Raw genomic sequence first — 144,179 nt, forward strand, 5'->3', positions numbered from 1 at the left:
GGAATCCCCTGCAGGCGTTTCCAGACCAGTGTGGAGATGTAATCCTTCCATCTGGTCTTAGGTCTGTGCCAGGGGGTCTGCAGCTAAACCCAGTGGGACGTGCATAGAGGACCTCCCTATATAGTCTGGTCTTGGGTCTGTGCCAGGGGGTCTCTGGTCTTGGGTCTGTGCCAGGGGGTCTCTGGTCTTGGGTCTGTGCCAGGGGGTCTCTGGTCTTCGGTCTGTGCCAGGGGGTCTGCAGCTAAACCCAGTGGGACGTGCATATAGAGGACCTCCCTATATAGGGAGACGCTCGGGAGGCATCCGGACTATAGATACATGAACCAAGCTGGCTCCTTTCCAAGCGTAGCAGCAGCAGTTCTACTCCAAGTGTCTCTCGGGTTACTGGATTTATCACCCTATCTCTAAGGGAGATGCTAGCCAACCGTCTGAGAAACCTAATTTTGGCCGCTTGTATACCCACAGGGGTTCCCAAACATTTACAACAATAGCCACAGACTCTGACATCACTTAGAAAATGTCAAGAATGTCAACTGAGCCAAGGTTGCAAGTCACTGTCACTGGCAAGAGGTGCATCTTATCCACTGGCATCTTGTCTGTGTAAAACCAGGAAATGCTAACATTGTGACAAGAACAAAAACCCTACTATAAACTGCCTTGGGTAGCAACAGGTTTTTGTTAAATTAGGACTGTGTTACATGTTCTCTATTGTTCTATTCTGTGTGCTGTATGTGTGCCGCCCACTCAGGGGCTATATATGGGCGATGTATTGTGTATTGTTCCTTTATGCCAAATAATCTAACAAAACAAATAACAATGTAGGTAATAGATTCACCATCATAAAAAACAAATACAACTTTGTGCACACATGATAAACTACACACTGGATTGAAGTCGTTCCTCTACAAGGAAATTAAATGACAGTCTGTTAGGCTACATACTTGCATGAATCTCTTAGTTATATCAAAATTGTTCTTATGTTTTGTTCATAGAACAACACGCCATCATAATATACGTTACAGAAATCTAAGGCTTTCTTCCCAATGCGGATGAAGAGAGTTGCGTATAAGTTACCTATGATACAATGGTCTAGTGTCGGGAGTTGATGGAACGAAATAAAACTAGCTCCTTTTCCCACATGATGCCAATATGGACAATTACCAGTGGATTTACCGCTTTTAGTGCAAAGGGCTTTAAACACAGACACACGCACATGCACACGCACTAGCACACACACACGCACGCGCACACACACACACACACACGCATATACAGTCTACTAGCTACACACAGCGTGATGAACAGTGCTATTATCTACTGTTTTATGTAAAACACCACACAATTCAGACCCATATTTGTCTAAGATAACAGCTGAGGAAAGTATAAAATATATCATATCATGTATTGTATCCAACCTCTCATACATGTTTGTGTGTGTGTGTGTGTGTGTGTGTGTGTGTGTGTGTGTGTGTGTGTGTGTGTGTGTGTGTGTGTGTGTGTGTGTGTGTGTGTGTGTGTGTGCGTGCGTGCGTGCGTGCGTGCGTGCGTGCGTGCGTGCGTGCGTGCGTGCGTGCGTGCGTGCGTGCGTGCGTGCGTGCGTGCGTGCACGTGTGCATGCGTGCGTGCGTGCACGCGTGCATGCGTGTGCGTGTGTTGCTATAGGCCTGTGAAGAATGTAATTTGACTCTGGTAACCAGATCAGATACACTGTGCTCTGTTCATTAAAGTTGAATACTCAGCATGGATATGAGAATGACCCAACAAAACCTCTTCTTTACTTAGTTCTGGAGAACAGCGAAGGATGGAGACAGTCAAACACAACTCCAACACACAAACAACATGCAATACATAACATACCCACAAATAACATAAATTTACACCATCTTCTCCTGACAGCTTCTCCACATCAAACCCTTCCTTCCTTTCCCCAACAGAAGAACAAAAAGACAACAGACTAGTAGAGTATACAGACCTTCACATTTAGTAGAATGTGCCTGTTGGAGAGTTTAGGTATAAAATCCTCTGCAGGAAAAGCATGTCTTGGGTTCCGGAGCATCAACGTCAGGCCTGTGAGCGATGTTTCATGTCTGGTGTATTAGCGCTGAGTCTCTTCTATCCCGATTAGCAGCCTTGCCCGGGCACGCACGCGCCTTAATTCTGACCTCAACGCCAATTTCATCCTGACCACTGACCAGCCAGACACCCGGTGCTAAAAATACTTTTAAAGACACAGTGGCTCGCTCGCTTACTCAATCTTCATCATATCTTGTCCTGACTTGTATGTACACACACACACACACATGCACCGGCGCACAGGCATGCACGCTTGGGCGCACATGCCCACGCACACGTATGCGCGCCACCGCACAGGCATGCACGCTTGGGCGCACCTGCCCACACACACGCGCGCGCGGGCATGCACGCCTGCCCACACGTGCACACACGCGCACACACACACGCGCACGCACGCAGGCACGCACACACACACACACACACACACACACACACACACACACACACACACACACACACACACACACACACACACACACACACACACACACACACACACACACACACACACACACACACACACACACACACACACACACACACACACACCTAATCCTCTTTTCTCTAAGCAGGCCAATCATTCACCTCTCTGCCGGGTAAGCTCCTTTCTTCTACACAAAGTCTTAACACAGGTTTTCAACGTGTGTGTGTGTGTGTGTGTGTGTGTGTGTGTGTGTGTGTGTGTGTGTGTGTGTGTGTGTGTGTGTGTGTGTGTGTGTGCGCGTACGTGTGCGTGTGTGTGTGTGCGTGTGTGCGTTTGGGAGGGAAAACAATAAAACTTAAAACCCTAAAAATAAATATTTAACTAATTTAATTTCAATTCAAAATTCATAATTGTTCCAGTTTAACCACTTTCAATATATTTTGTAAACTCACTTTGCATTGTGTGTGTGTGTGCGTGTGCGTGTGCGTGTGCGTGTGTGTGTGTGTGTGTGTGTGCGTGTGCGTGTGCGTGTGTGTGTGTGTGTGTGTGTGTCTTAGCACTCGTCACACAGTAGTCATTGGGAGCCAAACGTGCTGCGTTGCCGTTGAAGTGTAAACGACTGACTGAATGAAAAAGCCTCTCATAATGAATTATTCACTCCAGCAGGCCGTGTAGGGTTGTGTCATATAGGCTCCAAAACCCTGCCATGCCTCGGTCTATGGCTGCCCCTAGTGGGGCAGGACCACTTTAGTAGAGGTTTGGGTTATTGTGTAGTTACCTTGTCATGATGTAACTCCAAATGTGGACAAGAAATACAAAGTAATTGCTCCAGTGATTAGAAATTGATAATTCAAAATATGCTCCTGCATTGACATTGGACACTGAAACAGCTCTCAAGGTCACTATTTTAGTACAGACAATATAGAACATCACCAAAACTCGTACTGTTTTATTTTATATATAAAAAATAACTTCCAGGTGATTTTACTATTTGAAGATCTGGATCCGGATCCACGGATCCAGTCTGGGTTTAAAATAATAAAAATGGCCTAATCAACAGGAAGTTAAAAAACATAAAACAGTAGGAGTTTTGGTGATGTTCTCTGAATCAACTTTGTGTTTGTTTACGTACTAAAAGAGTGACTTTGAGAGCTGTTTCAGCGTACAAGTCAATATTGTGGAGCATATTTTTGAATTATCAATTTCTAATCACTGGAGCAATTATTTTAGATGTCTTGTCTACATTTGGAGTTGCATCATGGCAAGCTAACTACACAACCCAAACCTCTACTAAAGTGGTCTTGCCCTTTAACATTTATTTTTAATATTTCAGTGAAACTTGACATTTTTTTGTGCCGGTCTGCCAGGTTGAAAGAGGTTAAACACAACCTCAGTAAACTTAGTAAAGTGCAATAGTTTCCTCTGAGATGAAGCGGAGCAGATCAAAGTATTAGTTAGGCAAAGTTAGCGAAATATGTGGAGAATCTGCAAAAGAATGCTTACCACTAGCTTTCTTCACAAATGTGTTCATAAAGGCTCAAACTAGTTTTTATGCAATCCATTGCAACTTTGCAAGTATTAGTTTTGCACAAAAAACACTGACAAATAACAGCCATAGCCCAAATGTGTTGACCGCATATCTCATTTGTGATGACGGCTATGGCCGTTTTTAGCCGAAGGAGTGTTTGTCGTGCAAAACCAATGCTTGCAATGGATTCAGAATTATGAAAAACTACCTTTTGTAGTACAATGAAGTAAAGTGGATGTTATAACCGGAGTCCTGGTGGACGTTTTATTAATTCATATTGCTGTATGGTACAGGATATGAGTAATAGGGCATATCTATCCAACAGCATACTGTACAGAGTACAATTCCGCTCCTAGAATAATTCTCTGTGAGCGACATTCCCGGCTGATTTCTGAGGACATTTTACTTGAGTATTTCCAAATTTATATATATTATTTTTACTTGTTCAGGATTGCAAAACCAACATGTTCAGGATTGCTTTATGTTCAGGAAGTCATTGTTGGTGTTCTGCAGACTCTCCGCCGTTGGTCTGTAAATAGAATTGACTGGTTGTTGTCTGAGGGCCAGCCTCCACAACCACAGCATCATGGCCTTCCTGCCAATGAACTAAAAGGTTATATTGTAGACAAAAAAAAACCTAATTTTTAAAACGTTACACCATGAAATACAAAAATGGAATAATTTGTAATTGTTTTGTCGAGCCCAGAATTATAGTTTTTTATTTTAGTTTATCCCTGTAAGCTGACAGCGATCATTATCCACATCTTCCATTTTCATTGCGGAAGGTATTCTTTTCCCTACAGAGACTTGTGGCAGCCAATACATTACTATGCCAATACAGCCAATACATTACTATGCTGCCTGAGTGCTGCCTTATTAAATGTTGGAATGTTGTGCCACAGAGGTGTCAGTGTGGAGTGGAGTGTGGCATCTAGTGGCTGCATATTGTCTGTTGTATTTAAAGCACATGGCATCCATTTTCTGGCTTGATTGATTGAGGGGTAAAGAAATGAGAAGGGGCCCTTCACACACGAATCTACTTACTAGCTTTATACTTTAGTAGCCTCGACACTAGAAAAGATTCATGATTTTTCGCCTTAGCACAGTCACATTGGATGAAGAATTGCAATTAATATAATAATAATGTCCCCCACACATCCCGTTCATTCTCACTTTCTTGGAATTAAGTGCAGTTGACATCTCCTTCTAATCGAGCCATTCATTAGTAGCGTAAGAAGACAAGGCTGGCTGCTTTATAAAATACAGAGAGAGAGAGAGAGAGACAGAGAGAGAGAGAGAGAGAGAGAGAGAGAGAGAGAGAGAGAGAGAGAGAGAAGGCACACCCACTGTGACTCCTTGGCAACACACACCTGTCGCCAGGGTGGCGTGTCACATGTCACATGTGGTGACGTCAACATCCCATAGGCCCAATGAACACATAGATTAGAGAGGTGGTAGTATAGTGACTAGCCAGGTTTCTCACGAATGAGTCACACGGGTGGAAAGACCCACAGGCAGACAAAACTCTCTCTCATGCGCACACGCGCACACACACACCGTTTGTATGTTGTTCCAGGGACCCCCGTAAGCAAAGATTTGAGTTAAAAACGTTCGCTCTGAAATAATCTATTCAAAGCTTTGCACTACATTTTTACGATTTTTCAAAAAAAGCAGACCTACAAGCTCGTAGCGCGCCACTCGGTGGCGCGCTAAGTGCTTGTAGATCTGCTATTTTTCAATGGCTAAAGTATAACATAATGCTTAGTTTACTACAGTGTGTGACACACACACACACACACACACACACACACACACACACACACACACACACACACACACACACACACACACACACACACACACACACACACACACACACACACACACACACACACACACACACACACACACACACACACACACACATAGGGCTGCAATCTGTAACTTTTATGAGACCACCTCCAACCACTGCAGATGTACTAGTAAAATAACCTTCAACTTCGACTCAAATTAATTCCGGATTGTAGCTTTAAGCCAAGACCCACATCATGGTTAAAGGTATATTCAGTGATTTCACTTAATTCAAATATCACTTATTTTTTCGATAATCCTCCCTACTATAAAGTGTGCTGACCATATAAGGAGTTCCTCCCTATCCCCAGTGAGCCCCTGGGGTAAAAAAAACCCTAGTTTCGGTTTGGGCTTTGGGTGGCAAAGCCTTCATCCAATCAGGATGAGAGGGGCTTTCCTCCAATCATGATCGAGTGGGGCGGGCCTTGGTGCACATGCTGTTGGTCTGTTGTACTTCCCCCACTGTAGAGCGTGTGCATGTGCACATCTTGTTACCGAGTGGACCGGGTATTTTTCCAAATCACCCAAATCACTGAATGCTCCTTTAAGTGTACATGCAAGCAATGACTAAAGCTATGGAGGCACTTATTTTGGTTCCAATTAATTTAATTAATATGACTTTCATTGTCTTGGAATGGCGAGAAGGTGTTCTTATTACTAAAAAGCTTTTGGGTAAACACAGCCAAGATTATTTCCTGTGTCCTTGGGCGACTTACAGTAACCCTTAAGACTTGCCACTCTTCCTGAATCTCAATCCTCTTCAGAGAGAGAGAGAGACAGAAATAGGCCATTGATCACCTCCTCGTCAATCCCAAGCAATCAGTGGGGGTGAGTTTATGAGGTCTCACTGCTTGCTGTGTGTGTGTGTGTGTGTGTGTGTGTGTGTGTGTGTGTGTGTGTGTGTGTTTTTATGACGTGTCAGTCTTTATGATGACGGACCTTGTACCAAAGTATTGGGAACATGGGAGTCACCACACCAATAAATCTGTTTTAACAACAGAGCCCCCCAGACTCAAGTGCAGTGTGTGTGCAGTGTGTGTGTGTGTGTGTGTGTGTGTGTGTGTGTGTGTGTGTGTGTGTGTGTGACTCAAGTTCAGTCTGCACAGTAAAATCCTCAGTGATAATTTAACTCAGAAAGCGTAAAAAATGGAACCAAATAGACCACTTGTACACTGAGTTACAGACCTGTGATCATGGTCCATTTGGTTCAATTTGTACACTGCGAGTTAAACGACCACTGTTTTATGGTGTGTATCTAGTGTGTAGTAGTAGTATCTAGTGTGTAGTGTAGTATCTGGTGTGTATTTAGGCCGCATTCACACGTACCAAACACCAATCAAGCAATGTTTGGTCGTTTTTTTGTTTTTTTGGGCCACCACAATGCTTTTCCAATGGGAGTCACATGGTTTGATCAAACATTTGTGTTTGATCGCTGATTTCTGATTGCTCCCCCCTCATCAAACAAAAATGTTTGGTCAAACCATGTGACTCCCATTGAAAATGAATTGGAGCAGCAATCAAAAAGCAATCAGACATCACACACGGACCAAACATTTGTTGTGTAGGTGTGAACTAGGCCTCATGGTGTGTGTTTTATGGTGTGTAATCACAACAACCTTTGGGTATTTCTGTGTGAAAAGTGTGTGGGGAATGTAATGACTGTCTGACTCGTATCGTCTAACTCCCAGCTTTGCAATGTTAAGAAAATAGATTTTTGATGTATGGAAAGAATTATGGAAAGAGGCTTTCTTTCCATAATTCAACAACTGAATCTATGTGATTGGTTATGGCCGATTTGCTCGTCTACATATGACGTACATTTTGCCTTCATTGTCAATGGCATTTAATGTTTAGTGTCTCAAAAAGAGGCAAGACGGACGAAAGAAAGAAAGAAAGAAAGAAAGATGTCCTGGACTTGACATGCATCTCCATACTTGATTTCCCACAATCCATTGGGCTTGCTTGAAGGTGTGCCTGTTTCTGTTTCCGTTTATCTGTTTCCGTTTCCGTTTTTCCGTTTCCTTTCCTCTGGCTGATGCTCCCTGAGCGGACTTCCCCCCGCCCCCCTTAGGCCCCTCCCCTTGCAGCCACTTCCTGGTCACGCACTTCCTGGTCTGCAGCCAGACACTCTTGCCTGAGGCAGAGCTTCTGAAGGGAGTCCACTGTCAGGAGTCAGGACTCAGGAGTCGTGTTGTGATGAGCGCCCCCTGCCACACACACACACACACACACACACACACACACACACACACACACACACACACACACACACACACACACACACACACACACACACACACACACACACACACACACACACACACACACACACACACACACACACACACAAGCAGTATGATGTACATATTACTGTAGTGTATAGTGTCCCTATACATCCCAGAACAAATCAGAAGGTCAATATTTACTTCTATTGTGAATCAGCAACCTTTAATACTGTCTAAAGCCTTAAATAGGACTTTTCACTCTGTTTTAGTGATGTCAGGAGAAAAGCTAGTGGGAATGCTCCATTTCCACACAGAGGTGAGTCAAGCGGGGCTGTGTCAGTCACAGCCTGTGTTGATTGTAGGCCCCTCATTGTAACTTGGTTGATTTGTTCTTTCCAGCATTCTGCATTTGTCTTTTGGTGCAATATAAAGGCCAGTCCACACCAGTGTAACTCCTTGTAACTACCATTTGGAATAATGGCAGTTAGTAATAATATGAGGGGGGATTAGAGAACCAGGGTGTCCTGCTTCAACTCCTCTTTCCACCTGCGCCTGGCCTCCACCCAGGGTATCAGACACAGTACGGCTCCTCCAATGATCGGCGGGACGCCGGCCACGTAGAAGGCCACGTCGTAGCTCCCCAGCCTGTCCCTCAGGAAGCCTACAAAGGGCACCCCCAGAGTTATGGGCAGTGACATCATTCCCAGCATTGAGCCGATGGCCTGGGACACATCCGCGGCTCCCACCAGCTCCAAGGCGATGGGGGATACCATGCAGAGGAAGCAGGAAAAGAGACCCATCAACAGGCACACGGCAATGAGTTCACTGAAGGTGTGACACAGGGGGATCATCATGGACATTAGGCCAACGACCAGGTAGGAGGACACCTGTAGGTAGACTTTGTTGACTCCCTGGATGTGGTCACCCGCCCAGCCGCAGACGAGGCGGCCCACACCGGACGCGACGCCAATGCACATGAGCAGAACCTCTTTGTTGACGTCCGGTCCAAAGCGCTCCTCTGCGAATTTCATCAGATGGACGAAAGGCACGAAGTAGGTGTAGAGAGCAATGTGGATCCCCAAGGCCCAGATACGGTATCCCATGGACTTCCATATGTTCACATTGAAGACCTCGCCCAGTGGGTGGCGGCGGCGGCTGCCCGTGCAGCTGCTACTACTCTCCCTTCTGGTGGGCAGCAGTGGTGTGTAGGTCAAGCCGGCCAGCATGAGGATGAACATGATGACGCTGAGGAGGCGCAGGGTGTTGTGCAGACCCACGCGCTCCAGCAGACCCGGGAGCACGAAGGCCAGGATGACGGTGAAGACACTGCTGCCCACCGTCACTATGCCGTTGACCAAGCCCAGGCGTTTCTTGAAGTAATGCCCCAGGATGACCAGGCTGGGCTGGAAGGCAAAGGAGCAGCCCGCCGAAAACACAATGCTGTAGGTGAAGTACATGGGCCCCAGGGACCTGACGAAGGAGCTGGCCAATAACCCCATCAGGGCCAAAGCGGCCCCGCCCACTGCGGTCACTCTGCAGCCCAGGGTGTTTGTGAAAACACTGACGATGGGAGAGCAGAAGAAGATCATCCCGAAGGAGAGCGAGCCCACCCAGGATGTCCTGAAACTGAGGTCCTCGTCATCCTCCGAGCCAAATTCCTTAAGGAGAGAGACGAACAGGATTCCAAAGACATTGCGAAACCCAAACACTGCCCCGTTGCACCACATGGCGGACAGCATAACCAGCCACCCCCACCCGCCTTCTGGGTGCACAAAGCTGACCTCCTCAGCGCTGGTCTGAACATCAGCGTTGGTGGTTGAGCCCACAGCCGTTGCGGTCTTGATGTCAACAACGGGTGTAGGATGTATGCAGGATGCATCCTGGTTTGATGTATGGATGTATCCAGGTGTATCTGCATCCATTTCTTGCCGTTTACTTCCTCCAGAGGTGTTGTTTTGAATGTCTTACAGTATTATATACACGTATATGTAGGATGTATTCCATCAGTTGTATTCCATTGTATGTTATGAATAAACCTAACCTCAACACCACGTCCGCATGGGAGAAAGACAGGGAGAAGAGTCCGGACACGGTTCAGGCAATCACTCGGTCAACTTCTGCTACGCATCCGCTGCTTACATGTCAGCTGATGGAAATAATGCCTCAGCTCAAAAGATATGATTTTATATAGCCAGGGTTGCTATGACAGGGACATTGATGTCACATTCTAAAATCTGTACTGATCGTAGACTGTAAAAAAGATGTATAGTGACTGTGACGTCATCCATTGGTTTGTGGATTCCCGTTTTGGAACCTTTGACCGTTGCGTTCCATGAATATACACGTCGCCGTCATGTTTGCAGACAGAATTAAACAAATGAAAGCGCCATTCACATTGAGCACTGTAACGGTGACAACTATATCGTTCTTTTTTTTTTTTTTTACAGTTTTTGAGTGGTGTAAACCACTCCTACAACTGGCTTTTGTGTGCAGAAAAAAATGAGCATGGTTGCTATGTTCAAAATAATTTCTGACGTAATTAAATCACACCCGGGTGAACTGGATGACCGTAGCAACCGTGGTCATTTTCTCTGCACAAAAAAAGCCAGTTGTGAAATCACATCCGGGTGTGATTTCATTACGTCAGATCAGAGCTGATCAGGCTATATAATACCTTATTACGTCAGACCACAGCTGATCATGCTATATAAAACCTTACACCACTCAGTTCACACGGGTGTGATTTTTACAGTACAGCCAAGTCTATAGACTTTTAATTTAATGTTTAAAGCACTTTAAACAAACATTACCAGACGCCTCTTACTTTATATTTTATAGTTTGTGTGAACTCTGCCACCAACTTGATTAACATTTTTTAATGTGAATGGCCCTTGGATGAGATAGATGAGAGAGTGGAGTTAGGGGTATGAATTGCTTACACGCATGAAGGTAATATGATGTAATGATGTAATTATTACATCATTATTGCACAGTTAACTATGAAATCGTGCATTTCCTCAGTCAGTGATTGCAGATGATGACAAGATGTTATAACATTAAATACAGCTTCGATTAATTATATTAATATGGATGTGTTTGATGTAGATGTACCAGTTAACAATGCAGTTTACTATTGCTACAAATGCTGAGGGCCTGCAGGCAAGACCTTAATTGTTTTTGTGCATTATCTCTGCCTGTTTACTCCTTTCTTATTATTTTGTATTCTTGTATTATGGTTAGTGCACCGTGCACCCCATTCGGATGCTGTCAATGCACTGAATGGGAGGGACATCATCACGTTTAATCAGACTATTGATTGGTCAAAGTAGGTGAGATACTGACCTATACCGACGAGCTCAGTAGGTGTTAGACCAGACAGTGGCCTTGTGGTTAGAGTGTCCACCCTGAAACTGGGAGGTCGGGGTTCGATCCCCGGCCGGGTCATACCAAAGACTGTAAAAATGGGACCCAATGCCTCCCTGCTTGGCACTCAGCATCAAAGGGTTGGATTGGGGGGTCAAATCAACTAATCAAATGATGCAGCTCACCGCTCATTGGCCGCGGCTCCAAGAGATGGGTCAAATGCGGAGAACAAATTTCACTGCGGTAACGTGTGTGACAAATCGTACGACTTTGACTTTGGTTTTTGTCGTTATAGTTAGGTTTTGAACGCGACGTGCTAGCGAGTCGCCGTGCCGAACGTTGTGAAGTTCGACTCAGCGTTGTCCAAGTCACAAACTGACAGGCACAGAATAGTCATCAAATTACTGGCTCAGGAATACGACAAAAACTGTACCCATCTGTGGGTCGCGGACACATTTGTATGGGTCCCTTTATATTTGGTTTCCTACATTTTGTTTCAAATTAATACTTCAAAACATTTTTTTTTACACAATAATATGTCGTCTGTTGGTTGTATGGAATTGGCCTGTTATAGCGCCACCATGAGGCTGATTTGAAATTTGTAAGTGCCATTTCTTCCTTTGCCTATAGTAGGAATGTGCGTGCATAATTAGCCCTTTGCTAAATCCCACCCCAAAAAGCGATTGTCCAATGCCAATCCAAATAGTTTAGCAACTGTTGCTATGCAGGTCAAGCTTTCGCCACATCATCGCTGTCAAAGCTAATTTCCATGGCTTTGTTACACGGCTTAACGTCGAGAAAGTTACACGACGCACCCAGGTAATGCAATAATACTAATGACCGTCTTACCGTGCAACATGAAAACTCCTGTGGGTGGTCGTTAGAAGTTGATTTCTATTTCCTCGTATTTCTAGTTTATTTAAATGTCATGCAAATGTGTCCAGTGCATAGCCTACTGCAGGCCTGGTTGACTAGATTTAGAAGACATTTTGATGCTCTTGCTACTGAAATGATCGATTATTTATATGGAGAGATCCTGTCATTTAACATGCATCACTATGGGGGAGAAGGACAGCTTGCCCTGTCTCCTCGCTGGATGGACGGACACACACACACACACACACACACACACACACACACACACACACACACACACACACACACACACACACACACACACACACACACACACACACACACACACACACACACACACACACACACACACACACACACACACACACACACACACACACACACACACACACACACACACACACACACACACACGCTTATGGCAGTCCATCGTTGTCAATGATGACTTCATATCTCCTGGGGTTGGTGGGGGGGGTTAGCGCATGGTGCGCTCTCATGTGGCTGTTTAGACCAATTCACACACACACACACACACACACACACACACACACACACACACACACACACACACACACACACACACACACACACACACACGCTTATGGTAGTCCATCGTTGTCAATGATGACTTCATATCTCCTGGGGGTGGTGGGGGTTAGCGCTTGGTGCGCTCTCATGTGGCTGTTTAGACCAATTCACACACACACACACACACACACACACACACACACACACACACACACACACACACACGGAGTGCTACTCTCACCATGCCTTCGGCTGGTGGAGACAATAATAATGAATTAGAAAACAAATGTTTAAGCTGTGACGCGTTGCAAGCTTGTAGATCTGCTATTTTCACTAGTTTGGGTCCCAGTCGGGCAAACATCTCATTTCTCTTTTGGATCTCGAGTTTAAAAGTTTGGGAACCCCTGTGCTAATGTGTCTACTATAGGCACATATAAAGAAGTCTCTAAGTAGATGTGTGTGTAGCTGCCACTCAAAGGGGTGAGCGAGGGGGGGTTAGGCCACTAGGCCTATACATACGATACAGACCTCACCACAACATACAATCTACAATATTGATACAAAAGCACCATAGCCTATACCTTCAAATATAAGATTTGAAACGAAAAACAGAAAATTCAATAAATAAATACTCAATTCCCTTTTTTAGAAAAAGCTTCTATTGCTGCTGACATATCTTTATGGAGGATTTAAATGTGACAGACTTTAGGAATGCAGGAATAATGACCGCCAGAGGGCGGTATTGCCTCAAATAAGTAAGAGAAAGGAACTTGACGGTACTGGTACTTCCTAGGGCAAGGCTGAGCACTGAGGCAGATATTTCCAAGTTAGACCAAGTTGACAATGTTCTCCTCCAGATGGCTACTCGTTCAACTCTGGTGCTGAGACAGTGCTGACGATATATAAATCCAAAGTATAATCCGTTTCAGTTCCAACTTCCGGTCCTTGAGGGAGTTCCCAGCCCCCACTGGAACCCAGCCCAGCTACATGATAGTTTGGAACCAAATGGACCCTTATGTGACTGTAACTCTGAGTGTACAAATGGAACCAAATGCCATTTGGTTCCATTTGTACACTCAGAGTTAAATTACATTGATTTTACAATATAAATTGGGGAAATGCCATTAAATGGGGGTCTGTAGACTAATAGGCCGGCCTATGCATGTCAAACTGGGGGCCCTTGGAATTAAACGGGTTGAGAATCCCTGGTCCCTGGAATATCTTTTCAAATGGGGGTCCGCGGGCTAATTAGTGTCAATTTGGGGGTCCTTGACATGAACAAGTTAGGGAACCACTGGCCTATATGCAGCAGCAGCATAGCAGCCATACAGACTCAGAGCAAACCGCTCCCTCTTCCCAATCAACAACACCTGACCCTGATTGACACCTTGCTAAATAGGTAGCCCCAATATGTTCCCTCAGTCCCTACGCTCATTCTCATTCTTGAGGGAACACATTGGGGCTAGTTGGTTATGTTTATAAAGTAGGCTATTCAATTTCAAACGTGTACTACGGACACCAGTCACACCACAAGTCACCAGTACTCACCACTCAGCAGTTGCCAGTTAGTAGCACTACATTTTCAGTAGACCTACAGGACGGATGGAACCAACCTGATTCCGCCAGATGGGGGCGGTATTGATTCACAATACGTTGTGAAACGAAATGTGATTGTGAAGCAGACAACTATTCCACTATTATTATATTGTCTGGCGGAGTCACGTTAGGATGGAACACCATTTTTCGTGAAGTTTTCCCTCATTTGGCATTTTGATGATTCCTCAAAACATTCAGAAAATGAAAATGTCTTGAGTTACCAGCAATTATGAAGTATTATGATCAGTATAACATTTAAATACTGAACTGATCATAAATTACTTTATAATGCGCCGATTATTATAAGTACTCTTTAACAATAACTTCGTTACTGTAGCCAGGTCAGGTCAGCAGTTGGTAGAGAGCAAGCAACCTCCTTTCCTTTGGACCATATGCGTTGGATTCAAGGCTGGATTCAATAATTCTATACTCAAATCTCCAGTCCTTTTTCAGACCATATTTGTCATACAAAAAGTTAGATGTTTAACCACATGAACCCTAACATTACTACTCAGTAGGAAAAATAGGCCTAGTCAAACAAGCGTGTGGCTCTGCTTGTTGATCAGCAATGGGGTTTTACTTCCTGGACTACAATTCCCATAATGCTTTGGTACACTGCTCCTCCTCGTGGATAGGGGGAGGGCTGTCTTACTGAGACAACATGTAGTCCAGGAAGTAAGTGAGCCCAGTGTCCAAGAAATCAGAGACACTGGGCTCACTGCTAAAATCTAAAATATCTAAAACCACAAATTACAAACATAAAGACCACCATGGAAGTGTTCTAAATCTTCTAAACTTCATTAACATATATTTTTGTGTGTCCTGTGGCCCGTCATGGTCATATCTAGAATTGCACTTTATGTAGTCATAGCACTTTATAGTACACATGTATAATATATTATATAGTATAGTATGTATAGTTTACATAGATACTCCACTGTTACGTTCTTAGTTTACGCATGATTCATGATAACTACTTTTTATACATGTGATGTATGCCATGCTTTTTGTTATTGCTTAATGTAAGTCGCTCTGGATTAAGAGCGTCTGCTAAATGCCTAAATTGTAAATTGATACCAATACAAATATAATTCATTTTCATTCTTTTGAACAAGATTGTAGGTTGTTCCAAGATAAAGTGATATGGCCTGATATCAGCTGCCTGTACATTAACCACTTAATTATTCACCTTTGATCTCTTCACATTTTGTGAATGAAGCCTAATTTTGTAACTTCTTGATGTTTTTGTTCATTGTGGTTTGGGCCTAATGCCTTATAGATGGAAATATGGCTTTTTACTGTGTGTTTCCTTAGTTTTTAGACTAGTCATGTAGTCTGTTACAAAAATAAATAATTATAAACATTTCAAAATACTGACATTTATAGCTTGCAGCCCTTGGACTTTTGGTATTTAGCCGAGTGGCCCCTGAGCAATCTTAGGTTGAGTAGCCCTGTACTATACCATGCAGCCATTACCCATGTCCAATTCAACAAGGAACGAACTAAAGACACCTCCATTGCATCAACCACCACAATTTCCTTGTGTAGAGAAGATCAGGCAAGCTTACTTTTGTTCGACTGAAGAACAAGATGAGAGCATAGATAAGAGCTTGAACCAGAAGTGTCTATTTGTACGTCTCTAAATGTTTTGATGATTTGAACATGGTGGACCCTATTGGAAACAAGTGTAATGCTTAATTGGGTCGTCCACTCACAGTTAACAGCCTTTGTATTGAGTTTATGCTTGAAATGTACTGTAATTCTGCAAACTGTTAATAAATTCTTCAATCAATCAATCAATCAATGCTGCCCATCAGCTCTACAAATCCTTGAACAATGAAACAACGGCTCAAAAATACCAATTAAAATGAAATGTGTGAGCAAAATATACATTCTTTTCCCCCCCACCATGGAACAGGGGAAAGCAGAAAACCACCTATAAACAAAACTATTACGTTATTTCTTATATTATTGTTCCTTATTACAAGCATAGCCATCTGTTAACATATTTAAATGCAACATGCAGTACACTTTCATGGAACCGGATGCATTAGTTGTGTTTCTGCAGTCGGCACTCAGTTATTTATATTTTTCCTTTAATGTGTCACCTGTCTGTATGAAGCTTTATTTAATTTGACATGATAGGCACCACAATCAAACAATACAATAATAGTTAATTAAGTAGAAAACAATAATACAAACATACTCAATTACACACAGGTGTCAATAGTTTCAATATGAAAAGACATGTTCTCATTGGGCTTTGTAGCAATATGAGATGCAACACAGACAACGTAATAGTACAGTAGTTTAAAAGTAGAAAAACAATAATACAACACCATGTACTCAAAATCAATGCAGGTGTCAAATAGTTTCAATATGAAAATATATGTCTCATTGGACTTTGTAGGAATATGAGACGTGCAAGGACTAATGATATATCCTATACCCTATTCATTATTTCCAGTCTAACTCTACTGGGGAAGCTCTGGAATTAGGGTTTTTCTCCATCCATTTGTAGCCATCCATTCCCTTCGAGCCACCTGTAAAGAGACGGATAAGTCAGCCACTTCCAGTCAAACTCCATACATAACATGTGATTTCCCCCCCCGATACGGCCTGCTGTGTGGCCGTATCTGTTACAGTAGGACTACACTTCGCTGCCCCTGCCTAACCTAAGGTCATGCACAACATGACAACTCATCTCTCTCCCTCTCATAATTTGATCACTGTTGCACCGTTTTGTTCATGTAAGCTGCATTGAGGTCATTATAGGAAATCGCCTACCATATCTTTTATTTTTGAGGGGCGCTAGCCCCTCCTATGCACAGCGTTGTGTGTGCGTGCATGAGCACAGAATGTACTCAGCTGATTGGCTGAGCACGGAATGTCATGTATGATGATAAGAGCGACTCACTTCACAAGAGTTTTTTTTTTGAGTGGTGTTAGTCTGTCTGTCTGTCTGTGCGCAAAAAATGAGCACGGTTGCTATGGTCACCCAGTTCACACGGGTGTGATTTCATTACGTCAGACCACAGCTGATCAGACTATATAAGACCTTACACCACTCAGTTCACACAGGTGTGATTTTTAAATTGACATGTTGATGTTATTGTATTTACCATAGGCAATATTGTTATTGTCATTCAAAAGTTAAAATGACCAGTGACCACCTGTAACTAATATTTCATGAGGTACTTGCCTCTTTCTTATAGATGCCTCCTTCCAATAAAAGCATGGTACAGTTGAAACAAATACAACCCCAGGCCACTATTGGAAGATTTACGGTATTCAACTGCTATGATGAAAAGAAAAACAAATATATATATTATATACACATACTTTGTTCGTTCTGTGCAACTTTTGTTGCCTTCCGCTTGGTCTCACCCCTGGCCTCAGCTATGGTCTTCTTCATCAGAGGGTTGTCAGACTTGTGTCGCTGTCTGGGAGCAGGTTCATGGGAGATGCGTCTCTGTCCGGAAGGAGAATCATGGGAGATGCGTCTCTGTCCGGAAGGAGAATCATGGGAGATGCGTCTCTGTCCGGAAGGAGAATCATGGGAGATGCGTCTCTGTCCGGGAGCACATCTGTTGCGTCGCTTTCCGGGTGCAGGCTCCTGAGAGTTGTGCGTTTGCCTGAGAGTGCCACCGTGTGGGGGACATGGCATAGTGCTCGAATTCTCTTCATCCATTTCCACGCTGGTCAACATGCCTCCACTCTGGCCTGGTAGATACACACGATTCACTTGATTTTTTAATTTTTCCTTTATCCCCATTCCGGAGATGCTAAAGGCAGATGAGCCTTCCTTGGAGAAAACATTTGCTTTTGTAACAGCTGGACTTTGTCTGGAATTTGAAGGCTTTTCTCTTACAGTGGATTCAGAAGATTTGTCAAGTCTTGAGGCTGCCGACTCAGGGCAGCGTCCTCCTGAGACATACTCTTTGTCATCTCCGTTTTTCGCTTGCTTCTTTTCAGTGTCATTCTGAGTTAACAGAGTTTTTAAAAGGGTGGTAAATGGTAAATGGTTTATCTTTTGCCTCGCTAATTCAGGTTCATGTGATATGCTCCTGCGTAGAGGACTTGATGCAGCGTCACCGTTATCATGCACACCACTCTCAGAATTAGATATTGACCTCTTATGACTTATAAGAGGTGAATTTGATCTCTCATTCCAGCATGGACTGGGACACGTTAAGCGGTTTCTTCGTAGTGGGGACATTGAGCAATCGGAGCTGTTTTCAGTTTCAGAAGAATTGGACTGTGGAGTACAAGGTCCCCTCTCAATTTCAGTTAAAATCAATCCTCTCTTTTGGCAGTCAGCTGGCTTGTTGTTGTCACTTTCAGCCTTTGATTTGGGGTAGTCAGAGACCATGTTTTTACTTTTTTTCCGTCTCTTCACTTTCCTTCGATAACCATTTCTCTCAAGAAGATCAGAGTCATTAGAGCTATCAGAGCTGTGCTCCATTGCAGTCACAATGGACAGTGGGCTTAGGGGCATCAAATAAGAGCTCTTCTCAGCACTGTGCTGTGGACTTCTCTGAGGTGCTGCTCCAAATGGAAGCATGCTCCTGGCTGGTGCAATGGGCGCTGCCGTTCCAGCATTAGACTTATTGACCTCAACACCATGGATGTGATCGGGGGCTATCCCCAGCTGTTTAGCTTTTGCTTCCTTAAAGCATTCCATGTTGTCAAACACTTCAAGCCGGGAAGGAGCTGGTGCAGACTTTGAGCCGACTTCCGGGGGTATATATTTAAGGGATAATATCTCCATAGGACCGATGACAATCCAGTCATCATCCTCTTCATCCTCGGTTTCGTTTTCACTTTGGTAACATTCATCTGCATGTGCGCTCACAGATGGAGATTCATCCACGATCAAGTCCCCCTGCTCATCTTGCACGTCATCGATTCCATATATGGTGTCCCTTTCTATTTTCTGCAACTCTTTCCGCCTCACACACGCAGCACATGGCTGGCACACAAAACCATCATCGGTTTCAACTAAAATATCCATTTTGCAGGACGGCTCTAAAAGACTCTCTCCTCGTTTTTGTGGTTTCACGTCCATTTGTGGACGTTCGTCATCTGTAACGTCTTCATATCGTATCTCTTGTAAGCAAGACATCTCCAGGGCTAGCTCATCTGGGAGGACTATCATTTGAACTGGCGAAGGCGATGGTGAAGGCGTTGCCACCCCTGGCTTCCCTCGCTGCGATGCATAGGGAACATCAAATTCAGCCATGCAGTACAGATCCTCCTCCATTTCCTCTGTCACAGGTTTTATACTCGAGGTTCCTTCTTTCCCCAGCTCTGCTAGGGAATACAAAGCAAATAAAAACAAAAGGGTACATGAATAAATGTGTTAGTTTGTACTAATTAAAAAAAGAAAAAACAAATATATATATATATATATATATATTTGTTTTTTCCTTCCTTTTGTGGCCGTTTACATTAGAGTTCTTGTTTCCTACATTCTGTTTTTAACCCATTCTGACCTGAGATCAGAAATCTAAAAATGTCTTCTACATCCTGACAGTTTTCTGAAAAAGCTGTGTTTCTATGTCAGTCGTTCTTCGATTTTACAAAAATAGCAGACCTACAAGCTCGTAGCTTCTAAATTCTGACAGTTTTCTGAAATACCTCATGTTTCTGTATCAGTGGTCAATATTTCATGTCAAAGACCTCGGCACCGAGTGCCGCACTATGAGCTTGTAGATCTGCTATTTTTCAATAGCTAAAGCATAACATGATGCTAACACCGCCCAGAATGGGTTAATTATAATTTAAAAAAACATTCCCAGAAATGAGCTTGTAAATCTGCTATTTTTGCTGGTTTGGGTCCTGGTTTGGGTAACTCTACTTTCTCTTTTGGGTCTCGAGCTTACGCTTGGGCACCACTGCTCTGGTACACAAATATTTTGTGGGGGACATCCATGCGTTTTTAAATTGTTCAAACATATTACAAATAAATCACACCCGTGTGAAGTGAGGGGCGCTCTCATCATCGTACATCATCATGACGTAAAATAGACACTATGGGCTCAGACACGGGAAGGCTCGCCGGAACCAGGCCGGCCCCTTGGGCGTGTTCCTGGGGGTCTGGATGTTCTGAGGACCCCCACACATTCCAAAAGTAATCAAAGTACAGTACACTACAATACAGAGCACAGTACATAACAGTAACTATAACATTATATAGTTGCACCGCTCAGTTCAAACAGGTGTGATTTTTACCATTTGAAAATTGTTCAACTAGCCAATTTACATCGACACGTTGTGAGTTTGTAGATCAGCTATTTTAACACGTTTTAAAATAGTAAAAAATGCCAAATAACTTTAGGGATAAGGGGTGGCGCAAGATATAGCTGTATGTCTATTTGCTCAGACACTGACGTAAAATTCTCCATTCATTGTCAACGGGAATTTAATGTATGTGTAGGCCAAAGTTTGTGAACATGCACTAAAAGCTGGATATAGGAGGGGCTAGCGCCCAAATAGCTGATCTACACAGGGTACTATAAACTTATTTTGACAGGGACGCCCTGGAACCCCCTCAAGGACCCCTGGGGAGTCCCACGGACTGTACTTGAGCCATTTACAGCAGAGACTGACTGACTGGTGTACCTGATGAATGTTTATCTGGTCTGGAGTTGGTGTGATAATCCGTGTCATTGTTCCGAAACAAGGGGGCGTTTTCGCCGTCTTCTCTTGAACCGCCCTCTTCATGCCGTCCACCGTCAACTGTGGAAGTACAGAGGACCACAGGGGAGGCGACTCTCTCTGGGATATCCTCTGCACGCTCTGGGATGTCCTGTGGGATGTCCTCTGCACTGGGATGTCCTCTGCCCTCAATCACGGGGGAGCCGACTCTCACTGCGTCGTTATCCGTACTCTGACTTAGTGTTCTATTCTCCGTAATCGTTCTTACAACCATTTCCAATATTTGCTCATCCGACGGCGGAATGTATGAACCATGTGGGTAATGAGTCAATCGAGGAGCATTTCTTGTAATGAATGTTTCTGGAGCTTGAAAAGTATGGGATGAATACCCCACAAATTGTCTTTCAGAATGCTCATTCATCATGAATTGTCTTCTCGAGTCAAACTTTCTGACGGTGATGATTTATCCCTGATTAAATTCCATGTCAGATGATAAATTATTCTCTCTGCGTGTCCAGGTTCTTTAGGAGGTCGTCAGCATGGCGTGGATAGTCCCCCGTTGCTCCCTCACATGGGTACAGGTTTTGCAGGCACCTCAACTCTTAGAAGTGACCTGGACAGCTGCAGTCTTCGTTGGTCTATAAAACAAAAAATATATTTATTGTAAGTAATAAAAAAAAAACGTTGAAATGTACTTAATATTTGCCATTGACAATGAAAGGATAAATTAGGTCAACGGTCTGCCAAATATAACGTAAATTTAACCAACCAATCATATACATTCAGTTGTTCATGAGATGTATAATGATAGAAGCTTCACACCGGTGATTCTTTCCCACCAAGGTTCATGTTTTAGGTCATTAGAGAAATAAAAAGACGAGTGTTTTTTTTATTTGCTACTTTCTTCATTTTAACGATTTTAGCTTTTTGTGTCAGGGGTCGGGGGCATTTGAACAAGTGGCTAAAATAAATGAGTTTTCCCCCCTCCAAATCTTCACAGCGATTTAGACCCCAGGAAGTTACATCTGGGGCATCTTGATGTGGTAACAAACTGACATATTGAGCCTACTACACACAGTATGGAAATAATGGAATCCCCCTTGTATTAAAAAAGAAATAGGCTAGACATAGGCTACAGTTGTAGTGCCTATCCCATCTGTAAACATACATTGTTATTTAATATTTAACCCATGCTACTACTTAAATCTAGCTTTAATATTATTTTATTGCCTGCTGCAGGTTTGAAAAAAAAAGTGTCACCCAGAGTCTGAGACTAGCTAATAGCAACATATTCCTTCCGAGTCGAGTTCCCACATAGAAATAGTTCTTAATGATTATGGGGGTCACCCTAAGTATTTCTCAGGGCGTGACAATAAGCTGGGTCTTTGCTGTATAAAATGCGTACTACAGAGTAGTGTGATTTCTGACTGAGGATATTTGGTTTTATATAATATTGCAATAGTTTTTACATTACTTATGTGATTTCCAACTTAGTTTGTCATCTATTATTACACCCAAGAATTTATTTATTTACTCTTTCAATTTCCATACCGTTTATTTTAAGTTTTTTAAGTGTGGCGTGATCATCGATTTCTCTTTATAGATATTAGACTTTTGAGGCCATCAGGCAGAGGCTCTGAGCCACTCTGCTACACAAACACAACATCACATGAGAATTATGTCAGGGAAATTCCCTTCCCGGGTTCCCGCCAGGAGACACTGGTGGCGATTCACTGTCAAAGTAGCAAGTGCGCCACAATTTATTTCAAAAACTAGCCTATACAGTATACTGTTGGTTTAAACTCGTGAATTATTTTGGAATCAAATAAGTTTCTGATCTGCTGTATGCATTAACATTTAGGACCACCAGTCAGATCTGGGTCTGCTTTCTGTCCCCCGAAACACAACTAAAACAAGTAAACACGGAGAAGCTGCAACTTTTCTGCACCGCCACATATATTGATTCATTGTTTGAAGTATTTATTAACAGTTTGCAGAATTACAGTACATTTATTTTCGAGCACAACTCAATACAAAAACTGTCAACTGTGAGTGAGTGGACGACCCAATAAAAGCACTACGCTTGTTTACAAGAGGGTCCCATGTCTGAAACAAAACTTCCAGAAAACGGTATGTCCGTCCGCTGTTTAAAAGCAGGTATATTACTATATTTAGAGATGTTTGAATTCAATTGAAAGCGAAATATCCCTTTTGCGCCTTGTTGTTGGAATGTGCCATGCATTTCTGGCCCTGGATGGATAGCTGGACGCCAGACTCAAAAACAAATGCAAAAACTTTAAATTCCTGAGTCACAAATAGCCTACAAAAAAAAAACATGGCCCCTACCCTGGCCTACAACATGCTTACAACACACCCCACACCACCCCGGTCGCAACCATTCCGACGCACTAAATCATGCTTGTGAGGGACGACTAATACAATTAGCCTACATTCTTTACATTCACGACATGTAGGTCACGACATGTAGGTCACACAATCAATGTGTCATTAACTTAAGTTAGTTAATGACAAGAACCTTCTTGTTCCTTCCGTCGAACTATGCGGATGTGTGTTTAAAGTATCGCCGACTCGTCAGTAGTAAAGTACACACGGTGGTGAGTTAGCTTCAGTTGTAGGCTACTAAAAAAAAAAACACACACACACACCAAAACAATAGGTCAAAACACTCCAAACGTTGCCCGTTTGCTTTCATTGTGACGCGATATAATCCCCTTAAGAATGATTGTGTACACGACACTTGATCGTGCTGCTGTCTCCTTGTTCTCGAACATTTACCTCTTATTTTTTCCAGTTGTCCCCCAACTGCAAGTTGTTATTAATTCCAGAGACTATTATGATCCGACTCCAACTGTGCCCTTTAATTCTTCTCCAGTCGATTTCCCGCAGGTCACTTTCGCAGAGATACTGCCTGCCAAGGCAGGAATGTAGCCTATTGTATAGTATAGATCCAAAAATCAAATATTATCCACTCCTCGGCGGCTCGGCCCAGGCGATCTCCAGTCCAGCGCTGCCAAGACGTTAAGGTTCAACGTTGTGTGTGTGCGGTGCGCGGAACGGACTGTCATAGTAGTGGGAGGCGCGTGATACAGGCTCGGAGGCTCCTCCTCCTTCCCATCTTAACATTGGTTATTATTCATAAAAAAAAGAAAAATGAATCTTCTATTAGATGTCTCTGGAGCACCCCAGAGTAATGTAGTAAGAGAGTGGTGACACGCTTTGATCTCACCGCAAAGCGGGTGCCTATGGGCGATAGTTCCAAACATTGCTCCTATGGCTGGAACTATTCCATTGAGATAGAATGAGCACTTCCGCATTCCATTGTTACAATGAGAGTCAACGGGAGTGTCATTACTCTCTTTTATACTACTCTGTATTAGATGTCTCTGAAGCGCCCCAGACAGTTTAAAGGGATATTTCACTTTAAAAAAAAACCTTTGGTCATTGCATCATCTACTCAGGTTTATGTGAACAAAAGTTGCTCGATTAAACGACAACTTTAGTTGTTTTCTTTCAACCAAGTTTCATGTTTTAGTTTGAAATTAGAGAAAGTAAGAGATGAGTGTTCATTTGTATTAATGTTCATTTTAGCAGCCTCTCCCCTTCCTATACAAACCCATTACAACTTCAAACTCCATTTTAACCATAATTATAATGATAATGATAATTAAAAAATGCTGCAGATCACGCTGTGCGACAGACTAAATAATAAAACATAATGAAAACAGTAAATGAAAAATCACGGCCCCCCTCGCGTATTAGGACAATATCAGTCACCATAAAAAAGTGTGGGTGTTTTAGATGAATCCATCATGGTGTAGGAAGGGGGCAGGGCAGCTAAAATGAATATCAAATATCTAAATACTGAATCGAGCAACTTAAAAACTGTCTGGGGTGTTCACATAAATATCCTACACTATACTCATTAGAGCTATAGACCAGAGCGATCCCAAGCTCTGAACTGGCATCCAAACCACCTGGCTGAACCCCCCTTCCCCTCACAGAAAAACAACAAACAGTGGAACAAAACCAAAATACATCAGGGATGTGTCTTTCTGCAAGGAAACACACCAGCACCATAATATAGTGGCTGATAGAGGGAAATGAGGACTGAAATATGCATGCATACATACAAATACAATACAAATCACACCCTGAGGGGTGCTCTTATCACACATCATCTCATTCCAAATCAGAATTTGCATAATCACCTTTGTCTTCAATGTTTGTGTTTACGTAATGTTTGTGTTTACAGTAGCTGCAGGCATTCAATGTTTGTGTTTACACAAACCCTCAAAGCTGGACACAGGCCCTCAAAATAGGCTAAAATGTTACCTATAGTGCACCTTTAGGCAAACCCCAAAACCTAACCTTTTTTAAAACATATGTTTATTGATTTCTTTAAAACAATAGTAATTTCAAAACAATTATTCACATATATTTCCCCCCCCCCCACATCCCCATGGCAGCACAAATACAAACAAAATCTTCGAAGAAACATCAGGAAATGTCCATAATTACAGAACAAATTATATATATAAAAAAAAACATTACATACAGTTAAACAAACAAATGCACAATGTCTGTCACAGTTCCCTACCCCCACCCCACAGCTACAGACTACTCCAATTAACCACTATACATCCAAAGCTTCTTCAATATCACCTTGCTTAAATTTGAAGTCCAAGAACTTCTCCCATATATTATAGAATACAGCAGGTTTCTTCCTAATTACATACGTTAGTTTCTCATGTGCCAAACTGGTCGTTAAATTAATGGATAAATACTGAGTATACATCATTTAGGACAAAGAGGAACTGGACCTGATGTAATCTGAGACACATAATGGACCACAGACCTCCAGAATGTTTCAATCTCCTCACACTCCCATAAGCAGTGAAAACCTAATAATCTAATGTGTGGCTGCATCCTACAACCCTGTCTCTATGCAAGCATTCCATACAGACAGGTATAGCATTGTACAGTAAGTGGTCCATGGCATTCTTCCAAATGTTATCCAAAGAATCTGCAGTTGGGCCTGCCCCTTAAGACAAACAAAAAGGAGACTTCCCCAAAAGACTGTCACGAGTGGGTCAACACAGACAGGCCTCTCAGAGGAAGAATGCCACATAGATTGGTAAATATGCATTATTGTGTATTTATCTGACTTCCATTCAGTCAAATTGAAGCACTCATCATTCTCATGTGCTCACTGCTCAAACTGCAGCTGTCAATCTAACAGCTGACCTGACTCCTCCACACTGTCAGCGATGTGTGTGTCATCCTTATCTTTAGCACAAACCCTTATATGACCATTTATTATAGCATCTCTGTTAAAACAAGACTAGAAAGACTGTCTGAGAATAGGGTTGAGGGAGGCTTGCGCCCGGAAGGGCTGCTGGAATAGGCAAGGAGGCCTGTTCCCCACTCTCTGTATGTTGTTACTCTGCTGAATCTTCTCAATACATTCTCAATACTTCACCCTGAAGAACTTTGTCAATCCTTCATCTTTGGAAGATTATTTAATCTACAACAGGTGTCAACTTGCGCCTTTTCAAACACTGCCACATGTGTTTGAACACACAAAAGTGTGCCCAACACAGACACACACAAGAAAAGCAATGCTGCAATGTGTCCTTCAACCAACTTAAAACTGTAGCAGTTAAAACCATGAACACATTCAGCAGCATTTAAAAAAGCAAGCATGTAGATAAAAAACAATTCACCGACCGTTGCGTTGTCATTTTTGGATTGAACCTGCAAGTAGATCTTGGAACTTCTTCTCTCTGGTGTGTGTTTGACTGAATGCTCATTTAAACCTTTTCAGGTGCTGCTAACGACTCGAACAGGAGCCATTTTGCTGCTGCACTCTGGGAACTGGTTATTTGAGGTGTAATGTTGACCATAGATCAGCTGCTTGGCAATACGTGTAATGATTTGCTGCTATCTGCACAGCAAGATGCGAGATAATCAAAGAAGGTGTGTATTGACCATTTGCAGACCGCGGCCATGTTTCCATCAGAGTTTGGAAGCACTCGTTTTCAGTAAAGCAATGTCCTGCTGCCTCTTGCATTATGTGCTTATTCAAAACAGGTGGTACACACTGGTACACAGGGCAGTTGAGTGATATCTAACGAGCACTTCCAAACTCCAGCACTTAGAAAAAGAATCACCTGCAAGGACACAAAGTAGCTCATAACATGTATACAGTGGATTTTTATGAAACAAACACTTTGAGGATAGAAAGAGAATAATTCAAGCTTTCCGTACAGCTGCAATGTTGGTGAGTTTGACGTTGTTGAATACAATCAGATAGGACTTTTCTTGTTTGTATGAATGGGCTGCCATTGGAAGTTGCACCTAGGTAGCACCTTGCCATTAACTTATATGGTAAGATGGCTGTAGTCTGCATATGGAGAATTGCCAGGATCTGTTGGTTTATTGGTTAAAGAGATCCAATTATTATACCCAGTTGATCATATTATCTAAATCATTAGTTAAATAAAGAGCCATTTATTTAAAGGCATAATGTGATTAAATGCAATTTTATCAGGATATTGATTCATCCATGTTTAACCTTTAATCTATATGACTAAATGATGACAAATACACTGTCTTACAGCACCAGAAGCTCCTCTGATATGAGCTTGTTGATAAGAAACCTAAAAATTGACACCGAGATGTTGAGCAAGGAAAACGGAAGTATCAGGAGAGGTCAAGAGGCCCCTCTGCATCACGAAGTTCCATATTTTCTATATGTTGTAATGGTGTGTACTATGCTCTGTCCTGCAGGCTACTACCTCTCTGACTAAAATGGACCATTGCATAACCCCGAGGAAAAGCAGAAGTATCGAGGGGAACAATAGTCATCTGGAATCCACCGTTTTGGCTTTATGTTAAATGTATAAAATGGGCAGGGAAAGCATTGACCAGTGCGCAGACTTCACAAACTGTCACTTGGTGTTTGTACTTAATCGCAAGGGATAAAATTCTGACGCCCATTCATTTCATATTCATTCTATTATTCAATCTGTAATACTTATATAACATTATGCAATTTGATTAAATACATGTTAAATCCTTAATACCTTTGTCCGTTCTTAAACTTCACCAATTAAAGGACGTGCAGAGATGGCATGCTCCAAGAGGGTTTTTCTAAAGTATCTCACTGCACAATTTGTTTGTTGTTATCGAGAGCCTATCTCCAACAGATCTCAGAACAAACGAGCATCTGAGGTTCAATATGTTCTGAGTTTATTAACAGAAGACAAGAGTATACAACAGTATATCCTACGGCTGACAGTTTCCGTAGCAGTCACGTGAGGTCCTAAAGTGGCAGTCACTTATAGGTTACATGATTACACAGGATACATTAAGAGGTCAAAGTTCATATTGATATGCAGGGCGAGAGTTTGGTTAGAAGAGTAGATGAGGCCACTGCTGCTATACTTCCTGTGTCTCTTCCTGCCCAACGAGAAACTGCACTTCGGTGGAACAAGCAGGTGTACCAACAGGAAATAAGATAACACAATAAGTGCAGACAGTACGCTAAGCACCCCAACTGTGGTATATGCGCATTGAGGTGTGCAATGATTCCATCTTACTAAGTGCACACATCGGCAGAAATATAATGCTATTTCTGACATGCATTGTATAAATTCATAGAAATAATGCTCCACAATAGCACCCCACTTAAGTGCCCCTCGGGGCACAGGTCTCCACCAGGATAATAGCGTTTGTGATGTTTGGACAAAATGTGTAGGAGTAATATGAACATTGGTTGTATTCCAGGGCAATACAAATAAATATAGAACACGCAACAGCGTATTCATAATGTGTAGTAGTGCACATACAAAGTTGTACACAGATCTGTGCAGTTATAGGTGTCAACATTTAAGTAGAATTTCATCCTCTGCCTGGGTCCCCCTAGGTCTTGCCTTGGTCTCGACCCCCCTAGGTCTTGGTCTCGACCCCCCTAGGTCTTGGTCTCGACCTCCCTAGGTCTTGGTCTTGTCTTGGTCTAACTTTAGGTGGTCTCGACTACAACACTACTGTAGAACCTTATGGTGAACAATACTTTCTGGCCATTCTTTAGCTCTCGGTATTAGGAAGGGTCGGAATTGAATAGGTCTGCCCAGGCATCCATCCATCCATCCATATTCAACTGCTTATCCGTAGTCGGGTCGCGGAGGCAACAGCTCCACCAGAGAGCTCCAGACTTCCATCTCCAGAGCAAACCGTACAGCGACTGCAATACCGCCCCTGCCGCTCCGATTCTCTGGCTGATCTCCTTCTCCGTCCTCCCCTCACTCGTGAACAAGACCCTGAGATACTTAAACTCCTTCACCTGGGGTAATGCCTCATTCCCTACCCGGACTGCACAATCCACCGGTTTCCTGCTGAGAACCATGGCCTCATATTTGGAGACGCTGATCCTCATCCCAGCCGCCGTATACACTCGGCTTTGAACCGGTCCAGTGAGAGCTGAAGGTCTTGGACCGATGGTGCCATCAGGACCACATCATCTGCAAAAAGCAGTGATGCAACCCTTATCTCACCGAGCCGTATACCCTCTCCGCCACGACTTCGCCTCGAGATCCTGTCCATGAAAATCACAAACAGGATAGGAGGCCAACTCCCACCGGAAACGAATCCGACTTACTCCCGAGCACACGGACACAGCTCTCGCTTTGGGTGTACAGAGATTGGATGGCCCTCAACAAGGTCCCCCTCACCCCATACTCCCACAGCACCTCCCACGGAACCTCTCGGGGGACCCGGTCATATGCCTTCTCCAAATCCACAAAACACATGTGGACCGGATATGCAGAGCCTTCTCCAGGATCCCTGCAAGTGTAGATCTGGTCAGTTGTTCCACGGCCAGGACAAAATCAACATTGCTCCTCCTGAATCTGGGGTTTGACTATCGACCTGACCCTCCTTTCCAGCACCTTGGCGTAAACTTTCCCAGGGAGGCTGAGTAATGTGATACCTCTGTAATTGGCACACTCTCTCTGATCCCCCTTTTAAAACAGTGGGACCATTCACCACCTCAGTCTGTCACTCACTCTGCCCAAACAGCTCCGGATTCTGTAAATGATATCCTGACATTCCAAGTGATAATCAATATCACATATTTTAGGCGGTTCAAAGGAAAGGGAATTATCTAAAAGTTAGGGCTGTCAAAATAACTGAGTTAATTTGTGAAATTAATTAGATAAAAAACACACTGAATGCATGCTTAAGATGAGCCGCCCCATACATCCCATCCACTCTGCACTAGTCATCGCTCTGGACTGGTGATCGCTCTGGTGATGGCTGATGGATCCAAATGAGATGGAAAGAGAAGCCCTATCTAGCCCTATCTGGATGGGGGAAAAACACAAGTTGCTTATTGCCATAAAAGGCTGCACAATTTACATAGACAGCGGATAAAATCACGTAGCACGACAACAACAGGGTGCAGAGAGACATGAGAAAGAGACAGAGAGACATGGAGAGAGAGATAGAGAGACAGAGAGACATGGAGAGAGCGAGAGCTAGAGTCTCCCCCTGTTTTATTAGTATTATTAATATTTATTAGTCTTTGAGAGCACACTCTTTCATTGTACACTACAGGGAGAAACTGAAGTGAACTGAATGTGCTGTGTCTCTCTGTTTGTCTGTCTCCCTAAGCTACTACAAAAAGAAATGTTAATTAACTACTACAAAGGCAAATAAACCATTACAATGACAAAGAGGATTAACCTACTATAAATACAACTGCAAAAGGCCTCCACGCTTTCTGTATTAGGTACATTGGGGGTAGTAGTGGGGCGGGGGATAGCTCACATGGGGAATGGGAACTAAATAGAATGGAGAGGGGGGAGGGGCGGGAAAAAGAGAGAGAGAGAAACACGCACTCTGTCTGTACTGGCTAGTAATGTGATGTCAGAGATCATAGAATCTTGGTGACCGGGCAGTCTTCCGCTTGGTCCAGGAACAGCGTCTGGAACATGTGGTTGTAGAAGGAAGGGTGGTAGAGGCAGGCCCGAGTGCAGTCTGGACTGAAGTTCACCTCCAGGATTTGAGGCTTCATGACACGTTCACCTGGTGACAGATCATCAAACACACACTAATTAGAGAAAGGGAAGCCAATAATCAAATAAGGTGTGCACACTCCAGGTCAACCTTCTGGCCCATTAGACCAATACAACGATGTGGCAATTTGAAAAAAACATTGCCTAATTGCCTAATTCTAGTATCTTGATAGTTTAGGAAACAGCAAAGGCAAACAATGCAACAATCAACTATTGTTAAAACCAGAGTTGTTTGGGTATCAATGGGTGGCACAGGGGGGTAAATTAAATGACCTTTCCAGCACCATGGAGCCTACTCAGCCTAGGGGTTCAGACCCACCATGGAGCCCACTCAGCCTAGGGGTTCAGACCCACCATGGAGCCTACTCAGCCTAGGGGTTCAGACCCACCACGGAGCCCACTCAGCCTAGGGGTTCAGACCCACCATGGAGCCTACTCAGCCTAGGGGTTCAGACCCACCATGGAGCCTACTCAGCCTAGGGGTTCAGACCCACCATGGAGCCTACTCAGCCTAGGGGTTCAGACCCACCATGGAGCCTACTCAGCCTAGGGGTTCAGACCCACCACGGAGCCTACTCAGCCTAGGGGTTCAGACCCACCATGGAGCCTACTCAGCCTAGGGGTTCAGACCCACCACGGAGCCTACTCAGCCTAGGGGTTCAGACCCACCATGGAGCCTACTCAGCCTAGGGGTTCAGACCCACCATGGAGCCTACTCAGCCTAGGGGTTCAGACCCACCATGGAGCCTACTCAGCCTAGGGGTTCAGACCCACCATGGAGCCTACTCAGCCTAGGGGTTCAGACCCACCATGGAGCCTACTCAGCCTAGGGGTTCAGACCCACCATGGAGCATCCTGCCTCGCCAAGCATTAATACAATTGGCCACGTTCGGGGGAGAGAAGTGGGCCGGGAAGGGCATGAACATGTCAAGGCCAGACTGCGTGATTCACTGTTCAGTTATGTCTGTTGGACTCCGTCAGTCGTGATAAACTCTCTGATATAAAGGGCATTTTATGATGACTTTTGCTTACTGCTTGCTAAGAGCAGTGTGTGAGACGCAAGGGCACTGGATCACACAGACAAAAGTGGTTAATAGATAGATATACAGAGAACAAAAGATATAATTCCAATATCCCTAGCCTCCAGGCACCAGCCAGTTGACCTTGGTGAGGCGCTCGTGTGAACTCTCACCCAGGAGGACTGGGTGTAAGTTCACACCAGCACCAGTGTAGTATAATGGACACGGATATGCATTAGTATTCAGTCCACAGATGGCTGCGCCAACAAGCACATAGATTAGATCACTTTAGTGCACGTGCGTGAGAGATGGATAGAAGATACGGCAGAGCTTGACTAGTATTCAGTACACACACATCGTTAAGGAAATACCTTGCGCGCGCGCACATCGTTAAGGAAATACCTTGCGCGCGCACACACACACACACACACACACACACACACACACACACACACACACACACACACACACACACACACACACACACACACACACACACACACACACACACACACACACACACACACACACACACACACACACACACACACACACACACACACACACACACACACACACACACACACACACACACACACACACACACACGGCAGTCCATCGTTGTCAATGACAGGTGAAGCCAAGCTCCTGCTACCTTCCATAATGTCTGCTGATGTTTCAGAGACGTAAATCACAAAGTTCTGTGTGAGTTCAAGGACAGGGCTCGACGCCTACAGTGAGTCAAGCTGTGTAATTCAGCTGCTGACAACTTGTTTTGGACACTTGGAGACTGGTGGAGATATCTCCTGTGTCCATATGGAATGTAAGGTCATCTATAAAACTGGTCTCAACCAATTAATTAAGCCAGGGCGCCCGATGGAGGGGAAAGAAACTGGTTGGAATAACATGTTCCTTCCACACACTACGTCCAACCGGGGAAACTTTCCCGTCAGGTGAAAAGAAGCAACTTGGACTCCTCATGCATTGAAGGAAGCATGAGGTCAGTCCAATTCTCATGACTATACTTCCTGTATTCACATACAGGATATCCAATTATAAATTAGTTTATATATTCCATATTATAATATATCTTATTATTTCATGTTATCCTACATTGCATCAACATCACATTCAAATCCTTGTAATCTTGTTGCATTTAACGCACGTAATGCAATTCAGCATGTGCTCGAACTTTATGAAGTAGACTAATGTAAATGACAGAGCATTTTCCTCGATCGGCAGACAGGACTGACTGATTATCGGAGCTCTGGGAACATTGCATGGACATGACTGGGACAGGACGGTTAGTTTGACGTTAGGAAAGGAAAATACGTACATGCATACATTAGTGCTGTCCCCGACTAAGGATTTGTATAGTCGAAATTAATATGAATAAATTTGCTGTTAGTCGACTGATAGTCGACTGAACACCCCCCTGCCCCTTTAATTACTACAACTACAATTAGGATATACCAGTCATTGTGAGAACGTTTCTAGCATATGGCTTTTCTAGCATTAGTTGCCTAATTACTGTATGCCCTGTTGCACACCCTTCACATATAATGCTTGGGTTAATCCATCCCTGACCGCTGACAGATGATACAATAGCCTAAATATATATATACACTAATGGTTTGTCATAATGGATATAGATTTTTAAAATTAATTTAATTTGAAATGAACATTGTCAGATATTAAGAAATGGAATAATGTTACAGCTAAGTTTGTATGGTGTATGGAGTATGAGTGTGTATTCAATATCATTTACCATTTCTATAAAACAATGGCAGTGAATCGTGATGCATTGGGAGATTGTAGATCTGCTACTTTCGCATCATTTTTAAAAGTGTGTCTAACACATTTTCTTCATACTTCTTCATACTTTAGTAACTTTAAAAACACAAGAAAAAATGGTATCAGTGAGGGAAAGCTATACAGGACTCATATGAGGTCCGTATTTGGAATAATCAATAAATAAAGAAATGAACACATAAGTAATGATTGACTTTTGAGTCTGATGTCTTAAGTAATCACAAGGAGTAGTTTTAGAAGAGGGTATTTTGGTGTGGATGAAAACAATTACTGGCCTCAGTGTGCTGTGAGTTTCGTGGGAGGGCGTGGACGCAACGGCTGAAACGTGCGCTCCCTAAAACGCATAGTGCACAGGGACCAGGGGGGTCATGTTACAGAATATACTTTTAAGAAGGTTTTTGTTAAACTTAGGGGGGATCTGTAGTATATTGATACCCCATATACACATAATATTCAATTTTAAGGTTTTTTATTAAGCATAGTAGAGGGGTTTGGACAGGGAAAAATGCAGTACATGTGATATGTTATGCTTCTTTTTCTTTTATATACACATAATATTATGTAGTCTATATCCTGTAGAACTCTAGACAGCCTGAGCAAGGCTATGTGTTACCCCTTTTCTCCTTCCCTTTGTTGAGACAAATAGGCCTGCTCTGATGTGATGTATAGGCAACATGTCTTTATACCAAGTCACAAATACTGCAGAAACACCTGGATTGCATCCACATCACAATGTTATGTTATGTCATGTATTTCATATTGCAATGTAATGAGTTGTTAGTTATTTAGATGTAGGTTCACATAGTCACATAGTCTCCTCTTGGAGACGTGGTTTGAGCTTTGGAGGGGCCACTGATGCGAGGCCCGGATTAATAGGTCAAAGAGGTCATACGGTTCCCAGATCCGTTCGAACACCTATCAATAGGCCTCTCACTGCCTTTGTCCAAGTTCTTTTATATTGCCGAGATGGATTATTCACACACACACCATATAGGCGAGAAACTCACACCCACACACACACTCTCAGTCATTCACTCACTCACTCACAGGCACATACATGCACTCACATGCACACACACGCACATGGTTCACATGCATTTAGTGCATGTGAAGAGACACCCCGTATAGTATAATAAGCACCTCGTGTTAGTTGGAGGGCACTTCTCAGCGAACATTTTCCTGTTTAGTCATGATTTCGGAATGCTTATTGATGTCTTGAAATAAACTCTAAGTTAGAAAGAAAGAACACTGCCTGGACCCTCTCTTTTTTATACAACCTGCCTGGTATATATCCACCTATTATCAACACGCAATAGACTACACACCCCCCCTCCCAGGTTATTTTTTTAAATGAATTACAAACGAATGGTTCGGATGTTCGCTCGAAAATTCCTGCCTAAGTTCGAGTCCTAAAAACAGGGCTAGGGTACAGCCTTACTGTGGGAACCAACACACGGGCATCGATCGAGGGGACGTCCCACACCTATACCTACGTGGACGTACTAAAGAAAGATGCTGGCGCAGAAAGCACAAATGAGCTGGCCAGATGTATGGAGAACCGAGATGACTGGAGACGCCGATGGAGGGCTCGTCTGAGGACGACGTAGAGAGAGATGTATGGCCACAAAAGGGATACAGATAGACAGACAATAAAACAGGTGCTATGACAACGGATATTTTATACTAGGGTGGTTATGCATTCCCGATTTTTCATTGTTCCCAAGTAGGCCGGTGCTCGACGGGCACAGGTCTAGTAACAACTAAATTGGGGCGAAATATGGGTAAAAAGCAAAAACAAAAAAAGACACAGGTTTCATATACAGTAAGTAGGGATATAGAATGGGGTCCAGGACTCACCATTTTCTCCGGTGCCCCACTTTAGCATGAGGTCTACAGCATAGATGGCACGGGACGAGGGATAGGCACAGATGCCAAATGGAGCTGGTCGGGATGTGGCGACCTGGAAGAGCTCCCCAAATGCTTTGAACACCTCCGCCTGAGAGAGGGAAGAGGACATTGAACACGGAGATGGAGAGAGAGCGAAAGAGAGAGATGGGTAAGAAATTAGTTGGGCTTTTTTTAACCCATTTAGGCCTGACCTCAAAATTTAAAAAAGATCTTCTAAATCCTCCAGTTTTCTGAAATAAATATTTTCACGATTTTTCAAAAATAGCAGACCTACAAGCTCGGTGGCTCGCTATGAGCTTGTAGATCTGCTATTTTTCAATAGCTAAATTATAACAATGTTTAAAACACCAAAAGGGGTTCCCGCCCAAAATGGGTTAAAGCCAGGGCAAAGGTTAGTTTGCCCGCTTCACACCAATGATTCGCCATGCATCTCCTTGCAACATGCAACTACAACATGCAAGGAGTTGCATTGGTGCGGTTGACCTTAACACAATCAATGCCGGGATTTCTTTCAAAATAGAAGCTCGGGGTGCCAGGAAGATATGGCCGCTTTTACTCTGTAAGCCCCCCCCCCCCCCCCCCCCCCCCCTTTCCGTTCCGGGAGACATATTTTTGCTTGCTTACCTCGCTAAGATTACGATAAAAGTCGCTGATGATTGCTCGCTTCATATTTTGAACGAGAGGCATGTTGAAGTCCGAAATGAAGAGCTTAGTATATCCATCTGGTCAAAACTACGGAGAGCTCCCTAGATTACGCGTGCCGAGCCTTTCCTTGTGAACGGTAAAAGCAGGGAAGTGAGCGACAACGCGCATGCGCGAAAGAGCAAGGAGTATGGTGCAGAAGGAGCAAAAAAAAAAATCAGAATATTTTTCTCTCGGTTGATGAAAAGTCCTAGCAACCCGTCGGTTGGATTAGTTATGACGTTCCCACATGTCGTTTTAACCCATTTACGTCTAAATGGGTTAAAACTGTTTTGTAGCAAGGAGTTGCGACTAGCTGCATTGGTGCGGTTTAGCAGACGACAAATGGGTAGAGAACCGTGGACACATTTCATTTCAAACAGTGTGCCATTTGGGGCTCTGGAACACATGCTTACCTCCACTTCTTTCCATGGATACTGGGGGTACTGCTTCTCAAACATTGGGATGTACTCATCGTAGTGTACCTTTACACACACATGATTACAGAATGAGTGGATGGGGCCGTGTTTTTGATACTTGAACTTTATATTATACACACATTCATGGTGTCTGAAGTAGGCAGTCAGCTTTCCTTTCACCATTTCCTGTCACACTCACTATTGACCATAACGCTGTGTGAAATGTATATTGTCGCGGTCGGACTGAAACCTTGCATCTCCATATGTCTACGTTTTATTCCATAAATTAATTGTACGACAGTGTCACACAAAAGTAGCAATAATACCCCATGTACAAGTGTGTAAATGGTGCATTTATATAGCGCCTTTATCCAAGGCGCTTTACATAGATTGTGCATCAATTCACCCATTCACATACATTCATACACCGAAACCATGCAAGGCACCAACCAGCACATCAGGAGCAATTAGGGGTTCAGTGTCTTGCTCAAGGACACTTCGACACTAACTCTGGGGGGGCCCGGGTTCGAACTGGCAACCTTGCGGTTACCATCCAGCCACTCTATCCCTGAGCCACCGCCACCCCTGTGTGTGTGTGTGTGTGTGTGTGTGTGTGTGTGAGAGAGAGACAACAGTACAGTAGCAAGGAGTACCTGTTTGAGTTGCACACCCTCTGCATAGTTCATGACGGTGAAGTGCTTTTCATAATCATCAAAGTGGTCCAAGGAGAAAGGCCTGGTATGGAAGGTCAACACAGTATGAGTGCAATAACAGCAGAATCACAATAACTCATGTCTCACACACCAGTGTTGATTTCGTCGACTAAAGGTGGCCTTACACTAGCCGATAATCGGGCATTTTTTGACACTCGGGGGGTGCCCGACTCAATCGATCTGCTTGGGGCTGCGCAAAGCGCGATCGGGATCGGCCCGATCAACATGAAGAATGTTTGATATTTGCTCTGCCCCGCTCCGATTATCCTGTAGTGTGTGGTGCTATCAGATTTCATATTGAAAAAAATCGGCTAGTGTAAGGCCACCTTAATGCCATGACAACAAATGTTCATCAACTACTGTACCGTTTTTTCCACTGATGAAAACAAAATAAAAACGTACTAAAACTAAGACTAAATATATCAACAATTTCGTCAAACAAATACACACTAGACTAAAATGTTAGGGGTGGGACTAGTGGAGAAGGGATCCAGTATTTTGATTTTACACGTGGTTGTCTGAGACATGACATGTTAGGCAGGGACTAGTGGAGAAGAGATCCAGTTCTTCACTTGCACAATGTAGGAGGCGGGACTAAGGGGGACTTCCTGTTGGGATATCACCCAAGTGTTTTCTTCCTGTCCATCGGGAGTGCATGTAAGTCAGTCATTTTCTACGGACAATTATAGTATTTTCTCGTCACTTGTAATTTTTTTTATTAAAATTAACTTTTATTCATATGGTTCATTCATTTACCATTCGTTTTTATCGTAATGTTTTATTTAGGGGGTTTTTCTCAAGGGGAAAGTTGTATGCTCCAGTGCAGCAGCACAGACAGGCACTGGAAAATACTATAATTGTCCGTAGAAAATGACTGACTTACATGCACTCCCGATGGACAGGAAGAAAACACTTGGGTGATATCCCAACAGGAAGTCCCCCTTAGTCCCGCCTCCTACATTGTGCAAGTGAAGAGTAGAACACTAGTCCCTGCCTAACATGTCATGTCTCAGACAACCAAGTGTAAAATCAGTCATTATGATGCTGTCAAGGCCTGCCAAATATGTTTTTTTTCCTGACTAAATCAACTGCAGATTTAAAAATCGACTAAAACTTCCTCTTCTTTCTCCTTCCTCTTTTCATTCAAAAAAAAAAAACTAAATCAAAAGTTGCCATCAAAAACATCATATTGGCAAAGTATATTTAAATCACTATCTGACATTGTTGGAAGACCTTTTGACCCGGATCCACTGACAGCAGTTCTAGGAGTTAAAAGCCCCGGGGTCAAATTGTCTACTTTCCAATATAACATGGTAAAATATGTGACTCTACTGGCTCGCAGACTGATACTGTTGAACTGGAAGCAAGCACATGTTCCGACTCACACTACACTTATGAAAGAGGTTATGCACTATTTGCAATTGGAAAAGATAAAGTTTGAATTGAGAGGGAGTGAAGATAGATTTTACCAGACATGGCAACCCTTCATTGACTATTTCAATAGGTGCACGCTGACCCCTCCTACACAATAGATAACAAAATAAAAAATTGGAAAGAGGAAAAAAAGGGAGAAAGGAACTGAGTGTTTTTTCTTATTTTATTTTCTCATTTAAAAAGAAGAATGTCGGGTCGGGAGAGTTTGAGAGCAAGAGTGTCTGTCCTGTTGTCTTTATTTTGTTTGTCTGTTCACATTTGTCAATGTTTAACTGTTTTGTTTTTTCTTTATCACATTTATGTACCTTTTTTATTATGTATTGTATGTCACTTAATTACTCATTATCTGTCAATTATTTTCTTAAGTTATGTCATAATACAAAAAGCCTAATAAAAACTATTTAAAAAAAAAAAAGTTGCCATCAAAATCAGCACTGTGACACAGTTTGAGTACAATAATTAACAAAGTAACAATCACCATGTGACTCATACACCAGGCATTACATGCATACAGCACATGATGTGCTCTAGCCTCTTACTGAGGCGGAACTGATAATAAATGTGACTCACTTGTTGGAAAAGCGCAGCCAGAAGACCTTGTAGGCGTCGAGACGCAGAGGCTGCACCGAGCGCAGCATCAGCATGTAGCGGATGTCAAACTTCACCAGACCCACTTCCTCTCGTTCAAAGAGCACCGGGTCTTCAAGGTACTTGCACACCACCTGAAGAGAAAACACAACGCACATGTGAGGTGATTGACCCATTTTAACTTGAGGCAAGTAAATTGACTCTATAGGAGCCAACCCAGGGCAAAGCCAGGAGGGGAAAGAAGCATACCACCTATGTAGACGTGCTGCGGCAGACAAAAATCCTCTCTCTCCATCCACTAACATTGAAATGAGGTGATTTTCAGTTGCTTCGTATTGATATTCTGTTCATTCAGTTCTTATTTTAAACTTGGTGTCAGTAAAAAGGAACATCACAGGTGCAGCACGGTGACTGAAGGGCATATGTTTGTTTTTCGTTTTTCCCAAAAATTATGTTTTAGCAAATTCAACATAAACAAGGCGGAACAAGGCAGAAAGAGACTGCTGGTTAGTCAGTCAGGGACCAATCAGAAGGCTGATAAAAGGGTGAATTGTGTAGAGACTGTAGACTTCTTGTAAATTAAGTAATGTATATGTTTAACAATAATTCAACACCTGAGAGCGTAAAATGAAACCAAATGGACCCGTACGGGTCCATTTGGTTTCATTTTTGCACTCTCAAGAGTTAAAGATCTATAGGGGTCCATTTGGTTATGGAATATGAACCCTCCGGAAACCACTGGTCTAAGCCAGGGGTTCTCAACCTTTTTGGCCGGGGACCCCCGAAAATGCTTTGGCAACGTCTCGGGACCCACGCCCCGCCCCCTCCCGACCCCCAATATAAATTGACTGCTACAATAACCTTAATAATAGAGACAATACACCATAAATAAATACTGAAACCATAATCATTAGGGAAGGTGTATGCATGTACTATGTGTACTTATGTAAACTCTTCATTTCCACTTAGTTTTTTTTTTTTTGGAAAATAATTTGGGGACCCCCCAAAATAATTTGGCGACCCCTCGAGGGGTCGCGACCCACGGGTTGAGAACCCCTGGTCTAAGCGACTGTTTGGGTGTGGAACGACCTTAACCCGTTTAGGTCTGACGTCAACCTTTAAAATGTCTTCTAAATCCTGACAGTTTTCTGAAATACCTCATGTTTCTGTATCAGTGGTCAATATTTCATGTCAAGGACCCCGGCACAGAGTGCTTGTAGCTTGTATGAGCTTGTAGATCTGCTATTTTTCAATAGCTAAAGTATAACATAATGCTATGAACACCTAACGCTCAATAGGTTCAGGACTGGACATTGTTTATTTCCCTTTTTTGTGCAGTCTGTGTTTTTTATTTCTTTATTGCACAGCTGCCCCCCTTTGCCAAACTTGTAGACTTTTGTATTGTTCTTAATTGTTTTAAATCAATGACCTCTTCCATACAGGAAAGGATTCCAAATAAGCCAGCTGGCTTCTTCCTTTCCTTGCATTGTATTTTTGTTCTTTGATATGTATTGTCTATATTTTGTACTACGTGCTAAATAAATAAACCTAAAACCTAAACCTAAAAAGACAGTGGACATGGCCCCTGCTTGGCCAGCCTTCACAAATGGGGCAGTGGCCCAAGCCCACTGTGTGCGTGTGGTGAGGAGCAAACCATGGAGCACATCATTGAAGTTTGCCCTCTCCAAAGACTGGAAGGAGGACTAGTCACCCTCCATACAGCAGACCAGGAGGCAACCGCTTGGCTTTGCATTCGCTAAATAAATAAATGAACACCAAAAGGGGTTCCCGCCCAAAATGGCTTAAGGATGCATCTGGAGTTCTGGACTATATTAAGAACAAGAATGTCTGGGAATACCGCCAACACATATTATATAACAGTGGAGCCCTAACCCTAACCCTAACCCATGCAGCATATTGTGCAATCTGCCATGACTAAGCAGCGTGATATTGTGTATTAGGCAATCAGCTTAAACCCTAACCTAATGCAGCAGCCAGAACTCATCCAACGCCATGCCCCCACCCGCTCCCTCAGGTCAAGCACTGCCAACCTACTGGAACCCCACAAGTCCAACAAAAGAACCTGGGGTGACAGGGCCTTCGCAGTGGCCGCCCCTCACTGTGGAACTAACTCCCAGCCCACATCAGAGCTAGCCTGGTATCCAGCCTGCTTCGCTACGTTCGGCGGATTTTTTTTTCTCTCTTCGCTTATCAGTCTGGAAAGCCTCCCATTGGGAGGTTTTGCAGAACTACACTAGAACTACATATGTTACGTAGTCAACGTCGTTGCTGATTGGATGTTGTTCCAACGAATGAGAGTAGCGTTAGGCAACCTAAGTCATCAGCCAGCGCCACCCTCCATGCTTTTCACTGCAGTAGCTGCGCTTTGCTATGACGTCTCACTGGTGCTTTGTCCCGCCCCGCACCACAGACCAATCAGAAGCCACGTTAGGTTTCGAAGCTTTTGGCATGTCCCGCCTCCCTTGGAGATAGGAGGCTTTCCAGACTGATAAGCGAAGAGAGAAAATAAAATCCGCCGAACGTAGCGAAGCAGGCTGGATACCAGGCTACATCAGAGCTGCCCCCGGGACCTTTGACATGTTCAAAAGCACACTCAAAACCCACCTTTTCAGACTGGCTTTCCCTACTTAAACCCCCCCCCCACACACACACACACACACACACACACCCTTTTTGTTTGTCCTTTTTGATTTATTTTCTAGTTTTTAACCTTTTAACCTTTTAACTAGTCCTCTAATAAAATTGTTTTTACTTCTGTTCTGTAAAGCGACTTTGGGTACCTTGAAAAGCGCTATATAAATCCTATATATTATAATAGTACTAACAAGGAAAAGGAAATTCGATCACATCACACCCACACTCAGCGGTCGAGATCATGGATTTCACAATGCCACGCCAGACTTTCCGGTCCTTCATTGCCATCCCCAGTTCCTGCTTACTGATGCATGTGTCCCTATAGCGATGACATCAGGGAACGACAGTTTTCTACCTCTGGTCTGCTTTTGAGGCAGGACTCCAGAGAAGAAGGGAAGATATAACCTCATTGTCAGCTCTGTAGCAGTGGCTGGCAAACTGTGTTCTTCTGGATGGGTCTAACCCACACTCATAGAACTACACTGGTTACCCATACAGGCCAGAGACCATTTCAAGGTGCTCCTCCTGACCTTTAGAGCCCTAAATGGACTTGCTCCACCCCTACATGTCCAGCCTAACAAAAGCATACATCCCCCCACGACCTCTATACGCTCCCAAGATGCTGGAAAACTCACATTCACATACCACAATAAAATAACGGTTGGGGGCAGCTAATGGGGGACGATTTAAAACAAAGGCAGCTTGCATGCTGTAGTTTGCTACTAAACAGACATTTGCATGCACAAGGGCTGCCAAAGTAGGCTATCTTTTGATGTTTTTCTTGTTTTTTCGCCCCCTCTCTTCAAAGTTAGACTGGGCCAGATCTAAACTGACTGCCCCCGTGGCCCAATGGACCCTACGCCGGCGTATTGTTGTGAAGTGCAAAGAGAGACCCCTTGGGGTGATGTTGCACTATGAATAAAAAATCACACCCGTGTGAACTGAGTGGTGCAACTCCCCCCCCCCCCCCTCTCTCATTAGCAGGCAACAGTGCAGCACTATCTCTCTCTCGGTTTCTGGCAGCGCCACTTTTTTTAGGGTCAGCGCCACTTTTGCCCCTACTGGTACTCATATTCACATAGTCACACAGTCACATAGGTTAACACACAGTCACATAGGTTAACAAGGACATAGTCTCATAGGTTAACACGGACATAGTCACATAGGTTAACACGGACATTGCTGTTCCTTGGAGTGGTTGCGCCACTCAAAAATAAACTGAACTGAAACTGAACTAACCCTAGCCAAAGATTGGACTGAGAACTCTGTAGCTTGTATGGAGAGATGGTAGCGGGCAGGCGCGAATAGTTCTTATAACGGCAGTGGGTGACCATACTCTGTACTGTTTACATGTCTGCCAATAAAGTATTCAATCAATCATCAATCAATCAATCAAAGGATGCAGACTATTTGCATCACTGTGCAACCAGTCTTTTAACAATCCACAGTTATATACTACTTGGCAAGTCACACAATGGACCATTGATAATACCTTGGGAACAGAGTGGCAAGTGGCTTCCGCGTGTGGTTAGGGTTAGGGACAGTGTTAGTGATGAGCGCGTCTAAATGGCAGTGCGTCGGAATAGAGGGCATTAAGTGAGTGGTAAAGTGAGTTTAACATGCCAGCTTTTGTAAATATTGTTGTTAGGTGTGTGAAGAGGTGTGTGAGATAGCATCGAGTGACCTCAGTGCATATGATCTATTCTTGGATATTCTGACTTTCAAGTGTACATACATTTAGTTTTGATTGTATTGTTCCACTTTTTGCTTTGGCAATGTAAACATATGTTTTCTCATGCAAATAAAGCCCGTTGAATTGAAAACAACATTTCATTGATCGCAGCACCAGCTCGAGGGAGTGAAGGCAGTCAACGAGAAAGACAAAAAGAGGGAGCGAGGAGATTCCTCCCCGCTTCCCGTCTTTACAGTCGCGCAAATTTATCCTAATATGAATAGATGTTGTTGCTTAGCAGAAAAGGAAATAAAAAAATAAAATTTAAAGATATTTAAAAATATATTGTCGTGGAGTGAAATGGTAGCTTCATTACTCAGATTTCGGGAGGTTTATGACTGTAGTATCCTTTGTACAGTTGAATGACTTTATTATGTATTGTCAATATTGTACAGTCTGCTCTAATAAAAGTAAACCCAGCACAGGGTTCCCACACTTTAACAATTAATTATTAATTAATCTCTATTATCAGTTATTTTTATCACATGACATCCTGTATACATTAGGCCATACTCTCGCGCAACTCGTGCAGCGCAGCACTGCATTTTGTATAATGTATGTATAATGTATGTATGTATAACATGTTACATATTTCGACTCGAGTAATGTTATGGGACATGTTCTTTTTATAATATAAATGAAATCAATAGCCAATATTATGTCCAATCATTTTCCCAAAACATTTGATTCATTCCAAAACTTTCCCAGGGCTGGAAATGGTTATTATTTAATGGTTATTATTTCCAGGACCGTGGGAACCCTGGCAGAATGTCACTTAGTATGTGAAGTGAGCATGTGTTCAAATACTACAGTAGATAATTTGCGGTGTTAACCCATTCTGTGTGTTAACACAGTGTCTGTGTGTTAACACAGTGTTAAAATACTAGATGCTAAAATGGGAGTATCCCCGTTTAGAAAACAAAGATTTGCGACAGAATGTCACTCAGCATGTGAAGTGAGCATGTGTTCAAATACTACAGTAGATAATTTGCGGTTTCATCATGGAATGTTATGTGTGTACCCAGGACAGGTGTGACCAATGACGAGAATGGGGCGAATGACACATTCCCACACCCACATACAAACTGTATAAAGGGGGATCGTGCTGCTAGAACTCACTGCCATATTCTCAACAACAGGTGAGAGGCCTTTCCCTCTTGTATGTGTGAATTAACAGTGTACACTGTATGGTATACATTGTAACATTCATAGAGAAAAGTCCTTTTGCACACCTACTGGGACAGGCGTGTAGGGCGCAGGCAACACAGTGCAACATGAGAAAACAAACTGTACAGATACCTGATGGTCATTGTAGACCATCAGGTCATTGTGTCCCCTCACACAAGATATCAGAGTGAAATATGGACATGAGGGTATTGATTTGAGCTCACTCTTTGTGGGCACTAACAGAGAGACTTTGCATATTCTACATGCCTGCCTGTCACTTGTGGAGCAATAGAAAGCTCCTGTTGTAAAGGGATTCTGTATTGTGTATTGTATATTTTAATGTATTGTACCTTTTAAAGTTTTTGATTCATGGGTTTTTTATTATTGTTTGGACCCAATGTTTTATACATTTGTGTCAATAAAGTAACTAACTAACTAGACTGAAACGTTGTAGCCTAATAAACTACTGCTGTAAGTGAAGACAGTGAGAGGGACTTCCATTTCTTTTCTTTCATACATTGTAACATTCAAAATATTGAATCCTGAGAATGACAGAACATGGGCATGTGGACACTGACAACATTATACACATTGGCACAATGCTGTGAGTGTGCTCGCTCGCAAGCATGAATGCGTGCACTGCTGCGCGCACACGCGCGTGCGTGCGCACACGAGCGAGCGTGCGTGCGTGTGTGTGTACCTTAGGTATGCTTTCTCTCTGTCTGATAATGTAGTTGAGGTTGTTTGTGATGTGTGTATCTAGTCCACGTGCTAGGTTCCACGGTTTGCAGATCCAGTGGTTGTCCTCTCCCCTGGAGAAGAATTACAGAAGTGAGAGTTCAATGAGTACAAGAGATCAGAGAACGGGAACAAAATAATGAGAAGTCATGGATTAAAGCAAAATAAAATCTTACGATTGAAAACAGTGTGCCTCCACACTACTAGCGTTGTTTCCTGAACAATTGACACAATATGTCAATTAGGATGTTTTAGTAATATTGTTCCTGCCGTTACATACTGCCAATCAGGTGAAGTTTGCTTTTATATGAAATATCTGAGACCATAGGGTTTTATGGAATGTTTCTGCACATAATGCTAGTTTGACCACTTGAAATGCGTTTGCGACGCATGGAGAGCTTGTAGAATAGGCTACTTTGGCTTAAGGTGGCCTTACACTAGCAGATAATCGGGCATTTTTGACGCTCGGGGGGTGCCCGACCGCTCAAAGCGCGATCGGGGTCGGCCCGATCAACATCAAGAATGTTTGATATTTGCTCTGCCCCGCTCCGATTATCCTGTAGTGTGTGGTGCTATCAGATTTCAGATTGAAAAAAATAGGCTAGTGTAAGGCCACCTTTACTCGCTTATGCATAAATAGAAGAAATGCTGGCATGTGTAGACAAGACATGATCCGATTTCAAAACAGTTTTCTGAAAAGAAAAAAGAAAAAAAACCCTCCTAGAATGATATATATTTGGCCGCCAACCCCCATCTGAAAATATGTTGATCCTGGGACTCCCCAGAAGCAAAGATACGAGTTAAAAAACATTCAGTAATCACTTTCAACCTGCACATGCCTATTTTGGGCATGTCATTATTGGTGAACATCTCAAAATACTTAGAGTGGAACAAATAAGGCAGCATTTCTGCTTTCTGGTTCATAACCAAATTGGGTATGAGAACAACATGTACTATGGTAGTGTGAACATGTACTTTGTGTGAAGGACAAATGACAGCCTGTGTAATGGTTTGTGTTAGTTCTCCTAAATTAGTGAAAAGGGAACCTGGTCAGAGATGGCCCGTGGGAAGTACCTATACTCTATGGAAGTACCCCAAAAATTGTGAAATTCAAGCCACGCTGAACAGGAAACAACTTTATGTAGGTGTGGTGTGGACAGTATCAGTACATCCTGCCTGTGTTTGATTGCTTCACGTCACCGGGTGTTCCTATTTTGGGCACAAAATTATAGGGCAGGCCCTCATTTTCAATGTAGCTGAAATACAAAACACAAAAACAACAACATACACTAAATACAGCAATATCAAATTAATGAATTGTAAAACAGAAAGTGTCCAAAGCTAAAATAACTATAATAGATAGATGAGAATCAATTAAAACAGTTACATTGTTGAGTAAAAGAGCTAGAAATCATTTCCCTGAATTGACCAGACAAAAGGAACCTTGAGGGTCAGGAAGTCACTCGAGCAGGTCTGATACGGACTCTCGGATTCTGATCCAACAGAGCAAATGTAAGAGGTGACCATTCCTGAGATGGCTTTGAAAATGAAAATATACCAGTGCTTGTCCCGCCTCTCGGACAGCGAGGACAAGCCTGCATTCCCATAGACTAGTGTGTCTAATATAGCAGAAATAGACGATTTTCAAGGTACGTGAGCTTGTAGATTGGCTATGTTCGCTAAGTACATAGGGCTTCTGAAGTGGTTAGAAATGCCGTGTACTACTGTGACTGTGGCTCAGGAGCTAGAGCAGGTCGTCCAATGATCCATGGGTCGGCGGTTCGAATCCCGGCTCCTCATGTCTACATGTCGAAGTGTCCTTGGGCAAGACACTGAACCCCAAATTGCTCCCGATGCATGGCTTCCGCCGCAATCGGTGTATGAATGGGTGAATGTTATGCACAATCTATGTAAAGCGCCTTGGATAAAGGCGCTATATAAATGCACCATTTACTGTGTATTGTGGTGGATTCTTGAGGAATAGGCAACAACATGACCAATGGGATTGGTTTCACTATTTATTAGCAAAAAATAGTAAATACTATATGGTCATTCTACATCACGAGGTCCTAATCCAAGTGGCTGGCTGCCTTTTTCCTTGGCCGGTTCCAATTCCCTTCTCTCTGCCTCTCTGTCAAAGCAGGCGGATCATGTCTATTCTTAACCAACCAATCACACACGTCTTTCAATCATACGAGCATCCGACATCAGCATCCATGTTGGCGTTCTAGTATGTCCTGTGAGTGTCTATATTTAAACCCATTAAGTCCTGAGGCAGATTCAACAAATACCTTCTAAACCTGTAGTTCTCACACTAGCATAGATAGAAGATAATAAGATATCAACACCATGTGTCATCATCATCCACGTGTTTCATCACTCTTAATATAGCAGTTCAAGCAGACAGTGCTGACTCGCTGTGTACAGTCTACTATTCACAATGACACATCAATAAATATGAGTTAAAGGGACTAATATTGCACTAATATTTTTGAAATAGGTCAACAATACAAATGACGTTAGTTTCGTGGATTCATTTACTTTTACTGCGTGGCCCCAGTGCCCCCCACAAAATGACCGGAACTACTTCATATTTCACCAAAACCAGAGCAGAACTCCCACCACAGGACTCGGGCAATCAATTAACACAGTTGCAACCACTATATTAATGGCAAGTATTTCATACAACTTAAGTTCAAAAAATCTGAACTATCCCTTTAAGAGATGGGAAGTGGCACGCAGCAAAGGCCGTCTGTTTTGCACAAGATTTGCACACATTTTCAAGATAAAAAAAGAGCAGATCTACAAACTCACAGCGTGTCACTTCGTGCCGCGCTATGACCTTGTAGATCTACTCTTTTTGAATAGCCAACATGTAAAATGTGGTTAAACAGCTGCTTTAACGGTTTTTAACTATTTTGACTCTCCCTTTTTTGCTCTTATCAACCAGATACCACAACTTCCAACTGCCCCCTGTGGCTCAGGATAAACACAGAGTCAACGGCTGGTCAATTTAAGGCAGATTGTTCAGGGGGGAGGATAGTGTGCACACTCTCTACATATCGCACAGCACCGTGAACAGCGTTAGGCAACAAAGGCATTGGCTGAAGTAAAGCCAAGTCCACAGCAATGATGCAACGGGACAGTCGTTTCACTTCACAAGGGAAAGGCTCGCTCAACTTGAGGACAGTGGAGAAGTTCCTGAATATACTGGGTGCCCGATTCAGATAATACACATAAAGAAGAAGATACAATCCACACTCGCTGTAGAAGTCTTATGGTGCGTGGAAACGATGCATCACAGCATAATGTGCGGCAGCTTCACGCGTCATAGCTGCTTTTTGCTGAAATCCACTGTACTTGTACTTGTACTCCTTCAAAACCGCTCTCAAAGGGCACCTACGGATGGCTGCAATTCGAAACTGGCCCCCGTAAAATCTGAATCCCCCCCCACCGCCCCCCCTTTTTTCCCCTCACTGTATATGTTTCGTTTCCCTTTTTACCTCCATTATGATGAATTCCTGTACTGTTCTTTGTCTATATAGAAGTGTCTATTTGTACGTCTCTAAATGTTTTGATGAATTGAACATGGTGGACCCTGTTGTAAACAAGTGTAATGCTTAACACATTTTGTGCCCAAAATGTCTGTGGACGTCCTGGGTATTACCGCACGTGCATAGCCCAAGACGTCTGTGGACGTCTTCAAAAAAAAAATATATATATATATATATATATATTTGTTTTTAATTTTTCTTTTATTAAAAAAAATCAGAAAAATCAAAACACTTTTTTTTTTTTTTTTTTAAACACGTGGTGCCAAAGTTTGTGTTTTCGCCATTGAGAATGCATTTGGCGTTTAAATTAAATAACTCAGAAACTATAAAACATTTCAAAGTAAAAAGTTCCAGCATGTGTCTCCACAGTCAGCTGAATTATAAAAAATGTGAATGGATTTTCTAGGTGAAAGTGATTTTGGGCAGTATTGCGTGGGCTCTCAATGTGTTAATTGGGTCGTCCACTCACAGTTAACAGCCTTTGTATTGAGTTTGTGCTTGAAATGTACTGTAATTCTGCAAACTGTTAATAAAATTTTCAATCAATCAATCAATCAATTACAAAAGGTGGAAATGACAGGACAATGAAAACAATACAGTTGTGTCTCGTTAAATGACAGGAACAATCCACAGGAGCCGAGTTGTGCGATCGATTGCCATTTAACAACATTTAGTTTTGCTAATTGCTATAAATAATTCAGAGATTTGTTGAGTTGATTTATGCTCAATGAGTAGTGACTAGTGACCTTCTGGATCTGCTACCACAGCACCTCAAAAGGACCTTAAAACAAGGCTCCAGACATCCCAAAACAAGGCTACTACTTGGCCTAACTCCAGAACCCAACTCACACCCACTCATTTGGAATGGCTTAGGGTTGACGACAGAGTCTACAAGATTCCCTACACCTCAAACAAGGGGTTAAATTAATTTCACGGCACTAAAATGTCGAACACCCTACCAACAGCCGCGAAGACATGTGAATCCCTAGACTCCTTCCAAACCGCTCTCAATGAGCACTTACAGACGACTGCAATTTTTATATATGATTTATTTTGTTGCATAGAAGTGTATATTTGTATGTCTTTAAATGTTCTGATGAATTGAAAATGAAGGACCCTGATGTAAACAGGTCTTAGTGCTTTTTCTGGTTTTATCCTCATAGCAGTTTTTTAATTGACCTGTACTTTCGTTGAACTGTACCAATTCTACAAAGTGTTAACATTTTCAATCAATCAATCTACTTTTGGTATAATACCAAGGGTTAAGGGTATAAGGGTTTGACATACTTCAGATCAACCTTGTAGATCAGCAAATTTTGAGAGAAAACATTTTACAAATGTTGGGACCCCCCACGACTGCCAAAACAACCAAGTGTGCAGCTGTGGAACTAATTTACTACCACTGCTGCAGCATCCTGGATGTTGTGGTGGGAATCGGACCATCTACAAACTAGACAATGCATGTGGTAACATGCTTCCTGCGTCACCCATCTGGCCACCTCTGCCAAGGACAGGAGACAAGAATCCAAAACAATGCCAGAGGACATAACAGACCTTGGAGGGAGATAACATAAAGATAAAGATAACAAACAGTCTCTCACGCCTCCGAACCCCATCCTCCTCATTCACCCTCCCCCCTCTTCCACGAGAGAGGTTTACGGCGGTGTAACCATTGTTAACATTGTATATATTCTTTAACACTTGCAATGCATAGCCTGTCAAATGTCAATCCCTTCACTGTATTCTTTAACGCAACCATCCAGACGACGACAGAAATCGAAAGAAAATAATAATGATTCAAAAGAAAATCTAAGCGCTCTTCACCACTGTGGAAGTTGCGGGTTCGAATCCACCGCTGGTGCATCCGGCTTTGGCGAGCGTCTTCACAGACACAATTGGCACGTGTTTGGGAAGGAAGCTCGGCCCTGTTTTTAGGACTCGAACTTCGGCAGGAATTTTCGAGCGAACTTCCGAACCATTCGTTTCTAATTCATTTAAAACATAACTGGGGGGGCACTGTCTGGGGGGGCACTGGGGGGACACTGGGGGGGGGGGCACTGTCTGGGGGAGGCACTGGGGGGGAACTGTCTGGGGAGGCACTGGGGGGACACTGGGGGGCACTGTCTGGGGAGGCACTGGGGGGCAAAAAAACGGAATGGTTCAAGCCCATTAATTAAGATTCGAGTAACCTAACGAGCGAACGTTCGAACCCCGAATGTTCGGGGACAGCCTTATAGTGTGATAAGAGTTTTGTGCGGGTAGGAAGGCTCTACCTCCTCCCGGTGGAGGCTCCTCACTGGTATGAGAGTCAGATGCTTACGGCAGTGACACCACAGAAATGTGTGTGAGCAGGAATTAATCAGCATTACAACTACATTAAGGAGGAAAAAAAGGGGTAAAAAGCAACAACAAAAGCAAAAAAACCCAAAGAAAATCTAACCTCTCTTGTCTTTGTCGATAACGTCTGATGAATTGTGGCATCTCTGTCTGGAGGTTGAATGTCTCTGGCAGCCACTCTGCCCCCTGGCCACCCCGCGCTCTCCTGGAAATGGCAGCCAAGCAGTCCTTCACGGTGACTATGGTCTCACACGGAAACTGGTTGGTCATGACGTGAGGCCGCTCCTCACTCATTTTTCTGTTGGAACGACAAACCTCCTTTCAGCTGGGATTTATTTTAGTCACAATGTATGGTAGATCAAGGGTCCCCAAACCTTCCAGGCCACGACCGCCAAAAATAATGAACTGCATATGGCAGTGTGGCTAAGCATCTCCTGGCACCTGGCAACCAACAACCACAACTAACCCGAACCAGGGTGCATACTTAGTTTAGACTAGTCATTGGTTAGACATCGGGGCGACTGTGGCTCAGGAGGTAGAGCAGGTCGTCCAATGATCCATGGGTCGGCGGTTCGAATTGGGCCTTGGGCAAGACACTGAACCCCAATTTGCTCCCGATGTGCTGGTTGGTACCTTGCGTGGCTTCCGCCGCAATCGGTGTATGAATGTGTGTGTGAATGGGTGAATGTAATGCACAATCTATGTAAAGCGGCGCTATATAAATGCACCATTTACCATTTAGACATGGGTTAAGGTTAGGTTTAGGTGTGCTGCCCCGTGGGAGGTTAGGGTACTGCACCCACCCGAACCAACACACCAAGCGAAAGCCTAGAAATGTTCAGTGCCCCTCAGAACACCGTTTTAGCATAGTCTGAAATAGTGTCCAGAAACGGTCATGCAATTGTGTGTAAAAGTGCTCATGACTGTGTCCGTTATGCACCTGTAGTCCCTGATGTGAGTGTAAGTCCAAAGGATATCTGCATCCTCCTCTGTGTCTGCCAGCTGGAAACGGGGATGCGTCAGGTTGTCTCGAACTTGTCTCATGTCTGTCCAAACTCTGGAGGCAAATAAAGACATTCTGTTCATTCATTTCAGTCAATTAAAACCTCCCACATGTGAACAAGACAAAAACTGCTGCCTCACTTTTCTGTCAAAACACAAATGGAATATTGTGCATTCATTTATATACTATAGCGCCTTCCTCAAAAGCGCTTTATAGTGTGCATTTACACCCCCCTGGAAATCTACAAATGTGCAGTCACACAGTGGCGTATCCAGGAATTACGTTTTGGGCAGGCAAGATCATGTGTTAATTGTCGTCTCCCCGCGCACAATCGTAGCACTAAAGGTTTTCAAAGAGATATACCTGCCAGACGAGTAGGATACAAAGGCTGAAAGGCATGCATTTACATTCCTGGAGAAAAGTACATATGATATATTGCTTAAGACAAGAAAGATAAGTCATAAACCCTGATCGTGATAGGGGTAGAGAGGACTGCTGAGAAGGTTTATAGTGATGTACGGCCAGAGGTCAAATAACAAAAGACATTTAAAACGTTGTTAAACCATGATGTTTACAATGTGATGATTGTTTGCTTGACTGAAATGTCCGTTTGTGCACTCTGCATGGACACCAACAACACACACATTCCGAGCACGTCATACTAGGTGAACATTCGGCAAAAATAGGTTCCGTGAAAATAGCAGATTTGGGGTTTCAAGTACACTATTTATACGTACCGTACATCATATCCTCTCCTCACCCAGAAAAAGTTTTCTAGTGAAATAATTGTGATAGACCCAAGTTCAAATTGTATGTGTTCTCTGTCACACACAAGAGTAATACGAGGGACCTTTCCCCTAGAAACATGGCATCTGTACATTAGCACTAGTACTGCTAATGTCTTCAGTGGCCATTAGCAGTCATTAGCAGTGCTCTGTAATTGTATCATTATCAATGACTATCATTAGTATGACTTCCTGTATGCCACATTATGCCTTTAACCCTAATGCTTCAGAGTCCCAGGGGTTCTACTAGGGTGGACTCCTCTTTTTTCCCCTCTACACCAAATCTATCGCTGAAAATAACCGACACACAAGCTCACGTGTTGCGACAGATGCTCTGACGTGATTTGTGTTATAAAAATAGAGACCGCACTGTGGAAGATGCACCGATGGTAATAATGGGTTTACTACCACCATAAAAAGGGCTGTTTCGGTCTGTGCCGGTCGGCTCTACCCTCAGGTCAATGGTCATGAACTGTGCCCTGACAATCCCTCAATTTCCCTTTGTACTATAGTTGTTTCTCCAAGGTTGATGGGGTGATCGTTTAGGATTTCAACCCTACCATCATGGCCCATAGCACTTATCCTACTCCCTTAGACAGCACTTTTTAGACTTAGATAGCATTTGAAACAGACTTATATAGCATGTCATGTAGACAGCACAATAATTGCATTGTATGTAGTCATAGCACTTCATAGTACATATGTATAGCATAGTATATATAGTTTATATGTATAGTGTCATTATATAGATATGTTCTAGTTACGTTCTTAGCTTACGCATGTTTCATGATAAATGCATTTTATATATGTGATGTATTCCCATGCTTTTGTTCTTGCCTAATGTAAATCGCTCTGGATTAAGAGCGTCTGCTAAATGCCTAAATTGTAAATTGTACAATACATGATTCTCTCCCATCAAACAGGTACACAGATCATGCCTGTTACCGGTCTACCACAGCAGACATGGAACAAAGCGCTACGGAAGAAGACTTACTTAAGGACTTTGTCACTGGGGACAGTGTAGGGTTGGATATCCAACGGTAACTTTTCTTTGTTCTCCTGTGAAATGGTCTAGAGGAGAGAGAGAGGGGGGGAACAGAGTTCAACAGACCACAGTTAACGTGTAGAAGCCAAAATGTACTTAGCCTATATGATTCTCACTTGGTTGGTGATAGGTGTGGGCACCGCATTGGCGCTTCACTATTGGTGGGAGCGTCTCTGTGGGTGGCCACCAGATAGGTGACAAATAGAGGTATCTACCAGCTCACTCTAAGGACGCTTGGACTTGGAGGCAGGGTGAGCTGGGAGTGATACATTTTGTTGACCGCACATGCACTTTATTGATAGTTTGATTCACATGTTTTATTTGCTCAATGTTTGATTGTTTGGATTCTTTGCACATATTTATGTCAGTAGAGCGAGAGTGTCTACCCAGACACATTATGTTGAATTTGAGGCATATGCACATCATTTGTATTAAAGCATTATAGATTACTGTTTTTTATGGATGAATAATGTGGTAGCAGCAACATCCAAATAATAAAGACAACAGCACATACAGTATGTGCTGCGGTAACAGGTCCGCTCGCCCCTTTTTCCAACTCGCCCCACAGCCCCGACCTCACGCCGACAGCTCGGTGCGGCGGTTCTTGTATTCTTTATTTTGTTTTACTGAGAATAAGGTTAGAAATAAGTTTATGGTTAGGCATAGTTTTACTGGGGTTAAGTTTAAGAATAGGGTTAGGTTTAGGCATCGTTTTACTGAGGTTGAGGTTAGGAATAAGGTTAGGTTTAACCGTTTAAGCATAATTTACTTAGATTACTTTAGGAATACCAGGCCGCGCTGTTCCGCCGGCTGTACGCCCGGGGCGAGTTGGTAAAGGGGCGAGCAGTCTCGTATTCTGTGCTGCAACAAATAAAACAATGACATCTCAGGCTTGTATTTGACGAGGCAAATTTATATCATATTGTTTAGTACTGATTATCCTGTGTTGCTAGCTGCAGTTTGAGAGCCGAGATCAGGAGCATATAAACCAGCTGCAGATAAGGCTGTGGGAAGGAAGGGAGTTCAGGTCAGCAGCAGGTCACAGCTGCCAGCTTCAGCTTGTTTCATGGCTGCGGAAGGGAATATAAGTTTGACTGACCGTCAGGCAAGAGCAGCTCACTCTCTTTGTACCTTGTTAGAACAACATGTCTGATGTGTGAATGTGACAGCGCTGTAAATACATCCTTCTAGTACCATTTCATATTGAATCTGAGTCAAGGTTCATCTGATCTTTTGAGAGTTTCAATTCCGCTAGACTTAAGACTGGAATCCATAAATTAATCAAGGATTTCCACGTCATATCCCAGGCTTAACTCGTTAAAACCAGGAAAGCATCCGTGTCATTTTAGATTTGAACTATTTAACCATATTTTATACTTTGGCTATGGTGTTATGTTTTTAAAAGAACATTTTTAACTCAAATATTTGGTTCTAGGAGGGTCCTTGGAACAAAATATTTTGAGATGGGGGGGGGGGGGTCCGCAGCCAAATGCATAATAATTCTGGGGTCCTTGGCATGAAAATGTTTGAGCACCACTGATAGCAACATACGTTTCTCAGAATACATTTGTAGAATTGGCCCCAGGTCTTAATCGGTTACGGTCCAAATATACCTACATGATCAGACCCCCGAGTTAATGTGGGTCTTTAAACACGCAAGTGTGAAGAGGAAAAAGACATAGGCCATGGCATCTGACAAGGCGTGAGGGAGGTGCGAGTTACGTTTCTGCTTGAAGAACAGATAATTCGACTGGCGGACAGCAGCGGGCTTGTGTTGGAAAAAGACATCAAGCCATAGGCTAACTTAGCACCATAGTAGCCGTCTGTCGCTGTCGGCTCTCTGGTGGAGTCAGCCACCTTTTTCTTTTTACACCTTCCAACAGACTGATCTGATCTCCCAAACTTAATTCGACTGCCAGTCTGTAGTAATCTGCAGTAGTCTGTTTGGAGGAGAGCCATTTTAAGAAAGAGCCAGCTATTCAGACACTTCAAAGGGTGTGCTACACTAGACTAGAATACCAGGTAAAACATTAGCATAAATTGCTGGCATAGGCTGGGAAGAAGCATTCACACGTCACCCTCTTAACCAATTAAGACCTGAGATCAGATTCTAAAAATGTCATCTAAATCCTGACAGTTTCTGAAAAAGCTGTTTCTATGTCAGTCGTTCTTCGATTTTTCAAAAATAGAAGACCTACAAGCTCATTGCGCGGCACTCGGTGCCGCGCTATGAGCTTGTAGATCTGCTATTTTTCAATAGCTAAAAGGGGTTCCCGCCCCAAAATGAGTTAACCAATTAAGTTTTCTGAAAAACGTATGTTGTTATATCAGTGGTTCTTCCCCACATGTATTTGATGGGGGGATTTCTCAAAAGTATTTGGTTCCAGGGACCTCCAGAAGCAAAGATTTGAGTTACAAATGTTCGCTTGAAAAATGTATATATTCAAAGGTTGTAGATCTGCTATTTTTGAATAGCCAAAGTCTAAAATAATGGTTTTATTTGCAGCTGCACACACACTTCTGTCTTCTCTCGTCTCACCCAGGCAACGCATATGCTCCCTCACTCACTATATCCGATGCTCTCTCGACCATAGTCTTTCTTGACCCAACCAAAAAAGGCACATTTTGGCATGAATATTTTTTATAAAATTACCTTCTTTTCGAAGACTTGCTGTATTTACTTTGTTAACTTTACAGAAGTTTATTTTTATTTTTTTAAGAGAAAAAAAAAATGAAAAGAAATCTGACGGTCGCCTTGGCCCTAGGGCAGATTGATTGATTGAAATTGAAATATGTATTAACAGTTTGCAGAATTACAGTACATTTCAAGCACAAACTCAATACAAAGGCTGTTAACTGTGAGTGGACGACCCAATTAAGCATTACACTTGTTTACAAGAGGGTCCACCTTGTTCAATTCATCAAAACATTTAGAGACGTACAAATAGACACTTCTATATAGTCAAAGAACAGAACAGGAATTCATCATAGAGGTAAAAAGGGAAAAGAGACATATACAGTGAGAGGAAAAAAAGGGGGGGAGGATACACTAGGGCAGGGGTTACATCCTTGAACGTGAGGACATTTTAGTTCATAAAAACATTACAAAATGACATTTCATCTGGAGACAGTCCTACTCCTTTTCAAAACAGAGATAATAAACCCGAGCTCTTTCATGGAACAGGAAATCTTTCATCGTTCAAGGTCTCTTCGGAGATAAACTGGCATGTGAAACAATGTTATACAATTTCACATGGATAAAATGTAATATATTAAGCGTTCTTCCAGTACAGGTTGGTTATTATAGCCTAAATGTCAGGCATATATTGAAAATGATTTACAAACTAATATGCCGGGCCAGATATTATCGTTGGTTAAGCCAGTTCTAGCCGACCTTTTGCCAAAAGTGCACTAGTTTTAGCTCAAGACCCCAAAGAGAAATACATTGTTTGGCTGGGTCCTGAACTAGTGACAATGGTGATTGTGGATCTGCTATTTGTTAACATTTGTTTACTAATTTAGGGAAATTCTTTGATTCTTTTTTATTTTATTCATGAAATTCTTTTTGAAAAATGTTTGTTTTCAACTCATGATTTTTTTGGGGGGAAATCTTTTAAAAATCCTTTAAAATAATAATAATGAATGACAAATTTTAGGAAACAAATTTGATATTCAAATTGATATTCAGTTGCGACCCACGAAAATGGATCCACGACCCACAAATGGGTCCCGGCCCACTGTTTGGAAAACACTAGTGCACTAGGCTAAGGTGGTTTAGGGGTGTGGGCGTCCTCACCTCATAGTAGAGGTCATCTGGTTCAGGGGTGACAGTGCTGACACCTTCCAGGTCAACTGGGACCCATGGCAGCAGACGGCACTGCCTCACTAGGGGCTTCGTCTCACCGTATGCGTAATCCCGTGTTATTTCATCTGCAACAAAAATACATAAAAGATTTAGTAGTGGGAAGTCGTTAAAGATTTGACCCACAAATTAAACAATAAAGGTGAGACTTTAACCCAACGTTTTGTCCTTATTTATAGTTTATGAAATAACACAGATCTATCTACATGCTCATGAGGCCTTGTGAACTTGTAGAGAGACAAGTGCGCAACTGAATATTCTGTAAATCAGGCAAATATCTGCAAAGAGAGAGAGAGAGGACTATTCAAAGACAACACAGACATCTGAGGAAAAAGTGCTGTTAACTGGGTGAAAGGTAAGGTTTTTCCATAGCAACAACATTCTTGCCTCCTAGCTAGAGGCAATGCTGTTGCTATAGATCTGATCTGCATTACACACTGCCAAAGGAATGCGCCCCACTGACACCCAACCCACAACCCAACCACCCAACCACTCCTTCAGGAGTCAACAGAGAGGCAGAGGAAGCAGTCACTCAATACGGCCATGTGTATGACTGACAGGAGCAGGCGGACGGACAGGTACGATGGGATACAAAAATGAAGAAAAAAAAATATGGAGGAGAACCAAAACCTGTGCAGGGAAAAGACAGGAGTAGAGAGAAAACACCATGCTCAGCTGACATGAACAGAGCAGGAGTTCAGCCAACACAACACACACAACGCAGCCAAAGAACATTTATGTCAGGGAGGAGTTAGTGGAGACAGTGAGATAGTACCTAAACCACACCATCTTGGTTTCAGCCAAAGACACCAGACACAGAGACCAGAATCAAGCACAGTAGCTGCAGCGAGTTGATGAGTGGTTGAATTGAGTGTTTTAATTAACAGTGCCGAGTATACGATTACAGGGATAGTAGTAGCCTTGCCGAGCCATGGGGCCCATAGGGCAGGAGCCTATCTCCTGTTTCTGTAGCGTGAGGACTAGTATGTCGCAGGGACTTACCCCCAATCCAACCCTTGATGCTGCAGGGAGGCACTGGGTCCCATTTTTAGAGTCTTTGGTATGACCGGGCCGAGGATTGAACCCCAACCTCCCAGTCTCAGGGCGGACACTCTAACCACAAGGCCAGTGAGCTGGTGATTACAGGGATAGTTCACCACCAAAAAGGCTTTTTTTACCTATTGATTACCAGCGGTGTAATGGTGAGTCAACTCGTGAGTCATGACAAATTAATTAATTAAAACGACCATAAAACAACAGTAACAACACACCAGCCTTTACTAGCACCTATAAATATAATGCGTTTAAAATCTACTGGTTCCGACGTGTCAATTTGTGACTTTGTCAACAACATCTTCGGTTACCCTCCTAATAACGTCATGTCTGTCATCCTGAAACAGGTTCTGATATCACACTGAATGTCAACAGCAGGTGTTGTCTAGTCCACGGGTTCCCAAAGTGGGGTCCGGGGACCCCTAGGGGTACTTGAGGGAGTTCCAGGGGGTACCTAGCTCAATTAGAGATATAAGGAACCAAATGGACCCTTATGGGTCTGTAACTCAAGAGAGTGTACAAATGGAACCAAATGGACCCGTTACTCAGAGTTAAATTAACAGTGGTTTTACAATATAAATTGGGGTACCAGAGATAGAAATGCCATTAAATGGGGGGTCCGTAGCAAAATGCGTGTGAAACTGGGGGGTCCATGAAATTAATATGTTTCGGAATCACTGCTAGAGCCGTGAAAATCCTCCCTTATCGGGGTCACTGGCATATGTTTTCAAATGGGGGGTCCGTGGCCTAATAAAGGTTGATTTGGGGGTCTGCAGACCCATTCAATACCGCGTCCAACTAAGAGGGGAGATAAAGAATGGATAAGTTACATTTGGATGTTCTCCATGGCTACGACTCAAGGTTTCTACACAGCATTCACTGTGTCTTCCTCCTACGGGAAGACACAGCTGCAGCTCAGCAGCACAGCGGTTGTTAGTTACCCGTTTCTGCTGACCTTGTGCTACGATAGCAAAGTGTTGCTTAATTATCTACGCTCATAAATATGTCACGGGGGCGCGATTATGAATCCCACCGCAGTTCTAGGAAAGCCCCGCCATCTGGGTTGCACATGGTTTGTTGAACTCCCTCTGGTGTTGTGGGTGTGGACTTTGTTGACATTACATTAGACATTAGGTAAATGGGTATCTTGGTGGTGTAGCGAATCTTGTGGACCAGACCCATTGCAAGGTGCTGTACTCTGTCGTCGACCCTAAGCCATTCCAGCCTGTCAAAGTGGGCAGGGGTGAGGTGGGTTCGGGGAGTGAGGCCAAGTAGTAGCCTGACCAGTTTGTTTTGGGAAGTCTGGAGCCTTGTTTTAACACATTGAGAGCCCACGCAAAACTGCCCAAAATCACTTTCACCTAGAAAATCCATTCACATTTTTTATAATTCAGCTGACTGTGGAGACACATGCTGGAACTTTTTACTTTGAAATGTTTTATAGTTTCTGAGTTATTTAATTTAAACGCCAAATGCATTCTCAATGGCGAAAACACAAACTTTGGCACCAAGTGTTTTGATTTTTCTGATTTTTTTTAATAAAAAAATAATAAAAAAAAAATATATATATATATTTTTTTCAAAGACGTCCACAGACGTCTTGGGCTATGCACGTGCGGTTATGGTCTTCAAGGTGTTTTTGTTTTTGTTCTCTGGCTGGATCGACGCCAGGAACTCCCTACTAAAAAGCTTGTACTGTATGTAGATGTGCTAAAGAAGTTGTTGGTGCAGAAAGTACAAAGGAGTTGGCCAGATGAAGGAAGAATCAAGTTGAGTTGAGAGGCAAGGGGCCTACCCTCAATGACCCCAACACTACACTACAGATTACAAGGATGTGAAATATAGTTGCGATAAGGAGAGAGGGAATAAAGAAGAATAAGGGTCTTTTCCCAGATTCTGATTTGGGCTCTAGCTCTACTACATCAGAGGCTTTCCCCCTCCACAGTACAGCCCTCCCCCATGCATGCCCTCGCTCGTAAAGCCCAGACCCCCTCCTAACCAACTGATAGGAGGCCATAAACCGTCACTGACAAAATGCCAACAAAACAGATCAAACAATAAAAAGGTTTGAGAACAACCCTCCCCCAGTATACGGGGGGGGGGATCAAGAAGGACATTCAGAGACAGGAAACAGCAACACCAACCCACGCCAAAGAAGGTCAATCCACTCTGCCAGAACCAAATGAACCCTACACAGTGTAGAGATTACCCCCACGCGACCTAGAGAAGGATTTATGTTCGACAGAGAGGCGCCAGGAGAAGATGAACAGTGACAAGCAGTTCCAGTCTGATACCCAGGAAAAGCCACGCAAAAGTGTTGAAAAAAAACATGCCATTAATTCTCTTACGGAATTCCACAGAGACAGCATCATCGAAACGGGCTCGACCAACTGTTCTCCTTTAACCCTCTCTCTTCACCACCCCCCCCTCACCAAATCTCCTCTGACCTTTTGTTGAACTGTTTTTGAGCGGTGCCAAACCGCTCCAGTATAGTATAGTGGCAGCGGTGGCCCAACGGTTTGCGGAGCGGTCTTGATACCGGAAGGTCGACAGTTCGTATCCCCGGACCGGCACGTTAAAATTACCACCGCTGAAGTGCCCTTGAGCAAGGCATTGAACCACTACCATGAAATGTTCTATGAGCAGGGCCTGGCTGTAAACAAGTATCTGATGCTTAGTCCAGTTACCCTGGGTAAATATAGTAACTTTGCTTTTTGCTCCAATGAGAGACCGAGTGTGTATGTCTGTCTATCTAGCAGAAGTGGGGTTGCATTTGGTTCACTCACACAGACCCACTGACCCCTGCACACACACACACACAGACCCACTGACCCCTGCACACACACAGACCCACTGACCCCTGCACACACACACACGCACCTTTTATAACCATCATCAGGTATGTGTGTGCTTGCGTGCATGTCTCAGTTACCGAGTGTGTATGTCTATCTAGCAGAAGTGGGGTTGCATTTGGTTCACTCACACAGACCCACTGACCCCTGCACACACGCACACAGACCCACTGACCCCTGCACACACACACACACACACACAGACCCACTGACCCCTGCACACACACGCACACAGACCCACTGACCCCTGCACACACACGCACGCACCTTTTATAACCATCATCAGGTATGTGTGTGCTTGCGTGCATGTCTCAGTTACCTCCTTCCTGCAGGTCCTCCAGAGGCCAGAGCATGGTGTATGCCAGCTCACCCTGGGTGTAATAGAAGGGAGCCATGCCACAGCTGGGCTGGTCAGAGTGCTGTACCTGGGAGCCAAACTCATCCATGATGTACCAGACTGGCACCTTCTCCTCTGCCGACTGGACCCAGGGTGGAGGGGGGATGAAGTTCAGGTGAATCAGGCTTTTCATGTTATGCATTTCAGTTATTTTTGATCATTATCAACACCATAGAACCAATATCGAGTCGAGAGAGACGATTCCCCTCTCTCTGTTCTGGCCTTTCTTGGTACTACAATAATACTTTTCTGGGATAACTTCGGCCTGGCACACCAATGGAATCTACGGCTGCCAATACACTGAACTTCTGAACTCAGCAAAACCCTTTAGCCACAAACACCACGGACAATCTGACAATGTGTCATGGCCACAGAGGGTCGCACATAGCATAACAACCACAGACCACAAATAAGGGTTGTAGGTTTTGCATTGACTGATTCTACTGCACCACTAATGAAATGCATTTTTATAGCACTTTGCCAAGTGCTCAAAGCGCTTGGAACCACTGGAGTCAACTTTCCAGTATACATTTGGTGGTGTTTCAGAGACAGCTCTATAGCTGCTAAATATAACTAGCCTGGTGGAACCCCTCTACTCCCCCTGCTGGACATTTGCATTCTGCCAGAAGGGTGAGTCTGGAATCTCTCGGGCAGAGACATGTACTCCGGACCAATTCTGGCCGGAGCGATATGCGGCTGTATGGGGCCGCTAGAGGCAGGATCAACGCGAGACTTATGACATATTGAAGCTGTGCCACAGCGCAAATGTAAACTCAACCTAACAAGACTACAACTCGAAATTATTATGGAGATATCAGATTTGTGTTCGTTTCTGCTTGAGAGAGCCCAGATGCAGGCAGGAGGAGGGAACTTGTGAACTCAATACTGCCGTAATCTGGCAGAGTCAGGTTAAAATATAACATTATACAGAGATAATCGTGGAAATTGCAATAATGTCACTGTAAGCTACAATACTTATGATTTGATGTGACAGATCCAATTTGCAGCCATGATGAGATCATTATTTTTCCTACTGTTAAATCTTAATGGATTTCTCACCCCTTGGGCCAGGTGATAGGTCTGGCTGTACTTCCACATGTCTTCCAGCACAAGTTCCACCGTATCAGGGTCAGGGAACTCTCCATGAAAGTCTATCCCCATGAGGGAAGCCATTCTAGGCAGAAGCCCGGGGATTTGCTCCAGCTGCTGGCGAGCATGTTCCACACGATAGGTCCATGCATGGTCCACCAGGAACACACTGTAAAGGTGTAAGAGCATTAAAAACGTTACACTGACCTGTATGTTTTATTGTATTCTCTCACTAGTTGCCAATACTGTTCATAGACTGCAAATATGTCACCCATCATCATAATTTTTCGACCGCGGTCGAGATCATGGATTTCACAATGCCACGCCAGACTTCCCGGTCCTTCATTGCCACGCCCAGTTCCTGCTTACTGATGCATGTGTCCCTAGCGATGACATCAGGGGAACGACAGTTTTCTACCTCTGGTCTGCTTTGAGGCAGGACTCCAGAGAAGAAGGGAATATTTAACCTCATTGTCAGCTCTGTAGCAGTGGCCCGGCAAACTGTGTTCTTCTGGATTGGACTAGTGAAGAAACACGGGGAAGGTTGCCGTATATTAGATTAGTCGATGGGTGGCTCTTCCAAGACAGATTTTGCGCTCTCATTAGAAGGCGGGTGTAAGTGCCATCCAACCGTTTCTCTAGTTTCTTTGAACGTGTCCATGCATGTCTCGGAGCCATAGAGTAGAATCGGCTACCTATTGTCCTAGATTAGATCAACCTGGGGTCCTGACCTTCGGCATTCTCTGGGGAGGCGCTTTGCAAAGCCACGCTTCTCACTGATTATGCTCATTATCAGTACGTTGAATGTTGACGGCAGCGCTTTGTACCTGACCTATGACCTTTGTACCTGACCTATGACCTTTGTACCTGACCTAGATCAGGTCAGGCCTGTTGACACTGTATATTGATTATGTTTATAGCCTTTACATGTATATCTTCAAAGCCGCCATCAAAGAGCACTGCTACTAGTATTGATTTCTTGTATAGTATTGTCTTGGTGAATTGAATACACAGGACCACAATGGAAAAAAGCCCCCAGGGCTTTTCCTTTTACCATTATTGTATGTACATCTGTACTTTTTGCAAACTGTTAATTAGGTATTCAATCAATCCATTCATATATTTATTAATGATAATAAAATAAAATAAAGTATATTCATTGGTGAATACATTACATTCAGGCAGGCTTATATAGACTATGTTAGCACATTTGTGTTAACACCTACTCACTCACAAATTGTGGCGGATGTGCCTAGCTTGCCTCTGAACTAAAAAGAAGTAACCCCACTACTACTGACAGAAAACAGGTGTAGAATGGCTGCCGAATGTATTCGATGTGTCAGACGAACAAGCTTAAACTTCTGGAGGGAAGTAAAGAGGGACTTACAGCTTGTTCAGCTGTAAATAAAATGTTTGCCGTAATGTTTGTTTGGGTCCCCTTTTCTAGTGAGTGGGGGAGGGCAGGGCTGCCTTCTGTAATTAGATCCCACAGAAGACTGTAAAACTCACATCTACTGTTTATGTTTATTCAGCTGGCCTGGGCCGTGACTCAGCGGTCCAGGCACCGTGGCTGGTAATCCAGCCAAAATCCAGCCAAATACCTCATGTTTCTGTATCAGTGGTACTCAATATTTCATGTCAAGGACCCCAAAAGGTATATGTAATTGGCCGCCGACCCCCATCTGAAAATATGTTGTTCCAGGGACACCCCCAGAAGCAAAGATTTGAGTTAAAAACGTTCTGAAAGAATATATATTCAAAGATTTGCACCACATTTTCACAACTTTTCAAAAATAGCAGAACTACAAGCTCGTAGCGCGCCACTCGGTGGCGTGCTATGAGCTTGTAGATCTGTTTTTTTTTGTTCAATAGCTAAAGTATAGCGTAACGCTTAAAACACCAAAAGTGGTTCCCGCCCAAAATGGGATAAAGGCGAAAGCCAAATAAAACAAAAAATGATTCAGCTTTCAGCATGATCACAGGTGTAAAAAGACAGGTGCTCAAATACTGAATTATTTTGCAGATTACAATATACAGTTCAGAATCTAAAATGTGCAGTTGTCCATCTAATAACCTAAAATACTCTAAAAGCCCCAGAGTCTTAAAGGGGAATACCACACATTTTCAACATTTTACTATGACATTAATATACCTTTGAGCTGTTGTGTGGAAATAATAAAAAGGTCCCCCCCATTCTGTGTTTCCTAGAACTGGAATTATGGAAAAAAAATCATTAACATAATGTGAATCACATCTGGATGATGTCATCAAGATGTGATTCACAATGTTAATGATTTTTTTTAATATGTTACTAATTTCTGCTTTGATCCATTCATAAATATGATAAATAAATGAGTAAATCAATATATGAGAGTAGAATAGGATAAAAACAAGTTGTTTTGTACAGCGTGACTTTTTAATGTTTTTTAAAGTAACCGGAAGTTACGTCATCACTCCAATATGGCGGAGGCACTGGGGTTGTTACTATGGGACTCAACCCATTTAGACCTGACGTCGAAATTTAAAAAATGTTTTCAAAATCCTGACAGTATTCTGAAAAACCTTGTGTTTCTGTATCGGTGGTGCTCAATATTTCATGTCAAGGACCCCAACAATTATATGTAATATGCCTCCGCCCCCATCTGAAAATATGTTGTTCCAGGGACCCTCCCAGAAGCAAAGATTTGAGTTAAAATGTTCACTCTGTAATAATATATATTCAAAGATTTGAGGCACATTTTCACGATTTAAAAAAATAGCAGACCTACAAGTTCATAGCGCGGCACTCGGTGCCGCGCTATGAGCTTGTAGATCTGCTATTTTTCCATAGCTAAAGTATAACATAATGCTTAAAACACCAAAAGGGGTTCCCGCCCAAAATAGGTTAATGGAAGTGTCGTCTCTTTATATAGACTCTCTTTGCCTCTATCAAGTCAACACCTGCATGTCCAACTTGAAACCTCCTGTTAAATATACTCTGAACACAAGTGGTCACATGATTTTCAACTAGAAGGTTCTGCTCATAAACATAGTGTTTAAAACTGGTTTTAAACACTATGCCCCTGGGGTGTGTGTGTGTGTGTGCATACTGTGCATGCAAAATGCATATAGTAGCATGGGCAATAACCTCTTACTGCTCCCTGGGTCCTGTATTAATAGTGTTAAGTAACTGCTCATAATATTTGTGATAGGATAACAAAATGCACTTATGTGCAAATGTAGTGTGATGAAAATTCTCCCTTTGGCCTCTTTATAGTAAGCCATGTGACCCTGGTATCCGTATTTGCCCAACATCAGGTGGTATTGTCATAACTCTGCTTCAGTAGCTTTTGATTGAATTGATTGAAATATTTATTAACAGTTTGCAAATTACAGTACATTTCAAGCACAACTCAATACAAAGACCCAATAAGGCATTACACTTGTTTACGCCTTGTTCAATTCATCAAAACATTTAGAGACGTACAAATAGCTCTTATTTGTGACCACTTGTTTAACTGCTTAGATTAATATTAAATAGCCAGTCCAGTGGATCCACAGGCTCACTTAAACCCTGAATGTCTTTCGTTTAAAAAGGGACCAGTCCAGGTAAACAGCCCAAACTCTGTCTGGCAAGTGTGTGTGTGTGTGTGTGTGTGTGTGTGTGTGTGTGTGTGTTTGAGCTCTAGCGCCCTCACCTGGTTGGGTCTGATGCATCTAGCCCACTCTCTCGTGTGATCACCACTTTACAGGAGACCACAGGCACAGCCCCACCATGGTCCTCCTCTCGACCATTGTCTCGTTGGACTTGCATGATTCCAAACACCTCCCCAGCATCATATATCTATTTAGGACACAAACGAGTTAGTTTACCCATTAGCTGCATGCAAGTCACTCTACAAGGTAGTGTTTTGCCGGATTTGTACTAATATAGACAAGTTGAAGTCCGACAACGAAGATGATGACAGATAGAACATTTAGGGGAAAAAATACATAGATGACATGACATGATGATCAGGGAAAATCACAATACGGCGGGGCTGTCAAACAACAGCCTCTTCCAGCCTGGTCTGGTGTGTCTATTTGCTGTTCAGTGCTCGTATCCGGTCTAAAGTCCGCCTACGATATCCGCCGTTAATTTCCACCCCTTACACAAGTAGTTTCCGTATCCCCTCTAAACAGGATATTCCAAGTGAAAACTTTATTTTGATTTCACGATAGCAAGTTAGCCAACACAGAATAGAATCCATGCACATTATACCTCGTTGACAATTTTATAGTAGAGACTCTTCCAATACACCGGAGGCACTCTAGACGCCCGCAGTGAAGCCACGTGCAGAGCGAGGAACGCGTTGAACTCCTCGTCCTCCTCCTCGTCTCCATTCATAACTGTTACTGTTGCAGAGTTTGTTGTTGTCATCTTGTATGTTCTCACGTGTGGGCAAGGTGGTGGCCAGGGAAGGAAGGCGTGAGCGATGCAGGAAGCGTGTGGCTGGCTCAGAGCTCAGAGGAAGAGAGTGGCGAGTCGACACCATAGCGTTGACTCCCACATTGTAACAATGGAATGCGGAAGTGCTCATTCTATCTCAATGGGATAGTTCCTCCTTTTATATACTCTATGGATAGTTCCAATGTTTGGAACTATAGCCCATAGCATGTCGCCACTTGTACTAGATTTACTCTAGGCTGGTTGACAGCTGTGTGCGCACTGCACTGTGGGGGAATGAATATAATATGATCTACTCTAACTAAAGGATCTAATACATGAATGAATGGCTAGACATTTGCATGTCAAGGACCCCCAAATTGATTGCCACAGATGACGGACCCCTAACTAATTAAAACCAGCACCTCCAGCTGAACGTGAATCCCCCCCACCGCCCACCCCCTTTTTCCCCCTCACTGTATACGTTTCTTTTCCCTTTTTACCTCCTTTATGATGAATTCCTGTTCTTCTGTCTATAGAAGTGTCTATTTGTACGTCTCTAAATGTTTTGATGATTTGAACATGGTGGACCCTATTGGAAACAAGTGTAATGCTTAATTGGGTCGTCCACTCACAGTTAACAGCCTTTGTATTGAGTTTGTGCTTGAAATGTACTGTAATTCTGCAAACAATCAACATTCTTCAATCAATCAATCAAAAACCTGTCTGCAACTGGTCCTAGAAAAGGATTGACTGACTGACTGACTGACTGATTTCTTTATTAACACTGAACAGTTTGCAAATAGTACGTAGGGTACAACACAAAAGTAAGTATTCAATCAATCAATCTTGTATCATTCGGCACAAACAAGGGATTAAATTCATTTCGCTCCTATGCCACCAAAATGTGGAACGCCCTACCAACAGTCATTAAGACATGCGAATCCCTTGACTCCTTCAAAACTGCTCTCAAAGGGCACCTACGGACGTCTGCAATTCGAAACTGGCCCCCGTAAAATCTGAATCCCCCCCACCCCTGTTTCCCCTCACTGTATATGTTTCTTTTCCCTTTTTACCTCCTATGATGATTTCTTTTTGACTATATAGTTGTGTATATTCGTACGTCTCTAAATGTTTTGATGAATTGAAAATGAACTGTAATTCTGCAAACTGTTAATCAATCAATCAATCAATCAAAAGTATGGAAAATCATTTCACCCAGTTTCACACAGCTGATTAAATTATAGGGGGAGAAGGCCAGAAAGCTGCTCCCTCCTTATGGCCAGCATTTCACTGACAGGCCCCAAAATAGACACATCTGGAAACAGACATCAGCCATTAGACAATTTGACCCAATTAGCCACATAAGAGAAAGAAGAGAGAAATAGAGGTCTGTCACAAAGGGGACACATACATCTGCTTCAATTTATAATTTAGGCTTTTTAGCAGCTGCTTCTTTTTACAATTAACAATTTAGGCATTTTATCTGAGTTTGACCGTGATGAGTAACACGTAGTGGATGTTTCATCTCCCCACCAACTAGGATTCATTAACGCAGGACTGTCAAAGTCTTTTCATTAACTATTATTATTATTTATTTTAAATCTAGGATGCACCGAATGGGAAATTCTTGGTCGAAACCGAATATTGAATATAGGAAACGGTTACCATTAATATTATATATACATTTGTTTTTTTACCAGTTTTTGTACCATATTGCTGTCATGGCCGTACCGTTGTTGTAGAGCTACATGATAAGGGCAAAATACATGATTACAATTTGATCAGTCATCACAACAAAACAGTAGGTTACAAAAGGTAACCCCGGTTCTTAGACTGTTCAGTTTCGTTTCGGCACTAAAAATCTACGGAACCAAATATGCATTTTTGCCACTATTCGGCCGAATACTTTCGGTGGCCGAATATTCGGTGCATCCCTAATCAAAAGGTGATGCATGCATGACTTGTCCTTTTCCATCCACACCTCTTTACATACCGATATTATTTCCTCCACACACACTTCTTTCCGTTTTCTCTGTACTTTTCTTCATTAGGCAATAACAGGGCTGCCATCTCTCTAAACATATTATCAGACTGCCAATCAGGGTTGAAGTTGGGTTCAGCTTGAGGTGATGGAGGTGATGTTTGCATATCTTGCCATCTTTGAAAAACGCTTTTTCTCCCTCTTCCAATAACTGGCTGTTTTTCTCTTCACTCCACTCAGGGAATGGGCAGTTTTTCCTGTCGTCCCTTCTGATGCAGCGATCTTGGACACTTCCTCACACCCGTTGCCTCCTGTAGTGCACTCTCTCGATCCTGGAGCAGCAGCATCTGTGCGGTTATCCATTTTCCTTCCCAAAGTTAAGGTCTCCATGGTCCTAGTGAATGTGTGGCCCTTGTGCAACTCGCCTTCTCTGTATTCTGACTCAGCACGTTGTCCGGTGACCCAGAGGGCAGGCTGATGTATGAAGCGTTTGACCGTTTCCTCTGTGTCTCTGGATGTCTTTGTGGTGGCCGGTCTTCCATTGTACTTCAGGTCCACCCGTTTCTGACAAATGTAATCTTTTGCTAACTTGGAGTAGGGCTGGGCTTGAGGTGACGGAGGAGGTGGAGTGCTAATAATGGTTGCATCCTGTGTCCTCTTTGATTTGCCACAGAATCGCTTCTTTACTCCCCTCAGGAAACGAGATGTTTTTCTCATCCTCCCCTCCTTTGCTCCAGGCGTGGTGCTAGTGGTATTGGACCGCTGAGTGGATGCCACAAGCTCCGACACGTCCTCGAACCCGGACACGTTGTCTTCTGCACTGCACTGTCTCGAACCTAGAGCAGCGCCTGTGCTGCGTTGTGTCTGTGCTGCCAGGACGTGCCCTCTCCCAGTGTCCATATACAGTGCAGGGTCGGTGAGAGTACACTTCCTCACTGGCTGAAGCTCATTGTTCCTCTTAGCCCTGCACTTCAGGTCTACTAGTTTTTGACAGATGTAATCTTTTGCAAACGTTATGTGGAATTTGTGTCTGTCAGAGTGGTGGGTATCAGATAGTTGAGTCTCCTCTGAGGTAAAGGTTCCTGCATGTTCAGACGTTGGTTCATCCTGGGATTGAGGCAATTGAGGTGGAGTGCTCATGATGTTGACATCGCTTGTCCCTTTTGATTTGCCAAAGAAACGCTTCTTCCCCCTCCTTAGTAAACGGGTTGTTTTTCTTTTCACCACCCTCAGGAAATTGACTGCCTTTCCCGTCCTCTCCTCACTGGATCTAGGCATCGAGTTAGTGGCGGAGGACGGCACATGCACGGCTGATGCTACAACCACGGACACGTCCTCATAATGGGGCACAATCTCTTCTGCAATGCGCTCTCTCGATCCTGGAGCATCATGTGTGTTGTTCTCCAGTTTAATCTCTAAAGTGAAGCTCTCCCCAGGCGTAGTCAAATTGAAGGTCTCCACAGGCATAGTTTCAGGCCATTCCATGAGACTGTGACTCCTGTGCACTTGACAGTCCCGGTTATTCATAAGCAGAGTTCCAGGCCATTCCCTGAGACTATAATCCTTTTGCACCTGACAGTCCTGGTACTCCACAGGCATAGTTTCAGGCCATTCTGTGAGACTATGGCCCTTATGCTCCTGACTGTCCTGGGACTCCGGGTACCTAAGCTCAGGCTGTGTCAGGGCTGCATCCGATTGAAACTTACTCTGAGCCTTCTTTTCAGTGTTAGACGTCTTCTTCTTCTGTCTGAAAGACACTCTCTTGAAAGGTAATCTCCCAATCCTTTCCATTATGTGCTTTGTCTTCCCTCGAACTTTGCCAGGGCTGCTTCCTCTGTTCAGTTCAACTCTTTCTTGAAAGCATGCTTTCCATCAGTCCAAAGGTGCACCTTTCACTTTCATTCAACAAATAACTCCTTAAAATGTTACGGGCAACATCACTGAGACACCAGCTATGTACTGTATACAGTATGTGGTGTGGAACAGTTACATCACTAGGACTTCTATGTATGTTCGTTTTGTCATAGCAACCGTTCTAATCTTCTAAATTATATTTTGTTCTCTCAATGAAAATTATGGCAAATTAACATTACAACACTTCTGGAGTCATTTTAACAACGATTCTCGCATTTGTGTGCATGCCAGACAGTGTTTTATTCAATATATGAATATTAGATTTGTATTTTAATCTGACACGCGGCCTCCTCTCCTCCCCCCTTTTAATTCATCTAACATGTTTAAAATAGAAGTTCAATAGGAATATGTTTATATAGGACAGGGAAGTGGCTGATAAAATTAGTAGCCTCCTATGACGACATAGTGATGACATCAAGTATCTCCATACATGGGTATAAAAGGGACACAGGCACACAGATAGAAAGCTCTCCTTAAATGGGACAGACGGACAGAAACAGACATTATTGGATTTTCTAATCCACGAGTTCCCACTCAGCACAACACACAGATAGATGACACACACAGATCAGGTTCTTATTTTCTTTTTTTTTTTTTTACTTTTGAACAAATGGTTGTAATTTTCATTTTCTCCCAATTTAGTACAATGTGCTGCCAACCTCCACTGCTGATGCTGATGACCTGAGTGGTGAACAACCAGGCTTGAAATATATTACAATGGCCCCACCTAGTGACCAAACTCGTTGCCACATTATTAGTATGACACATTCCACATTAAGGCTTAAAGCCAGAGTTATACTTTGTTGCGAGCTCGCAGATTAAACAGATTATCTACAACAAGTTTTGTGTGCGCCTGTAGATGTGCTATTCTCAGTGCTTGACACCATAACCAAGTGTAAATCAGACCTTACCTTCTCATGAGAGGATCTAGATCACACTATGTGAGCACAGCGGCATGTCATTTTGTCTGACTCTGGAGGAGGACCAGCTTTTTATGTTTATTCAATAGTGGAAAGTAACTATGTACCTTTACTCAAGTACTGTACTCAAGTACTTTTACTTTACTTGAATATTTGCATTTTTCGATACTTTATGGTATAAAGTATCGAGGAGTAGCATAAATTTATGCATCCCAGAATTATCAAATATTTAACTTTTTACTCCACTTGTTACTTTGTAGATTTAGATTAGTATTACAAGACATACATTTACCAAGCCCTATTTTATAGTTAGTGTGTTTAAAAAAAATCTACAAGCACATGACATCTTGTGAGCTTGTAGATTTATTTTTGAAAAAGATAGACAATTTTGGGGCAAAGAAATGTGTACTTTAATTTTGGTAATTTAAGTATGTTTTGATGCCAATACTTATGTACTTTAACTCAAGTAACATTTTTAATACAGACCTTTTACTTGAGTGGCATATGGTTACTTGTCTTCACCCATATAATTGGTCCTGTAGAGTAGAAATATGATTCCAGGTATTCCTGCAGTTACTGTATTCCTGTACTGTATTGTATGTTTTTGTTATGTGTTTTGTATGGATAGTTTTATCATCATTTTAAGAGCCTGCTCAGGGGACTACAGATGAAAATTAGCTTCTGGCTAACTCTGGCTCATTTACATGGATGTGAAAACTGACGTGTTGATTAATGAGCATTGTCCCTGTCAAATTAATAGATAAACGTGACGCCATCTCCTCCTGTGTCGTCTGTGTTCCTGCATTCCCATGCATGATGTGAGAATGTTTGTTACTAGTACACTGGTATCATAAAATGTCAGAATATAGCCACATGTCTATCAACCCTTCTAGACACTTGAAGCTGTCATGTTGTTGTCCATTGTTGATCCAGTCTGTCTCCATGTCACGTACATCTCACATTAGGAACTAGGTGTCAGTTCTCCTGTCTGATGAACTTTGTAAATCATGAACTGAGCTGTCAAACCACATCCTGGGAATTGTTACATGGTTGGGTACCTGCTTCCACTTTGCTTCCTTTCTGCACAGCAACCAAAAATGTCTCTGTATCCTGTTTAGAGAGGACTTGCTTTTCACCCTGTTCGCAAACAGACCATTAATTAAAGACCTTTTATTTGTACTTTAAACCTAGTCTGAGCATTTCTTCTTATCAGATGGTAGTATTGTTGAATTTCTCCTCACTAATGCTCATGATTTACCGGTACCATTTCTTTCTACTCGGTCTGTGTCTCAGTAGGGCTGTGGACAGTTCTCAGAAAGTAGAAACCCGCCTTTTATTAATGTGAGAACAATGGCTTCTGTTATAGCAAGATAACTTTCCAGGAATAGAAAGATTATCCGATTATCGATGATGTCACTGGTAGGTGGGTTTCCGAACTGCCCACAGCCCTCCTATGAGACAGACCAAGTAGACAATTATAGTGAGAATGAATGAGGACCAATTACATGAAGATAAGTTGAAAATAGGTGAAGTGAAAAAACTGGTTTTAGGTCCAACTTTATTTTTAGAGCACATTTTAAAACAACAGAGTTGACCAAAGTGCTGTACAGTTGGTTAAAATAAAAACAAATAAAAGCATGAAATGCAAACCCAATTAAACATTACGTACAAACAACTCTCAATCTGGGTTGAATGCCAACAAATAAAAAATATTTTTTTAAAAACAGGCAGTGTTGGAAAGAAGTGCTTAAGACTCGTCTTAGGGACGACAAGGCCAGCAACTGGTCAGCTGACCTCAGTGACCTCGAACGGACAGGTTAAGAAAAGTAGTCAAGCACTAATCCATTTAAAGATTTAAAAAGCAAACAATATATTTAAATGGATTCTAAAACAAACTGGGATGCCAATGGAGGGAGTCCAGAATGGGGGTGATATGTTCTCACTTTCGAGTTCCCACTAAAAGGTGTGTGGCAGAATTTTGGACTAGTTGAAGGCAAGATAGGGAAGTTTGACTAACGCCAGTATAGAGGGCATTACAGTAGGCCTAGTCAAGGCGAGTGGTAATAAAATTGTATAACCAAGTGTAAAGTGTCACTAAAAGACGTGACCTTGGATAACAGCCATAATTGGAAGAAGGCTGTTTTAATCAAGAACGAAAGTCGGAGATTCGAAGACGATCAGATACCGTCGTAGTTCCGACCATAAACGATACAGCGTACCCATGACCCGCTGGGCAGCGCCCGGGAAACCAAAGTCTTTGGGTTCCTGGGGGAGTATGGTGCAAAGCTGAAACTTAACAGCATTTATCTGCTGTACAACACATTATGACACCAAGGTTAGTTACGTTGGGCTTCACAAAGGACGTCAGGGCGCCCAAGTCAAGTTGAGGGTCCATAAATCATGACCTATTTTCCCTTCGTTAAAACTTTCAACGTTTAAAGCCATCCAGACTTTGATGTCCCAGAGACACTCCAGCAGTGGCTTCAATGAGGTATAGCATCATCTCTCTTCAGAGGCAGACATAATTGGGAGTCATCCGCATAAAAATGGAAGAAAATGCCACATTCTTCCATAATGAACTCTAAGGGGAGGAGGTAGAGAGAAGAGAATTGTTCACAGAATTGATCCCCGGGGGACTTCACGTGGAGGGGACGCAGATGCCGATGTATAGCCTTCAGAGCTGACGAGGTCATATTTATGCAGAACTTTTTACACTTGTAAATGTATTTTGCTGACACATTCCAATAATGTGTCATTTCTCAATGTTAATATTGTACTCATGTCATTGTACACATTGCCTATACACACAGAAAAAGCTTGAAATACAATAATTTCACTGCCTGCGACTAGCTGTATGTGCGCCGTCTGACAATGGGCCATCGGACTAATGGCATGGCACCGTGGCGTGCAGTGACAGTAAAGGCTCATACATAGTCTGGAATTTCGGTGGTGAGGTGACCACCGAACTACAACATGACGTCACTAGCCGCGGTGAAGAGCAAACCACCGCTCCAGCCCTTCTCTCTGTTTTTACTCACCACCGCTCAATGTTATTTCAGCTCCGGTGGTCAGCTCACCACCGGAGCGGTGGTCACCTAACCACCGAAAATCCAGACTATGTATGAGCCTTTAAGGTACTAGGTACCTCACTGCAAATGGTTTTAGATGTGCGACTCACAATAATGTCGACTGCACATTGCAGCTGGATTTATTGTGTAAACATGGTGACCAACATAAGAGACAGAGATAAATAGACCGATAGACAGGTCAAAATAAGGCACTTGAGAACAAACTGTATGCTCAGTTGTCAGATCATGTAAGTACAGTAGCAGAGAGGCACTTCGTTCAACAGTTACTGTAGTCTCACATTGCCAGACCATTATGGAGATCTCTGCCCACCGATACGCCTGTTAGTTACATCTAAATTCATTGTATTCGCTAAGATTGGGTAGAAACAATATGGAGATTTAAGAGACAGACACTATCGGTGCGTGGAAATCTACAATCATCTAGCAACACAAGAGTACTATATATATATATATATATATGATATACAGTATATAATCAGGCTCTGTCCCTATATGAATTCAGGGTGCAACACAGCCCAGCACAAATTCACATTTTGACAATGTGATATAATAATCACATGAGAAATAACTGCTACATTTGAATTTGAATAAACTGAAATACCGGTAGGTAGACAAAGTTGTAGTTATTTGGTAAAAGTAGACACACACAATTGTGCTGTCATCCAATGAAAAAGCTCAACAAACCCATCCTTTGGCATGAATGAGCAGTGAAACCAAGCGAGCCGTGACAATGGCTTCAATGGTACTGATTAAAGCATACAGTATAGTCTCTACTGTAACATACGCTGCAGCACCAGCTGGAGTGTTCACAGTCAGAGACATACGTATATGTGCATCCATAACAAACCTTATAACTTCAATCTCATTCGTCAACTCAGTAGGCTGCTAATCCAGCCTGACAGCGTCTCGCGGGTTCGACATTCTAATCCCGACGACCTTTGCTGCGTGTCACTCCGTTCGTCTCTCTCTCCCCATTTCCCGTCAGTCTACTGTCCTATCAAATAAAGGCATAAAAAGGCCCCCAAAAAACATCATCATCATCCATCAATCCAACAGCCCTTCAGCCTTTTCGGGTTCCGTCAGAACCAGACGTCCGGACTGTTTAGGCCAGAGTACATGACAGCCGAAATGTGACCAGCCAGCCATTGTGAGAACACAGACACCGACGACACTGTGTCCTCTCACTCTCTACTGGTCTGTGCGATCATGAGGTTCGTCCTCCGAGCCGACAAAGAAGCAGACCTGCCGAGGCGAGGGGCTGGGTGTGCGAGGCCGGTGTTCGGAGGAGGAGGAGGTAGTGTTTGGAGTGTCCCAGTAGTCGCGGAGGTCCAGGGTGGAGTGAACTGGTACAGTAGAGGGATTTGCCTCTAGGCCTGTGTCCTCCAGAGAAGGGGGCAGGCTCATGCACTTCCTTAGGCCTTGCTCACTGTAGGATCAATCAGATGCATTCTGGTTTGTCCACATTTATTTAGAACAGTATTTAAATAGTATAGTAGTATAATATGTGGCTACAGAAAAGATAAGACAGTGAGGAGGTGTGCTTGAGTTGCGCCCTAGCCTCGACGACCTTGCAGGCGTATGCAAAGGCTAAAATATGTAATTTAGAGATAGCATATTATGTAGACAGCATTTCTATAGTGTGTACTTGTAATTTAATTGTACAGATATTCTACTGTTAGACGGATGTTAGATTCTTATCTTACTTATGATCCTTGATGACTGTCTATGCATTTGATGTATTACCTTGTGTCGTTCTTGCTTACTGTATTACCTTGTGTTGTTCTTGCTTACTGTAAATCGGTCTGGATTAAGAGTATCTGCTGAATGCCTAAATTGTAACACCATTTTAGCCCATTAAGACCTGAGGCCGATTCTACAAATTCCTTCTAAAGAGGCAGTTCTCACACTTTCAAGATTTTTCTAAAATGATCAAACATCACAATTTACAATTTTTGGCATTTAGCAGACGGTCTTAATGCAGAGCGATTTGCAGTAAGCGAAAACTAAAAACATAGCAGATATACAAGCTTGCAGCGCGGCACGGAGTGACACACTGTGAGCTTGTATACCTTTAGGTTTATTTATTTAGCATATAGTATAAAAATAAACAATACATATCAAAGAACAAAAATACAATGCAAGGAAAGGAAAGGAAGAAGCCAGCTGGCTTATTTGGAATCCTTTCCTGTATGGAGGACTTTTGTATTGTTCTTAATGAACTTTTAATCTGCTTAATCAATGACCTCATTGATTAAGCAGATTAAAAGTTCATTAAGAACAATACAAAAGTCTACAAGTTGGCAAAGGGGGGCAGCTGTGCAATAAGGAAAAAACACAGAGACTGCACAAAAAGGGGAAATAAACAATACAACAACAACATACCTTCTATTTTTTTAATAGCCAACGCAAAAATCCAACATGACACTGATGCTTTCCCGGTTTTAATGAGTTAAACCAAGTAATCTTGCTTAATGTTAGTACCTGTTTCTCCTTTTGTCTGCTCTTTCTCCTTTCCAGGCCTGTTTGTACACGTCCCCAGCCACCCCAACTATCCAACGCACATCAGCTGGCACCTCTGGGATCCACTCCACAAGCCTGGGTCAGAGCAGAGAAATCACCACAGGTGGGTCAAAAACACCTTCAAGTGTTGGCCACCAGAGGGAGACCATGCACATTAACTGGCAGTCAGTTTGGCCATGTAGAGTTGTGGTGTAAAAAACAGCATTCTGAAACGTTAGTCCCAATACTTGATTCTGATTGGCTGGTTACCGTTGTAAAATCCACGATAATCAACACCTTCAATCACTTTATAGTTTATATCATTCCCAGCTGATCCCGCAGCTCTGTAGCTGAACTGGGGAAGGGGAGCACTTGATTGCCTTACGCGCGCTGGCCGTCATATGAATGTGTGGCTCCAGGCGGCCCCGTAAAGACATCAAGCGCTATTCTCCCGTCACATAGCCTACTTGCCGAGCAAAACAAGGAAGTGTATGTGGCTCGCTCTGGTGGGCACAAAGCGTACCTACTTTTGTGAATTTAATAGTTTTATTAGGTTAATATTGCTATATGTTTGTAACCGTTTTAGAAAAGCAATAAGCCACGCGAGGTCCCAGCTTACCGTGGATTTCATAATGGCTGAGAGGGTAGAAGACCCTCCGCTATCGCGCCGGGTCTACCTACGCCTCTCAGCCATTATAAAATCCAACGGTAACCTGAGACCTCTTGTGGCTTATTGCTTTATTGTTTGTTTGACAGCAACACCAGCGTCCCTCGTTACAGACATGGCTTTTGATTATGGCCAACGTGCTGTAAAGTAGCCCTGTTTGGACAAAGCGATCTGCACAGTGATAGTGACAGATTATATGAGGTGGCCTGTTCTTAACGTTAACGAACAATGTTAATGTATTGCATCAGCATTACTATGACTACTGTACAGCCTAGTTACTGTACTGTACTTGGCAGGTTAACTGAATAGGATTCTGATCGGTGGGATTACACTAGTGCTGCCAACGAATATTCCATATTCGAATGAATATTCGATTGTAAAAAATAAAATTGAATATTTTATATTAAGATTCAAATTAAAAAAATAACAATAAAATTGCGGTGTGAGTTCTGGTGAGACTCTGTGCCACGTAAACTAAAACATTATACAAAAATTAGGCTATTAAGATAATTATAATTCATTCATTTGATCTCGCAAGACTCAAGAGAGTGCATTTCTCAGCCCATACAGGACCGGACCATATAGATAAAGAAAGAGAGAGTTTTACAGCATATTATTCTGCAATATTCATATCATATTCATATTAAAATCATATACATTCGACATTCGAAATCATTCGAAAATTGTTCGAATACATGTGCTGTTTTAAAAGGAATATTTGAATATCATTTTTGGCCAATTCTGGCAGCACTAGATTACACGTACCTCTGGGCTACAGAGTAGGCCGACTGTACAGGAAGTGTGTAAGGCATGAGCATGTATGAGGCCACTCTCATCGGCAGCAGCTCTGAAACCTTAGAATACAGGCCGGTCTTGTCTTGGCACGCCTCACAGAGCACTGGAAAGACACAAGGACAACTTGACATTAAGACACAAGGACAACTTGACATTCAGTAACTTGAAATATATAAAAAACACATAATACTAACAGATTGTAGAGTGACATTCGTGCCAGCAGAGCGCTAGAAATAATTGTTTTTTTATCCGTCACATGATGGTGCTGCTTGTGCTTGCAAAACAAAAACATCAAGCTGTGTGATGCAACGCAACGTGTTGTAAGGCCTCAGTCACACTATTGAGACAGCTGTCTTGTGTCTTGTCCGTGTTTAATGGCCACCCCAATGCGTTTCCAATGGAAGTCACATGGTTTCACCAAACATTTTTGTTTGATGGGGGAGGGGGACACAACACAGCCATCAAACAAAAATGTTTTGTGAAACTATGTGACTTCCATTGGAAATGCATTGGGGCGGCCATTAAACACGGACAAGACACGGACAAGACAGCCGTCTCAATAGTGTGACTGAGGCCTTAGGCTTCGTACACACAAAGAACAACTGTTCTGTGCTCTGCCTGTGTTTGATGGCCGCCTCAATGCTTTTCCAATGGAAGTCACGTGGTTTGACCAAACATTTTTGTTTGATGCGGGGGAGGGGGGCAATCAAACAAACAAGTGTATGGTCAAACCATGTGACTTCCATTGGAAAAGCATTGAGGCGGCCATCAAACACAGGCAGAGCACAGAACAGTTGTTCTTTATGTGTGTACGAAGCCTTAGCTTTAAGGTCAGTTCTTGACACAAGTGACACCATCATGCAATGGCGCTTAATTTAAGATGACTGCAAGTGCATGCCTTTCTTCATGGGCGTCGGCAGGTCCATCCTCTGGTCCAACCACCAGTGCTGTTTATTCAGTAGACAGAGTCTCCGTAGCAACCACTCCTTCCTGGTTTCAGGATGCTCGCAGCAGCAGGTGGCCGTGGACTCTGTCAGCGCAGCGTCGGTCATAGGACTCTCTGTTCTCAACAGCTCTGCCGTCACAAACATGACATCAGCAACACATTCCAAAGGTTGTACTATTATGACGTGAATGTATTGACACGTTGATACTGATAACCGATGTCATATATTCATAAAATGACATAGGGCTATTTTGAACTTTTGCCTCAATTGCGATTCATTCATAATTTGTGTGTGTGTGTGTGTGTGTGTGTGTGTGTGTGTGTAAATAGCAGATCTACAACCTCACAACATGCCGCAATGCAATGCTTTGTGAGCCTGTATATCAGCTATTTTTGCATTCTTTATGCACCACCATTATACAACAAGTATAATACACTGACTAATACAGCGTTAAGTGGTAGTTAACCCATTTTAGGCGGGAACCCCTTTTGGTGTTAGCATTATGTTATGCTTTAGCTATTGAAAAATAGCAGATCTACAAGCTCATACGAGCTTGTAGGTCTGCTATTTTTGAAAAATTGAAGAACGACTGACAGAAACATAGCTTTTTCAGAAAACTGTCAGGATGTAGAAGACATTTTTAGAATCTGATCTCAGGTCAAAATGGGTTAATAACACTAATCGATTATATTATATTCGATTCGGTGATGTATAAGAAATACAATAAAAAATATCCCAGAAATAAAATTCATGATTGATTATTTGATTATTATGCGTGAACAAAATGAATTACACTGAAAGTCAGTGTAATTGATCTCGATATTTTCGGCTAATTGCCCAGCCCTAAAATAACATGATAATCATTTCATAGTCAGTTTAGTAACATTAGTAAGACTCACTGTTTTCTTCTAGGAAGCGTAGAGCATCCTTGTAGCCACTCTGACACATATTTGCCATTACCTGTCAAAAGACATAATAATATGAAGTCACATACTGATACTAAGGGTTGTCCTGATCCGATCAGGTGATCGGAAATCGGGGGCCGATCACGTCATTTTCAGATGATCGGAATCGGATCGGAAGCTAAAAAAACGTGATCGGGACATCCCTAGTATCAATATTATATCCATGTCATGATGTTGGTCTGGATATTGTCTGTGATTTTGGATACTGTACTGTTGTGATATATGTGTTCTATAAAAACAATACAATTGTTTTGATATAACATAGGTCTATAAATTACATAATACACATCATGCTATTGGATATTGGTTTATGACATTAGCTACTGTCACTACTACCAATATTATGACTTTCCATTCATTGCATAACTGCTTACTGACTTCACCTTCAGAGAGTTAAACTCCGTCAGTGAATTATCTCCCGACAATGACCACCTAGCCAGATATTATCCCTTACGTATTACATTTATCATTCTGGACCAAAAGTTACTTGGTCCATAGCCATAGATTTATTTCCTGGAAGAAAGAACTTGGTTCAAGGTGGTGACTCACTGCGTATTCTAATAATGAACCCAGTGTCCCAACAATACACATGCTCCCTTGCACCATGAATTATATAACCATGGATTCCATTCAAGCAAGCACAACATTCCAGTCACACGTGAGGAGACCAAGGGAAGAGATAGTCTTACACAACTTAGTTAGGAAACCTACCCAAGTAGGATCGAAGTTCACATCTTAGTAAACATTTTATATCATCACGGTACACAGTAAATCTGGAGTGTTGTTTAGCTCTGAGGGCGAGTGGACAATGTTTGTATATGGTCAATGGATTGAGAGCACTTTGAGAAAAATAAGACACAGTCACAAAAAAGAACCCTATCGTCCCTTTTCTGGGCTGCAAACATTTGGCGAAAATAGACGTTCCACAAGCTTGTGATGTAACTGTGTCCATTTGGCGAGACATCGTGCTCTATTACGTTGTTGATTAGAAACTGATAATCCAAAAAATGGTCTACTGATTGACTTACAATGTGCAGATAAAAAGCTCATCAAGCAGAGTGGTACTAAATGTTTCTCTTATGCAGGAGACTTGGGTTTGAAATCCCAGGTATGAGAGTTATTGGATTGTAGCTTTAAAAGGTATATTCAGTGATTTCACTTAATTCAAATATCACTTATTTTTTCTTATTTTTTGGATAATCCTCCCTACTATAAAGTGTGCTGACCATATAAGGAGTTCCTCCCTGTCCCCAGTGAGCCCCTGGGGTCAAAAAACTCTAGTTTCGGTTTGGGCTTTGGGTGGCAAAGCCTTCATCCAATCAGGATGAGAGGGGCCTTCTTCCAATCATGATCGAGTGGGGCGGGCATTGGTGCACGTGCTGTTGGTCTGTTGTACTTCCCCCACTGTAGAGCGTGTGCATGTGCACATCTTGTTACCGGGTGGACCGTTTTTTTTCTCCAAATCACCCAAATCACTGAATGCTCCTTTAACCCATTGATGCCTGAGGCCGAATCTGGGAATGCCTTCTAGGGCCTGACCTAAGGTTTCTGAAATCCTTCAAAATCGGATTCTATTTTCTTTAAATAGTTATGTTACTACATGTATAGCAATGGCTGATGAGACACAGAGAGCGCGCCGGCATCAAGGGTAGAACAGCGTATACGTTGCATCAGGCGTCAATGGGTTAAGGGAATAGCATTATGACATAGTTTTAGGCGACAAAATCAACACAGCCCCTACCGATTATGTAAGTGCCTAACCTTGGGTTCGGGCGGGAAGAGGGCCTTGCTGAGGCGGTACATGTTCCCCATGTTCATCTGGATGCTGGTGTTGGTGAAGCGCAGCTCGTGGAAGCTGCTGGAGTTGTCCCGTGGACAGATGTCGCTCTCCCCCGAGAACGGAGAGATGGTAATGGTGTTCTTCAGGTCCGACTGCGGGAGGTTGTCACTGATCCCGCCGTCTACGTAGCGCTGGGGAGGGAGAGACAGGGAGTTAAGAAACAATAGAAAGGAAATATTTTGAAATGATTAAAAAAAATAAAAAAAATAAAACGTTTTCCAGGCCTGGATTCAATCAAATGTTTTATATATATATGTGACCAGATTTGACTGAGAGACTGCCATCGCGCAAATTACCGCTTTTCACCAGAGGAGAAAAACTTTTATTTTTCTTTTTTTTTTCCAAAATGAGTTAATAGCACAGGCAGACTCTTCACATACTAGAGAATGTCTGAAATAAGTGTCAGAGCTGTAAATATGAAATAAATGCCCAAACATGTAGCTAGGTGTAATGTTAGAGACCACAGCAGTGAACCTTTCAAGCCGGTTTTCTCAACATTGATAGCTCACTGGTGTAAGTGAATTACAATTTCGACAGAAACAGACTGTATCAAATCACAAAGTCACTGACTATCGTAAATGATATAGACTATTATTGCTACCTCCCTGACAATATCTCCACGATTGTTTATTTTTGGACCACAATGTTTATATGAGACAATTTATGATGACCCAATGCTATTATGATAGGTATGAACGAGTGACATCAGGACTTCGGTACTCAATCGGAGGGACAGATTGGATTTGGTCCATGCACAACTTTGCACAAGCTGTTGATTATTTTGACATCACATATTTTGGATCCTTCACATTATTTATTCCCCCAAGGGGATAAACAAGGGGAAAACAAGTGCGCAAAACAAGTGCTGATGAAAACAAGGGTGTTAAATAATTGTGTTCACATATTTTAGCGTATTCCCACATTTTGTGGCAGGATTTCGTAAGGCTGCATAAACCCTGTGGCCGTCCGTATAGGCTGACATTTCCACATTTCACAAACCAACCGCCAAGAATTTGATTACCTCACATTATTATGTAACAACAACACAATGTTTCAAGATCAGCTGCATCCAAGGTCAGATCAGGGGGGGGGGGGAGGGGGGTGCGTGGCGTGCCCCCACGACGATTATAAGAACATTTCGTCCCTGCTGACTACCATCCATAAATATATGATTGCGACATTGTTTGTCTCTCTTCCTATGAGTATTTGTCCCAAGCACTAATATTGTACGTTACATTACATGTACGTACAAAGTTAATGAGTCACGAAAGGTCGACTTGGCTCCGAGCCAGCCAGTCATCTCGACACTGAAAAGTACACAATGTACTTTCTCTTCCTATAGGACGAGACGGAGCAGTGTGGTGATAGTATGTGAGGTAGTGTGTCTAAAAGGGTCATCTAGCAGTCTGACTCATGGGGAGACTCTTTGAACAAGCTATATTTGGATTTTAACCGCTGACTTAAGCCCTACACTCAGTGATGACGACTACGTGGGGGCTGCAGGGCTCGAGCCCCCTTGATGATTTTAGGGGATTCCTAACACCTCCCCCCGCCCCTGGGCATGCTCGGCCGGTCTGGGGGCGGGGGGTTGCCGGTCCTCCCTCAGATCACACTGTGTTTATTACCAAACTGTAAATAAATGAGCGAAAACGGGACCTTGGGGGGGGGGGGGGGGACACGATTATAAGAACATTTCGTCCCTAGTGGGGGGTGGACCGCGTTGCCTGTCCCTTTTACACATGCAGATCAGGCATTGAAATGGGCGGCGGGGAGGCGGGGCGGCACGGGCCCCCTTGAGGATTATGAAAACTATTCGTCCCTGCCTACACTACAGTAGCACTTTGTAGTGTCCCTATTTTGCCCCCAAACAGGGACACCGCCCCATGTACAGTACTTAACATTGAACTTTGACCACAATCATCAGCCAAGTGTATAACCACAGAAACAGCTGAGGCCCTTCTATTCTGCTCTAGTGACATCTTTTGACAATGGCACCCTCCCCAGTCCCTTCCTGGAATATGGTCTCTGTGTCCTCTGAACGCAATCTGACAGATTTAGAAGTACCTAGCGTGCCAAAAAGAAACTGGTCTAAGTGGATTACTTACTGGGTGCGTTCGCATATAGGCACTGACCAGTGAGCACACTGGTGCCAATACGGGATCCACACGCAAGATTAGACACACAAACGGACCGACATACGGAAACAACGGTCGGACATGCGGTCGAACATGCGCTGCTCCCGTGCTTGCGGTTAGGGTTAGGCTTAGGGTTTGCGGTAGGTTGTCGGTCTAATGACAGTCGGACCAATAGTACGTCTAAACTAAAGCCTGTACCCGCCAATACGAGAGTGCATGTGCTCCCGGTGCGCATATGTGAACGGCAAACACACTCACTGTTTCTATACACGCACGCACGCACGCACGCACGCACGCACGCACGCACGCACGCACGCACGCACGCACACACACACACAATTGTGTGGCACAGTGTTTACAAAAAGAAAAGGTCAGTAGTCAGTACAGTACCAGTTCAGCTACTGATGTCACTGTCAAAGACAAGTCCACAAAGCTGCTAATAAGTCAATGTGAAGGTAAAGGTCTTCAAGGATCCGGACCATAGCCAGACCAGGACATCAGACACTTACCACTCCTTTGAAGGATGGGGGAATCAGGCCACAGTAGATGGGGATGAAACAGCTGCAGATCAGGGCCTGTGGACAGAACAGAACACCTTATTAGATAACACCATACATACAGACAACACCCATCTTCCCATTAGATACCACAGTGACACACTGATAAGAGTTCCAGGTGCAATCTTTTCATTACATACACAATGTGCCAAAGGCACCTATCAATGACTTTCAATGACAATTTCAAGGACTGTACGAGAATGCCCTAGATTCCTAGAATGTGTTTACAATGAATTCAACAAATGAATTATCTAACTCTGACTCATGTCAAGTCAACCAAAGTGTGACGATTGTTTTTTTCCTCCCCAAACATGGATACTTTGTATGATCAAGAGACTGTTTGTACTAGAAGTTTAACAAATCAATTTCTTCATAAAATGATACGTAAACTGAATGATATGTAAACAATGACAGTTAACATGCAGTGCATAATTATTTTAAACAACAACTTTTAAACTAGTATTTATTTATTATTTTGCTAGTAGTATAACGATCTTATCTTTGTATCTTTGTGTATGTAGAGATACAGTAAAAATTGTGTATGCACATTTTGTGAGTGTCTTCTAAGCCCGTGCGGGCTGGGCATCTTATGATGTAGGACACTTTAATAAAAAACTTGTATGTATCTATCCACAACTATTACAACTGCCACTACTATTATTACCACTAGTATTACTATTGCTAGTATCCACAATCACATTACAACATGGCTCGCCCACCTGCATGAGCTCTTCTTTGGAGTTGAACTCGGACACCAAGACATTCTGTCCATCGGACACACGAGTGAGGGACACACACAGCGTCCCCGAGGCCAGTTTGTGTGCGTTGGCAGGCAGGACGCGATCCAGACCCGCCCTGAGCACTTTGACCAGGTTGAAGGAGGGATGGAGAGGGCCCAGGTTTCTCTTCCTGGCCTCCTTGGCCACTGCTATAACATCCTCGCAGCATTCAGCTGAAGGGTAGCACATCGGGGTGGGATGGGGGGGCAGACAGAGAGAGAGAACAGAGAGAGAACAGTCAAAGTCAAAGTCGTACGATTTGTCACACACGTTACCGCAGTGAAATTTGTTCTCCGCATTTGACCCATCTCTTGGAGCGGTGAGCCGCAGCCAAGGAGCGGTGAGCTGCAGCCGTGCCGCGCTCAGGAATCATTTGATTTAGATTTGACCCCCCAATCCAACCCTTTGATGCTGAGTGTCAAGCAAGGAGGCATTGGGTCCCATTTTTACAGTCTTTGGTATGACCCGGCCGGGGATCGAACCCCGACCTCCCAGTTTCAGGGCGGACACTCTAAACCACAAGGCCACTGAGCTGGTCTGAACAGCATGACATCAGGGACTAGGGAGACGTTACTTTGAAGATCCACAGTGATCAATCAATCAACAGCAGCAAAACAAATACATTCTGCCAGGTGCCTCTGTCTGTGATAACGCCATCGGATCCATATGCTCATGATCCTACATGCATGAGTCAGTGACCGACAGTGACCGACAGTGAATGCCCTGTGCAGTGCTACTGGCCAAACGGAGGTCACTATGACTTATTCTGGTCTCTCTCACATGGCTCATAAGCATATAGGCTACCGTAGGTCACTGCAATGACACTATAGGTATAGGATATCATCAGTCTTTAACTCTTTTATCTTTGCTTTATTCATGTGAGTCCAGAGCCCCCCAAAAAATCCCAAGACTGAAAATGTTTTTTTGAAAATCTGCACTGATCTCATTAAATGACCCCTATGAAATCCTCAGGACTGAAATCAGTCCCCAGGACTGAGAACTTTAAGCCAGAGAAGGCTCAAGCCCGAATTCCCTTTCTGTGTTTCAAATTTAAAAATATCAAATCAAATCAGAGAGCAACTACCTATTATTAGTAGGCTACTTTGATTGCGCCAAATGTATAGAACAATGTGTTGTATCCGTTTCAGTTTCAGTTGCATATTTAAAGTACAATTTAATTGAACAAATAATAATAATTGAACAAAATGATGGTCCTTTCTTTACTGCTGCGTATATATATATATAATCATAGACCCGGCTTACTTATGGACGCTTGGCTGGCGAGCACCGACGCCGTGAGTGACCCGGCCGAAGCCCCGTTGATCCTGGTGGCCTCTTGGACCAGGTAGGGCGCCTTCTCCAGCAGGCAGCTGGCCACTCCGATGTGGTAGATGCCCAGGAACCCGCAGCCGGCGAAAGAGAGGTTCCATCCTGCCGTTAGGTCGAACATAGCAGCAGGGAGCCTAGACAGGCTGCATGCCCCGGTGGGTCGACCAGAAAAAGTTTGTTGTAAAGTATGTTATTATTATTGCTAATATCTCCGTAATACTCCGTATCCTTCCAGGCTTCCACTTGATCGATTTCTCTCTTACTACTCTTGCCAGTGACAGGAGGACAGCGGCGTGCTGCTGTTGTTAGACTCCTGTTAAACCGGCTTTACTCCCCAGAGTCCCAAACTCTCTCTTTCTCGGTGTCTGTGTTTCTCTGAAAGTCCACGGAACAACATGTTTCGTAGAAAGGCGATTGGCCGAGCACGCTGTCAGTCATCAGCGGTCACACCCCCCCGTTCTCGACGAGAGCCAATCAGACGTGGCTCAATCTGTACTCGCCGCCTGCATGCAAAAAAACAACTAATCTACAGGCCAACAACGCGTCGTTCCGCGTAGATCAGTTGGACTTGTAGATCAGTTGGACTGATACACTGACGTAGGCTACGGGGGGGATCATAACTATAACAACATTAGCCCACTTCTGCGTAATAACATTATGTAAGGTTTAATATGTCTCACACACACGCGCACACACACACACACACACACACACACACACACACACGCACGCACGCACGCACACACACACACACACACACACACACACACACACACACACACACACACACACACACACACACACACGTGTGTGCATATATAATAGGCCTATAATCTGAAGTGTTACTTCAGGCTTTATTCTGCTGTTATTGCTGCAATTACAAAATAAATAAATATGGACAACAATAAGGGTCACAACACATGGCAAAAACGTTTCGATTAAATGGCTTGTCATCTCATGCTTGCATATAACCTTACTATTGAAATATATATAGCCTACAATACAAATATAAACATAAAACATCCCTCTTCACACAGAGCACGGCACGGGGGGACGTGGCGCGCGCCCTCCAGCTCCTGCATGGATGAAGTGGTCCTGATGCTGAGGGCGGGAGCGCGCATTAGATGACATCATTTCTCTCCTACGTGATTGGCTGAAGGTCAAATCGTTCCCGAGCCAGATATAGCGTCAAAAGCCAGGCAATTAACATCCCAAGCAACAAAAAGGCATCGGCGCATCTTTATCTTTATGCTATAGCTCCGCATTTGATTTCAAACATCTTTTGGGGTAATTTGGCGTTCGTCTTGAGGATGGCCGAGAGCGAGGCAGACACGCCGAGCACGCCGATTGAGTTTGAGAGCAAATACTTCGAGTTTGATGGAGTGCGGCTCCCACCCTTCTGCAGAGGGAAGATGGAGGAGATTGCCAACTTCTCCCTCAGAAGTAGTGACATATGGATTGTCACGTATCCCAAATCAGGTAGGCTAATAATAGCTAATAATTAAAGTGTGCAGCGGGCGTTATCGATGCTAGATATATTCAGATGGAGGATGACAGAAAAGAACAGCATAGAGTCGAGCAGAGGCAGAGCGCACATACAGACAGTTTAGTGTATCCTCGGTATAATGGGCTAATTTTCACGCTACAGCACAAATAATGCAACACAACGTCGACTTTCGTGTTAGCTCTGGCTACTTAAGTTGATACTGTAGCGTTGCAGCCTGCAGGGCGCAGGCCTGCCTCAGGTAAGAAAGAATGTGGCCTGAGTTTCGTCGTAAAAACAGCTATACTAATCATGTCGATAACAGGACTAGATTCTAGTCCTAGAATCGATATGCTTTATAGCATTAAAGGATCCTGCAGAATTCCTTCCTGGACTCAGTGCATGGCTACACCATGCAGTTCCTTGCCAAACGAAATTGGGCCGTTCTCCATAAAGAGAGATTAATCAAGTTTGTGTTTACCAATGGATTTTGTTTCTCTCTCCCGGTACCACGGAACGTCGCGCGCACGCACGCACGCAATCAGACTCGCGCGCACGCACGTGCACTCGGAAAATAATCAATCAAACTTCTTTACTGTGCTGATGAATAATAATGAATAATGTTTGATTAATTGAAAATGGTGGGCCCTATTGTAAACAAGTGCAGTGCTTTATGGTGTCGTCCACTCACAGTTAACAGTTGTTGTATTGAGTTGTACTTGAAATGTACTGTAATTCTGCAAACTGTTAATCAATCAATCAATCAATCAATGCTGCCTGCAGTAGCGAAACTAAAATGTTTGCTTTGGACGAATCTCTTCTTTGATGGTGGAGGAGAGGAGGCAGTATTTTGTTGCGTGCAGAACACCACAGAAGCATGTAGCCTGTACTGGAGTCATACTGCTGTGTTTACATTCAACATATCATTTGCGCAGCAGCAGCACTGCTGCGAACAGGCTGACGTTTGCTGTGCACGACACGCGCACGTACTGTAGGCTGCCGAGTGATTAATTATACTTGCCATGGGGTCGTCTGGGTCTGGTCATAATGTGACGAATAGGTGAGGAACTAAATTAACCTTACCCTAAAATAGAAAACATTCTGTATATCTTGTATTCATGCTGCTTATGCTATAACAATCCGAGGTGCATTTATAAAGGAGCAGCGGCATGCTGGGGGACAAATAAAATAAATGCTGCATCCACTTGAATGAAAGGACATGTCACATCACAATGCAGTGATCACACATATATATACCAATTACTGCTTTGATAATCAATTCAAGATGACAGACTATTAGCCTACTGGCCTACCTTTACAAATTAGGCCTATATATATACTGCAGTTATTCCCAGTTTGGTGTTGACTTGAGGGACCACAACACAAGAACCAACCAATCCGAGACCCTGTCTGGTTTGATTGATTGATTGATTGATTGATAGATTGATTGATTGATTTATTGCAGTTTGCAGAATTACAGTACATTTCAAGTACAACTCAATACAAATAACTGTTAACTGTGAGTGGACGACACCATAAAGCATTACACTTGTTTACAATAGGGTCCACCATTTTCAATTCATCAAAACATTTAGAGACGTACGAATATACACAACTATATAGTCAAAACGGGAACTCATCATTAGAGGAGGTAAAAAAGGGAAAATAAACATATACAGTGAGGGGAAAAAAGGGTGGGTGGGGGATTCAGATTCAGATTTTACGGGGGCCAGTTTCGAATTGCATGCCGTCCGTAGGTGCTCTTTGAGAGCAGTTTTGAAGGAGTCAAGGGATTGTACTATAGGGGTAATACTAGAGAATGCAATGTAGATGTCAGGAAATTATGGAGCATATTAAAATTGCATTATAAACCTGCAGGAGCTAATGCTGCATTCTATATAGCCGCCATAGTAGACACAGTAGTTGGCCTTTTAAAGGAGCATTCAGTGATTTGGGTGATTTGGAAAACCACCCAGTCCGCCCCGGTAACAAAATGTGCACATGCACGCTCTACAGTGGGGGGAAGTGCAACAGGCCAACAGCATGTGCACCAAGGCCCGCCCCCACTCGATCATGATTGGAGGAAGGCCCCTCTCATCCTGATTGGATGAAGGTTTTGCCACCCGCCACCAAAACTGAAACTACGGTTTTTTGACCCCAGGGGCTCACTGGGGACAGGGAGGATTTCCTATGGTCAGCACACTCTATAGTAGGGAGGATTATCCAGAAAAAAAGAAAAAATAAGTGATATTTGAATTAAGTCAAATCACTGAATATACCTTTAAATGCCTAAATCAGCCTACATTTAAATAGTAATATAAAATAAGTAAGTAGTATAATAAGTAGCAAATAAGTAAGTAAATAAATAAATAATAAGTAAGTAAATAAGTAGTATACAGTGATGTAAATATGTTTTCAATGTAATGAGTCCCGGGATGCAGGGATGGTCTTTTAGAAATGAGTCCCAGGGACATTTTATGAGTCCCTTTTTGGCATTTTTACGAATTGCAGCATTTAACTCCCATTTCATTTTATATGGTTATAATGTGGTTATATTAATGTAGAAAACAGAAGAAGAAATTATTACTATAACTAAAGCTAGCAAAATAAACTAGAATAAAAAACAGTACAGTAGTACATTAGTGCATCCCGTGGATGCAGAGGTCATTGTTTTATTGCGTCCCTTAACTATAAACTGCATTTTGGGATGCAAAATGCACCCTATTTTAATCTCTGAGTATAATAAACTTTCCAACACAGGCAGATGTTTACTATGAATCTCATTGTGCTAACACTATTAACACCATATTAGTGGGTTTAGCAGCTTCTCTGTTATATGATACTGGGAGTAAAGTGTAGAGCCAGGCAGCTTCTCTGGTGTGTAGTACTATAAACCATAGTGCAGTTTAAGATTTGGTGCTGTAAGCACTGATGTTTTGCTGGCATGTTCACATTTCTCTGCATCTGTTCGTGGACATTTTTCCTTAGTAGTGATTGTGGTATTATCGCATATTGCAATCACAAAGACCAAGGACAGAATAGTGGTCATTTCTAAATATTAGAAACTAAAATACATTATGCATGTTTTTGGTTGCAGGGCAGATTTATTTTTGCAGTAGTCGAACATGGTAACGTTTGGTTCATTTAGTTTATAGAGAAAACTGACAAAATGTCTGATCTGAACATAGATGAGCCATTCTCAAATGGCTTCTTTATTTTCCATGACTTCCATATCTGTGTCTGTCTTGGTTTTATTGTTATAGTGCCCAAACTTTTGATACAGTATATGTGATCTATATCACAGTGGTTCCCAAACTTTTTCATGTCAAGGACCCCCAAAATGACACTAATTAGCCTGCAGACCCTGTTGTAGATTAAATAATCTTCCAAAGATGAAGGAATGACAAAGTTCTTCAGGGTGAAGTATTGAGAATGTATTAAGAAGATTCAGCAGAGAAACAATATACAGAGAGTGAGGAACAGGCCTCCTTGCCTGTTCCAGCAGCCCCTCTGGGCGCAAGTCTCCCTCAACCCCATCCTCAGACAGTCCTTATAGTCTTGTCTTAACAGAGATGCAAATACTAACTGTCCATATACGGATCTGCGCTAAACATAAGGCGGACACACATAAGTATACCTTTGCTGACAGCGTGGAGGGGTCAAGTCAGCTGTTAGATTGACAGCTGCATGAATTAGACTGAGCACATTGGTGAGCAAAGAGACTTAAAGGAGAATTCCACTCATTTTCAACATTTTACTATGTCATTAATATACTTTAGAGCTGTTGTGTGGAAATAATAAAAAAGTCCCCCCATTCTGTTTTTCCTAGAACTGTAATTATGAAAAAAACATTAACATGGTGAAACACATCTTGATGATGTCATCAAGATGTGTTTCACCATGTTAATTCTCCTTTAATGGAAGGAAGATAAATACACAATAATGCATATATTTGGACTGTAGTTGGCATTCTAAAATTCCCATTACAACCCCCATTTGAAAAGATATGCCAGGGACCTCCATAAGAGAAGATCTTTACGATTCTAGCAGTGATTTTCAACGCGTTTAATTTCAAGGACCCCCAGTTTGACACGCATTAGTCTACGGAAATTGGGATCTCTGGGACCCCCAATTTATATTGTAAAATCAATGCTAATTTAACTCTGAGAGTGTACAAATGGAACCAAATGGACCCATTAGGGTCCATTTGGTTCCATTTGTACGCTCTCTGAGTTACAGACCCATAAGGGTACATTTGGTTCCAAACTATCATTTAGCTGGGTCCCCCCTGGAACTCCCTCAAGGACCCCTGGGGGTCCCCGGACCCCACTTTGGGAACCACTGATCTATCATTTATACATTTATTTTGCCTTTATTTAACCAGGAAAGTCACATAACAAATGTTCCATATTTTGTCATCTTGGTGCGAGTGTCACTCTGTTGCCAGGTGACACAGACTGAGACAGAACACATGGCAGTCCACATGGAGCGGACACTGTATCGCTGCAATCCCATTGGTTCTGGGATGGCAACCATGGCCAATTGAGATCATTCACGGATAGCTGCATGGCGAATGATGCTTCTTGCTTAAAATAGCCACACATGTTAAGTAAGACTCATTAAGGATTCATGCAACCGAGTAAGGATCCCTTAAGATTTATGAGAGATGGAATTAACTGGATTTGAACAGGTCTGTCTGGGCAACAGAGACCAAGAGACAGCCAGAGCGGTGTGGCGTGGAGGTGCATGTACCCAATAAAACTATATGATGACAGCACGGTTATGATGTTGAGAGTGTTGCCATGAGCTATACACTCAATCATCTCTCTCTGTATGTTGTGCACATGCACATCACATGCACATGCACATGCACATGCACATGCACATGCACATGCACATGCACATGCACATGCACATGCACATGCACATGCACATCACATGCACCATCGCAGTCTGTTGACAAAACACACCATGTATTATATGCATGCATGCACAACTGTGTATGCATTGTACCAATGCATTTATAAATACCATTTACACATTCTGATGACCCAATAGGACGCACGCACGCACGCACGCACGCACGCACGCACGCACGCACGCACGCACGCACGCACGCACGCACGCACGCACGCACGCACGCACGCACGCACGCACGCACGCACGCACGCACGCACGCACGCACGCACGCACGCACGCACGCACGCACACACACACACACACACACACACACACACACACACACACACACACACACACACACACACACACACACACACACACACCACAACACAACACAACACAACACAACACAACACAACACAACACAACACAACACAACACAACACAAAGCAAAGCAAAGTTACTATATTTACCCAGGGTAACTGGACTAAGCATCAGATACTTGTTTACAGCCAGGCCCTGCTCATAGAACATTTCATGGTAGTGGTTCAATGCCTTGCTCAAGGGCACTTCAGCGGTGGTAATTTTAACGTGCCGGTCCGGGGATACGAACTGGCGACCTTCCGGTATCAAGACCGCTCCGCAAACCGTTCGGCCACCGCTGCCCCCCCCCCCCCACACACACACACACACACACACACACACACACACACACACACACACACACACACACACACACACACACACACACACACACACACACACACACACACACACACACACACACACACACACACACACACACACACACACACACACACAGTAACCATGTAAGCTAACTGTATCCCTTTTAGCTTTCTAGTAGTCTTGGTTCTCAGATTGGCTTTCTAGTAACACCGCTGTACCATATCCTCTTAAAGGAGAATTCCACTCATTTTCAACATTTTACTCTGTCATTAATATAGCTTAGAGCTGTTGTGTGGAAATAATAAAAAAGTCCCCCCATTCTGTTTTTCCTAGAACTGTAATTATGAAAAAAAACATTAACATGGTGAAACACATCTTGATGACATCATCAAGATGTGTTTCACCATGTTAATGTTTTTTTCCAGACCTCCAGTTCTAGGAAACACAGAATGGGGGGGACTTTATTATTATTTCCACACAACAGCTCTAAGCTATATTAATGACATAGTAAAATGTTGAAAATGAGTGGAATGCCCCTTTAAGGCAGTACTTCACTGTTCACATGTAAATAATATGCTGGCTTGCATCTTGTTCTCCAGTGTTTCCAGTGCAGATATGAGGCCAGAAACACAGCAGAATGTGCCAATGTAGAGATCATAATATGCTTTAAACAAAGTTTACTTGTAGATATAGTGTTTGACCGAGTTGAAAATCTAACCAAATTAAAATGCAGCAAAATAAATGTGCCTTAATTAGGAATTTTAACAATGTTTTACTTCCTGACATTGTATACAGGAGGCATGTGGTGTGTCGATAAGCATAGTTGAGGTACAGTATGTAACGTAATATCAACTGCACCGAGGCAAAGTCATTGTATTTGCAAACATATACCGTTGAATGAAAAGTATTCTGATTCTGAATAAGGACACCACAGGAGAGCATTAGCATAATGCAACAGCAAAAGATGAAAGAGTGGCCTCACAAATTATGAACATGACCAAAAATCAACAGTATGATTAATTATACAATCCTGAGTATGCAGCATTACTTTTCCTTCACGTATTATTCTTCTGTGGTTCTGTCTCTCCTCATAGGTACCAGTCTATTACAGGAGGTGGTGTATCTTCTGTGGTTCTGTCTCTCCTCATAGGTACCAGTCTATTACAGGAGGTGGTGTATCTTGTCTCTGTCTCTCCTCATAGGTACCAGTCTATTACAGGAGGTGGTGTATCTTGTGAGCCAGGGAGCAGACCCTGACGAGATTGGCCTTATGAACATTGATGAACAGCTGCCTGTCCTGGAGTATCCCCAGCCTGGCCTAGACATCATACAGGTAATGTTGCTCTATACTGTTCCCCAGCCTGGCCTAGACATCATACAGGTAATGTTGCTCTATACTGTTCCCCAGCCTGGCCTAGACATCATACAGGTAATGTTGCTCTATATGTGTCATTTATTCTTCGCTGCATGCCAGGGAGAAAAAAGAAACACAGCATCACACAGATAATTATGTGGCTTCATCTGCATGCTGAGCCCTGCAACACGAAGCTCTGGTCCGCCCTGCAACACGTAGCTCTGGTCCATAGCCTGCAACACGTAGCTCTGGTCCATAGCCCTGCAACACGTAGCTCTGGTCCATAGTCCTGCAACACGTAGCTCTGGTCCATAGCCCTGCAACACGTAGCTCTGGTCCATAGCCAATGCTTCTATGATTCTGCCCTGCAACACGTAGCTCTGGTCCATAGCCAATGCTTCTATGATTCTGCCCTGCAACACGTAGCTCTGGTCCATAGCCAATGCTTCTATGATTCTGCCCTGCAACACGTAGCTCTGGTCCATAGCCAATGCTTCTATGATTCTGCCCTGCAACACGTAGCTCTGGTCCATAGCCAATGCTTCTATGATTCTGCCCTGCAACACGTAGCTCTGGTCCATAGCCAATGCTTCTATGATTCTGCCCTGCAACACGTAGCTCTGGTCCATAGCCAATGCTTCTATGATTCTGCCCTGCAACACGTAGCTCTGGTCCATAGCCAATGCTTCTATGATTCTGCCCTGCAACACGTAGCTCTGGTCCATAGCCCTGCAACACATAGCTCTGGTCCATAGCCAATGCTTCTATGATTCTGCCCTGCAACACGTAGCTCTGGTCCATAGCCAATGCTTCTATGATTCTGCCCTGCAACACGTAGCTCTGGTCCATAACCAATGCTTCTATGATTCTGCCCTGCATTAAGGCTATATGCTACTTTCGCTTTTAACTCTCACATGGAACTCAGACCAGCCTCTCCTCTTTAGCGTAAATAAAAATAACGTTTTTGCTACTCACCAAAACAAAGGCGGGTTGTGTCATTAGAAAGCCTACTTTCCTTAGTGGACGCACTCTGAGCCCCCCACCACACGTACCACCAAACGGTACTTTTTGGCCAAAAAGGGATTTTGTTTCCACCGGGAAAAAAATACTTTTAGTTACTCCAATGCGCCCTCTACCGATATTGCCCAGAGAACTGCCTCATAGAGAATATTTTTCCTCCGGTGAAAAAAAATCCCTTTCTGGCCAAAAAGTACCGTTTATACGTGTGGTGGGGGGCTCAGAGTGCGTCCACTAAGGAAAGTAGGCTTTCTAATGACACAACCCGCCTTTGTTTTAAAAGCGAAAGTAGCATAGCCAATGCAGGGCATAATCATAGAAGCATTGGCTATGGACCAGAGCTATGCAACACGAAGGTACAAACATTTATTGCGACCAAAGGTCGCAGTTAACGTCACGTCAGTAATGTCACGTCAGTAATGTCACGTCATATATTGTGCCCAGGTCTCGTAACATCACTATGACATCATCAGAGATGATAGTAAATCAGGGATCATATCATAGTATAAATGCGACCTGCTGTTGCAATTAAGCCCATATATTATATGGAGATCCCTGATGTCATCAATATTAGTATATGGATATACTGTATGTCAGAACCTGTTCCGACATATATTCCATTCCATATTGATCCTTCCTCATCCATCCTTCCTCTTCGATGTCTCCCTTTTGACTGATACCTGTCCATTTAATTTAAACTCTAGACGGGCTGTATAGGAATCATACATATGGAGGCTTATCATTCTATATAAACAGGTGTATAATCCATTAACCTTTTGTCCTATGTATGCTTCAATTTGTTCTCTGTCTGAGTGTATTTATGTGGTCCCAGCACTGTGGCCTTTGTGTGACGTGATGTTTTCCATCTGAACCAGTACAGTGTTGAGAAGACATTAACAGATACTTTAAGTACTCCCTCAGGATCAGAGTTGGTTGCGTGGGGAATATGGTATGACGCTCTGTGCTGTACGATAAACTGGTTGTCATGTCAAGTCGACCTTTCGGCGGATTCCAACTGTTCTGTTATTCTCCAAATGTTCTGGCAGTATCCAAATGTTCTGGAATAAGGAATGTTCTGAGGAGAGGATGACTAATGTAATGTGTTTTGGTAGAATCCTGGGAAAAGGCTACGGAACATTCGTGTGCCGGCCCGGTGTTGGGGATATTGTGAAACCATTGGTATTGTGAAATCGTGCTCTATATAACCTGAGGGCGGTCAAAGTGAAGGGAGCTAATAGCCGACTAAACTGACGGACCATATCTCGCTTTTGGTTCATCTAGCTTTGTATGGCAATATCATCTTTACTTTTTGTACTCACTTTGACTGAATCAATTGAACTCTTCAACTTGTATCATCTATTTTATCTTTTGACTTACTCTCATTTTTGGATTATCTTCAAATAAATCTTTTCAATTAAGACCTGATTGCTTTGCCTCATTATCTACTGGAATATTGACAAGCCTCAATAGGGCCTGCCCCAAAGTTAATTGTGCAGCCGCGCCTGGCAGCCAGCGAAAACCAGAGTTCTCAACAGGTCCGAAAATTAAGGCCCGGCCCTACCTGTGCCCTCATCAAACCCTGTACACTGAAGACACTGCCACTTGCTGCCACCCTTAGATCTCCATATATGGAGATGACCTGTTCTGACATTCCATTTGTTGATCTGACCTCATCAAACCCTGTACTCTCAAGACACTCCATATATGGCCAGTGCACGTGTAGGGCCCTGTAGGGTGAGGTCGCTTCTCACCCCCAGGCGTCTTACTTATATACTGTAGTTATCAGCTGGAGAGATTTCAGCTTCTCTGTGGTGATCATCTTGTATCTCTGCAGGAGTTGACGTCACCTCGTCTGATCAAAAGCCATCTGCCCTACCGCTTTCTTCCCTCAGCGATGCACAACGGAGAAGCAAAGGTCAGCTCATGGATACGGGACATTAGCTGTACAGCTTTGTTCAGCTACAGGCTTTTCAGTTTATGGGCTAATAGGGCTATATCTTGCGCCACCCCTTAACCATTATCCCTAAACTTATTTGCCATTTTTTACTATTTAGAAAAACCTTTTAAAATAGCCAATCTACAAGCTCACAGCGTAGTAGATGTAGATCTACACACACACACACACACACACACACACACACACACACACACACACACACACACACACACACACACACACACACACACACACACACACACACACACACACACACACACACACACACACACACACACACACACACACACACACACACACACACACACACACACACACACAAAACATCCTCCTGGTGGAGACCTGTGCCCAGAAGGGCACTTTTTCTAGTTTTGATATGTTTTGAACGGGTAGCGCACCTACAGTCAGAGCGCGGTGGTCACATGAAGAGCAAGTGAAAACATGAAACTCTGACAATGATTAGAAGTGCAAGGTTGTACCGTGACTGCATCGCTGATGCGTGTGACGTAATTGAGTATCTAACCGTGTTGTTGTGTGTTGGGTGTGGGTTGCCCTCCAGGTGATCTACATGGCACGTAACCCCAAGGACCTGGTGGTGTCCTACTACCAGTTCCACCGCTCACTCAGGACCATGAGCTACCGCGGAACCTTCCAGGAGTTCAGCCGGCGTTTCATGAACGACAAGCGTAAGTTGTGAGAGGGCAGGCAGGTGTCCTATTGGTGCAACCTCAGAGGCGTATCTACAATAAGGCGAGGGCAGGCGTCCGCCTGTCCAAATCCATTTCTGGCCTGGCCAAAATCCATACAATGAGAAAAAAAGAAGACAAAAACAAGACATGAGAACTATTAGTGGACAGCTGATTGGCCGTTGCGGTAGAGCGCGTCCCTCAATCACCCATTGGAATGTAAATGCATGCCTTTCAGCCTTTGTATCCTACTCGTCTGGCAGGTATATCTCTTTGAAAACCTTTAGTGCTACGATTGTGCGCGGGGAGACGACAATTAACACATCTTGCCTGTCCAAAATGAAATTCTTGCCTGCCCAAAATGTAATTCCTGGAAACGCCACTGTGCGACATGGAGTAACTAAGTAACTAACATTTACTCAAGTACTGTACTTGAAAGTAAAATGTTGAGGTATTTCTTTTACTTTACTGGAGTATGTCCAAATATTGGAAAATGTCTTTATTCCACTACAATTATTTGAAAAAACATGTGTTAATAGTTACTTTGATTATTATTATAAAACACTATTATTAACCACTTCAGCCCTATATACTGTACATTTCGGTCATTTGAAAATAGCATTTTACAAGCTCACAATGCGTCACATCGCAATGCATTGTACGCGATAGCCCCTCCTATGTTCAGCTTTGAGTACTTTTTCCACCACTGCAAGGATGTAATGACCTCTCTCTGTCTCTGTCTCTGTCTCTCTGTCTCTGTCTCTGTCTCTGTCTCTGTCTCTGTCTCTGTCTCTGTCTCTGTCTCTGTCTCTCTCTCTCTGTCTCTCTCTCTTCTTCTCTCTCTTCTCTTCTCTCTCTCTCTCTCTCTCTCTCTTCTCTTTCTCTCTCTCTCTCTCTCTCTCAGTGGGGTATGGCTCCTGGTTTGAACATGTTCAGGAGTTCTGGGAGCATCGTATGGACTCTAACGTGCTCTTCTTAAAATACGAGGACATGTACAAGGTAACTGATGTCAATGCTACATCTATAGCCCAATGCTACATCTATAGCCCAATGCTACATCTATAGCCCAATGCTACATATATAGCTTCTGTTCCCATTGCCTCCCATCCTCTCCCATAACGTCATGTGAGCTTGTGCAGTGGTAATCAACAGTATAACAAACATATGGAGCCTGGGCCGTGGCTCAGTGGTCCAGGCACCTTGGCTGGTAACCCAGTCTGGCAGTGTGCCGCGGGTTCGACTCCCGATCCCGATGGCCTTTACTGCATGTCTTCCCCCCATCTCTCTCCCCATTTCCTGTCAGCCTACTGTCTGTCCCTCCATAAAAAATATAAAATAAAGGCAAAAGCCACAAAAAAAAACATTAAAACAAACAAACATATGGATATATTATGCAATAATCTACTTGCAAAGACTTTAAATTTAGGCTACATTACTGAATGTATAGGAAAATTGTCCCTGAAGAAAAGATTGGTTTACGAACATAAATTCAAATGTCCATGACTTCTTAATCGCACATCTGATCTACCCATCATCACCTCAGATATTCATGTAGATTTGGTAACATTTCAATGATCAGTGCGTGTTAAAGTTCTCCCTACAGTACAGGTATATGCATTCGACACGGTTTATGTTGTGTCTGACATTATGTTGATCTCCACATACTATGTGCATTTGTCTCCATCATGTGCATTTAATGGGGCACCCAAGGACCGCACCACCCATTGGGCAAGTTTAATATAGGACTGTCACGAATTAGTACGGAGAAGGACCCAAAAGCAGGCGACAGGAGGCAGAACAAGTTGGGTGGGTTAACTTAAAAGTGTTTAATAATGAAACCGAGGATCTTCCATATAAGGGCAAACAAAGAGGCCCTAACCCTAACTAACCTCTGTCTTAACCGGTCACATAGGTCACTAACCATAACCTCAGTCTTAACCAGCCACGTAGGTCACTAATCCTAACCTCAGTCTTAACCGGCCGCGTATGTCGGACTAACGGGAGGTCAGACTTATGGGAAGTCCCCAACGAAGGCAGGTGACACATGACATCAGAAAACATACACAGGACATACTCTACAGGGAACTACAAAGTACGAACCAAGAACACAATGCAAACACAGGGTTTAAATAGACACAGTCACAGGATAACAGGGCACATGTGAACTCAACTGACAATCAACACTGGGATAGGCTGAGACTAAAGGCTCATTCATAGTCTGGATTTTCGGTGGTGAGGTGACCACCAAACTACAACATGACGTCACAAGCCGCGGTGAAGAGCAAACCACCGCCACCGCCCCAGCCCTTCTCTCTGTTTTTACTTACCACCGCTCAACGTTATTTCAGTTCCGGTGGTCACCTCACCACCGGAGCGGTGGTCACCTCACCACCGGAGCGGTGGTCACCTCACCACCGAAAATCCAGACTATGAATGAGCCTTTAGAGGACACAAGTGGAAACACTGACAAATCACAAGGTTAGACAAGGCAGGTACAGAACTACAGGGGCAGACAGGAAGGCACAGAACATACTACAAAATAAGATACACGACACCAGGGAACCACAGAAACAGTCCTAAAGTCCAAAACCTAAATATGGACAGTTAAAATCCAAGGACCGAGGTGCGGACCATGGCAGGATAGGGAAGCAATGAATATCTTATGACATAAGGTGGTATGGTCCTTAATTTTCTCTGACTAGATTTTATTTGAATGATGTGCATGAATGTCAATCAGGGCAAGAGAGTTGGTAAAATAAAAAAAGGAACACATGGACAATCAGCAAACTTTCCTTGGATAAACCCCTTGACCCACCTGAGTTATCCATACTACAACTAATAAACTGGGTCCCTCAAAAAGTACGGCCTGTTCCCAGTTCCACAAACAGTCTACATAACCTTATCTTACATAGTAAAAGCTGGGTCCATATAGTTCCATTTACTGTGAGGTTATGTGAGAAGTTACGTGACAGCCAGAACTATCAGTCCTCTCTGTAGGGCGTTCCTATGGAAAACGTCAGCAATCTCAGTGAGCTGAAAAGAACAGCTCAAATCAATGTGTCTGTTTACTTATCCAAAGGTCCTTTTACAGTACTGTACATGACCTTATCGTGTTATGTGATTTTGCCTTATCATGCTTACAAGCACATGCATGTCCTTCCTCTTTATGCATTTCTTAGAAATCATTCCATTTCTCAGGAGGGTTTTTTTTTTTTTTTTTTAAACAAATTTTATTCAGAGTATGACATCATATTATGCAAGTTTCACAGAAAGAAAATACAACTCTTTGTTTTTATATTTTCTCCCACAACTCCTTTCCCAATCCTCCCCACCCACCCACCATCTTTCCCCACGAGGCCAGACATACAAACAACATAAATTATATACAGGTATAAAACCAATAAGTTGATTTCTCAGGAGGGTTTAGGGGTCGCCCCTAAACCATCTCGCCCCTCGATTCTTTTCCGCCGACCTCACGCCGACCTCTCGGTGCCACGGTTCTTGTATTCTTTATTTTGTTTTACTGAGAATAAGGTTAGAAATAAGTTTAGGGTTAGGAATAGTTTAACTGGGGTTAAGTTTAGGTATAGGGTTAGGTTTAGGCATAGTTTAACTGGGGTTAAGTTTAGGTATAGGGTTAGGTTTAGGCATAGTTTAACTGGGGTTAAGTTTAGGTATAGGGTTAGGTTTAGGCGTAGTTTTACTGGGGTTAAGTTTAGGTACAGGGTTAGGTTTAGGCGTAGTTTTACTGGGGTTAAGTTTAGACAGGGTTAGGTTTAGGCGTAGTTTTACTGGGGTTAAGTTTAGGTACAGGGTTAGGTTTAGGCATAGTTTAACTGGGGTTAAGTTTAGGTATAGGGTTAGGTTTAGGCGTAGTTTACTGGGGTTAAGTTTAGGTACAGGGTTAGGTTTAGGCATAGTTTAACTGGGGTTAAGTTTAGGTACAGGGTTAGGTTTAGGCGTAGTTTTACTGGGGTTAAGTTTAGGTACAGGGTTAGGTTTAGGCATAGTTTAACTGGGGTTAAGTTTAGGTACAGGGTTAGGTTTAGGCGTAGTTTTACTGGGGTTAAGTTTAGGTACAGGGTTAGGTTTAGGCATAGTTTAACTGGGGTTAAGTTTAGGTATAGGGTTAGGTTTAGGCGTAGTTTTACTGGGGTTAAGTTTAGGTACAGGGTTAGGTTTAGGCATAGTTTAACTGGGGTTAAGTTTAGGTACAGGGTTAGGTTTAGGCGTAGTTTTACTGGGGTTAAGTTTAGGTACAGGGTAAGGTTTAGGCATAGTTTAACTGGGGTTAAGTTTAGGTATAGGGTTAGGTTTAGGCATAGTTTAACTGGGGTTAAGTTTAGGTATAGGGTTAGGTTTAGGCATAGTTTTACTGAGGTTTAGGTTTCTGTTTTGTTGTTTGAGCCCCTCTGGGTCGGTGGGTCCTCTGGTTTCTCCTCTGATACATGCTGTTGCAACGTTTCGGACGAATTGTCCTTCTTCAGGCAAGAGATTCTTGGAATTTTGTTGTTTGAGCCCCTCTGGGTCCTCTGGTTTCTCCTCTGATACATGCTGTTGCAACGTTTCGGACGAATTGTCCTTCTTCAGGCAAGATATTCTTGGAATTTTGTTGTTTGAGCACCTCTGGGTCCTCTGGTTTCTCCTCTGATACATGCTGTTGCAACGTTTCGGACGAATATGTCCTTCTTCAGGCAAGAGATTCTTGGAACTGTTTAAAGACCCACATCCGTGGTCATCATATGGACATACCTAACAATGGATGCCAAAAAAGGCACATTTTTGTGTATTTTTATATAAAAAGTCCATAAAAATCGAATTTTAATGACTTCCTGAAAACGAAAACGTACTGCGTGATGACGTATCGAGGCCCACATCAATAAAAGCCAATAAGAATGAAGCTCACCCGTTTGATTCCCACTGCTGCAGCATCCTCAAAACACAGCTGGTTTTGATTACAAACTACTCCGTTTTTAATCCCATTCAAGATGACATCCATTCCAGACAGTGTATTACTCGTTTTAAACATAATCATCACGCGGAAATATGTATATAGGTTGTGTATAGGTTAGAAATAATCAACCTGCCCAGGCGGTGGCGTAACCGTCTGGGCACCCGACTGGTAATCCAGTCGCAGTGTGCCGCGGGTTCGACTCCCGAGCCCGACACGGCCTTTACTGCATGTCTTCCCCCATCTCTCTCCCGTTTCCTGTCAGCCTACTGTCTGTCCCTTCAAAAAAAAATAAAAAAATAAAAGGCGTAAGCCGCAAAAAAATATATTTAAAAAAAAAAAGAAATAATCAACCTGGCTTTGCTCCACGTCTCTCTGTCACTTTGTTTACAAACGACACTGCACGTGAGAGGAAGTCACAGACTGGAGTACCCATAGCCTGGAGGGATGTGACGGTTCAGAAACTGAGGTCCTAGCGTTTGAGGCTGAAACTTCAAAATAAAATGCCCACCGTTTCCGTTTCACTACACCTTTAACCATTTCACCATGTCTTTAAGCATAATTTATTTAGGTTACTTTAGGAATACCAGGTCACGCAGTTCCGCCGGCTGTACGCCCGGGGCGAGTTGGTAAAGGGGCGACTCGTTTGGTATTCCTCAGGAGAGAGCCCAACAAGGCAGGAAAGGCCTTCCTGAGCAATTAACCAGCTGCTGCATAGTTGACGGCAAGCTAATCTTCAAATTAGCTATAACGTTTCCACCTGTGACAGCCAACCTGACAGTCATTCATTACCCATAATGAAACAAAGCAAAAAAAACACACAAAAAAACATAGGGGGCCTTAATTCCCAAGTTCAGGACTAACGTTTCCTTTTATGTAGAAACCGGTGTTTGTGTTGTTGTTAACTATGCAAAAACAATTTTGGTTAAGGGTTGCACCGTGACCGTGCATATCACTGTCAGCACTGGAGACCTATATATATATATAGGCCAGGTCGCTCTTCCAACAGTATAGGGTGAGGAGATGATGAATATGTCATGGTTCATACAGCCACCTTGCCAGTTCCTTGACCCTGTGTGGTGTACGTGTGCTCCTGTTGACCCAGTATGACACTGATAACCCTGTATGTCTAGCAGGTGTAATGTGATCTGCTGGGACCCTGATGGAGCACACAGACTGGTTGTGAAAGTGACTGAGAAATAGTGGCTGATCCCCATTCGCAAAACATTTTACTCTGCAATTTTGCAAACCACAATTTTCAAATTGGCCCCATAGTGGCGCTATAAGCCCTTCCAGTTTTTTGGCCGGCCATTTTATTTATTTTTATTTATAATGCTGTCCTCAATCTAAGCCCCCCCCCACCTTTTCTCAGTATTACAGAGCAATTTGTGAGGCATGTGTCACTGTTTGCATGCTACCTTTTTATCCTCTCCTCTCATCTTCGCTTCTCTCCTTGTCCTTTTCTTATGCTACCACCTCCCATGCCTTTCCCTTCTCGTCTATTCACCTCCTCTCCACTGCCCTTTTCTCTCCTCCTCATGCCTCACCTCCTTTCCTGTCCTCTCACCTTATATCGTCTCGGACTTTCTCTCCCGCTACTCTTCCTCTCCTGTCCCCCTTTCCGCTCCTCTCCAGGACCTAGGAACATTGGTGGAGCAACTGGCCAGGTTCCTGGGTGTCTCCTGTGACAAGGCACAGCTGGAGGGCATGGTGGAGAGCTGCAACCAGCTCATCGAACAATGCTGCAACTCTGAGGCCCTGTCCATCTGTAGGGGTGAGTGGGGGGAGACTCTGAGGCCCTGTCCATCTGTAGGGGTGAGTGGGGGGAGACTCTGAGGCTCTGTCCATCTGTAGGGGTGAGTGGGGGGAGACTCTGAGGCCCTGTCCATCTGTAGGGGTGAGTGGGGGGAGACTCTGAGGCTCTGTCCATCTGTAGGGGTGAGTGGGGAAGACTCTGAGGCCCTGTCCATCTGTAGGGGTGAGTGGGGGGAGACTCTGAGGCTCTGTCCATCTGTAGGGGTGAGTGGGGAAGACTCTGAGGCCCTGTCCATCTGTAGGGGTGAGTGGGGGGAGACTCTGAGGCCCTGTCCATCTGTAGGGGTGAGTGGGGGGAGACTCTGAGGCCCTGTCCATCTGTAGGGGTGAGTGGGGGAGGACTCTGAGGCCCTGTTTATCTGTAGGGGTGAGTGGGGGTAGACTCTGAGGCCCTGTCCATCTGTAGGGGTGAGTGGGGGGAGACTCTGAGGCCCTGTCCATCTGTAGGGGTGAGTGGGGGGAGACTCTGAGGCTCTGTCCATCTGTAGGGGTGAGTGGGGGAGGACTCTGAGGCCCTGTCCATCTGTAGGGGTGAGTGGGGGTAGACTCTGAGGCCCTGTCCATCTGTAGGGGTGAGTGGGGGAAGACTCTGAGGCCCTGTCCATCTGTAGGGGTGAGTGGGGGGAGACTCTGAGGCCCTGTCCATCTGTAGGGGTGAGTGGGGGCAGACTCTGAGGCCCTGTCCATCTGTAGGGGTGAGTGGGGGTAGACTCTGAGGCCCTGTCCATCTGTAGGGGTGAGTGGGGGTAGACTCTGAGGCCCTGTCCATCTGTAGGGGTGAGTGGGGGAAGACGGAAGAGAGGAGGAGACGTGAGAAAGGAAGGGGCAAAAACACACACAGAGACAAGAGACAAATTGATAACAGAGATTTGATTGATTGAATACTTTATTAGACAGACCTGCAAACAGCATGAGTTGAGTCATTCATACACTTGGTCTAAAAGGATTGACACAAAAAAGTGCTGTGGACTTTTTTCCATTGAGGTCCTAGAGAGAAAAGAGAGGTTGATAGCAGTACAAACAAAACGAGCACACTCAGTCCAATTAAATACAATTTGCCAGGTGTGCAGCTCAAGAAGACTACTCAAAAGAACAGGCTTTAATTGGCGCCAAGCCTTCCTCAGCGCGTATACACGCTGAGGAAGGCTTGACGCAGAACTGGTCCATGGCTGTCTGTGCGTTAATTAAAAAGTACCAGAAGGACTTCGAGGTGTACTGGCTATTCTTTTCACATAGTGGGTGCTGATAGCACCCTGTTGCTGTTCTCCAGCTCCCAGAGTCATGGAGATGGAGAGAAAAACAAACATCATAATCTTCAACAAAAGAAAAAAAAAACATTACAAAGGTCAATGGCAACAAAACTCAATAAGCCAAGAGTTGGGGGTTGGTTTTGGGTGTGGGAAATGAGGGGGTTGCAGAGATAACAGAGTTTATTATAGTTATCATAGGACATTGACCTATACACATCGTGAACATGGGCCATAAGTATAGGACAATACTACTGTACAGAGAACAAATTGACTGGTAAGCTGATATGGTGCAAATGCCCCCAGCCCCATTCAAACCTCAGCTCCCCCCTATCATTATAGTACATCGTCTGGGCTAAAAATAAGAGCGAGCACAATGCAGGATATGCAGGATCACTGACACTGAATATTGTATGCCACGGAGGGAGCGAGAGCCCTGAGACAGAAGCAAACGGCGTATAATTAAATTCGCCCAATGCATTTAAAAATGCAGGCGAGGAGATGGTTTTCCATTAGCAAAATTCTTGATGCTGGTTTGGTTTTTCCCAAGAACAGTATGTGCCCGAGTACCTCTAACCTTGAATGTGATTTCTTTTCCACATGCCTAGACGCATACACAAACCCATACGTTTTTATAGATGTGCGGAGTGCAGATTGTACATTGCTGCTCATGTTCAGTGCTCTAGATCAGGGGTTCTCAACCCGTGGGTCGCGACCCCTCGGGGGGTCGCCAAATTATTTTAGGGGGTCCCCAAATTATTTTCAAAAAAATTATTTTCACGATTTTTCAAAAATAGCAGACCTACAAGCTCGTAGCGCGCCACTCGGTGGCGCGCTATGAGCTTGTAGATCTGCTATTTTTCAATAGCTAAATTATAACAATGCTTAAAACACCAAAAGGGGTTCCCGCCCAAAATGGTTTAAGGTTATTGTAGCAGTCAATTTATATTGGGGGTCGGGAGGGGGCGGGGTGGGGGTCCCGAGACATTGCCAAAGCATTTCCGGGGGTCCCCGGCCAAAAACGTTGAGAACCCCTGCTCTAGATTTCGAACCTGTCTATAACGCTTCAATGTGTTGGAGAATAATCTAATCCCTCCGTCTCGGGATGCAAGGCAATTCTGTCTGATCAATTGTGAGGTAAACAGATCATTGAATAAAATATGATTATGAAATGGTGCATTTATATAGCGGACTTTATCCAAGTCGCTTTACATAGATGTGTGTGCATTACATTCACCCATTCACACACACATTCATACACCGATGGCGGTGGAAACCATGCAAGGCACCAACCAGCACATCAGGAGCAATTAGGGGTTCAGTGTCTTGCTCAAGGACACTTCGACACTAACTCTGGGGGGAGACAACAGGGTTCGAACTGGCAAAAGGTTGCCATCCAGCCACTCTACCCCTGATCCAACGCCACCCACATGAGCATTGTATTGTAAGAGAAAATAGCTAATAAGTAACTGAAAGTAAGTTTTGAGTAGGCTAGTGTAGAAGAATGACGTGCATTTAATATATTACATTACATTAATTGATCACATCCAGTAGATCTGGCAGATAAAGAAAGGTTTAACACTCTCAGAATGATAACAGCACCACCATGTGGCTAGATACTGTATAGTCCAGGGGTCAGTCTTGAGTTGTAAACTTATAACATTTATACATTTTCATTCAAATAAAATACATATACGAGTGATGAAAGACGTTTCAGCAACTATTTGTTTATTGTGGGAGTTACTACGTGTCCTTTTACACATCGGTATATTAGGATTAGGCATGTGGTATTTTATCTGTATTTAGTCTGTGGAGACCACCTCTTTGTTTTATCGATCCACTTTTGTTTTTTGTTTTAATCTTCACATGATAAAACCCACTCATGGTTAAATCAATTATAATTTATTTGTTGATCCTATTTCATCCCTGTTTTAATTTCTTTTTGTTGTATCATTTCATCCTGTTTTTGCGTTTGTATTTCTCATGTGACCTTTCTTTTAGTGCATGGGAGCCTTCCCTCTGGTCTTGTATAGAGCTAATTCGCAGCTCAGAGCTGACAGCTCTGTCTCGTACATGTCATGAGAGGTGAGTCACAGAGAAATCAGCCCGAGTGGGAAACAATTAACTTTTTAACATCTCAGGCATTATTAACTAGCTAAGACATTTTGTCCATGGTGCATCTGCTTCATAGTCGTATGACATTGTCACTCACCGAAAATAACCGATCTACAAGCTCTAAATGCTTCGCAGCAACGTGACGCAGTGCTTGTAGATCAGCTATATTCAGTGAGCGACACCGTCATGTGGCAGAGTGAAGGCTCATACATAGTCTGGATTTTCGGATGGTGAGTTGACCACCGAACTACAACATGACGTCACTGAGCCGCGGTGAAGAGCAAACCACCGCCACCGCTCCAGCCCTTCTCTCTGTTTTTACTCACCACCGCTCAACGTTTTTCAGCTCCGGTGGTCACCTCACCACCGGAGCGGTGGTCACCTCACCACCGAAAATCCAGACTATGAATAGGCCTTGAGAGTAGCCTAATAAATTAAGCATTGCAGTGAGTGACCAGATAGGAGTTCAGATCTTGCCCTAACCTCGATACTTCTATAAGGCACATGGTTGCTGTTCATAGACATGTTTTGGGATTGAACAGACATAGGAAAATCACAAGGCCTATAACCACTAGGCTAGCACAGTGGAAGGACATCATTTAAGTTTCAGAGGAGATCTTCAATAATTCAAATTAAGTCACTGAAATGCAGACATACACGTCAAGGTTTGTGAGGTCATTTTCAGACTTTTGCCATTTTTCATTGGGATCGTAAACTCACTAACCCTTGTGTGTGTGTGTGTGTGTGTGTGTGTGTGTGTGTGTGTGTGTGTGTGTGTGTGTGTGTGTGTGTGTGTGTGTGTGTGCGCTTCTCCCTGCCAGGTCGTGTGGGTCTGTGGAAGGACATCTTCACTGTGTCTATGAATGACAAGTTTGATGCTGTGTACAGACAGAAGATGGGCAAGTCTGACCTGACCTTTGACTTTGGCCTGTGAGGAGAGATGGACTCCACCACCGACCAAACTCAACACAGTCGATACCGCACACCTCCTGCCAACCTCCCCCTTCCCCAACCAACCCACAAACTCAAAACACGCTCGCCTCCGTTTGCCGGCCCCCCAACACACCTGGCGGTCAGTCGATCGACACCCCCAATCGGAAGAATCGACGTTCAGCCTGTCGACGCCACCATAAACAAAGACTTACAGTTACAGACCAGTTGCGGCCTCTGTCTATGCGGATCAATGTCAGCAAGTCACTGTAATCACACACCCATGGACGGGTCAGTTGAGAGAAATCAATATTGTGCTTATACCAAACCTCCCTCAAACCCCTACCTCCGCAGTATGTACCCACCACTGCGTATGTGTATGCATTGTACTGTATTTATTGAGCGCTTTAGCAAGTCTTATAAGCAGCAGTGGCTCGAGGAAGTACATGTGGGTGATTGTGTGTGGTGAGGCCCAAACCTGTGCAGAGCACGCTTGTCACGCCTTTAACTCAGATTCAACTCAGAAGTATGCTAAGTGGTACAACACATGATTTAGCTCATGGCCGCTTAAGTGTTAAGTTGGATGAATGTTTGGGTGATTTTCCTTCATAATGCATTGTTCAGATACTGTCGAATTTTCCGCTGTCAATTGCTTGTCAATAGACTATTGTGTATGAGCTGTGTGAGTGCATGCCACTGTGTGTGTGCGTGCGACTGCGTGCGTGCGCGCGTGCGTGTGTGTGCGACTGTGCGTGCGTGTGTGTGTGTGCGTGCGACTGTGCGTACCATCAGATCACAGTGAACCCTACATATCACCACTGCCGTCTCCAGCGGTTCATGTTTTTCAGGTCAATCTCTGTCTCTGCCCCCCCACTCCACCCCTCATCCACCCCAAAGACATGTCACATTTCAGCTCAGAGGTTTTCCTTTTCATGGAGAGTAGAGTTTTGCTTACTTACTACCAGCATCATGGATATTCTACAACACCTTGTTACATCAGCCAACAGTGTGTATTCTTCTCACATCAGACACTCTTTCAACACAACAATTGTCGTCTGACGGTGCCGCTCTCGAAAACGTGTTACTTGGAAATCAGTTGCTTTCGGTGAGACATGCCATAATACAATGCAGTATATCATTGGTTCTCACAATAGGGTCCGGCGACCCCCAGGGGTCCTTGAGGGGGTCCCCAGCTAAAGTAGTTAATATAGCATCACAATCATTTTAACCACTTTACCCATTTATACTTTGGCTGTTCAAAAATAGCAGATCTACAAGCTCACAGGGCGTCACTTTGTGCCATGCTGCGAGCTCGTACATTGCTATTTTTGAAAAGTATTAAAAAAAAAATTGGACACTGAATTATTTAGATTTATTTTCTCTATTCTGGGGGTCTGTGTTATAGCACAGAGCATTTTCAGATGGGGTCCACGACCAAATAATGCACATCAATTTGGGGGTCCTTGCGGCACGGAAACATTTGAGAACCAGTGCAGTATATAACTTGGGATTTACAAAACCCAAGTATAAGGAGAGATTTGCATATTTTTCACCTAAGGTCTCAGAACATCAATGTTCTGAGAGCCCACTTTTCTTGCTTGCCCCTATTATTACAACTCTGTTTTCTCTTCCTCTTCTAAATCCTGACAGTTTTCTGAAATACCTACTCTATGTTTCTGTGTCAGTGGTGCTCAATATTTCATGTCAAGGACCCCAAAAATTATATGTAATTGGCCACCGACCCCCCATCTGAAAATATGTTGTTCCAGGAACCTCTCAGAAGCAAAGATTTGAGTTAAAAACGTTCACTCTGAAAGAATATATATTCAAAGATTCGTGCCACATTTTCACGATTTTTCAAAAATAGCAGACCTACAAGCTCGTAGCGCGGCACTCGGTGCCGCGCTATGAGCTTGTAGATCTGCTATTTTTCAATAGTTAAAACACCAAAAGGGGTTCCCGCCCAAAATGGCCTAGTAATAACCTCTCCAGTCCAAACCCTGTGCTCTGCTGGACACTTGTGAATGTCTTTATTGAGTGGATGTAAAACGACATCCTCAACGGACATGCGTCTCACACACAACATGTTAAACGTGTCACACTGCTCAACTTTTATGACTGCTCATTCTCTCATTGTTCTCTCTCTCTTTCTCTCTCTCTCTCTCGTCACTCTGTTTACAACTGTTGGCAAGGCTTCAACTGCCCATCTCTACTCTACATACTATTATTGTTTTATGGTTTGGTTTTTTATATATGCTTGTTTATTTTTCCTACGCATATTGCATTGTCTTTTACATGTCTGCTTGTTGTTTTTTATTAATAAAGTTGTGTCTTCAGGCAATACTTAGGCTTATTTATTTATTCATTCATTGTATTGCCATATTGGTGACCTTGACAGTGGAGTTGCAGGGAAAAGTTGAGTCCAAGATTACATTTCCAGTGATATTCACAGACACTGCAACTGGAACCATTTAGAATGTTTATTGTCAAGCATGAAAAGGGCAGATATATTTCAGTTCTGTCTACATAAAGAAAAGTGTTGGACTGATCTTGGCTGGCTTAATTAAAAGCCCATGATAGCCTACTTTTACATGAAGAAGAATAGCTATTCTTCTAGGCTAGCCTACGATCTGAGAAGACAATAAAGCCTAAGTATTTAATATTAATACACATATAAGAGGATACATTTAATTAAACACTTAACAGAAGTTAACACAAAGGCTGTGTTTCGGTGAAAACAGTGTTAGGTCTATTATAGCAGGTGGAACTGGGAACTTGGGAAGCCATATAGAGCAGTCAGTGCCAAATATATCGCTATGGCAACTGCAACACGGTCTGGGCATTCTCTCCTGCGCCTTTACGCACCAAGTGAAAGGAGAGGAACATCCGGACAAGTAACTACACAACGGTAACTATATCTATTCAACACTTTAAGTAGCCTACACTTGTAATCCATTTAGAATTGCCGAAATGGCGACATTATGTCGACTCGAGACTGAGAGCTAAAACAACATTATCTGACTGTATCGACTTTAATTATTTCAACGAGGCTCTCTCTTTCTGGTGATATTTCAAGTGAAAGAAGTGAATTGCAGATTGTTCAGATTCTATTTCTTTCTTTTTGTTTTTCTTTCAAAAGTTTTAAATTATAAACATCACGCTTAATTCGCTTCAAGTATAGCTTGGGCTAGCCTAGCCTTCTTGTTTTTGCACAATATAATAATATTAATAGGCTAAATAACGAATGGATTAGGCCTACTACTCTAGCGAAAAAATAGGGTCGTAGAAAGGTGTAGGTCATTGTCGGTCTATTTTTTACAATTTTACAACATGAAATTACCTTTCATGTTGAAACCATATTTCACATGGTCCAAATACTTTATGAATGTGTTCTCTAAAGAAGTGCATTTGTCCTCTTAACGCCAACACATTTGGTATCTAGGCCTATATTATAGTGGCACCATTATTCGAAGGATAAGCCCCAATTAGTTGAGATATGCATCATTTAATTTAATTTTTCGAGGCGACCCTTATTGTTTAGTTGTGTAGCCTATAGTGGCACTATCGCACATGCTGTAGCCACACACACACACACACACACACACACACACACACACACACACACACACACACACACACACACACACACACACTTCAGATTAGGTCGTGTCAACAAAACAAATGCATTCTCCAATGACAACAATGTCATCATCACCCTTCCTTCTTCCTTCCCTCGCTCAGGCACTTTCTTTCAACAGTCATGGCCAAAGTGCTGCCTCTTAATGTAGGGCAGGGTGACCTGTGTCCCTTGCCCAGAGGGCTGGTCATTGGTCTGAGACCCCAGACTGCTCCAAGCACCACTTACCTCTCCTCAAAGCATTCACCTGGAGTGGGGGAATCGAGGCTGACTCCACTCATATCCAACAGAGGTAAGTGGCTCCTCGAATTTCAATTAGTGTAGGTGGGTGTACAATACATGGCCTGGCTATAGTGTTGACACACTAACCCAATGGTTCCCAAAGTGGGGTCCGGGGACCCCCAGGGGTACTTGAGGGAGTTCCAGGGGGGACCCAGCTAAATGATAGTTAGGAACCAAATGGACCCTTATGGGTCTGTGAAATGAAATGAAATGATTACTATATTTACCCAGGGTATCTGGGCTAAGCTCAAGAACTTGTTTCCAGCCAGGCCCTGCTCATAGAACACATTTCATCGTAGTGGTTCAATGCCTTGTTCAAGGGCACTTCAGCGGTGGTAATTTTAACGTGTCGGACAGCTGATTCGAACTGGCGACCTTCCGGTATCAAGACCGCTCCGCTATCCGTTCGGCCACCGCTGCCACTGTAACTCAGAGTGTACAAATGGAACTAAATGGACCCTAATGGGTCCATTTAGTTCCATTTGTACGCTCTCAGAGTTAAATTAGCATTGATTTTACAATATAAATTGGGGGACCTAGAGATAGAAATGACATTAAATGGGGGTCCGTAGACTAATGCATGTCAAACTGGGGGTCTTTGAAATTAAACCGGTTGAAAATCACTGCTAGATCCGTAAATATCTTCCCTGGCATATCTTTTCAAATGGGGGGTCCGTGGGCTAATGAGTGTCAATTTGGGGGTCCTTGACATGAAAAAGTTTGGGAACCACTACACTAACCGACACACCGGCACTGACCAGGGGGGGGCGCCATTACAACAAAATAAAGAAAACATGCACTAGGTATCATCACACTCAATGGAAGGCATGTATTTGTTTTTTTAAATAAAAAATACATAATAGGCCTACACAGTATTCTGTAAATGGCTCAAAATACATATGCTGCCACTTGTGGCTTAACATTTCCAAAATGTAACAAATTAGTGCCATCATAAGGGTTAAAGAATTATAAGTAATGTATAAATATTACAAAGAAGCAGTCTATAGAGGATCTGAGTCTTATCATTCCATACACAAACTCAATGTGCAAACCATATATGACCACTTATTGATTCTCCACCTAGTGGTGTAGCTAGTGTGGTGTGGTTTGGTGCAGCTTGATGGCAATACTTCCATATTGTCACGCTGCAACGGACCATAATATTGACAACTAATAATGTATGTGGTTTGAGTTTTCTGTTACTCTTTTTTACTTATTTCATTATTATTATTATTATGTTATTTTCTTAGTTTACTGTCTGACAGTTTTGTCAGCTTTATTATTATTATTATTTCTTTTTTATTTGGTTCTGTAAACCAATAGGGTAGGCAATTATAAGCTTTTAGCTTCAGCCTACACCTTTTCGGGTGTATAATGTATTATGTATTGTTATACATGTGAAAGGTTCGAAATAAACTAAACTAAACTAAAGAAACATAAACCTGGGACAAAAGTATTAGTGCCATAAAAACATGCAAATGGCTCAAAGCCACATGACCTTATGCTACAGTGGCTTAACATTAGCAAAATGAAACGAAAAGTGCCTTCATAAATGCCAAAGAACCCTCAAAGCCTAACTTTGCACATGTATACATTTGGCCCTTCTCTGCTTGAGAGATGCAAATCTGTCAATGACTCTATGGTTAAAATCAGGGATGTCTTTGACAAGTTTCTTCTCCATTCTCCATATGCAGACCGCGGCCATCTTACCATAGGCTATAAGTTAATGGCAAGGTGCTACCTAGGTGCAACTTCCCATTGGCAGCCCATTCATCCAAACAGAAAAGTCCTATCTGATTGTATTAGACAACGTCAAACTCACCAACATTGCAGCTGTGCGAAAAGCTTGTATTCTCTTTCTATTCTATAGTGTTTGTTTCATAAAAATCCACTGTAGACATGTTATGAGTTACTTTCTGACCCTGCAGGTGATTCTTTTTCTAATTGTTGCAGTTTGGAAGTGCTCGTTAGATATCACTCGACAGCCCTGCGTAGCACCTGTTTTGAATTTGCACATAATGCAGGAGGCAGCAGGACAAGGCTTTACTGAAAACGAGTGCTTCCAAACTCTGATGGCAAGATGGCCGCGGTCTGCAACATGGCCACTGCATTGAAACGTTCCTCTGACATTGTGTTTCTGAGGAAGGTCTTGATTCTCTTCGGTGTTGAGAAACACCTCTCAGATTCAGCTGTAGTCATAGGAGTTGTGATGATGAGGATATTCAACAAAGCTACAGTCTCTGAGAATGTGTTCTGTTCTGAAGGTTGTTCTCCATGACCATGATGACCTGACACAGAGCCACAGCACCACTACAGTTCTTGAACTCATTATTTTTGTAGATAGTAATAGTAGATAGTAATTAGTTTAAATTTAATTTACTTTAATTAGATGGTAATTAAATCATACTAACCCTAACCCTCCCAATCGAAGTATTGGACAGTATTAAGATATTGATATTGATTTTGCAATCATCTTTAGGGCCCCAAATCACACCTTAGAAAGCACCAACACATTCACATTCACATGGTCCCTCAACACAGAGCACATCCTTAAGAAGGAACACCAGCGACTGTACAGTAGGCCTACTTTCTAAGGCGCCTTAATCAAATTGGCATCAAAGGGCCTTGTGAACTTTTATTGTTGTATAATTGAAAGTGTCTTAACTGGTTGTTTCAGTGTTGTACGGGTCGGTAACATGACTCGGCTCAGGATTGCAATAGGCTGCAGAGGACCGTTAGAACAGCAGCTAAAATCCTCGGCTAAAATAGTCTCCACAACATCTACACCACTCACTGTAAGAAAAAAGCACATAACATCATTAAAGACACCAGCCTATACCCTGTTCCAACTGCTCCCTTCCAAAAAACGCTACCAGAGCATCAAATCACGCACCACCCATCTCAGTAACAGTTTTTTTCCCCCCAGGCAGTCAGGCTATATATTGGTATTATTGTCTTAAGACAGAGTGCTTTTTTGACTGGGGAGTCATATTTTTGGAAAACTGACCTAGACTAATACACAATGTCCCTGTTGAATACAATTTCTTTATTTATTTTCCTCGATGTATATGGTGGGATATCACTTCTTGACTCCTTTGCCTGTTCAGTGAAGTCCCCTCCAGATGAACCCCTGAGCCTGGAAGAGGTGGAGATGCTGGTCCACCAGAGGCTGAAGGAGCGCCCGGTGAATATCAGGACTGCCTTCAGGGCCCTGGACCCCAACGGGAGGGGCTCAGTGAGCTGCGCAGAGTTCATTCACGTCCTGGAGGCCCTGCTGTCCCTCAGCCGGAGCCAGCTCAACACCCTTCTCAACAAGGTGAAAAGAGAAGAACGCATGAAAATTAAAGCAGCAATCTGGCAATTTATCTTCTATGAAGTACAATTATATTTGTACTGTACCATCCCTCTTGAAAGGATAGAACCTAAAACGTATTGTAGCTTATGTTAGAGAGAGAGAGGTCACTCCTTAACTGAAAACGATTCCGAAACACCACGCTTCACATCACAGACCAATTATTGTTTGGAGTGCACTCAATTCTGGCAAAAGAACATCATATTTAATGTCAATGTCTATGTTGGAGTCGGAGACTAACAAAACCCACTTGAGCGAAGTGTTCAACAACTCAAAGAGGTGTATTCATTAAAGAGTCAGGTGTTTTTTGCGAGGGTAGGCTAGTATAGCTAATGTCTTTCATTCATGTATTGCAGTGTATGGTTGATTAATTTCCCCTCAGTCAGGTGCAGAACAATGCCATCAGCTGGTTGTATGCAGCAGTCTGTGCAGTGTGTATGCAGCGGTCTGTGCAGTGTGTATGCAGCGGTCTGTGCAGTGTGTATGCAGCGGTCTGTGCAGTGTGTTGTATGCAGCAGTCTGTGCAGTGTGTATGCAGCAGTCTGTGCAGTGTGTATGCAGCGGTCTGTGCAGTGTGTATGCAGCGGTCTGTGCAGTGTGTATGCAGCGGTCTGTGCAGTGTGTATGCAGCAGTCTGTGCAGTGTGTATGCAGCGGTCTGTGCAGTGTGTATGCAGCGGTCTGTGCAGTGTGTATGCAGCGGTCTGTGCAGTGTGTATGCAGCAGTCTGTGCAGTGTGTATGCAGCGGTCTGTGCAGTGTGTATGCAGCGGTCTGTGCAGTGTGTATGCAGCAGTCTGTGCAGTGTGTTGTATGCAGCAGTCTGTGCAGTGTGTATGCAGCAGTCTGTGCAGTGTGTATGCAGCAGTCTGTGCAGTGTGTATGTAGCAGTGTGTGCAGTGTGTATGTAGCAGTGTGTGCAGTGTGTATGTAGCAGTGTGTGCAGTGTGTATGTAGCAGTCTGTGCAGTGTGTATGCAGCAGTCTGTGCAGTGTGTATGTAGCAGTGTGTGCAGTGTGTATGTAGCAGTGTGTGCAGTGTGTATGCAGCAGTCTGTGCAGTGTGTATGTAGCAGTGTGTGCAGTGTGTATGTAGCAGTGTGTGCAGTGTGTATGTAGCAGTGTGTGCAGTGTGTATGTAGCAGTGTGTGCAGTGTGTATGTAGCAGTGTGTGCAGTGTGTATGCAGCAGTCTGTGCAGTGTGTATGTAGCAGTGTGTGCAGTGTGTATGTAGCAGTGTGTGCAGTGTGTATGTAGCAGTCTGTGCAGTGTGTATGCAGCAGTCTGTGCAGTGTGTATGTAGCAGTGTGTGCAGTGTGTATGTAGCAGTGTGTGCAGTGTGTATGCAGCAGTCTGTGCAGTGTGTATGTAGCAGTGTGTGCAGTGTGTATGTAGCAGTGTGTGCAGTGTGTATGCAGCAGTCTGTGCAGTGTGTATGTAGCAGTGTGTGCAGTGTGTATGTAGCAGTGTGTGCAGTGTGTATGTAGCAGTGTGTGCAGTGTGTATGTAGCAGTGTGTGCAGTGTGTATGTAGCAGTGTGTGCAGTGTGTATGTAGCAGTGTGTGCAGTGTGTATGTAGCAGTGTGTGCAGTGTGTATGTAGCAGTGTGTGCAGTGTGTATGTAGCAGTGTGTGCAGTGTGTATGTAGCAGTGTGTGCAGTGTGTATGCAGCAGTCTCTGCAGTGTGTGTGTTTGGAGCAACATTAAACATGAGACGTTACCTGATCTGAGCTCTTGACAATGTCAGGAGAAGTCAAGACACGACAGCTTGGTCTGTAGAGGCCTTAAGGAAGGAAGTGTCTGTCAGTTCACTTCAGACCACTTTAGTCTGGTTGCGTGAGGATGCATAGCCTTTATATTAGGAGCCACTAGCAAGGCTTTTAGACCTATTTAGATTCTAAATAGGTCTAAAAGCCTTGCTACATTTTAGAAGATATATTATGGTGCATGGTGGAGCTTCTAAGCCCCTCCCCAAACTGCTATGGTCCAATCACAGCTAAGCATGCCACGGACCAGTGTTGTTTTTGGCAGCAAATTTTGATTTTAGTTTTAGTCGTATAGTCGCATAAATAGTTTTCATTTAGTCACATTTTAGTCACCTGGAATGTTTTAGTGTCGACTAAATGTCATAAGATTTTAGTCGACTAAATCTACAGTTGATTTAGTCGACTAAAATGTATTTTGCACTTTGGCTATTTTGGCAAATTTGGCTATTTTCAGCATGCAACCAAGTGTAAAATTACTCTTATAGGATAGTCCCTTCCTAACATTTTAGTCTAGTTTCTATCTGTTGACGAAATTGTCAATACATTTAGCTTAGTTTTAGTCACAATAGCTTAGTTTTAATTTAGTTTCCATTTAGTTTTCGTCAGTGAAAAAAGGTAGGTCGACGAACATTTTTCGCCTTAGTTTTAGTCGACAAAAACAACAGTGCCACGGACATACATCTGTCTGTGTACGGACATACTGATGAGCCCTGGTGGTGATACTATGGTCAGATCCTCTACTGTCTCGCTATGTGAGGCATCATCCACAAGATGGCAGTAGAGCATATATTATTGTCCATTCCAAGACAGCCGACATTGACAAATGGAGCTCCCTGGCAATGATGACCAGTCACAGACACACATAATCTGGCAGCATTGGAAACAGACGCTATCCCCCCACCCCCGCCCTCGCTGCTGTGGAGTGGCTGGCAAGCATTTATTTTTCCTCCCCCTCATACATTCTTTTGACTTATCTTTGCAAGCTTTTGATTCATATCTCCGTAGCAGTGCGTGCAAATGAAAATGTGCAAAGAAAATGTATAAATTAACACCCCCCCCCTCCCTTTCTCGGGCTACACAAGTGGAGTAACATAAGTGTCATCAGCTGGTAGATGTATAGGTGGCAGAAACAGAGTTCTTTTATCCATTTGTATAACTCTTTGAGTGTAAATTAGCGCCTATACAGAATAGGCCTATAGAAAGAAAAGTCTGGGGGTGATGCTTATAGGAGAACCAGAAGAGTGCCTCTCTGGTTCTCCAGTTCATTCACGCCACACTGGGCTGTGGTGGCGATGATCGGCAAAGTGCTCTGGTGCCTTCCCTCCCGCACTATGGCGGAGCACTCCCCCCCCCCCCCCCCCAGCCCCCCCCATCTCTCCCACCCATTCCGCGGTCGTGTTGCTGCACGCGGCGGCTCTGTCGCTCCTCTCCGCCACTGTAATTGTCTCCGCTGTTCGTCTTGCGTTCCGTCCCAGTGCTCACGTCTGACAGTTTGACTGCCCGTCTTTTCCCACACAGATTTTCCACCCCATAATATCAGCACTTTGTGTCTTTCAGCCCCCCCCCCGGTCTCACCTCGCCCCTCCACACTTCCAGCCCCCTCAAGACTCACCGTCTTATTCATTAAAAGACACTGTGTGTGTGTGTGTGTGTGCGTGTGTGTGTGTGTGTGTGTGTGTGTGTGTGTGTGCACTGTGCGCCCGTGCTTTGTGGAGAGTTATGAAAGTTTACTTTAAAGCATCATCAATGCAGCAGCAGCTGTTGTGCGTTGTGACATGATGATGTGAGAGTCGTTTTGTGTTCAAGGGAGCGAGATGCCACAAGCAACCCCCCCCCCCCCCCTCACCCAGCCCCCCCCCTTTCCCCCACCCCACGGCACGCCCATCCTCTTTTCTTCTCTTTTCCTATTCTCCCCCCCCCCCCCCAAATGCTTTTATTTTGTCTCTGCCGCCCCACATTTTGTGTTTCCCCTTTTCTAAAGGCCTACTGTATACTGTGTGTGCATGTGCGCGCGTCAGGGTGTGTGTGTGTGCATATTCACGTGTGTGTGTGTGCGTGCGTGCGCGTGCGTGCGTGCGTGTGTTTCTTTATGGCAATCAATTATTAAACGTGTCAGTTGCGCTCAAACAATTGCAAACAATTGCAAACATGGACAGTCGTATACAGAGCTAAACTAGAACGGGCGAGGGAAATAAATAAGAGAAATACTGAACGCATCAAGACAGAACAGAGAGAGAGAGAGAGAGAGAGAGAGAGAGAGAGAGAGAGAGAGAGAGAGAGAGAGAGAAAGAGAGGGGGGGGGGGGGGGGGGAGCAAACAAACCCAGACGACAGACATCATGCAGATCGTCTCTGTTGGGTGGAAACCTCATATGTCTAAACCCGTAACAGGATTCAAATTAACCGATTTTGGACTGAGGTCGATAAAAAAAAGGCTTCTAAATCCTAACATCCTAACATTGTCAATGTCAAGGACCCGCAGAATTATCTCTATTGGGCCACGGACCCCCATCTCAAAATATGTAGTTCCAGGGACCCCCCAGAAGCAAATATTTTAGTTAAAAATGTTCGCTCTGAAATATATATTCAATGATTTGCGCCACATTTTAACGATTTTTCAAAAATAGCAGACCTAGATCTGCTATTTTTCAATAGCTAAATTATAACATAATGTTTAAAACACCAAAAGGGGTTCCCGCCCAGAATGGGTTAAAAAAATATCAAAAGCTGCAGATCGGCGTGCTTCGTGGCGGATATGATGCTTTTGTGTGACTCTGTAGTCAAGTAGCCCAGCGTTCATTTATGAAAAAAATAAATAAAATAAAGTTAAAATAACGCAGATAAGAGGTTTCCTCCGATATGCGGTCACACCAACATACTGCGCGAAAGTGTTGGAAAAGTTGCAGCGATCCTCGCGGCGCGGCGCGACATATAGGGATCTCTCCGTGTGCCGTCAGGTTGCGACCTCCGTCTCACCTTCAGACTCGACGCTGAACCCCAGGTGTAATGAAGCGGTCCCAGGTATATAGAGCATGGAGTGGGGGTCCTCTTCCTCTCCCCGCCGCGCGCTGGGAGGAGGGGCTGGGGGGGCTCGGCGGCGGTGTTCCGCTCCGTGGCTGCTGATAGCAGTGATAATTAGACGGTGGGGTGTCTATAATAAGACTCAATGCCAGGAGCTCTGTGGGGACCGCTGCACTGGATTACACCACGGAAGGATGTAGGGCAGGGCAACAGGGACTGTACTTTGATTATGAGCCACCAAAATAGGTATACGTACGTGTGTGAGCGTGTTTTGTGCGCATGAGAGTGTGTGTGTGTGTGTGTGTGTGTGTGTGTGTGTGTGTGTGTGTGTGTGTGTGTGTGTGTGTGTGTGTGTGTGTATGCGCGTGCGTGCATGCATGCGTGCGCACGTGTGTGTAGACTATTTGTCTGTTTGGCATTGTGTGAGTGTGACTAATCCAGTTATTTGTCTGTTTGACTGTGTGCATAAATATATGTATGCATATGTGCCAACTGTTTGTTGTTTGACTCAGTGTGTGTGGGTAAGGGAGAGAGGGGGAGGGAGAGAGAGAGAGAGAGAGAGAGAGAGAGAGAGAGAGAGGGGTACAATATGCCAACTATTTGTCAGTGAAGAGCACATTTGCGCGGGTGTCTGTTTTACCGTGCGTGCAAGTTTGTTTGACAGTAGGTTTGCGTGCGCGTGCGTGCGTGCGTGCGTGTATGTGTGTGCGTGCATGTGTGCGTGAAACTCTACAAGGTCAGAACAAAAGCATTGCGGCTAGATTCCCCCAGGTGTGACCCATTCTAGACAACAGCACCTATTCCCCGAACGGCCTTGTTCTGAAATTACTGCTCAAGCCACCTGACGCCAGCCAGCCAGGCATATCATTACACTGCTCTTACTCCCTCTACGGGGACGGGGATTACACGCACCGTTGTCACGGCCGCTTGCTTGCGTTGCTCGAAATGTGTGGCGGCCCGCAAACCTTTTTTGAGCAGGTCGGAATGTTGAATGAAGGTTGCCGTGAAGATGAGGTGAACTAAATCTTTAGCGATCTGCGCGTTGGAAAAATGAGTCGCCACAGCAGTGGGCACTGGGAAGTGGGATGCACTATGGATTTTTCGGCATAGGTAAAGCCACAATAGAAGGAAGAGGGATTTAGCAACACGGGATACACGAGTCACAGAAAGAAATAATAATATAAATGTTTTTAAAAGAGTTGGGAATTTGGGATAGATCTCAGGATCTCAAATATCTAAACTTGGCTAAAAACACAGCAGGTGCGCTGTGTGTCACTTAAAAGTACTGTACCATTTTGCCTACAGTAGTATGGGCAATGTGCACATGTTTTGGCTCCAGTTTTGGCTTCACTGCACTGGCTTCAGGTTGTTTTTAGGATTGATGTTAAAATGATTTTACTTGTTTATAAAGCTCTCAATGGTCTCGCACCTTCCTACCTACATGACTGCCTGCCTGAATATGTCCCAAACCGCCCCCTAAGGTCTTCCACTGCTGGCCTGCTCGCTTTGGCAACTAAATGGCAACTACATTTTTTAAATGGCAACTAAAAAATACGGGGAAGCAGCGGTTTGCTTCTACGGGCCGACGGCGTGGAACAAACTCCCACTGTACCTTCGACAGGCAGCCTCTGTAGACATTTTTAAAGCGCAGCTCAAGACCCACTTCTACACTCTTGCTTTTAATTGATCTTTTAATTTTTTGTTATTCATGTCCTCACTGTATTGCATTACTGCTCTTGTTTTTTAATGTTTATGCCTTGCTTTTCTTTTCTTATTTTTCTCCATTGCTCTGTAAAGCACTTTGAGCTGCATTTCATGTCATGAAAGGTGCTATACAAATAAAGTTTTATTATTATTATTATTATTATGTATTGTATCACTGCAGTCCTCGAACCAAACCTAGTACTGTATGAGCATAAATATACTGAATATACAAAAGTATGGAATGTGCAGAGAGTACTATTTAGTATAGTATGTACAATGTGCAAAGATGAATTACGTACTCATTCCACGCTACCCATTTGTGTAATTTGTATGAATGTAAGGCCTATTGACGTGTAGAGGTGTAAGATCATGTGAAAGTGAAAGGATTCATTAGACAAATACATTACATAGTCGACACCTCCTCGATTTGTCCATAATCTGAACATGCCGGCACAGTCAAATCTGGAATGTTCATTAAGCCATTTTGGGCGGGAACCCCATTTGGTGTTTTAAGCATTATTATGTTATACTTTAGCTATTGAAAAATAGCAGATCTACAAGCTCATAGCACGCCACCGAGTGGTGCGCTACGAGCTTGTAGGTCTGCTATTTTTGAAAAGTCTTGAAAATGTGGTGCAAATATTTGAATATATATTTCAGAGCGAACATTTTTAACTAAAATATTGGGTTCTGGGGGGTCCCTGGAACTACATATTTTGAGATGGAGGTCCGTGGCCCAATAGAGATAATTCTGGGGGTCCTTGACATGAAAAAGGTTGAGCACCACTGACATAGAAACATGGGTTTTTCAGAAAAAATGTAGGATTTAGAAGCCTTTTTTTTAATCGACCTCAGTCCAAAAATGGGTTAAAGTCAGACCCAGAAAAGGTGTCACTGTTATAATACACACTCTGAGTAATCTGCAGGATGACTGTCTAGTTGAATCAGAGCTTTTCTAGGGGTCAGGCCCTTGGGTATAGGAATCAGAGCTTTTCTAGGGGTCAACCGGTCAGGCCCTTGGGTAGGAAGCAACATAATTAGCACAAAAGGGCACGGCCAACGCTGATTCCCCCATAGGTTCCCAGCACGGTCACTCGGTCAGGACCTGGACCAATTAGAGACGTCTCTATTGGGGCCAAATCAAGTCAAACCAAGACTAGTCAGTTATAACTTATTTTCCGTTTTACCTAGTGGGTTTTCCAGATTGCACGCCGAGTTAACCCACCCTTTGTGTTAGCATTATGTTATGCTTTAGCTATTGAAAAATAGCAGATCTACAAGCTCATAGCACGCCACCAAGTGGCGCGCTACGAGCTTGTAGGTCTGCTATTTTTGAAAAATCGAAGAACGACTGACATAGAAACATAGCTTTTTCAGAAAACTGTCAGGATGTAGAAGACATTTTTAGAATCTGATCTCAGGTCAAAATGGGTTAAATACCTATTTGGTTAAAATAGGTGTTAAATAGATATATATATATTCTGATTACTACTATTCTGAGTACTAATTGCGTGTTTGTTCGGTAAGTTCGGAGTCTCCATGTCTCTCCGTGCAGCTCTTTTTAAACAGAAAATGCATGTTCAGGTCGAGACACCAATCGTATCCAATCCAAAGTGAATTTGGAAGTGATGGCACAAACAAATTAGCCTGGCTATAATAAGCCAGACCGAATCAGCCGTTGGCAAAAAAGAATTGCCTGCCGGCGAGTCTGGCTTATTAGCCAGACTAGAAACAAATGAGAAAGCAAAAAAAAAAATCGTTTCAACACAGTAAAACTGGGAAAGAATCTGTGTCATTTTTGATTTTTGCATTGGCTCAAAAAGATTAAAAAATAGCAGACATCTGCTATTAGTGTGAGAACTACAGAAGGTGTTTGTAGAAACAGCCTCAGGTAGGGATGACCCGATCACGTTTTTTTATTTTTGCTCCCGATCCGATTACGATCATTCGATTTTGAGTATCTGCCGATACCGATTTTTCCCGATCCGATATTTATATTTTTTTATAGAACACATTTATGCCATATCACAATATCCAAAATCACAGACAACATCCACTCTAATATCATGATATGGATATAATATTGATATTAACCTATTTAGACCTGACGTCGAAATAAAAAAAAAGTCTTCTGAAAGAATATATATTCAAAGATTTGTGCCACATTTTCACGATTTAAAAAAAATAGCAGACCTACAAGCTCGAACTTGTAGATCTGCTATTTTTCAATAGCTAAAGTATAACATAATGCTTAGTTAAAACACCAAAAGGGGTTCCCGTCCAGAATGGCTAGGGATGTCCCGATCAAGTTTTTTTGGGTCCCGATCATGGCGTGATCGGCCCCGATTTACGCTCACGTGATGGGATCGGGACAAGCCTCAGGCCTTACCAAAAAAAGTATCACTTACCCTACATTTAAATGAACACACTCTGGATGTGACAGTGTGCGTTGCTCCTCTGTGTGCGCTGTAGGTGTGCAGGAACAGCGTGACGGTGGACTACATGGAGTTCCTGAGGACATACAGTCGAACTCCCACAGCACGCAGAGCTAGCAGCCGAATGAGGTAAAACAGATTGTACAATTAGTAACACGACTGGGACTAGATTTGGGGGGTCACGGTTTACAATTATTGGAAAATATGCAAGCTAGGATTATAGGAATTTAAAGCAGGGGTCTTCAACCCTATAGGGGGTCCTCAGAGTTGTAGGGGGGAAAAAGAGCGGACCACCTACGTACAGGTTTTAACCCAAGTATTAAGGGTTAAAGTGGCAAACTGTCTTAAAATACATATTAACATGAATCCAACACAACGCTACACAAATCTATGAAGCTATCTATGAAAAGGTTTAATCAGCAACACAATTTTATACAATATGTATTGGGGGTCCCCGTTTCATCTCTCTATCAACTAAGGGGTCCTTGGCCTGACAAAATGTTGAAGACCCCTGATTTAGAGGTTATATTTAGAGGTTAGGTTCAGGGGCTAGGGTTGGATCTGTGCTTACACTGAAGACCCCTGATTTAGAGGTTATATTTAGAGGTTCGGTTCAGGGGCTAGGGTTGGATCTGTGCTTACACTGACAATCTAGTTCTGGCTTCTAGATCGGCAATGTTGGGCTATAGGGTGAGCGTCAAAAATAGACCCAAAACTGCAAAAGTTGGAATTCAAAAATTCATAAATCTTGCTGTCCTCACAAGTATAGTAAATATACAAACGTGTGTGTGTGTGTGTGTGTGTGTGTGTGTGTGTGTGTGTGTGTGTGTGTGCGCGTGCGTGCGTTGATATCTCTCCCTTATCAGGCAGGGTCCAGAGAACTCTTCTTCCATGCCCTTGTGTGAGATACAGAAACATCTCAAAGAGCAGGTTCGTATCCGTCCTAATTTGGCCCACCTGTTTAAAGTGTTCCACAGTGTTCATTTAAAGCTATGATCCGTAACTTTTATGTCCTACCCGGGTTTACCCGCACACAATCTGAGAATCCCATCGTCAAATATTCGGGAAAACAGCGGCCCCTGTTACCCGCACAAGACAAAACACATTAGCGCAACACCTATCGCTTATGCAAGAAGAGGGACTTCTCCCTTAAACACAAGCCACCAGCGGTGGCTCAGGGGTAGAGTGGCTGGATGGCAACCACAAGGTTGCCAGTTCGAACCCTGTGGGCTCCCCCAGAGTTAGTGTCGAAGTGTCCTTGAGCAAGACACTGAACCCCCTAATTGCTCCTGATGTGCTGGTTGGTGCCTTGCATGGTTTCCGTCGCCATCGGTGTATGAATGTGTGTGTGAATGGGTGAATGTAATGCACAATATCTGTAAAGCGCCTTGGATAAAGGCGCTATATAAATGCCATTTACAGCCGTCATCACATTTGGGGAAGTGGCTATGGCCGAATTTAGAACAAGGAGTGTTTTTCGTGCAACCCCTAGTTTGACATGTCACATGCTACTTAAAGCATAATTCAAATTAGATCTTTTTTTCCTTATAGGTTTTCAATGGTACCCCAAGGTTCAACCCCTGAATTTACCATGATCCACAATTTATATAATCAAATTTTAATATATTTGGATGACCCTAAGGGTAGTATTATACTGCGCATAATACTGCCCTAAGGATCATAAAAAACCTTGGAACGATTACTATTGCAATTTATTTTGGGTCACCCCTTTTTTTTTAGCTTAGATTGACTGGCCTAAGGGAGACTACCTCCAACCGCTGCAGATAGTTAGTATTAAAATCTTTTATTCACTAAAATAAGATCTGTAATACGGCTTTAACACTGAAGAAATGTAACCATAAAAAAGATCAATGGGGTTTTATACACCTGGCTAACGTAGCATTCTCTTTGTGTAGGTCTATTAGGGGTGGGATTCATCTGCACAGCTATGTTCTAAACCTAAGACTATTATATTTAGTGTAGGAAGAATTAACTTACTAAGCTTTTATACCGCATACGTTCCACATATTAACCCATTTAGGCCTGACGTTGAAATAAAAAAAAAAGTCTTCTAAATCCTGACAGTTTTCTGAAATACCTCGTTTCTATGTCAGTGGTGCTCAATATTTCATGTCAAGGATCCCAAAAATTATATGTAATTGGCCACCGACCCCCATCTGAAAATATGTTGTTCCAGGAACCTCCCCAGAAGCAAAGATTTTAGTTAAAAACGTTTGCTCTGAAAGAATATATATTCAAAGATTTGAGGCACATTTTCAAGATTTTTCAAAAATAGCAGACCTACAAGCTATCATATTTAATTTTGTTCCGATGACATGTTTTTAGATGATCTATGACGGAAGATAGTGCAGTTTCTAAAGTGCTTGGTGCAAATTATGTATAACAATTTGCAAGCTAGACAGAAATGAAGACGAAGAAGGGGATTTTGGGGAATTTAACATGAAGATGGATCAGAGTGTCTTCTCACATTCCCGCCAGGTGCACCTGCGCCATGGCACATTGCTATTTAAATAGTTGGTCGAAGACGAATATGCCCATGTACAAAGTGTAACGCATAACTTAATGCTAACACCAATGGGCCTGTAGTCACAGTACCATGCAGTGCAGTTTACACCCCCTTAAAAGAAAAGAAAGAAACCCTGTGATGAAGCAAAAAACAGTAGAACATTTTAAGACATTTGCGGATTAAAGAATGTCCTTAAAGGGACACTTCACCCTTTTTGCCAAAAAATATATGTTAATGGCGTTTAGAAGATTTAGAACACTTTCCTGGGGGTCTTTATGTGTGTAATATGTGGTTTTAGATATTTTAGATTATAGCAGTGAGCCCAGTGTCTCTGATGTCATGGACACTGGGCTCACTTACTTCCTGGACTACAATTCCTATAATGCTTTGGTGCACTGCTCCTCCTTGTGGATAGGGGGAGGGCTGTCTTACTGAGACATGTAGTCCAGGAAGTAAGTGAGCCCAGTGTCCATGACATCAGAGACACTGGGCTCACTGCTAAAATCTAAAATATCTAAAACCACATATTACACACACAAAGACCCCCAGGAAAGTGTTGTAAATCTTCTAAATGTCATTAACATATATTTTATTGCAAAATGGGTGAAGTGTCCCTTTAAGACGTCACAAAGTTGAAAGACAAGCATCCCTTTTTCTTGACCTCTTGTCAACAGGCATGAGTTCAGGTGCCTTTGATCTCTGTCAAAATGTTTGCCAGTTACTGAAATTGATTCAGGGTGTGTGTGTGTGTGTGTGTGTGTGCGACTGTGCGCGCATGCTTGCGTGTGCGTGTGTACGTGCATATGCGTTGACGGTCACTCTCTGATGAGTCGTCTCTGCTCCGCGTCTCAGAGGAGCAGCTGGTCCTGATAATGAGTGATGCGCGCACGTACACACACACACACACACACACACACACACACACACACACACACACACACACACACACACACACACACACACACACACACACACACACACACACACACACACACACACACACACACACACACCCCCACACACACACACACACACACACACACACACACACACACACACACACACACACGGTGTGATGAAGTACCAGTCACAGCTGTTTACCCCACGCACTCGCCTCACTTATCAATATTCAATTAAGGGACCACGAGGCCTCCCACCCTCCCACCCACACACCGCCGTCTCCACTCAACTATAAAAGCCTAATTTATGCTCCGTCGCACGATGGTGTCAAGCGACGAGAACAGCCAAAAATAGCAAACCTATGAGAGAACAACCCGTCGCTTCCACGGCGGCACATTGTGAGATTGTACGTAGGCTGAACACCACCTCTCCTGTCCACCCCTTTGAATCAGGCTGAACACCACCTCTCCTGTCCACCCCTTTGAATCAGGCTGAACACCACCTCTCCTGTCCACCCCTTTGAATCAGGCTGAACACCACCTCTCCTGTCCACCCCTTTGAATCAGGCTGAACACCACCTCTCCTATCCACCCCTTTGAATCAGGCTGAACACCACCTCTCCTGTCCACCCCTTTGAATCAGGCTGAACACCACCTCTCCTGTCCACCCCTTTGAATCAGGCTGAACACCACCTCTCCTGTCCACCCCTTTGAATCAGGCTGAACACCACCTCTCCTGTTCACCCCTTTGAATCAGGCTGAACACCACCTCTCCTGTCCACCCCTTTGAATCAGGCTGAACACCACCTCTCCTGTCCACCCCTTTGAATCAGGCTGAACACCACCTCTCCTGTTCACCCCTTTGAATCAGGCTGAACACCACCTCTCCTGTCCACCCCTTTGAATCAGGCTGAACACCACCTCTCCTGTCCACCCCTTTGAATCAGGCTGAACACCACCTCTCCTGTCTGTCCACCCCTTTGAATCAGGCTGAACACCACCTCTCCTGTCCACCCCTTTGAATCAGGCTGAACACCACCTCTCCTGTCTGTCCACCCCTTTGAATCAGGCTGAACACCACCTCTCCTGTCCACCCCTTTGAATCAGGCTGAACACCACCTCTCCTGACCACCCCTTTGAATCAGGCTGAACACCACCTCTCCTGTCCACCCCTTTGAATCAGGCTGAACACCACCTCTCCTGTCTGTCCACCCCTTTGAATCAGGCTGAACACCACCTCTCCTGTCCACCCCTTTGAATCAGGCCAACACCACCTCTCCTGTCCACCCCTTTGAATCAGGCTGAACACCACCTCTCCTGTCCACCCCTTTGAATCAGGCTGAACACCACCTCTCCTGTCCACCCCTTTGAATCAGGCTGAACACCACCTCTCCTGTCTGTCCACCCCTTTGAATCAGGCTGAACACCACCTCTCCTGTCCACCCCTTTGAATCAGGCTGAACACCACCTCTCCTGTCCACCCCTTTGAATCAGGCTGAACACCACCTCTCCTGTCCACCCCTTTGAATCAGGCTGAACACCACCTCTCCTGTCCACCCCTTTGAATCAGGCTGAACACCACCTCTCCTGTCCACCCCTTTGCCTGAGCTGTGTAATCAAAATGATTCTGAACCTTGTTTAATTTCATGTAGTTCGACATGCATTAGGCCACGGACTATTCGATACTATTTCTATCTCTGGGACTCCAGTCTACACACTTAAATTAATACAAGTTAATTAAACTGTGAGAGTATACAACGGTTTCAAATGGTTCCAATTGAGGCCCCTTTTCCACCGGGGTTGAACTGGTTCGGTTCTTTTTTCCCAAGTTCTTGAACCAAAGTAAAGGGGCTTTACACTAGTTACAAGCTCACAACGCGTCACAAGCTTATGTAGAAGATCCATAATAGATAGATGTAGCATTATGGGTTTCTTCATTATTTTAAGTTATGTAATTCCTCAGACACTTGTCCTACTGTTTGGACGTGGAACAACAGCGCCAGACGACGGGACCCGGAGCTCCCTCTAATATCCCGCGGAGCTCCGCCGTATAATCCCCCTTCCTTCCAGACAGATAAACCAGCCCTCTAACCGATTTAGACCTGAGGACGATTCTACAAATGTCTTCTAAATCCTGACAGTTTTCATGTTTCTACGTCAGTCATTCTCAAACTATTTCATGTAAAGGACCCCCAAGATTATTACGTAATTGGCTGCCGACATGCCATCTGACAATATGTTGTTCCAGGGATCCCCCATAGAAGCAAAGATTTGAGTTAAAAATGTCCGCTGTGAACGAATATAGTATTCAAAGCTTTGCGCCAGATTTTCATGATTTAAAAATAAATAAATAGCAGATCTACAAGCTCGTAGCGCGCCACTCGGTGCCGCGCTATGAGCTTGTAGATCTGCTATTTTTCAATAGCTAAAGTATAACATAATGCTTTAAAACACCAAAAGGGGTTCCCGCCGGCCCAAAATGGGCTAAACTGACAGACAAAAGAAAGTTCATCTGTTCTCACTCTCGCGTCTGATCCTTTCCCCTCCCGCTCCTGTCTCTCTGCTATTCCCGGCTTTTCTCTCCTCTTCCCTCTGTGTCACTTAGAGGTTTCTCTCCTATTTGCCTGTGTTTGTGATCTGTCTCCCTTCATTCCCCTCCAACACTCTCTCTCTCTCTCTCTCAGTCTCTCTCTCTCTCTGGCTTCCTCTTTCATCCCTCTGTTCAGAGAGCCATCGTATCCCCTCAGCTTGTCTCCTACCCATAATTCACAGTGACAGGAAAGGTTAGTGCATGCGGTCTGACAGAGAGAGAGAGAGGAAAGTCAAGTCTCTTTAAGCTTTGTCATTACACACACTTAAAACAACACAGTTTGATCTAACAAAGCACACACACACGCACACACACACACACACACACACACACACGGCACGCACACACACACAATCCTCAGATTTTACTCGGAGAGAATAAACATGGACCCTTTAACATTCTACACTCTCAGAGCTGGACTAATAATTAGGAATGTCCCGATACACTTTTTTCGTTCCCGATCCGATCCCACCATTTCTGTGTTAGCTCCTCACTCAAATGTGCACTTGCAGTTGGGGCAACTCGAAAGCAAACTCCACATGACCCAACATTTAATTTTCCTGCCATAGTGTCAACCTCTTACCCCCTGTGTCGGATCAGTGGTTAGACTGGCATATTCGGCGATACCGATATGACCCAATATCACTGTATATGGAACACACACACACACACACACACACACACACACACACACACACACACACACACACACACACACACACACACACACACACACACACACACACACACACACACACACACACACACACACACACACACACACACACACACACACACACACACACACACACACACACACACACACAGAGAGAGAGGTGTGGCTTGTTGGATTTAGAGGCCGGTAAACAAAAACACAACAGCACTTTCATTAATTAAGGACCACTGGGGCGGACGGCGGGCAGACGGGTGGACGGATGGACGAACGGGTGAGGGCTGTTAAGGTACTCCGAGCGTGGCGCAACGCCAGGCCTTCCAACCATGCCAACCTGAACACAGCTGCCTAATGGAGGCCTGGCACTGCCAAAGGATAGGGGGGAGAGACAGCGATGGTGAGATCATGAGATCAGACAAAAAATAAATGCATAAATAAATCACATCCGTGTGAAGTGAGGGGTGCCTCGCTTCTTAGTTTGTTAAGCAAACATTAAAACCAAAAAGTCCCTAGACTTGGCTGCCACATGACGTCACTAGTGGTGGTTTTTTGAGCGGCACTTGCCGCTCCTATGCACAGCTCTGTCTGTTTGTCTCGTCCGTCCGTCCGTCCGTCCGTCCGTCCGTCCGTCCGTCCGTCCGTCCCGGCGACTATAAACTATAAATAAGCTATGACGACTAAAACTATGACTAGTAAATATATTGACAAATTCGTCAACAAATAAAAAACTAGACTAGAATGTTAGGGAGGGATTAGGAGAAGAGATCCAGTAGAACTAAAATAAATAAAAATGGTAAATGGTGCATTTATATAGCGCCTTTATCCAAGGCGCTTTAAATAGATTGTGCATTACATTCACCCATTCACACACATTCATACACCGATTGCGGCAGAAGCCATACAAGGTACTAACAGCACATCGGGAGCAATTTTGGGGTTCAGTGTCTTGCTCAAGGACACTTCGACATGTAGACAGGAGGAGCCGGGATTCGAACCGCCGACCGATGGATCATTGGATGACCTGCTATACCTCTTGGGCTACAGTCGCCCCATGTTAAGGTTGTGTGCATGCAGGTGTCATGCTCCAAAAAACAGCAGATCTACAAGCTCGCAACACATTGCAGAGCAATGCATCGTGAGTTTGTAGATCTGCTATTTTTTTGGCAAGCAACTACAGTATATAGATCAGGACGCCCATGCATGCAAGGCCTGCCATGTAAGATGCATTATAGTCGACTAAATCACCTGTCGATTTATTATACTAAAATCTTATGATATTGGGCGGGAACCCCTTTTGGTGTTAGCATTATGTTATGCTTTAGCTATTGAAAAATCTACAAGCTCATAGCACGCCACCGAGTGGCGCGCTACGAGCTTGTAGGTCTGCTATTTTTGAAGAATCGAAGAACCACTGACATAGAAACATAGCTTTTTCAGAAAACTGTCAGGATGTAGAAGACATTTTTAGAATCTGATCTCAGGTCAACTATCGACTATAACTAAAAACCATGACTAAAACTAAATCAAACATTTGCTGTCAAAATCAACACTATAGTTGGAGGAAAGAGGGACAGGGAGAGGGCCAAATACTGAAACACAGCATGCAGGGAGGAGGGAATCCTAGCGAGGGATTCAAGGAGCAAAACAATAGGCAGATAAAAGGGGATGGGGGGGTAGCTACTATAGGTGGAGAGAGAGATGAGACATGGATAGCGTTGGAGATTGGACGATATCCCCTCTTTCTGCGTTCATTAATACCGTAAGATCTCCCCTCGCTCTCCTTTGTGATTTTTCCTTTTTCTTTTTGCACATTTCTAATTAGCACACTATCCTCTCCACATTGGGGAGGGAGGGGAAATCATATTTATATCTGTCTTTAATACATTCTAGACGGGAACCCCTTTTGGTGTTTTATAACTAAGCATTATGTTATACTTTAGCTATTGAAAAATAGCAGATCTACAAGCTCATAGCGCGCCACCGAGTGCCGCGCTATGAACTTGTAGGTCTGCTATTTTTGAAAAATCGTGAAAATGTGCCTCAAATCTTTGAATATATATTATTACAGAGTGAACATTTTAACTCAAATCTTTGCTTCTGGGGAGGTCCCTGGAACAACAGCATATTACATATAATTTTTGGGGTCCTTGACATGAAATATTGAGAACCACTGATATAGAAACATTTTTTTTATTTCGACGTCAGGCATAAATGGGTTAATACATTCTCTTCATTTGATCTTTTTTTAAAACGCGCCGCAGATGCTAGCGACCCCCCCCCCCCCCCCCCCACTCCTCCTCCTCCCCTGACTGTGGTGGAATGAAAGGTGGTCCAAAAGCAGGGGTAATTGTTACGCTTGTGAGAATGCCTTCACGCCTCGCTTGAATGAAGTTATTAGATTACAAAGAAAGAAGTGGAGACTTCTAAAAAGTTTTAATGGCTTGCGTGTCGTGAAATGACCAAAAGATAAACAAAAAGACGCACTGGCAAACGTCTCTACTTGAATCATTTTTCCCCAACGACGTGGGAGGACATTTACTTAATAATGATTAAGCAGAGAGAGCTGAGCCAGAAGGCAAAGCTCGCCGTCTACCGGGCAATCTCCGTTCCTAGACCGAAAGAATAAGGTCGCGAAACGCGAATACAAGTGGCCAAAATGAGGTTTCTTCTACGGGTGGCTGGCATCTCCCTTAGAGATAGGGTGAGAAGTTCAGTCACGCGAGAGAGACTCGGAGTAGAGTCGCTGCTTCCTTGCCTGGAAAGGTGGTTCAGGCATCTGGTTAGGATGCCCCTCGAGCGTCTTCCTAGGGAGGTCCTCGGGGCACGTCCCACTGGGAGGAGACCCCGGGGCCTTGGAACGCCTCGGGATCCCCCAGGAGGAAGTTACTAATGTTGCTCTGGAGAGGGAAATCTGGAGCTCTCATGGTGGAGCTGTTGCCCCCGCGACCCAACTACGGATAATCGGTTGAAGTTGGATGGATGATTAACCACTTCAGCAGCCTGTGCACAATTATTCCTACAAAGTAACAGATCTATTTTTGTAAAATGTAAAAATCGTTTCCTGGATTATTGATATAGAGAAGGATTCTAAATTGGACTCATTTTGGAACAGAACCCAGGTGGAGTACTTCTGAGGCCAGGACAGTTTATCGAGGGCCCGGCGTATAAGTACGAACCATTGTTTTTCGGCCCTGCTCCATCTGTTCCATTTTTAATGGATCTTAGTACGTACAATGTCAGTGTAAATGTCAGTGTAACGGCACATGAGGGGAAACTCCCTCCACGCCGCTCACGGAGAGTCTTGGCAGCTCGTCTAATCAGACTCCAATTAGACAGAGACTTCTCTGGGCGACAGAAGACTCTGATTACCCAAGAGTCAATGGGGGTATATTTAGTATCCTCCGCTCCTGTTCCTCCACGGGTTGGAGCGTGGCGCCCTGCAGCTACACAGTGAGAGGTGGTGCGTGGCGGAGGCTTTGGGAGCAGCCATGAGATGAGCCAGGCGCGCGCGCGCACACACACACACACACACACACACACACACACACACCCAATGCCGACCGACGAGAGGTGTTTACCTCTCTCACCCCTATAGTCCGAACCCCCCCATGTTCACTCGATTCAACTCAGAAACCTCGTCCCTCGAGCTGCCGTGTTGACACATGATCCGCGTTGCTCAGCATCTCGAGGCCTCCCGAGGTCCCACGTCAAAAGCAAAGAGAAGCACCTCTACCTCAAAGCATGTCTTCCTCCCCGCAAACGCCCGCTGCTTCCGTCTCAGCCATCTTCCCCTTCAAAAACCCTTCCCTCTGTATAGGCCAGGGCTTCGGGGAGACGCCTGGGCTTCCACGGATCAAGGCGAGCGCCGAGCGAGTGTCAATAGCCGTGTTTGTGGAGATGAAAGTGAGAACCGTTCCCGGGGGAGGGGGGAGGTGTGCAGAAGCCGGAGTTCAGGAGTTCAGCGGCGCCACAGAGGTGTCGTATTGCTGTTCCTGTCAATCATGCTTACTAACACCCCCCCCCCCCCCCTCTCCCCCCCACAGATTGGAGGCAACCTGAAGACCATGATCCGCGTGTTTCGTCTGTTCGACCGCAGCCGCCAGGGGGCTGTCCAGCGGCACGAGTTCCGACGCATCCTGGACAACTACTGCCTCCCGCTCACAGACAAGGAGTTTGAGAGGTGGGGGGAACAGCGTGTCAGAGCGCACGCACGCACGCACGCACGCACGCACGCACGCACACCGTAAAGCAAGATGTGTACTCTGGGGGAGCATAGCACATGTATCGCAACCCTAAACTTTAACGGAAGATTACAGGTCTCAACTAAGATTCATGTCTGTCACATGAATGTCACACAGTGTTGCTTTCGTCGGCTGAAAAATGTTCATCGACCTTTTTCCACTGACAAAAACGAAATAAAAACTAAGCTAAGATGACTAAAACTAAAGACTAAATATATTGACAATTTTGTCAACAAATAAAAACTACACTAAAATGTTGGGGAGGAACTAGAAGAGATTCAGTGGAACTACTGTAAGACAAGTCATTTTATGTTTGGTTGCGCTCGGGTGTTGCGTCTGAAAATAGCAGATCTACAAGCTTGCAGCGCACTGCTGTGAGCTTGTACATCGGCTATTTTTTAGCATGCAACCACGTGTAAAATCTAACCATTACAATCCCATCACGGCCCGACAAAATACATTTTAGTCGCCAAAATCAACTGTAGATCAACTAGAACACTAAAACTAAGTAAAAAACAAACACGGATACTGTATACTCGTACAGTATTGTGGCCATGCGCAACAATATACAAACACATATACACACACAAGCTAGTGCACACAAATAATTAGCGGTTCCTAGCGGTTCCCCAACTATTTCCAGTATTCCCCCTGGTAATGCTTTGGATAGGATGAGATACTGTACAGTCTAACTTTGTGGTCCGATTGAGAGAGAGCTAATTGACTTTTAAAACTTACGGGCCCTGCAGTCAAATCCACACCGGCGGCGCGGCTCAACTTTTTCTGACGTGGCTCTGGAGGATTCTGTGTGACAGGTTCATTTTCTATGACTTTAATTGGTTTTAGTGCTCAGGACTCCCTCTTGCACACTTCTCCTCCCAATGTCTGCATGAGCACAAATTTGAGTGTAAAACCATGGTGGCTTCTTCCACGCTCTTGTCTGTGTCAAGTGTCATTGTTGTTTGTGTTAACATCAGACGTTCTCTTGACCCAACGTCTGGTGTCTCTTTGTCTCTCTAGGGTGTGGCATTACTACAGTCCCAATAACATGGCCAATATATCTTACAAACTATTCCTGGAAAAGCTGGGCTTTGGCCAAACGAAGAACACCAACTTTGCCCCAGATTGCACCAAACTGGGTAAGCATTGCATCAATCAGGCATTTAGACACGGGCATTAGCCATCCAAAACAACCAGCTCACAAACCCTAAAACGTACTGTAATTGATGTGCCCTCTGAAGAGCTGGCCAGCCACAGGGTCACTCCCCCGCAGAAAGAGCAGCAGGGACACGGCAATAAGGGACGGAGGCCAGCGTCTTCTGGGAGCAGAGGAGGTGACCCTTTCCCCGTTCAAGGCCTGACGCCCATCGAGCTGCACAATCTCTTCCATGAAAAGGTGCGGACCCCAGCCTAATAAGGCCTTATTATCCATCGTAAATAGATGAACTGACTGCATGTACTTATATGCGACACAGATTGCAGATCTGGGGGGGCCGTTTCCTGTGCGCAACACAATGCGCAATCAAGTATACATCAGGCGTAAATGACTGCGTGTGTGTTTTATTCATTCTGTTTGTATGTGGCCATCTGGCCCTCTTCCCCCGCATTATCCCCTTAAAGACGGAAGGGGTAAATTGGCTCTAAGTGGCGCGGCGGTATGCACACGACAGAGGGAACACTTCTAATTAAAATGTTTGCCCAGAAAAATGAGCTCCTGAGTTAGCGTGTTAATCATGGCTAATTTTGTGGGAGCGGGCGGCGGCAGGCAGCAGCAGCATTCGGCTGGCTCCTCTCTGCCAATCAGAGAGTGTCGCCGCACTGGGATGCTCGCCATGGCAACCGCAACCCGAGTTGACTCACTTCCTGTCCTTATCGACAGAGAGGGGGAGGGGGGGGGGGGGGATGAGAGGAACACAGTGGACACAGGAGAGCGAGATGGAGATCTGTGTTCAATCCATTTATCGCTGAGGAGCGATTCTAAAAAACACCTTATAAATCCCAAGTTTTCGGAAAACAAGAAATGGATGAATAACACTAGCAGTGGCGTGCACAGATAGACACTAGGGGGTGCTAGAGCAATGTGCCCTTTTGAAAAATAAATAAATAATAATAATTATAATTATTAATTATTATTATTTTTATTTTTTTGTACAGTATGTGGACCATGGTGACATTGATCAATTCTTGATAAAAAGCTTCTAATATATTATTTAGGCCCCAAAATCTATAAATATCACACTATTAAGACAACCGGCCGGTTTCACGTGTTGCACAAGGTGCCCTTTTTTTCACTTGAGCACCTGCCCCTCTAAATGTCTGTGCACGCCACTGAACACTAGCCTGGCTTGGCCAGCCTCATAGCGGGGATTCACTGAAGATTCTTCCCGGGGAGGAAACATCAGTGAACCCTCGCTATGAGTCTGGCCGCGCCAGGCTAGAATAACATCAGTGAACCCTCGCTATGAGTCTGGCCGCGCCAGGCTAGAATAACACATCATGTTGCTATATATCGCCTCTGACTTGATGTGGAAACCTCAATTACCTCATGTGTCCAAAACTGTTACTTTTCAGGATTCAAATGCAAAAACAGCAAAAGTAGCAGATCCACAAGCTTAAAACGTGCTGTGGATCTGCTACTTTTGATCACACACACACACACACACACACGTTTGAATATGGAGATGAGAAGGTTTTGGGCCGACAGCAGTGACATAACAAAAATGACACAGATACTTTCCCGTATTTAAAGGCTTTCCAGGTCCCAAAAAAAAGGGTTAAGGTGTGTGTGTGTGAGTGACGTGTGGGTTCACGCGTACATATACGTATACACTGTATGCTGTCCGACCACACTCACGCGTGTGTGGTGTTTTCTCCGTCAGATGCGTGAGACCTGGACCCCGCTGTGGCAGACCCTGCAGGCGCTGGACGCCACCCGCTCCGGCCTGGTGGAACGGCCCGCCCTCAGAGCGGCCCTCGGCAGCTTCCTCTTCCCCATGAGTCCTCACCTCTTCCACCAGCTCACCAGCCGGTATAGAGCATACTACCTCTCCCCCATGAGTCCTCACCTCTTCCACCAGCTCACCAGCCGGTATAGAGCATACTACCTCTCCCCCATGAGTCCTCACCTCTTCCACCAGCTCACCAGCCGGTATAGAGCATACTACCTCTTCCCCCATGAGTCCTCACCTCTTCCACCAGCTCACCAGCCGGTATAGAGCATACTACCTCTCCCCTATGAGTCCTCACCTCTTCCACTAGCTCACCAGCCGGTATAGAGCATACTACCTCTCCCCCATGAGTCCTCACCTCTTCCACCAGCCGGTATAGAGTATACTACCTCTCCCCTATGAGTCCTCACCTCTTCCACCAGCTCACCAGCCGGTATAGAGCATACTACCTCTCCCCCCATGAGTCCTCACCTCTTCCACCAGCTCACCAGCCGGTATAGAGTATACTACCTCTCCCCCCATGAGTCCTCACCTCTTCCACCAGCTCACCAGCCGGTATAGAGCATACTACCTCTCCCCCCATGAGTCCTCACCTCTTCCACCAGCTCAAGGTCAAGGTTCAAGGTTAGCTTTATTGTCCCTTGCGGGAAATTGGTTTGCAGCCAGATCATAGTAAAAAATACACACAACAACATTCAATACAAGACTGAGATCTAAGAACAGGGCACTAGAGACAGAGAATTCATGACATTCAAAGTAGCAAAGTCAGCAAAAGTGCATTAGTGGGCAGTATGTGCAAAGAGGCAAGAATAAAGTGCTATCTGCTGTTCAGCAGTTGAATAGCAGCCGGGACAAAGGATAGTTTGAACCGATTAGTCTTTGTAGTGGGCACCCTCAGCCGACGACCTGAGGGCAACAGTTCAAACTCAGACCGAAGTGGGTGATCCGCTGGGTGATCCGCTCACCAGCCGGTATAGAGTATACTACCTCTTCCCCATGAGTCCTCACCTCTTCCACCAGCTCACCAGCCGGTATAGAGTATACTACCTCTTCCCCCATGAGTCCTCACCTCTTCCACCAGCTCACCAGCCGGTATAGAGCATACTACCTCTCCCCTATGAGTCCTCACCTCTTCCACCAGCTCACCAGCCGGTATAGAGTATACTACCTCTTCCCCATGAGTCCTCACCTCTTCCACCAGCTCACCAGCCGGTATAGAGTATACTACCTCTTCCCCATGAGTCCTCACCTCTTCCACCAGCCGGTATAGAGCATACTACCTCTCCCCTATGAGTCCTCACCTCTTCCACCAGCTCACCAGCCGGTATAGAGCATACTACCTCTTCCCCCATGAGTCCTCACCTCTTCCACCAGCTCACCAGCCGGTACAGAGCATACTACCTCTTCCCCCATGAGTCCTCACCTCTTCCACCAGCTCACCAGCCGGTATAGAGCATACTACCTCTTCCCCCATGAGTCCTCACCTCTTCCACCAGCTCACCAGCCGGTACAGAGCATACTACCTCTTCCCCCATGAGTCCTCACCTCTTCCACCAGCTCACCAGCCGGTACAGAGCATACTACCTCTTCCCCCATGAGTCCTCACCTCTTCCACCAGCTCACCAGCCGGTATAGAGTATACTACCTCTTCCCCCATGAGTCCTCACCTCTTCCACCAGCTCACCAGCCGGTACAGAGCATACTACCTCTTCCCCCATGAGTCCTCACCTCTTCCACCAGCTCACCAGCCGGTACAGAGCATACTACCTCTTCCCCCATGAGTCCTCACCTCTTCCACCAGCTCACCAGCCGGTATAGAGCATACTACCTCTTCCCCCATGAGTCCTCACCTCTTCCACCAGCTCACCAGCCGGTATAGAGCATACTACCTCTTCCCCCATGAGTCCTCACCTCTTCCACCAGCCGGTATAGAGCATACTACCTCTTCCCCCATGAGTCCTCACCTCTTCCACCAGCCGGTATAGAGCATACTACCTCTTCCCCCATGAGTCCTCACCTCTTCCACCAGCCGGTATAGAGCATACTACCTCTTCCCCCATGAGTCCTCACCTCTT

General features: G+C 43.8%; 4 protein-coding genes and 1 long non-coding RNA gene across 7 annotated transcripts; 1 reads left to right on the top strand and 4 right to left on the bottom strand.

Moving 5' to 3' along the window:
- Positions 1-8,607: 8,607 nt before the first annotated feature.
- Positions 8,608-10,023, bottom strand: LOC306916767 (monocarboxylate transporter 10-like; the record flags this gene model as incomplete). Its single annotated transcript, XM_079494781.1, has 1 exon — positions 8,608-10,023. The coding sequence occupies one exon, from the start codon at positions 10,021-10,023 to the stop codon at positions 8,608-8,610; it is 1,416 nt and encodes a 471-aa protein (XP_079350907.1).
- Positions 10,024-16,539: 6,516 nt separating this feature from the next.
- LOC306916620 lies at positions 16,540-27,175 on the bottom strand. 2 transcript variants are annotated; one of them, XR_013789005.1, is made up of 4 exons: positions 26,873-27,175; positions 21,089-21,762; positions 17,807-19,777; positions 16,540-17,007 (listed from the first exon to the last, which is right to left on the bottom strand). It is a non-coding gene; the product is annotated as an uncharacterized lncRNA (long non-coding RNA). The 2 variants fall into 2 exon arrangements; XR_013789006.1 differs by lacking the exon at positions 26,873-27,175 and adding an exon at positions 23,921-24,185.
- Positions 27,176-28,376: 1,201 nt separating this feature from the next.
- ttll12 (tubulin tyrosine ligase-like family, member 12) lies at positions 28,377-78,971 on the bottom strand. Of its 2 annotated transcripts, none has more exons than XM_079493750.1 (14): positions 78,858-78,971; positions 67,742-67,887; positions 64,035-64,233; positions 62,898-63,057; positions 58,608-58,741; positions 54,761-54,837; positions 52,919-53,035; positions 52,082-52,276; positions 46,050-46,161; positions 39,778-39,929; positions 37,714-37,795; positions 37,058-37,126; positions 35,910-36,048; positions 28,377-31,231 (listed from the first exon to the last, which is right to left on the bottom strand). In XM_079493750.1, exons 2-14 carry the CDS (start codon positions 67,855-67,857, stop codon positions 31,080-31,082), a joined length of 1,704 nt encoding a protein of 567 aa, XP_079349876.1. In that variant the 5' UTR covers positions 67,858-67,887; positions 78,858-78,971; the 3' UTR covers positions 28,377-31,079. The 2 variants fall into 2 exon arrangements, with proteins under 2 accessions (XP_079349876.1, XP_079349875.1); XM_079493749.1 differs by lacking the exon at positions 78,858-78,971 and adding an exon at positions 68,305-68,591.
- On the bottom strand, positions 77,565-89,010 carry pnpla3 (patatin-like phospholipase domain containing 3; the record flags this gene model as incomplete). The annotated part of the gene is made up of 9 exons (XM_079494786.1): positions 77,565-77,802; positions 78,858-78,971; positions 80,308-80,440; positions 81,236-81,412; positions 82,184-82,244; positions 84,011-84,220; positions 86,734-86,799; positions 87,501-87,733; positions 88,824-89,010. The coding sequence occupies 9 exons, from the start codon at positions 89,008-89,010 to the stop codon at positions 77,565-77,567; spliced, it is 1,419 nt and encodes a 472-aa protein (XP_079350912.1).
- Positions 89,011-90,199: 1,189 nt separating this feature from the next.
- On the top strand, positions 90,200-112,037 carry sult4a1 (sulfotransferase family 4A, member 1; the record flags this gene model as incomplete). Its single annotated transcript, XM_079493762.1, has 7 exons — positions 90,200-90,368; positions 97,164-97,294; positions 100,167-100,247; positions 100,849-100,975; positions 101,880-101,974; positions 107,562-107,700; positions 111,925-112,037. The coding sequence occupies 7 exons, from the start codon at positions 90,200-90,202 to the stop codon at positions 112,035-112,037; spliced, it is 855 nt and encodes a 284-aa protein (XP_079349888.1).
- Between the last annotated feature and the right edge of the window lie 32,142 nt (positions 112,038-144,179).

This window comes from Electrona antarctica (genome assembly GCF_951216825.1).
Source record: "Electrona antarctica genome assembly, chromosome: 23".
In the NCBI taxonomy this organism is placed as follows: domain Eukaryota; kingdom Metazoa; phylum Chordata; class Actinopteri; order Myctophiformes; family Myctophidae; genus Electrona; species Electrona antarctica.

Excerpts from the sequence above, each read along its gene's own strand:
- ttll12 (XM_079493749.1), bottom strand. The coding sequence starts at position 68,463 with ATGACAACAACAAACTCTGCAACAGTAACAGTTATGAATGGAGACGAG. Across the intron at positions 54,838-58,607 it reads CAGATGACCTCTACTATGAG|ACCATTTCACAGGAGAACAA; the intron begins GTGAGGACGCCC and ends TCTCTCCTCTAG. Across the intron at positions 37,127-37,713 it reads AGGGTGTGCAACTCAAACAG|GTACACTACGATGAGTACAT; the intron begins GTACTCCTTGCT and ends GTGTGTGTAAAG.